The sequence below is a fragment of the Aquarana catesbeiana genome, linkage group LG11, assembly GCF_042186555.1.
Source record: "Aquarana catesbeiana isolate 2022-GZ linkage group LG11, ASM4218655v1, whole genome shotgun sequence".
Taxonomy (NCBI): domain Eukaryota; kingdom Metazoa; phylum Chordata; class Amphibia; order Anura; family Ranidae; genus Aquarana; species Aquarana catesbeiana.
Window position 1 is genome coordinate 132826014 of NC_133334.1, and position 144179 is coordinate 132970192.

The window sequence follows — 144179 nt, forward strand, 5'->3', positions numbered from 1 at the left end:
GATTGTGGTTTGGGCAATATACATTTGCTAAAGTGCATTGAGTGTTTCCTATGAAGCCTCGAAGGAAAAGAAAGCGACCATGTTCATCTGCTAACATATCGGATAGCCTGAAGGACACACCTCTACAGAATCCAATGGCAACACCCTTAGCTTTATTGGTATCTGATAAGCTATAGTACCACTGTGGATAATGGGGTGAAGTTAGCTTAACAGAAGTTGTGTGAGTAAGATGCGTTTCTTGGAGAAAAGCAATTGAGCAGGCGGTTTGTTTTAGTTCACGAGCTAATTGGTGACGCTTAACAGTGACATTAAGACCCCTAACATTGTATGATACACACTTTAAGGTAGCCATATCTAAAGCAGTGCTCGGTTCTTCAGCCGTCCCATCCATGCGTGCCAACAGAGAAAGGGGAGGGGGGAGGGGGGGAAGAAAGAGAGTTTTGAAAAGAGAGGCAGAAGAAAAAAGAGGAAAAAAAAGCATATATAGAAACATTTACGTAACTTAAGCATCTTGTGGGAAACATTTGAACGTCACGCAGAAATCTGCAGTGTTCCCATTGGGGAAAGAGAAAACGAGGGGCCATCTCAACCCCTGGGTAGGGATCGGATAGAGCAGTTGTAAGGCCAATCTCAGTCTCCAACCCCAGAAGGAAAGGGGGGGCGGGTTTACTTTGTTTAAGGTGGGGTAGAGGGAGAAGTACGCACCAACAGCGCACGGCCTATGAAAAAAAAACATATAACCTACGACTGTAGGGACTTAATACGTTCCAGTTAGTAATGTAGAGATTGTTTATAAACGGATCAGGATCGTTGTAAACAGCACATAACCTGAAAAAGTAGTATATAACTGTAGACCAGCTTGGTACCTAAGTTATAGAACAAAAGATTAAAGTAAACACTTAAGAATAACGGAAAAATTAGACTACCAAAAGAAAAACATTGGTCAATGCAATAGTGCATCAGTTTTGGCCATATATGTATGTGTAAAAATACAAAAAACTTATGACCAAAATATTACTCAGAGTGTCATCCTGTGATTAATTGTTGGTCTACATGGATGCGCATAAAAAAAAAGAAAAAAAAAAGAAAAAGGGAACCAGACAAAAGGGGAAAGGCCACCTTTCAACCATGCTTTTGTGCAGAGCCTGGAAGTGAGGTACATTGCTTCTTTGAGGGAGTCTTTCTCCATGGTGGGTCCAGATGGCTCAGAAATTTAGGAATTGGGTCTTGCCAGCCTGGGAGCTCCATTGGTGGGAGGTTAAGATCACGTAGAAAAGTTGAAAGTTCCTCCGGGAATCTTAATGTGTAGGAGCGACCATTTTTCGTGGCTATCAGGCAGGCTGGGAATCCCCATCTGTAAATGATCCCATCAGAGCGTAGCTGGTCAAGTAGCGGTTTCAGAGCTCTGCGACGATCTAGCGTATCCTTGGAAAGATCTGGGAAGATGGTAATGACTGCTCCGTCAAAGTCAACGTTAGGTAGACCCCTCATCTTCAACATGATAGCATTTTTATCCTCAAAGTAATGCAGGCGGCAGATGACGTCTCTAGGTTGGTCTGAATTAGCATTTCTAGGCCTTAGAGCCCGATGTACACGGTCGAAATGCAGCGGTTCAGTGGCAGATCTACCCAGGATGGTATTAAAAATGCCTCTTATGGATGGTTCTAGATCATTATCCCCAGTGGCTTCCGGCAGGCCTCCGATACGGATATTGTTTCTACGGTTGCGGTTCTCGAAGTCTTCAAGCTTATAAAGAGAGGCTCGATGGGCAAAGGCCAGCTGAGTAACCGTGTCCTGTAGTTCCTTAATGGCTACAGCATGTGTGTCTTGCCGTTGTTCTGTTTCCTCAACTCTGACCAGGATATGTGACATATCGGATCTAACAGCGGTTATTTCTTTTTTGATGGATTTCTCCAAACTGCGAAACATACCTGCAAGTTCTTTTTTAAGACCGCTCATTAGTGTAGTCATCTCGGGACCGGCTGGGGATCCTGGGTCGTCCATAAGGTCGGAGCAGTATGAGGAGGCAGGAGAGCTTTCTCGCACAGAGGCCGCGTGAGACGATGGAGAGGCACTTGTGCGTGAGGTACGGGCCTGTTCGTCACGTGCGTTAGCCAAGTACTGTTGGATGGAGCCTGTTGAGACTGGAACTGACAGTGACCTCTTGCCTGGACGTTTACCTGGGGCGGCACGATGTTTAGGCGTTTTGGCGGGCATCACTGGACCTATACGGCCGCTAGCTGCAGGGAGTACTCCTCAATTACATCAGCGTAAGATCAGACATGTATTAAGGTGCCACAATCATGTGGGAAGGTGTAGATGCAGGTATTGATATAACAGGTACGGTGGGTAAGGCAGTAGAGTAGGCTGAGGACAGGGAGAGCACTGTGGAGCACTAAGATGGCCGCCGACCTCCAGGGGTAGGCCGAAGCCGCGGACTTTCCTGAGATTAGTGTCCGGCCTGGCGTGTGCTGCCTCTCGGAGGTCCGGAACAGCGCTTTATATGTCTATATTCAGTAACTTGGTGGGGCTGCAGAGTATTGGTACTGCCAGGGACACTCAGCTAGGGAGGAGGATAGGGATGTCACCGTACTCACTGTGTCCTCACCAGGCGAAGCCGGGGCAGCAGGCCGCAAGATGGCTCCCACCAGAGACAGGCATGAGGTAGGAGAGGGGAGCAGCCAGCGTCACCACAGCACTCAGAGGAGCTAGCGAAATCACCGATGGCGTCCCGACTATGGAGTAGAGGTGAGGGCTCTGCTGTTTCACCGATGCAGGGGGAGGAAGGCAGCTTAAGGCGGGCGGTTGTGAGGCCCAATATGGCGGCCGGCGCACCAGGCCTAAGACCGGCCGAAGGCCCGGGACCGCAAAGTTCCGCGAAAACTGCTAATTCACCTCGGCAGCAGTAGCAGGAGGGGGGTCGGTGTGGTGGAGGGAAGGATGGAGCTCTGGAGGTCGAAAACCAGCTAGGATGGCTGTGGATTAATATCCCTTAAGCGGAGCTCAGCTCCTACACGTCTTCCCTGTAGCTCGTCCGGACACGCCCCCAGCTGATTGGTTTCTATGCAGCGTTATAGCAGATGTTGCAATCTCCAGCTTTAGTAAATAACCACCATTGACTACATTTGTCAGAAAAGTTTTTTGCTGGCACTGTATGTCAATCATATTATCCAAAGAAATATTCCTCAAGTATTTTTCTATGATATAAGCTTGCAATAATCAAGTCATGCTCATAGGAAAAAGGTTAGAAAAAAAAACAGGGGTGAAAGGGAGGGTAATGTATTTTAAGTGACCCAATAAAACTCTATTATTGCAAACATGCAAACATGTGCATGGTGCTTTCTTTTATCTAAGGATGCACTGAACTATAGTTATCTTAACTAAGCTTATCACAAATGAAATCTTCATTAACAAAAGCAGATAGATGTTTATATGCTATTCTATTAGGCTTTATTGAATCATAATTGCATGGTATTTTGGCATTACATATTGCAAAAACACTTGAAGGCTATTTAAAATAGCCTAGAAAATCCTTTCAGACATAACTGTTTATGAAAACAGTTTTATAGCCTTTGATGAATTCCTTTAACTGTTGTTCAAATGCTGCTATAAAATGAGCATGTACTAAAAGAGAAAGGGTTCCTTTGATGGTTTGTCTTGGTGTACACAAAATAAATTATAAGAAACAAAGAAGTATGTGTGACAATGCAAGCTAGGTCTCTGCTAGTTCAATAAGTTTTCATTATTTTGTTTCCCATTAACCACTTCAATACCAGGCACTTAGACACCTTCCCGCCCAGACCAATTTTCAGCTTTCAGCGCTGTCGCAATTTGAATGACAATTGCGCGGTCATGCTACACGATACCCAAACAAATTTTTTATCATTTTGTTCCCACAAATAGAGCTTTCTTTTGGTGGTATTTGATCACCTCTGCGGTTTTTATTTTTTGCGCAACAAATAAAAAAAGACAGAAAATTTTGAAAAAAAAACAAGTTTTTCTTTGTTTCTGTTAAAACTTTTTTGTAAATAAGTACGTTTTCTTCTTCAATGATGGGCACTGATATGGCTGCACTGACGGGCACTGATACGGTGGCACTAATGGGCACCGATGAGGTGGCACCAATGAGATGGCACTGATGAGGTGGCACTGACGGGCACTGATGATGGGCACTGATAGGCGGCACTGATAGGTGGCACTGATGGGCACTGATAGGTGGCACTTGTATGTGGCACTGATGGGCACTTATAGGCAGCACTGATGGGCACTTATAGGCGGCACTGATGGGCACTCATAGGTGGCATTGATGGGCACTCATAGGTGGCATTGATGAATACTTATGGGTGGCACTGATAGTTGGCACAGATGGGCACGGATAGGCACTGATAGATGGGCACTGATGGGCACGGATGGGCACTGACAGGTGGCATAAATGGACACTGATGGGTGGCACTGATGGCACTGCTTGTTTGCAGTGATGCCCCTAAGGGTGGCATTGCTGGGCATCACTGCAACATAATGGTGCCAATCAGTGCCCATTTGTGGGCACTGATTGGCACAGATTTGGCACACTGGGCACATGTGGATGGCCATGGGGTACATACCTGGCCATCCACATGTTGCCCCTTCCCTGGTGGTCCTAGTGGCGATCCCTGGTGGTCCAGTGTGGTGATCTGTGGGGGGGCTGCGCTGATAAACAATCAGCGCAGACCCCCCCTGCCAGGAGAGCCGCTGATCGGCTCTCCTCTACTCGCGTCTGTCAGACGCGAGTGAGGAAGAGCCGATCAACGGCTCTTCCTATTGACAGCGTGATCAGCCGTGATTGGACATGGCTGATCACGTGGTAAAGAGCCTCCGCCGGAGGCTCTTTACCAAGATCGGTGGAGCAGTGTGTCAGACTGACACACCGCTCCACCGATCGCCGCGATGCGCGCCCCCGGGGGCGCGCTGCGGCATGTTATCCTGCTGGACGTCATATGACGTCCAGTCAGGATAACAGAACCACTTCCCGGACGTCAATCCACTATAGGGCGGGCGGGAAGTGGTTAATTATACAAATAGAATATTAACATAGATCATAAGTTAAACAGCTTTCTGAGTCCTACAATGAAAGTCTACCTGTACTATCATAGAAGTTAGCAAGTTAAAGCGGAGTTCCATCCAAAAGTGGAACTTTCGCTTTAAGTACTTGTGACCCCCTGACATGCCACATTTGGCATGTCATTCTTTTTTTTTTGTGGGGGGGGGGGAGCGGGTACATAGTTTTCACAGGTACCCAGCTCCCACTTTCTCTCCTGGCGCCACAGAGCCGAGCGGAAGTTCACCTCTCCCCACTTTTTGTAGCTGCTGACTTTTAAATGGGTGGAACTCCGCTTTAATCAAGGGTGTAAAAAGTAGATAACATGAGGGGAATAACATTGCTTTTGTTGTCAGTGTGATTCCGATGAAGAGCAGCACTAGAAGACCCTGCAGAAGTTTCTTTGCAAATACTCTATACAATTTTGGACTTTAGAATGGCCAAGTCTAAACCCCTACCCAAATACCATTAACATGATGTGTCATGATCTGAGGCTGGCCATTCAAATAAGATATTGCTAAAATATACATAAACTGCACCTCCAACAAGAAGAGTTGCCAACTCCTGACATTCTCTGCTTATTATTGCCTTTTAATAACACATAAGAAATAAAATGATTCTTGTCCAGTGTGCCCATTTCAAACCCAAATCCTTCTAATTTTCAAAGCAGAATCATTACTTCGGTGTCATTGAAAACCCTATGGCTTGATGGGCCACATAATACTTTGCCTTTTATCAACACAATGGGGTTGATTTACTAAAACTAGAAACTAGAGAATGCAAAATCTGGTGCAGTTGTGCACGGTAGCAATCAGCTTCTAACTTCAGCTTGTTCAATTAAACTTTGACAAAAAAAAAAAAAACTGGAAGCTAATTGGTTTCTATGGAGAGCTGCACCAGATTTTGCACTCTCCAGTTTTAGTAAATCAACCCCCGTTGGTATATCCCTTTCATACTTTGCACTGTAGGGTATTCAATTGGCAAATACTGCTGTCAGTTGGAGTCAAGTTAGTAGCTGATGCTAACCAATCAGGAATCAACAATTTCACAGGTTTCACCCTTTTTTTTTAATGGATATATTTGCTGTGCAGATATAATGGATGCATTTGCTGTGCAAATGGTCAAATGAAAATGTACTATAACACCAGAAGGTTTGTAGCAATGATGGAATTTAAAGTAATGTTTTTTTTTTTTTGACAGTGGTGCTAGGTGATGTGGTGCACTGTGTTAATGCTTGAAAAAATGTATTATTAGTAACCTTTGTTATGTTGACTATACCAGTGCAAGCTTTTGCCATATGTTTTTATAAGTGCCAAAAATAGTTGGTGATCCTTTTAGTACTTGGCTCTACTTTCTGCTTTTTCTGAGCAGTGGTGACAATACTATTCATAGGAAAATGGGAAGGGAATACCGCGCCAATCAAAGAAATATAAACAGCAGCCAACACTACAAATTGACCAAATTGTGCAAAGTACTTGAATGTAAGAAGTGTAGCGCTAAAGTGCAAAACGTCTATGTGAAAAAAGTTATAAAGTAATAAAAAATTCCAACACTTAAGTGAAAAAAACTGTATCAAGTTGCCAAACTATACCAGTATGCAGGGTTAGTTTTAAATATATAGTCTAATAGCATGGACAAACGCTCATTCATGAATAGTGAAGGAGACGTGAGGCATTGAAAAAACTATAATAGGTGAACGTGAATGATTGTTAAGAAATAAAATGAAGTGAGAAAAAAGGGAAGTATGAGGGACAAAATGAATGGTTATAACCCACTGAGTGATAGTTTTAAATTAACCGCCTTATAAATGAAAAAATGCAGTAAGTATACAAGGCAATAATAATAATAAAGTGTCCACAATTCTAATAAACGGTGTAGCCATCCAAAAGAACCATTGAAACTTGTCTAGTCCCAAAATTATTTCATGTAGATAAAATGAATTCAAAATAATGCGGATGATACTTTGATAACTCTTCTGCAGTACTCCGAATCAACATAAGGGATAAAGCACTCTTACCGACTTGGGTGGACTCACAGGCCGTCGGCGGTGAGTCAAAAAGGCTTGCACTGTCTTAGGGTAAACGACAGTATGGGGGTGGATCATGCACTGCTGGACCTCCTCCTCAGATGGGGGACCCGAATCTTGCCAAGATGGTCCAGAAGATCATCAACCTTGTCAGCATTGATAAACCATGTATAGGGGATAAATAACAAAAAGCCTCCACATGGTGTAAATCCAAATAGATCAATTGGCGTTTATTTGATCAATAACGATCATCAGAAATTCCATAAAAACGTATAAAATAGTAGAATCGATTCCAACAGATAAAAAAGTAAGCGTGGTATGGGTGGCTGGGTACAGCAAGGAGACCCGACGCGTTTCGTCTCCTTGCTGTACCCAGCCACCCATACCACGCTTACTTTTTTATCTGTTGAAATCGATTCTACTATTTTATACGTTTTTATGGAATTTCTGATGATCGTTATTGATCAAATAAACGCCAATTGATCTATTTGGATTTACACCATGTGGAGGCTTTTTGTTATTTATCCCCTATACATGGTTTATCAATGCTGACAAGGTTGATGATCGTCTGGACCATCTTGGCAAGATCCGGGTCCCCCATCTGAGGAGGAAGTCCAGCAGTGCATGATCCACCCCCATACTGTCGTTTACCCTAAGACAGTGCAAGCCTTTTTGACTCACCACCGACGGCCTGTGAGTCCACCCAAGTCGGTAAGAGTGCTTTATCCCTTATGTTGATTCGGAGTACTGCAGAAGAGTTATCAAAGTATCATCCGCATTATTTTGAATTCATTTTATCTACATGAAATAATTTTGGGACTAGACAAGTTTCAATGGTTCTTTTGGATGGCTACACCGTTTATTAGAATTGTGGACACTTTATTATTATTATTGCCTTGTATACTTACTGCATTTTTTCATTTATAAGGCGGTTAATTTAAAACTATCACTCAGTGGGTTATAACCATTCATTTTGTCCCTCATACTTCCCTTTTTTCTCACTTCATTTTATTTCTTAACAATCATTCACGTTCACCTATTATAGTTTTTTCAATGCCTCACGTCTCCTTCACTATTCATGAATGAGCGTTTGTCTAATACTATTCATAGGCTTAAAATCCTGTATAGCATTGTCAGTAGAGTTTGTGGAACAGTTTGAGCCGAGCAAAAGTTCGGGCAGAATTTTGCCTGTTCCCCCGTTCAGCGAACACCCGAATTTGTGGGGTGCCCCAAAATGCACATGTGCGCTGCACAGTACATTCTAGGGCTCTAATTGGATGAAGCAATGCACCTGACCGCTGGTCAAGTACAAAGCTTTGCCCAATCAGGGCATAGAGTACAGCCAGAGCCATGATTGGGCAAAGTCATGATGACTTTGCCCAATCATGGCTCAGTGCTCACAGTCCCACCCCACACTATAAAAGGTTCCTTGCCACAGGAACCTTTTGCAGTGTGTTGTTGGAGTGGAAATAGATAAAGACGGGCTCTGATTGCTATTAGCGAGGTAGTGTGTTATTGTGACTCTGAGTTTAGGGTGTCAATGTAGTATGAGTGTAGTGTTAGTGTAGAGTAGTGCTTAACACAGCATTACATAACATTTAGTGCTGTATATCCCTTTTTTTTGGTTGCGTTTTTTTTTTTTAGTGGATGTGTTGTCCCGTGCCTGCCCAGCCCCCTTTTTTTAAATTGTCAGCCGCAGTTTTTCTGATTGCGACCCTGTTGTTCCCCCTTTTTTTTTTTTTTTTTTTTTATAGTTTTTACATTTCTGTCAGCGGCAGTCCTCAATTTAAAGTGCACCAAACACCACTTTTCATTTGAAGAAGTGCATCCAATTACACATTTCCCAGTATCTATTACATTTGGCTAATAAGCCCCCCATCTTGTGTGGGAGGCCAATAAGGAGAGACAGACATTCCCATACCACTATGAGGGGGCCAGCAGTGCCTGTGTCCACAGGCAAAGGTGGACGTGGTACTCTCATGGGCACATTTCTCTCTGTTTAGTGATGTTGCCCATGCTATCCAGCCACAGCATGCAGAGGAGGTGGTGGACTGGCTTACTAAACCATCCTCATCCTTCTCATCCCCTATCACCCAAGCGGAGACTAGTGTGCAGTCCACCGCAGCCGCCAGAGCAGGTTATTCTGCCTCCTTGTCCACAGCTACTCCTGCCATAACCCCAGCATCAAGCATGGAGGAGTCAGCTGAATTATTTGAACACAGCTTCAGCCACTTGCTTCTTGATGATGCATAGGCATTACTTGATTCTGATGTTGGTTCTGCGGTTGAGTAGGGGAGTAACATGAGCATACAAAGAACATAAATAAATAAATAAACAAAAAATTGTCAGTCATGTTCCCCCAGCCGCAGAGTATTGCCAAGTTGGCTCCAGTGATGATGAGGATGAAGGGGATGATGATGAGGTCACTGACGTGACTTGGGTGCCGCATAACCCCAGCGAGGCAGGATGTCTTCCAGAGGCAGCCATCATGGAACAGTAGCTCAGCTGTGTGGGCCTTTTTTTAGCACATGTGCAGCTGATCGCACTGTTGCAATTTGCAATCTCTGCTGCAAGCAGATCAAGCGTGGCAAAATCACTAGCCATTTGGGTACCACACGCTTGCAAAGGCATTTAACCTCCCTGGCGGTTTTCCCGAGTGTGGCTCGGGGTTAAAATTCAGTACCATTAGCGGTAACCCCGAGCCACACTCGGGATCGCATTGCAGGATCCTGGGGCGGCGTTACTTACCTTGTCCCCAGGATCCTGCGATGTCCCCCGCAGTGTCCGAGGGCTCCGTCCTCCTCCGAAGCCTCTCCGTGCCAGGCTCCGTTCCCTGCGAGCGGCGCGACGCACGGGGGCGGAGCCTGGCGGCAAATTCAAAAAAATTTCAAAATCATAACACATACAGTACTGTAATCTTACAGATTACAGTACTGTATGAAATGATTTCACATCCCTTTTGTCCCCAGTGCTTTGGCCCATGCCCTGCATGCAGTTTTATGTGATATATACTGTTCTTTCTGCCTGGAAACTGGAGATTGTCCATAGCAACCAAAAAGTGTCCCTTTACGTCAAAAGTGGCTTTAGACCAGCTAGAAAACAGCGATAGTAAATTAGAACACTTGCAGAATTGAGCGATAGTGAATTGTGGGGAAATGTATTTTATTACTATTTTTTTTAATTTTTTTAATTATTTATTTTTATTTATTATATTATAATTTATGTTTTTGTGTTTCAAACTTTATCATACCCGGGATATCTACTAGACTCTGGTTTGGACAGATTTAAGTGTGTTATTGTTAAGATTTACAGACCTACAATATAGAAAGCCAAATTTCCATGCAAAATAATTGTACCGCTTTCAGCACCTAAAATCTGAAATAATCATACCGCCAGGGAGGTTAACCTCCCACCACTCAGCCCATTGGCAAGAACACCTGAAAGCTACATAAAAGGGACACAATTATTCTGCTCCTCACTCCTCACCTTACATGTCTACCCCCCCACTATATCTCATGACCTCTCAGCAGCCTCCACTGACAGGGATGATGGTATAGCAAAGGGTGTCACAGGTCCTTACAACACACAAGCACACCATCAGCTGTAAAGTATAGCAGGCAAAGTTTTCTGCCCCAGCTGCTGCATCAAAAAAAAATACACTCTCAGCCAGCCACATCCCCAGTTTCTAAACTCCAGCTTGTCCAAATTGCTGGCTTTGCAACTCCTGCCTTTCCATCTGGTGTATTCTGCCTCTTCCGTGAATTTGCAGAATGTGCTCTACCACAATGGCAGGTTCACAGTCGCTATTTCTTTTCATGTAAGGCCAATCCAGCTCTGTACATCTTGTAGAAGGCAATGTTTTGGCATTGTTGAGCAAGGCGGTCCACGTGGTCCAGCAAGCATTGTCAGGGACTATATATTTCCATCACAGCACACTGGGTAACTCTACTTGCAACTAGGAAGGCTGCAGGACAGGGCTCAGTGCGGGAGCTTGTTTTGCCGCCATGTCTCCATACAGCTCGTGGTGATGATGTGAGATCTGTCAGTTCCACCCCTTCCTCCATGCCCTCCTCTGCTGAATTGTCCTATGAACCACCAGTAGCCCCTAAGCTTTCAAGGGGCTATTCAATGAGTCCAGCCAAAAGATGCCATGCAGTGCTTCAGCTGGTCTGTCTGGGGAACAGGAGCCACACTGGAGCAGAGATTCTTTCAGCTCTGCAGGGGCAGGCCCAAAGGTGGTTCACGTCAAGGAAACTTGAGCCAGGAATGGTGGTGTGCGATAATGGCACTGACCTTCTATCTGTCCTTTGACAGGAAAGTTGACACATGTGCCATGCCTGGCACATGTCCTCAATTTGGTGGTGCACCATTTCTTAAACAGGTACCCAGGTTTGCAAGATCTTCTAAGGCAGACCAGAAGAGTCTGTAGGCATTTCAGGCAGTCACACACAGCCAGTGAAGTATACATATTCGCCAGCACACCATGGATCGTCAATTTTCATCTAAAAAGTTTTAATGAAAAAGATCATATAACAAAGGAAGGTTCTACGTTTCGGAGCCGTGCAGGACCCCTTCGTCAGGCATGTGCTGGTGAATATGTACGCTTGTTTGATGTCTCCAGGACCCAACTGGTAATCGCTGTAGCACCTACCATTTTATGAGCTATTTCTTCCAGGAACATGTGCGATAGGAATATTGATCAGACTGATACACAGCCAGTGTTCGGTTGGCTGAAATTCAGTGGGAATTCCACCTGCCTGTAAACCGTCTGGTTTGCGATATGCCCACCAGGTGTAACTCAACTTTGGCAATGCTGCAGTAGATGCACATGCAGCAGAGGGCCATCAACAAGTACCTGTGTCAGTATGGCAAGGACAGGCTCAAGGGAGCGCAGCTTTTTTTCCCCCACACCAATGGCTGCTGATAAAAGATGCATGCACTTTACTGTCACCATTTGAGGAGGTGACAAGGATGGCGAGCTGTGACAATGCATGCACAAGTGACACTTTCCCTCTTGTGTTCCTGCTGGAGCATATTCTGTGTGGCATTATGAACAGGGCACTCGAGGCAGAACAGCGGGAGGAAGAGGAGGACTTTCTTTCCTCTTAAAGCTTGCTTTATGCAGACACCATCCTTGCGACGTCACAGAACACACAGGAGGAGAGGGAGGAGGAGGATTCTGGTAGATTTGGAGGCATTGAAGCAGAGGAAGACATATGTCAAACCTTAAGAGTTTTTAGTTCACTTGCTTGCTGGGCACTTCTACCCTCTTCGTGTCCAGGCTAACGTTCAACTTTCAACGCTGTCACACTTTGAATGACAATTGCGGTCATGCAACATTGTACCCAAATTAAATTTGTATAATTTGTTTCACACAAATAGAGCTTTCTTTTGGTGTATTTAATCACCACTGGGTTTTTCTTATTTGCTAAATAAATGAATAAGATCGATAATTTAAAAAAAAATGTCATTGTTATAAAATTTTGCAAACAGGTAATTTTTCTCCTTCTGCTGATGAGGCTGCACTGATAGTTGGCATCAGGTTGATAGGCTGCACTCATGGGAACTAATGAGGTGGCATTGGTTGGCACTGATGAAGAGGCACTGATGAGCACTGATAGGCAGCACTGATGGGCACTGATGAGCACTGGTAGGTGACACTGATGGGGAGGCACTGATAGGCACTGATTGGTAGCACTGGTGGGCACTTATTGTCAGCACTGGCACACACTGTTGGGACTGCACTGATACTCAGGGCACTGATAATCAGTGCCCTGTTCAGTGTAGATGTCCCTTTTAGGGAAGCCAGTTATCGTCTCTCTTCTCCTCTCCTCATGCTGTCAGCATGAGGGAAAGAGTGCCGATAACCGGATTCTGTTGACATCTGTGATCAGCTGTGATTGGACACAGTTAATCATGTGGTATAGAGCCATTGATTGGCTCTTTACCCCAATATGTGATCAGCAGTGTCCTCTGGAGCCACCTGCGCCCCGCACCAGGCACGATCACGGAATGCTGCCTTCTGACAGCATCCCAGAACTAGATGACCATGCTGTACCCATCATTCGGCTAAAGCGCAGTCAGCAAGTGGTTAAGCAGCATTAAAATCTTTGCTCCTTTTAAACAAATCTTTTTTGCATTGATACATGTCTCCCAGGGCAGTACCGGGGCCCTCGTACCCTTTTTATGGCAATAACTTGCATATAAGCCTTCAGAGAACTTTTGATTTTTCAAGTTCGTGTCCCATAGACTTTAATAGATTTCACGGTTGGGGTCCGAACTTTTGCGATGTTCGAGAGTTCTGTCAGCATCACATTGGATTTCAAGGCTGCACCTACAGGATGCTGTCAGTCTGTAATATCTTAGGCATAAAAGACATTTTTGATTAGTAGGTAACACTCCAAAAAGCAGCAGTGTGAAGCATTGTCTATAAGAACAGTACTCGTTGAATGCTTAGGCCTAGAACCTGCCCATGGTCCAGGTGTTCAGATATCTTGCAAAGAAAATGCAGTCATGTGACTGCTAAAAAGGATTAATGTATTTTTGGATTAAAAAGTTACAGTATGTAAACTATTTGGATTTGGGCTGTGGCATCATTGTATAAATTGCTGGCTTCACTATGCTCAAGAAATCCTTGATACAGTAATTAAGTGCTCTTACACATGGGCGCAAAAAATTCCATGTTTTTTACTGATCTCAATGGGGTATTTATTATTGTCTAAAATGATTTTTATTGAAATCCAAGTAATACAAATATAACACCAAGTACACAGTGAATATAATCAAGGAGGAATAAAACATGTACTGTAAGAACAGAATTGGCACATTGAGGTATGTATAATGTCTTTTTCTTACAATCTCAAAAACAAGCTTGCAATTAAAAAAAGAATAACAAAACATGAAACAAACAAATATGCCTGAAGGTATATGGACTTGTTTCTTTTTTCAACCAGACTAACTATACAAAACTATACTGATTCTGCAGAAAATTATTAAAATGTCCAAAAATCCCATTTGTTGTAAAAGGCAGACATGGAATTCAAAGCTATTACCCAATGAATAGCATTAAAAAAGGAGTGCAGCAGTCTCTCAAAAGGAGTAGGTACATCTGAGATAGAAGCAACAAAAGGCACATTTGCATTGTCAAAGACAGATGTGAGCCTACAGTTTGGGCAGTTTTGGTAGCAGCTTGTTGCCATAGTGGGCGTGACACTTTACAGCTTCAAAAAATGTGCCACAGTCTGGAGTCATATACCACCTGGTATGATGTTTGATGGCCATCCCCCAGACTGTAATAGAGCAAGTCATTTTATGAAGGTTTGAAGATATGTCAGTTCATTCTTGAGGGAATACTCCAATTTATGCCTGGTACACACTATAAGATTTTTTTTACCTAACTATGCAATGTTAATACATGTCTCCCCACTGTGCTATTGTGTTATGACAAGTGAGCCACCCTCCTGCCAGAACACACCAGTCAGCACTCACAGCCATTGGCTGCAAGTGCTGATCAGATGCTGATTGGCTGCTGTTTTTCCAGCATGCCTGTTCAACAGAAGCTGGACGTTAGACCAGCTTCTGTCGGACAGGCAGCTGTACACACTCACCGAATGTCAGCTGCTTTCTGTTGAACTGGTTGATACCAGCCAATTTTAGACCCATCATTGGCGGCTGGTGGTAGTTTTTTTTTGGGGGGGTCGGCAAACAGTATCGGGTGGGTCTGGTTACCCCATCTGTGGTGGGCAGCGCTTCTCCCTTGGTCAGCGGCTTCCCTTGCTCGGCTCTTCCCCTGCTCTCCACGGGCATTGCGGTGGCTTACATTTCTTCTCTCCTCCTCGGCAGCCAATTGGGACTCTTTTTGGCCATTCTGAAAACAGGTCTCAGACCTGCTTCTGATTGGCCGGAGTGAGGTTCAGTGTTTCAACAGCGAATATTCGTTCACTGTTGTAACACCTGGGTGGGCTCCTCGTGCAATGCTCTGCGCCACAAGCCCACCCTATTTTGAAGCCTATTAGAGCCTCTGGCAAATCTTCACTGCCGGGTTCCCTTAAGCCTCGTACACACTATCGTTTTTTCCAACAGGAATTGTGTGATGACAGACTGTTGGCGGAAAATCCGACCATTTGTACGCTCCATCGGACAATTGTTGTTGGATTTGCCGTGGACAAATGTTGGATGGCAGGTTTATAAATTTTTCGCAGAAAAATGTCTGTTGTTGGATTTTCCGATCGTGTGTACACAAGTCTGTCAGACAAAAGTCCAAAGTACAAACACGCATGCTCAGAAGCAAGGACGAGACATAAGCGGTCTGTCTTGTAAACTAGCGTTCGTAATGGAGAATTAACATTAGTGACACAGCAAATTATGAAATCTTGAAATGCAGCGCACATTCTTTTCTTCTTTAATGGGATAATAATGAAGCTGCTTTGCTGGTGATACTGATGGAGTTATTGCAAACAATTTTTCAAAGGCTTTTTTTTTCTGGTGATATCAAGAATAATATTATTATGCTTGTTATATTTTTTGTAGTGCAAGTTACCACAACACCATTATCCCATAGTTTTTAAGATGAAAGATACTACTGTATGTTGGTGTCCCTTGTTACTTTTACATTGTATTTTTAAAAATGTAACTGCCTGCTCCCAAACTGTCATTTGAAGTAAAACACATAGGCAAATATTATTCTCCACAATTTTTTTATTGTGCATTAAAAAAAGAAAACAAAAAAAAATAGACATGCTATCTGCCAATAGAACTTAACCAAAAAGTGCATTATATGCATCCAAAAATATAGACCAAATCAAATCATTATTCAATCAAAAAATAAAATAAAAGCCTCATTCATGTGTCCTGCTTCTTAATATAGGGGGTCAACAATGCCAAGAGCTGAAAGAGCTGAAAAACCATGTCACTAGGTTCGTGTTTGTTGGCCGACAAATCCTTGCTGTTTGTATGCAGGACAAGTTCCTGGCCAATGCCCTTCAGACCAAAGTCCGAGGTTTTGTGTGCGGAAAATCCAATCGTGTGTACGAGGCTTTACTGGCAATGGTGGCGGCAACACCCGACAGCTGATAGAAGCATCGCCTGTGGTGCCGACATCGCTGGAATCCAGGACAGGTAAGTGTCCTAATATTAAAAGTCAGCAGCTACAGTATGGGTAGTTGCTGACTTTCCATTTTTGGAGGGGGCAGCGGAACTCCGCTTTAAAGACAAATAGAATGTGCACTTTCCAATTTCTTCCATTTTTTTTAACTTCTACTTGCACCTGATTGGGTATTCTTTACAAAGTAAAGCTTCTCCACATTCACCAAGCTCTAGGGAAAATGTCTATTTGCATTTAGTAAATCCACTCCTTTGAATCCTCAAGAAGAGGAAGTGGTGGGGAGGTGGAGTGGTGAAGAAGTGCAGATGAGGAAATATGGTGGTCCAACCAGGGAAAACATGGATGTATGCAGAAATAGAATTAGCCATAAGTACTGGGGTGCTAAAGTTTTAATGCAACTGTGCATACTGTAGCTGTCATGGGGATGAGAGTGAAAAGTGTATTCTTTGGCTCCAATACTGTGAGCGCACCAGGTGTCTGTGAGCTGTTGTGCATGTAGAGCTCTTGCCAAGGGATTTGGTAAAGCTTTGGCTGAGCTAACAACTCTACTTCAGTCCAATGAGTCTCTTGTAAAAGTATCAAATTGGCACACAGCTTTGTATAGTGCCAAAATGCCTTTTCCTTTTGTGGTTGAGAAAATTGAGTACTGTCCGTGATACTTTTTTTATTTGCACTAACATACAATTTTTCAGGACAAGCTTTCGGGGTATGTCCCCTTCTTCAAGGTCCAAGCAGTACTGATTCACAAATTTTTAAGCAGAATGTTAAAGAAAAAGAAGAAAAAAAAAAAAAAAGAAGAGAAAACCAAACACATACAAATCAATGGTAATAAAGATAGCAGCAGAGTTAGTGAGATAAGACAGAGGGAGAGCTAGGGGGGGGGGGAATGCAGGGGGGGGGGATACTAATCACAGAGCGGTCGTAAAACTTTAGCATAATGTGTACCTTTGTTCAACCTTTTGTGGTTGAAATATACCTGTATGCCTTTGCACATTGTGAGAGGTTGCTGTAACCACCATAATGGAAACTTTTGAAAAAAATTATGTGCTTATTGGTGAGAAAATTAAAGCAAAAAAAAAATACAAATAACCACACACATAGGATAAAACATGTGGAAGAAAGCTCTGTAGAGATTCCATTTTTGGAAAACTCAGAGACCTCATTGTGCTGAAATGCTGAAATGAGAACATGAAGTAGATTCTCGGTGTAGTGTCTAAAACCATAACAGTAAAATTTTAGTGTACAGTAAATTGCCTACCATATAAAGAACTATAGGAAATTACAAACACAGATAAAAAATAAAAAAAAGAAGTCAGGAGACAACAGTTCATGTGACCAAATATCTAACGCAAATGGACAAATCAGAACTATACTCGCTAAAGAAGTCATGTTGAACAAATTCTGCAATAAGAGAAATATTGGAGAATATTTACTAAAACTAGTATAAAATCAATGTAGAAGGATGCACTGAAGGGAAGGTCACTTATACAGCCATACATGTCCTATCATGAGCTAAAAGGTGGAGCAGCCAGGCACTTGGGCAGCTTTTCATAAAAAGAAAGGAACTCTTAAAGCAAACAGCAAAGAAGGAGGGAAGCGCCTCAAATGTAGTAGCAAAGGGTTTATTATATACTAAACAAGATTAAGAACACTCACAAAAGTGATGTGTGGAAAGGCTCATCAGCAGAAGGAACTACTCAGTATTCATCCTCAGCCTGCAGGAGCAGCAAGGGTACCTGATCTTCAGAGCCATCCAGCAGCATAAGAATCCAAAGACTGTCAAGATGGCCATCCAGCAACTTCTGGGACCAGCATGGAGCACAAGCAGGAAGTGATATCACACAGGAAGGGGCAGTAATGCATGTCGGCACATGCTCAGTCGCTCCTCTGTCAAACCATGACCATTAACACTAGCTGGCAACTTACAATACTTACACCTACAAACAGTGAGGAGCTGAACCGCTGATAATGAAACCAATAAAATACAACAAATTTTGGCAGTAATTACAATATTGTATAATAAACCCCTTGCTGCTACACTTAGAGGCACTTTCATTCCTCTTTGTTGTTTACTAAAACTGGTGCACACAGAATCTGGTGTAGCTGTGCACAGTAACCAATCAGCTTTTAATTTCAGCTTGTTCAAAGCTATAATAATAAAACCTTGAAGCTGATTGGTTACAGCTGCACCAGATTTTGTGTGCATAGTTTTAGTAAACCTCCCCATTGTACTGTATATGGGGATTGGACACTTAAATATAACAACCAGAGCATCATATATCAGTAAACTTGAGAGTACTGTAGGGGGAAATGTGTGTGGCTACAAAAGACGTAACCTCTATATAATGAAAAACATAATAGAAGTGCACAAATTTAGCAACTGTCAGATATCAAGTTAGAACAGTATAACATAGAAAAGGAGATTAGAGGGAGATGAAGAAGAATGTGTATGATGAAAAGTATTAAGCTCTTTGGATGAAGACCCAGGCTCAAGGGATAACACACTCAGGCCATCTCCTGTGACCTAGAAGAGATGGCAATACTTCTCTTTTAAGGCTGTTAGTTGAAGGAACATGCAATGTACATCCACCATTGGGCTGCCATTTAGAATTAATAGTACCGCATCACACTAATTACTGTAAAGTGTGTGGCAATACTGCAGCACAATAGTGTGTATGGGCTTTTAAAATTTGGTGTAATATGGGAAGATTTGGGTTCCCCTAGCATAGCCTGACTTTTCATTGAGGTGGAACATATATACTAAAGACTGTTTACATGTGCAATGAGAGTACTAAAACTGGGAAGGAGGAGTGAGGTCAGGTTCTATCATAATGGTGCGTAACTACAAAAAAACAAATACTGTACATACTAGAAAAAAAGCAGGTAAAATAAGTATTGAACACGTCACCATTTTTCTAGGTAAATATATTTCTAAAGGTACCATTGCCATTTTGAAATTTTCACCACATGTCAGTAACAACCCATGCAATCCATACATGCAAAGAAACCCAAACAAATAAGTTCATAAATTAGGTTATGTGTAATAAAATGGAATGACACAGGTTCAAAGTATTTACACACTTGAAGAAATGGAGGTGCAAAATGGCATGGAAAGCCAAGACACTAGTTGAAATCTATCAGTAATTAGAAAACAATCCTGCCCCTCGTCAGTGCAAATTAATATCAGCTGCTTCAGTCCAGGCATGTACTGGCCATTGGGACTACAGGGAGTTTCCCGGTGGGCCGATGGCTCAGTGGGCCAGTCAGGCACAGTCCTGGAGCCGCTCCTCACTGACAGTGAGTGATCGTGATTTCACTCCTGTCACCAAGGAGCAGCTGCCTACACTTGCTGGAGAGATGATTAGGCTTTCTGCTCCCTCCAGCCTGCAGGGGGAGATAGACAGCCGGCAGATTTCCCTTCCTCTCTCCCCTTATCACTTGTCACTTATCACATGACTGGAGAGAGGAATGAGAGGCTGCCTTCAGAACTGTGAGTACACATGGGAGGGGGATGAGAGGGGGGGACACTCTGATGTAAGTGGGTGCTGATGGGGACACTCTGATGTAAGGGGGTGCTCTTGAGGATACTCTGATGTGAAGGGGGGTGCTGATGGGGACACTTTGATGTAAGGGGGTGCTGATGGGGACACTTTGATGTAAGGGGGTGCTGATGGGGACACTCTGATGTAAGGGGGTGCTCTTGAGGATACTCTGATGTGAAGGGGGGTGCTGATGGGGACACTTTGATGTAAGGGGGTGCTGATGGGGACACTTTGATGTAAGGGGGTGCTGATGGGGACACTTTGATGTAAAGGGGTGCTGATGGGGACACTTTGATGTAAGGGGGTGCTGATAGGGACACTCAAAATTAAAGTGGTCCAGTCTGGTTGAATTCCAGGGCCACATGTGTGTCCCAGTCCAGCCCTGCTTCAGTCTCAACTGATGGCCTATAAAAAGGTGTCTCATTATCAAGGTATCACATAAGAAACATCTCATGATGAGTAAAAGCAAAGAGCTTCTGTCAAGAACTTTGCAACCTTTTGTTGCAAAACATACTGTAATTGAATGGATAGAATTGGATACAGAAGAATTTCTAAACTTCTGAATTTCACCATAAACTGGGCATGACCAGGTACTAGATTTCTGCTTTCTGAGTGAAAAGGATTATCAGGAGAGTTGTCTAAGGGCCAAGGATCACTTATGAGAAAGACCTGGAATAAGCAGGTACAATTGTTTCAAAGAAAAGAAGAAGTAATGCACTCAACTGCCATGGCCTGTATGCACGCTCACTAGACAAGACTCCATTGCTGAAGAGAGAGCATATTGAAGCTTGTTTAAAGTTTGCTGCACAACATTTAGACAAGCCTGTGAAATACTGGGAGAATGTAGTCTGGTCAGATGAGACCAAAATTGAAACCCTTTGGATGCCATAATACACACAAATACACACAAATATCATGTTTGGAGGCAAAATGGCACTGCATATCACCCCAGAAACACCATGCTAACAGTGAAGTTTGGAGGTGGGAACATCATGGCGTGGGGCTGTTTTTCAGCATAAGGTACTGGCAAATTTCATATCAATGAAGGAAGGATGAATGGAAAAATGTACCAAGACATTCTTGATAAAAATCTGCTGCCATCTACCAGGATGATGAAGATGAAACAAGGGAGGACATTTCAGCAAGACAATGATCCCAAACACAAAGCCAAGGAAACTCTCAATTGGTTTCAAATAAAGAAAATAAAGCTCTTGGAATGGCCCAGCCAATCACCTGACTTGAATCCAATAGAAAATCTATGGAAAGAACTAAAGATCAGAGTTCATAGAAGCGGCTCAATGGAACCTTCAAGATTTGAGGACTGTTTGTGTGGAAGAATGGGCCTCTACACTATTATCCTGTGAGTCTAGGATGAGGCCCAATGACATGAATCTTTGTGCCCTGGGCTCACAAGAAGTGGTTTAAATGAGGCTGGGCATCATTCAAGCTAGAAAAGGACAAACACTGGAGAGAGGTGCAGTTAAAGATGCACGTTTTATTTTAAAGGTCACAGGATTATTACGGTATTTGTTTCTAAATAAAAAACACATAGATAGGCTTTAAAGTAATACTAAAGTGTCATTTTTTTTCTTTAAAAATAACAGACATCTACTTACCTGCTCTGTGCAGTGGTTTTGCTCAGAGCAGCCTAGATCCTCCTCTTCCCATGTCCCTTACTGGAGCTCCCTCCTGTTGTGTGCTCCCACATTAACCAGTTTGCTATGTCGGCACCCAAGGCGGGCCACAGCTCCGTGTATCCATTCAAACTATTTGATTTGGCCCCACCCCTCTCCTCGTTGGCTAATTGACTTTGATTGACAGCAGTAGGAGCCAATAGTGCTGATGCTGTGTCTCAGAAGGAAGAGTCCTGGATGGCGGGGGCACTCATGCACATCGCTAGAGCGAAATGGAGCTTGGGTAAGCATTATGGGGGCTGCTACACACACAAGGTTTTTTAGCTTAATTTATAGAATAAATTAGTGATTGTAAAGGCAGAAGTTTTTTTTATCTTTATGCATTGTATGCATTAAGATAAAAACCTTCTGTGTGCATCAGCCCCCCTAATACTTACCTGAGCCCCATCTAGATCTAGTGATGTTGTAGGAGTCTCTCAGCTACCCGGGACACCCTCATTGGCTGAGACAGCAGTGCGGTGACATTGGCTCCCGCTGCTGTTAATCAAAGTCAGTCAGCCAATGGGAAGAGAAATGGGGTGGAGCCGGGCCACGGCTTCAAGGTTCAATGTCTGAATGGGCACACGGAGCTGTGGCTCAGCTCGGATGCCCTCACAGCAATATACTTGCTGTGGGGGCACTTAACAGGAGGGAGGGGCCAGGAGGGCTGAAGAGGGACCAAAGAAAAGGAGAATACACTGCACAGAGCAGGTAAGTATGACATGTTTGTTATTTTTAACAAAAAAAACAAGACTTTAGTATAACTTTAACTAGTTATGGACCGCCAGCCGCAGTTGTACTGCTGCAAGTGGGTTCCCCTGCGCGAATTGCAGTCATTGTACTCGGGCTCGTACACAACGATTTGTGAGCATGCGTACCCAATCATGAGCGGGAGAGCCAACCAGCGGATCTGTTGGACTTGATGCCGTCAACCTGTGATCGCTCCAGAGACAGGCAGAATGGGGATCTGTCAGTGTAAACAAACAGATCCCTGTTCTGTCAGGAGAGGAGAGAGAGATTGTCTGTTCCTAGTAATTAGGAACAACGATCTCTTTCCTCCTCCGTTCAGCCCAGCCCCCAAACAGTTAGCAACACCTCCCAGGGAACACACTTAACCCCATGATCACTCCCTAGTGTTAACCCCTTACCTGCCAGTGACATTTATACAGTAATCAGTGGCTATTTTTAGCTCTGATGGCTGTATAAATGTCAGTGGTCCCAAAAAAGTGTCAAAAGTCTCCGATCTGTCCACCGCAATGTCGCAGTCCTGCTAAAAATTGCAGATCACCGCCATTACTAGTAAAAAAAAAAAATGCCATAAATATATTCCCTATTTTGTAGACGCTATAACTTTTGCACAAACCAATCAATATATGCTTATTGAAATTTTTACCAAAAATATGTAGATTACATATTGGCCCAAACAGATGAAGAAATTTGTTTTTTTTTTTTGGTATATATATTATAGCAAAAAGTAGGGGGGCGGGGCTACCCATTTACGTAACTGGGTGGCCCCACCCCCTCTGACGCCCCAGGAAAGAAATGAGGAAGTCCCCGTGCATCAAAGGGGCGGGGTCATACAGGGACATCACCGTGCCCTCAGTTATATAAGAACTGTCAAAGCGAAGACGTGTCATTTGGTGGGAGCCTCCCATGGAGGAGGGTCGGTCACGGCTTTTTTTTCTTTTTTGGTCCATCGGCGGAGCGAGAGAAGAAGATGAATGGACTTCGTAGGACATTTTTATTTTTTTTATTTTTTAATAAAGGACTTGTCCCAAAGTGTGTCTTGTGGGTTTTTTTACATTTTGACACTTTTTTTGTGAAATGGTACGGGTACAATGTACCCATTACCATTTCAAACAGGGAGTGGGATCTGGGGGTCCCCTTGTTAAAAGGGGCTTCCAGATTCCGATAAGCTCACGCTGAGGGCATGGGGCCCTCAACATGTTGAGGGCATGTTGAGGGTAACAGGAGGAGGAGATTGCAGTAACATCTCGTTACCGCTTACAGTGTCACACTGATTGCCCCCCCAATAGAGAGGACCTGTCATCACCCATCATAGTACCTGTCACAGTTCATCTGAGTACCTGTCAGTCCATATGAGTACCTGTCACAGTCCCTCTGAATACCCGAGTACCTGTCAAAGTCCATCTGAGTACCCGAGTACCTGTCACAGTTCATCTAAGTACCTGAGTACCTGTCACAGTCCATATGAGTACCTGAGTACCTGTCACAGTTCATCTGAGTACCCAAGTACCTGTCACGGTCCATATGAGTACCTGTCACAGTCCATATGAGTACCGAGTACCTGAGTACATGTCCCGCCCTTCAGAGTACCTGAATACCAGTCACCAGCCCATCAGAGTACCCGAGTACCTATCTGTAGCCCATCAGAGTACCTGAGTACTTGTTACCAGGCCATCAGAGTACCCAAGTACCTGTCACAGTCCATCAGAGTACCCGAGTACCTGTCACAGTCCATCAGAGTACCCAAGTACTTGTCACAGTCCATTAGAGTAACTGAGTACCTGTCACCGTCCATCTGAGTACCCGAGTACCTGTCACAGTCCATCTGAGTACCTGTCACAGTCCATCTGAGTACCCGAGTACCTGTCACAGTTCATCTGAGTACCGAGTACCTGAGTACCTGTCACAGTCCATATGAGTACCTGAGTACCTGTCACAGTTCATCTGAGTATCCGAGTACCTGAGTACCTGTCACAGTCCATATGAGTACCTGAGTACCTGTCACAGTCCATATGAGTACCGAGTACATGAGTACCTGTCCCCGCCCTTCAGAGTACCTGAATACCAGTCACCAGCCCATCAGAGTACCCAAGTACCTATCTGTAGCCCATCAGAATACCTGAGTACCTGTTACCAGGCCATCAGAGTACCCAAGTACCTGTCACCAGGCCATCAGAGTACCTGAGTACCTGTCACCAGGCCATCAAAGTACCCGAGTACCTGTCACCAGGCGATCAGAGTACCCAAGTACCTGTCACCAGCCCATCAGAGTACCCGAGTACCTGTCACCAGCCCATCAGAGTAACTGAGTACCTGTCACCAGCCCATCAGAGTAACCGAGTACCTGTCACCAGCCCATCAGAGTACCCGAGTACCTGACTGCAGCTCATCAAGTTACCCGAGTACCTGATGTACTGAAGGCCTGATCAGATGTGATCAATATTCAGTGATTGGCACTATAGTTTGTAGACTCTATAACTTTCACAAATACCAAATAATATACACTAATTTGGATTATTTTTACCAAAGATATGTAGCAGTATAAATTTTGGCCAATATTTATGAAGAAAAATTACTAATTAGCAAAATTTTATGACAGAAACAAAGAAAAAGGCATTTTTTTCACAAAATTTAAGGTCTTTTTTATTTATAGCACAAAAAATAAAAAACCCACTAGTGATTAAATACCACTAAAAGAAAGCTCTATTTGTGTGAAAAAAAGGACACAAGTTTCATATGGATACAGTGTTGCATGACTGAGTAATTGTCATTCAAACTGTGAGAGCGCTGAAAGATGAAAATTGGTCTGGGCAGGAAGGGGGTGTAAGGGGGGTGTATTGAGGTGGTTAATATCCATTCCAGACCTGAAGGGCCTGGTATGGAATTTAGGGCGACCCCCACGCAATTTTTTTTTTATTTTGGTTCCCCTTAATATTCATACCAGACTCAAAGGGCCTGGTAATGGACTGGGGGGATCCCATGCCGTTTATTTCAATGACTTTTATCTGTATTGCCGGGACCATTTTGTGCAGGGACTGTTTTAAATACAGAAAAAATGTGCCACTTTACAGGCATACTATAGACACCCCCCAGGTACGAAATTTAAAGGAATATTTCACTTTTATTGTTTCACTTTAAGCATTATTAAAATCACTGCTACCGAAAAAACGGCCATTTTTAAAACTTTTTTTTTGCATTGATACATGTCCCCTAGGGCAGGACCCAGGTCCCCAAACACTTTTTATGACAATAACTTGCATATAAGCCTTTAAAATGAGCATTTTTAATTATTCATATTTGTGTCCCATAGACGTTAACGATGTTTGTGTGTTCTGCCAAATTTTTTGCCTGTTCGGTATGTTCTGGTGCGAACCGAACCAGGGAGAGTTCCCTACTAACAGGTTCAGTAGATTGCTTCAGCTCACAACATTAACTGCTACTATTATTTATCTCTGGAAATAAAGTTTTTACCAGTCTAAATATGTGCATATTAGCAGAGTGGAAATGTAAGGAACTTTGCAAATAGCATTAATTATCAGTATTGATCAATTGCCAAAAGTACATAATTCCACACCAGGATTTTTTCATAATTAATAAAAACTACATTGATCAGCATGTTAAAAAATAAAAAGTACAGATAGTACTGGCCTTGAACAAATAAGATTCCACAAGTGCAGAGGATAAAATATGTAATTTCCTTTCACAGACTATTAGTTGATTTTGTTGCATTTTTGGCTTTAGTTGTTCTCAAAAATATAGAAAAAGCCGGGATTATAGTTCCAAGTTATAGAAAACCTTACTTAAACATTTTTGTGGGCTGTCCAGTTATTCAGGCAATCGCTTTCCTAGAAATCCATGTCTTATGCCCCGTAAGCACGATTGGACATCGATCGGACATTCCAACAACAAAATCCATGGATTTTTACTGACGGATGTTGGCTCAAACTTGTTCTGTCTACACACGGTCACACAAAGTTGTCGGAATTTCCAATCGCCAAGAACGCGGTCATGTACACCACGTACTACAAGACTATAAAAGGGCAGTTCAGAACCAAGCGTGGCACCCTTTGGGCTCCTTTTGCTAATCTCATGTTAGTAAAAGTTTGGTGAGAGAAGATTCGCGCTTTTTCAGACTCGTGGTTTTCAGATCGTTTTCTGCTGTTCAGTTTGTGCTTGTGGGTTTGTATCTGGTCTTCAGTGCGTGCAGCGAGTTAAGCCTGCAGGACCTTAAGTTCTTGACAGGCATCTCCCCGAGGCTCTGGGGATCATTATCCCAGAGACCTGTTCTGCCATCATCCAGGTCCTGCAGAAGGAGTATATTAAGGTAAGATTTTTATCCTTTTACATCACATTTTATAGTATAGAATGTTTGCTAATGTATTGTATTTCTTTCCTCATTCCCTAATTACCATGATTGGAATATGCTGTGAATGTCCCCTTTGTCCTCATGCATGCTGGATTTTTATGTAATTTTTTTTTTGTCCTTCATACATATTTGCCTTCACTTACCTCCCCAGCATGCTCTCCTGGCCCTACATCCACCTTGTGTAGTCACTTAACAATGTATTTTGTCAGCTCCATAGTAGTGCTTTACCCTAAATACCCCCTAAAATGTTTAAAATTGTGATGTGTGCTTGAAATTCTGGCAGAGTGCCAGAGGCTTTTTTTTTGGGTTCACAAAATCTTTTTGAACCCTTCCTCCCCCCAACTGCTAACTCAGCTGATACCAATCCTCTATCTGCTGACTTTGCCAAACCCCTATACACTATACCCACCTCTTTTGTGGTCAGATTTATGGATGAATTCCCCAAAGCATGTAGTGCAAGGGTCTGCCTGAATACTTTCAAATGGTACTGTTTAAAGTTTTTGTATCCTATTATTATCTTGATAGGTAATAGCAGAATGTAAAAATGTGCTAAAATGTGCACAGTGTGTATTTATCTCTTTGTATTATAACATTTCTTACCTGTCCAGTGGGCTGCCAATAGTGTAAAGTAAGGAGGGGCTGGCCAAAGTAATCCACATTATTCAGGCATTCATCTCTCAATGAAGTGTAGAGGGTGACCTGTCCAAAACATCTCCCCCCATAAAATTCTCAAAATGACCCATGGGGGGGCGAGGAGGAATCTGATAGGTGGACCTTATACCCTTGTCTTTAAATAGTCCCTAAAATAAATGTTATACTGATGTTGGCCAAGAATGTTTGTGTCTAATCTGCTTTCCATGTTTATGTGCATAAAATGATTAATTTTATTTTCTTGTTTGACTCCACAGTTTCCTTCCAACCCACAGGAATGGAAGACTGTGGCCTCCCACTTTGCCCAGCAGTGGGACTTTCCTAACTGCGGAAGGGCAATTGATGGGAAACACGTCCACATCGTCACACCACCCAACTCGGGGTCATACTATTACAACTATAAGGGGTTCAATAGTATTGTGATGTTGGCGGTGGTGTCGGCTACTTACGAGTTCCTGTATGTGGACGTGGGGAAGAATGGCCGGATGTCAGGTGGTGGAGTCATCGCCCATACAGAGTTCTACAGGCATCTCCAGAATGGCAGCTTGGACTTGCCACCTCCAGAAGACAATGCGGAAGGACTCCCATTCATCTTTGTTGCGGATGAAGCATTTGCGCTGGGGGACCATCTTATGCGGCCATTCCCTATATGGACCCTTGCCCCGGACCAGAGAGTTTTTAATTACCGGTTGGCCAGAGCCAGAAGAGTGGTGGAGAACACGTTTGGAATAATGGCCAGCCGGTTCTGCCTATTTCTTACACCCATACACATGGTGGAGTATAAACTCAGTCATATCATCCTGGCTTGCTGTGTTCTCCACAACTTTTTAAGGAGAAATTCTGTGAACTATGCTGGCTCAGTTGGGCCTGAATCCAGAATTCATGTAAATGAACCAACCCTGACGGCGCTTGAAGCTGGCCGTCCTGGCTTGACCCCCCTGAGTGCCCGCGAGGTCCGTCTAAGATACATGGAATACTTTGCAGGTAGGGGGGCCATCAATATGCCAGATAATGTCTGAGATATTTTTTAAATAAAAAACAAATTTTAACTACTAAAATATTTGCTGACATTTACTGCTTGTCTTTCTTTTAGCTGACCCTGACATAAATTTGGGGAGTCCTGAAAATGGCGTGATTGTGTAACATTAGAAAGCACTGTTGGGTGTTATTTACTAAAGGAAAATACACTTTGCACTACAAGTGCACTTGAGCCTGCACTGAAACTGCACTTGTAGTGCAAAGTGGATATGCCCTTAGGAAATAACCCCCATTGTTACAGAAACCACCAATTTTACCACAAAAAAAGTTTCGGAGCATTGAAAGAAGAAGCCACACATTGTTGATTATCAATCTTTTTAATACAAGCACAATCCCATGTGCATTTATCAAAGGTTTTTAAAACAAACCAACATGTTGTATAACAATTTTTTTGGTCACATTAATAAAAGTAGAAATGTCCATTTAAGGTAAAACAGGCATGTTTAAAACTAACCAGAAATACACAAATCTGGAACTTACAATGTACAACTTTGGTAGAAATTGAAGGCAATATCAAACATGAGTATTTATAAACTGTGTTTGATATTGCATTCAGATGAGGTGAAATCACCCCTGGAAAAGCCAAATTTTAAGGAGATGCACACAAATTGCCGAATGTCAACATGTGCTAGCTGCCCACATGCGGAATCAAGGGACGTGTTTTGTGGGTGCAACCCCTTCCTCTCAGCTACTTTATTATTGAGGAAGGAGTTGCACCCACAAAATGCCTACATTGATCTCCCGTGATGGCAGATAGCACATGTTGACACACTGTGTGCATCTTCAAAATTTGGCTTTTCGACAATAGGTAAAAAAAGGTGCAACAAATTTTTGTTGAAAAAATGACAACTACATTAGGGATTTCGAGGGGTTTTAAACTCTCCCTAAAACATCAATGATGTTCTTCATTTTGTTTTTAACATCACTGATGTTTTTCTGGATGTTTTCCAAGTCCCTATTATACCCCATGATCTCCCTGATCAGGATCTGGGCACTTTCACTGGTGAAATGACCTTCATCCACAACATCACGATCACCTAAAAATATATAAAAAAAAACACACCATGTATTATAAATATGCAAGCATCCATCTCTTACCTGAGCCTGTGGTCGCAGCACTCACCTGTTGTGGTGACAATTTCCACCACGTCTCCCTCCTCCTCCTCCTGTTGGCTTTGAGGGATTTCCCCTTCTTCCTGAGGTGGGGGGTCTGTGGTATCCTCGGATGACTGGTGTCCTCCGATTCTTTTAGCCCCTATGTAAAAAAAATAGGTATACTTAGCACACAGGTATTTGATGGCAGAAATAGGGATATGAAACATTGCTTAGAAGTGGGGTACAATTGTCTGCTTTGGCAGAGTTCCAAGATGAAGAATTTTTTTTGTTCTTTGTCAAGCTTGAATACTTACCTGTTTTGTACAAGCTTCACAGATGGAGACACCCCTATAGTATACACTGGAGCACCTGTGAGGGGCCGCCTAATAAAAAGGGTGTTCTGGTGTCCCACACAAGTGCTCCAGTGTCCAGATGTGTAAACGGCTGCTGAGTGTCCTCTCCTTACACAGAATCTAGTTTGCATTTCATTCTAGTTACCAACCCATCTAGACACCAAAATTATTTTAAGAGAAGTAGGCTAGCAAAAATGTATTCAAATGCATATGTCCAAAACATAGTGTTTTCTATGCCGAACGAACAATGTTTCACACGAACGAATAATGTGCCCATGAACATGAAAGTTGCCATTTTAAACTGTACAACAGTTAAGAAAAGCATATGGAGCAGCAAGAACATTAGAAAAATAAAGAATAGGAACACAGGACAACTACTTACTTTTTTGCAGCACTCTCCTGATCCTTCTGTACTGCTCGTGCTCCCTTAATTTAAGGTCCGACCACCGCTTCCTCAGTTGATCCTTGGATCGTCGTACACCAAAATTCTTCTGCAGACTCTTGACTACTTTCGTCATGATCTTGGCCTTTCTGACATTGGGGTTGGGGTAAGGTTCATACTTCCCATCATAGTCGGCCCTTTTCAGGAAGTCCACCATCTCCAACATCTCCCCATATTTGAGGCCTTAAATCTTCTCCTCTGGGATCAGGATGTTTCTGGCTCCGGGCTTTCCTCCTCCTCCTCATTGCTGTAATTAGCATGCACCTGCTGTGTCTCCGCCATGTGTTCTTTCCAACTGAGCCGAACGAGAAGGGGCGGGGAATAGACTAGAAAGAACGTCAGGGGCGGCGATCGTGATAATGAAGGTAAGATTTAAAATTGGGCCTATACTGCTTCTAGATTGAGGCCTGTATTGTGACAAGATTAGGGGACTTTAGCCTGACATTAGGGTTTGTCTTGCAGAGAAAATGGATATCTTGAAGGATCAGGAGTTTATCAGCATATTCATAGATATGTTCAGGGAGCTGCCCTGTCTGTTGCAGGTGAACCACCCTGATTATAAGAACCAAATAAAGAGGAAGGCAGCGCTGGATAATTTGCTGCAATTTGTGAAGCCGGTGATCCCCACGGCAGACATCACCTATTTGAAGGCCCTAATTGGTGGCATGAGGAGCACTTATCTAAGGGAGCGCAGGAAGGTCCAGGATTTCCAGAGATCAGGAGCTGCAGATGACATTTATGTCCCCAGGCTGTGGTACTACGACAGACTGCATTTTCTGTCAGGTCAGACTGAACCCAGGCCAGCACTCTCCACTCTTCCTTCCACGCTTCCTTCCCCCTCAGCTGAGGCTTCTGACGCCCAACCTGGGCCTTCCAGGCAGCAACATGTGGAGGAGCCCGGCTTGAGCCAGGTATAGCATTCTTCAAAATATTTCTGGTTGTCAAAGTAATGATGTTAAATCTATGTTAGTTTGGAGTACTAATTTCTGATTGTGATTTAGGAACCAAAAACTAAAACAATGTCCCTTTTTCATACACAGGGAAGTCTCAGCCAGGAGGTGGCTGTGCCAAGCAGGCTGCCCGATACCCTGGTCCCTCCCCTCCACCTTCAAAGAAAAAGTGGCAGGAAGAGGAGTAACCTGGAGGAGGCTGCAATAGGCTTATTTTGGAAGGCTACTGAGGCCCTCAGAACACCCCACAATGTGGAAGAGGATTTTGCTGGCCTAACAGCATGCAAAATGATGCAAATGGAGGAGAGGCAACGCCTCTTATGTGAGTTTATCATTTTAGAAGCTCTACATAAGGGATTGAGGGGCCAACTCACATGCGAAAGCCACATTTGTCATCTCACCCATGGTTCTCCTCCTCCAGGTCCTCCTCCTCCAGGTCCTACTCCTCCTCCTGCCACACCTCCAACACCAGAGCCACAGCCGGGAAGGAAGCGTGTAAGGAAGACCAGAGAGTGATGAGGAAGCTCTACATAAGGGATTGAGGGGCCAACTCACATGCGAAAGCCACATTTGTCAGCTCACCCATTGTTCTCCTCCTCCAGGTCCTCCACCTCCAGGTCCTACTCCTCCTCCTGCCACACCTCCAACACCAGAGCCACAGCCGGGAAGGAAGCGTGTAAGGAAGACCAGAGAGTGATGAGGAAGACCAGAGAGTGATGACCTGGGTTCAGTCTGGTCTGACAAAAGATGCAGGCTCTTGTATGACCACAGCCTGGGAACATACATGTCATCTGCTGCTGTTCATGATCTCTTGGACTTCTGGACCAGATTGCACTCCCTTAGATAAGGACTCCTCAGGCCACCAATTTTGCAGTAAAATAATTGATGTGTGCCCTGGGGGCCAAAGGCTTCGACAATTTCTGCTGTTTCTTCAGCGTTGCCTCCCTCTTTGTTTGGTTATGAGCCCTTAATAAAGGAATTTTTGTTTCAGTTATACTCGCCAGTGTGTGTTTTCCTTCAAAAAGGACAGTTTGTTTGTGATGAGGCAGGTACATTTCAAAAATACAATGTGAAATTAACAAGAGACACCAACACCAAGCAATCTCCTTGAGATTAAATAATACAAGATAATAATGGTGTTGTGGTAACTTGACACACAAAACACACCCAAAACTATTCTGGAGTTAAAAAAAAAAAACACAAGATCAGGCTTGAAAAAAATACAAACAAAAAAAAAAAAAAAAATTACATTTTTTTAGTCAGATGTGACAAATCAAAATATAGTGATGAAATCACGATAAATAATAAAGAAAGAAGTCTGTGAGAAGTCTGTGTGAATATGAGCAGAAAAACTATTTCATTCTTCTAGCATTATAAAGAAGAACAGAGTGCGCTGCATTAAACTATTTAAAACATTGCAGCGTGACGAAAGTGCTATATCCATTCCGAACGCTAATTTTACCAGACCGAGCAGTTCCGTCTCGGAAATTATTCTGAGAATGCGTGGCACTTTGTGCGTTGGAATTGTCCACACACGGTCGGAATTGACGCAATTGGATTTTGTTGTCGGAAAATTTTATAGCCTGCTCTCAAACCTTGTGTGTCGGAAAATCCGATGGAAAAAGCCCGATGGAGCCCACACACGGTCGGAATTTCCGACAACAAGCTCCGATCACACATTTTCCGACCGTGTGTACAGGGCATTACTCTGTAATGGCGTCACCGATTTCATGCTAACTAACAGGTGGTAGCCTCAGTAATACTGGCTCAGCCCATAAAACTACTGCATCAACTGTTTACAGTCAATAGCTACCTTTAGAATGCATATATTCCTTATGTATACAGGTCTGACATTTTTATTACAAAAAGTATAGATGCCGTTGAGACAGACTGATGGCTCAGTAAAAAATGCTTGGGTTTTATTAAAAACAAATTCCCACAGTGCATGAGGCTTGTACTACAGTTTCATGATAAAGAAGAGCTCCATATAAATTACTGGAAATAAAAAAAATAAAAAAAACTTTGTTGCCTGGACATCATGGATGAAATGCTCACAGTCTGTAATAAATTAACTCAGAACTTTGCTTCACCAGCCCAAACAAAGCAACCATTTGTCTGAATAGCCACACTGAGCTGTGAGTTATATTTCCACAACTGCAACTTCATTCATTTGCAAATCATCCTGCACATTTAATGCTCAAGTTTTAAATACTTTAAGAACCAATAAATAAAGTAGAAACAGAAAAAACAGTCTGAAAGCTTAAATGAAGATTCATTTTTTTTTTTTGCTGTGTTCTTTTCCCAGGGTAATTTTTACCCCCATATTGAGGTCTGAGCAGCATCACAATTTAAAAAAAAAAAAAATAGAGAGAACACATTTAAGGGCTTAAACCTTTGTTCGTGAGACTAAAATAACCCCACCTGTTTCTTTCAGTGGAGTTCAGACTCCACCTTTGCCAGTAATTAAAAGAAAAACATTTCATCCAAGAATATAATGACATGATGGACTGAATGTTTTGAAATCACACAAAATGTTTAGTAACCTTTAAAGCATATCAACATATTTTGGCCATCCCTTTTGCTTGTACGAGTTCCTGAAGTGTCTTATGTATGGTAAATAATATATTTGTTGACATGAAGATTTCCTTATTATTATTCAAGATTTATATAGTGAGAACAGTTTGTGCAGTGCTCTACAATATAAAGGAAGACAAATCCAGAAAAGAGGGTTGGGAGGGCCCTGCTCATAACTGCTTACAATCTGCTTACAAAAGATGATAAGTTTGGGATTGAGCTGATGGAAGAAGTGAAATGTCAGTTGTTAGAAAGAGGTGGCATAGGCTTCCCTGGAGAAAAGAATTTTCAGGATTCAGCAAAAAGCAGACAGAGTAGAAGATAGCTGGACAGATAGCGGTAAGACAATTTCAGAGGATAGGAATAACCCTGAAGAAGTTCTAGAAGGGAGCATGGTGGTGGTGATGAGGGAAATACAGTGGGGACGGAAAGTATTCAGACCCCCTTAAATTTTTCACTCTATGTTATATTGCAGCCATTTGCTAAAATCATTTAATTTCATTTTTTTCCTCATTAATGTACACACAGCAACCCAGATTTATTAAAAGAGAAAAACTGAAATATCACATGGTCCTAAGTATTCAGACCCTTTGCTCAGTATTTAGTAGAAGCACCCTTTGATCTAATACAGCCAGGAGTCTTTTTGCAAAGATGCAACAAGTTTTTCACACCTGGATTTGGGGATCCTCTGCATTGCTCCTTGCAGATCCTCTCCAGTTCTGTCAGATTGGATGGTAAAAGTTTGGTGGACAGCCATTTTTAGGTCTCTCCAGAGATGCTCAATTGGGTTTAAGTCAGGGCTCTGGCTGGGCCATTCAAGAACAGTCACGGAGTTGCTGTGAAGCCACTCCTTTGTTATTTTAGCTGTGTGCTTAGGGTCATTGTCTTGTTGGAAGGTAAACCTTCAGCCCATTCTGAGGTCCTGAGCACTCCGGAGAAGGTTTTCGTCCAGGATATCCCTCTACTTGGCAGCATTCATCTTTCCCTCGATTGCAACCAGTCCTGTCCCTGCAGCTGAAAAACACCCCCACAGCATGATGCTGCCACCACCATGCTTCACTGTTGGGACTGTATTGGACAGGTGATGAGCTGTGCCTGGTTTTCTCCACACATGCCGTTTAGAATTAAGGCCAAAAAGTTCTATCTTGGTCTCATCAGACCAGAGAATCTTATTTCTCACCATCTTGGAGTCCTTCAGGTGTTTTTTTAGCAAACTCCATGTGTCTTGCACGGAGGAGAGGCTTCCGTCGGGCCACTCTGCCATAAAGCCCCAACTGGTGGAGGGCTGCAGTGATGGTTGACTTTCTACAACTTTCTCCCATCTCCCGACTGCATCTCTGGAGCTCAGCCACAGTGATCTTTGGGTTCTTCTTTACCTCTCTCACCAAGGCTCTTCTCCCCCGATAGCTCAGTTTGGCCGGACGGCCAGCTCTAGGAAAGGTTCTGGTCATCCCAAATGTCTTCCATTTAAGGATTATGGAGGCCACTGTGCTCTTAGGAACCTTAAGTGCAGCAGAAATTTTTTGGTAACCTTTTCCAGATCTGTGCCTTGCCACAATTCTGTCTCTGAGCTCTTTAGGCAGTTCCTTTGACCTCATGATTCTCATTTGCTCTGACATGCACTGTTAGCTGTAAGGTCTTATGTAGACAGGTGTGTGGCTTTCCTAATCAAGTCCAATAAGTATAATAAAACACAGCTGGACTCAAAAGAAGGTGTAGAACCATCTCAAGGATGATCAGAAGAAATGGACAGCACCTGAGTTAAATATATGAGTGCCACAGCAAAGGGTCTGAATACTTAGGACCATCTGATATTTCAGTTTTTCTTTTTTAATAAATCTGCAAAAATGTCAACAATTCTGTGTTTTTCTGTCAATATGGGAACAAAATATTTGATCGATCAATTATCTACTTGTTGTGCCACATCCTAAATTCGAGTTTAGAGCAAAGGAAGTTCCCCTAGCGGACTTTGAAGGCACATTTTTTAAGAAAATATTTAAAAAAGGTATGTAAAGTAGATAACAGTTTATTAGTTACAAAAAATAATCAAGTGAATCACATAGTTACAAAGTTAAAAACAAGGAATGCATTTCCGTAAATATAGAAGTTGATACCAATACATGTGCACCCAATACATGTGGGTGCACATGTATTGGTATCAACTTCTATATTTACGGAAATGCATTCCTTGTTTTTAACTTTGTAACTATGTGATTCACTTGATTATTTTTTGTAACTAATAAACTGTTATCTACTTTACATACCTTTTTTAAATATTTTCTTAAAAAATGTGCCTTCAAAGTCCGCTAGGGGAACTTCCTTTGCTCTATTCTGTCAATATGGGGTGCTATTTGTACATTAATAAGGAAGAAAAATTAACTTAAATGATTTTAGCAAATGGCTGCAATATAACAAAGAGTGAAAAATGTAAGGGGGTCTGAATACTTTCCGTCCCCACTGTAGATAGAAAGGGACAGCTGGTTTCAAGCACTAATCCTAGGTGCTAAAGAGGTTTGCTCCTGGGTTTCTGATTGATAAGAGCGCTCTGTAGAATCCAAAATAAATACACTTTTGTGTTGGGGGTTACATAGGAAGGGATGTGATGTCACAGCACTTCTTGTCAGTTCAGAGGCTTTGAGCGCCACATCATATATGAACTGTTTTAGCTGAATGAGTTTATGTTTCAGCCATGATGAAGGGGACAATTTGCATTCCCAGAAACACATTGGCTGTAGCAACTGCTACAGTATATGCTTGGAATAAAACCTTCTTTTTGGACTCTATATCATGGTGTGGTGCTCTGATTTTCACACTCAAACACCATTTCTACAATTCAAGGTCACTAGGCTAATTTCTCAGTTCACCAGAGCACCTCACCCACTTTTGTCAAATATATCAATTAATACCCACGTGTATCTACCTGAGCTCTTCCAGTGATATCTATTACAGCACTGTACCTCTTTGCCATATAGAAGCATATCACTGATTGCAGCCAGCAATAGATCAGTATTAAAAGTGATCTGCTGCTGCACAACTGAATTGGGGAGGAGGCTCTGCACTTTAGCTCCACTAAAAAAAGTGCATTAGTATATCCTAAAAATAAGATTACAAAATAAAAATATTCCTTCCCCAAAATAATTCACAGGTTACAACACAATGAGGTTTAATGTAGAAAAATTTAAAATAATGCATTTGGATAGCAAAAGTATGAATGCAATCTACTCACTGGGGGGGGGGACCTCTGGGGAATCTAGGATGAAAAAGGACCTGAGGGTCCTAGTAGATGACAGGCTTAGCAATGGCATGTAATGTCAAGCTGCTGCAAGCAAAGCAAACAGAATATTTACATGCTTTAAAAAGGAGATTAACTCCCAAGATAATTCTCCCACTCTACAAGACTCTGGTCCGGCCGCACCTGGAGTATGCTGTCCATTTCTTGGCACCAGGAAGGATGTGCTGGAACTGGAGAGAGTCCAGAGAAAGGTGACAAAACTAATAAAGGAACTGGAGGACATTAGTTATGAGGAAAGGTTACGAGCACTGAACTTATCCTCTCTGGAGAAGAGGGGACATGATTTCAATGTACAAATACTGTACTGGTGACCACACAATAGGGATAAAACTTTTCTGCGAAAGAGAATTTAATAAGACACGTGGCCATTCACTAAAATTAGAAAAGTGGTTTAACCTTAAACTGTTTTTTACTGTAAGAGCGGTAAGGATGTGTAATTCTCTTCCACACTTAGTGGTTTCAACAGGGAGCATTGATAATTTCAAAAAACTGTTAGATAAGCACCTGAATGACCACAACATACAGGGATATACAATATAATACTGACATAAAATCGCAAACATAGGTTGGAATTGATGGACTTGTGTCTTTTTTCAAACTCGCCTACTATGTAACAACAATGATATTGAATGATCTAGATGATATTTGTGGTCATTGTGCAAGCATCAAATGATCATATATCTGAATGCAATGACATCTGTGTAACGAGCCCCTGCTCTCTCGGTTCCACTCTCCCGACACTCCTCTGCAGCTATAGAATCAGATTGCAGATCGCAACATCTGATGGTTCAGTCATCCGATGCTCCGGGACTAGAACTACAGCTACGTGCCGTTCTAATCCAGTTGTGTAGCTCAGAACAAACACCAGGCAGGTTGTATGTAGGTTCAACCAGGAATCTCTTTTATTGAAAAATACAGGCTCTTTTATACAGTAAAAGAGGAGGTGTATACCTCCTGCTCTTATTACTCTGAACATACACCTGTGATCATAAACCAAATTAACATGGGCTAATTAACTAATCCCTTTAGACAGCCTAGATGACTCAGACATGACCTTTAGGCCAGACTGGCCATCTTGTAGCTCAGAAAACCCAATCAACATTATCACAATAGCAGAGTTAATTAACACAAACAACAATGGGGATCTAATGACTTTTAGATCCCATACTAGAGACTTATTTACAATACACATTCTAGCAGTCAACAGACAGACAGGTGGCTGGAATTGACATCAGCATCTCCTAACAGTATTTGTCCCAGCATTATGAATCAGCCACTATTTCTAATATGGCAAATCCAGGGTCCCCAGAGTCTGTGTGTCCTGGGGGACCAGGACCCGAATCCTCAGTAATACCACCTCAAGGGTCCCCAGGCATACAGCTCACAAAGAGCACCGTTCCCCCAAATGCCAGGGCCCACAATCGATCGGCAAGAGGCTAGCATTCAGTCCCCTCCAAAAGTCTCTCTCCCGGCTAGGTCTGTCACAATTTGAATTCTAAGTGATCGCAAGCTTCTGAAATGATGTCATGTGATTTTAACAGCAGACTTTTTAAATGATATTTTCTGGTAAATTTATTAGGGTGCGTAAATTACATAAATGCCATCTTAAGAAGGAATACAGGAAAATGCATTTTTCTCTAACTTTTTACCATTTATTCCCAATCCAAAACAAGGAAATACAAATATATGTATCCAAATTTGCTCTCAAATTCAAGCCCTATCTTTCCCTAAAAAATGTATAATAATTCCTATTATTAATTAGTGAATCAGAGGAGCTGGAAGAGAAGACGTTTTCACAGCAAAGGTACTTTTGCTTCACATGACTGTGGCCCTCTCCTGGTCCTGGGTATTGGTGAGCAATGTGTTACCCTTGTACTAGGACAAGTCACCCTTTCATCACCTGGCATAGCTCAAAGAGCCCACCCCCGGGTAGGCCTCCTACAGTATGTGACCCACACTTGACGCTCAACAAGTTAATGAGGAACATGGACTGTCATCCGCCTGCCCTACAAGCCTACTTTTATTAAAATAAACAGAAAGTTAAAATATACATCAGTTGCTCATGCAGGGGTTCTTCCACATCTATGAACAAACCAAAAACCGAGCCGCCTGGCTCCCTTGTTGGTACAACACCACTGCTCTTCTTACCAGTCTCTGTGACTGTGTATTCCAGCTCTACAGCCTCCCTTGGATCTCTTAGCCTTTAGTCACAGCACCCTGCTGCACAGCCCAATCCTGGCCTCTAGATAGGAGTTTTCCTGACACTCCTGAGCCAACTTTACTCCTGGAACAAGACCTCCTGTGTCCTCCTAGGGCACCTCTGACCCCTGGGTGGGTCCTTCTGTCTTGGCTCCTAGCTGGGGCTCCTCTGACCCCTGGGTGAGACCTTCTGTCTCCCACACTGGGAGTTGTCTCCAAACCGGGAGCTCTGAGCTATCCTCAGGCTTGAGTATATAATGGCCATTCACACCTGTGCACTCAGACAAGCTGCAGGCACCTGGTAAAGTCTAGAAACAGGATTGAAAGTTCCGATCCAGAGCTACAGGATCTGGAGAGAACCAAAAACACAACTGTCTCCAATATGAAGTGATAGATGAAACTCCACATTGACATATATATATATATATATATATATATATATATATATATATATATATATATATATATATATATATTGTGGTGCAGCCCCATTTGCCTGAATGGGTTTGGCAGTGGTACTGGCAGCTGAATGCAGCAAGGAGTAATACAACCTAACACAGTTGTATCATGTGTATACCCCTGTATGGCTGCGTTTACAGCTTAAGGCCCGTACACACAGACCGAATATCGGGCAGCATCGGCTGGTTCAATAGAAACAGGCCATCATTTGACCCATGTGCATGGCAGCCAGTCCTACAGAAGTCAGTCCGACATGACCGAAAAAAGTCTGCTGATCGGGAACCCAATTAGCACTCTCAGCCCAATGGCTGAGAGCACTGACTGGTGTGTTCTGGTAGGGGAGCATTCCCCTGGTCAGAACACAATAGCTCAGCTGGGGAGATCGTGGTACTAAGATCAGATTGTTAGTACAGAGGCTCCTTCTGAGCTCAGTTTTTTTTTCATTCAGCCCGCTGGGTTGAATGTAAAAAAGAAACAGATAGTGTGTACCAGGCTTCAAGAGGGGCTGGGGGCGGTTGAGTGGCTGTAAAAACATGCCATATATTTTTACCCACCTCAACTGCAAGTGTAACAAGACTTAAGGACTGTGTCCTTGTTTACAAGTAGAGTTAAAAGGGTTTTATACAATGACATGGGTAGTTAAGTAAGTATACATGATCTCAACACTTTTATTCAGGTTTTGAAATAGAAAGGAGAATCAATAAAATCACTGTCAGTTTTTTTTCTTTTTTTTTTGGTGGTAGAGGGGGAGATTTCTCTGCTTCCTGTTCTGTAAACATACACTAGACACATAGTAAACATACTTTACGCATCCAAAAATTGTAAAATACATTTAAAATGCTAAATTTATTGAGTGATAGTTACCTCCCCATAAGCAGCATATCATTCTGACCAACAGTAGACTCACAAAAGTGTTGTTTTTCAAACTAAAGAAAATATATCTCTTAGCTTCCCTTTGGGAAGACTTCAACTAGGATAAAGGAGAGGTTGCCAGAAAGAAAAAAGTTCCTGAATGATAACATTTCATCTAACTGGTGTTTAAGGTACTGATTAATCAAAACGTGAAATGAGGCTGCAGGGTGTGCTTTAACTTTGTGATCCATTTTATTAGTTTTATCTCTCACAGCCTGTTTAGGAGTTATTGTACTGCTTTTATCACTTTGTTATTGGCAAGCCTAAAAAAACTGGTGACTGGTACATATTCTTAAATAATTAAATGGAAGATAACTAGATCTGTCCTATTGTCAAATTATGCGAACATGCCATGAGAAGATCATTGTCTGTTGTGGTTCTTAAAGAAAAGCATCATTAGTAAAACAAAATATTTACTCCTAAATTTGATTTTTGAAAGTGGTATAGATCGTTCACTTATCTGATTGAATGTTCACTGAAATTATTAAATAAGGAGAAGCTATGTTCACTTTAATAAACCAATCATGTGCTAGAAAAAGTCATGTTCACTTTGCAAAGTGAACAATCACAATTGCTAAGTGAACACTCTTTGCGCTATAATAAATTAGTTTCCTAGAATCACAAGATTTTATTGAAAAAAACATGGGACATTTTTTGTTATGCAGTGTAGCAAGGCTGCTGGTGCCACATGAATGAGCTGTATATTATATTGCTAACTAATAGTAACACATTCCTGTTACCAAAAGTTACCAGACTGTTAACCTGCCCACAGTGTCATCCTTGTCACTATGCAGTGTATGATTTTTTGTTGATTGAACAATGTACTACTGTGTATATACACTTCACCTATTCTAGGTCCAAACACCTAGAGTTAAACTGCAAGCAAAGTGGGGCAACAGTTTTCCCTACTGTCATAGTTATTGGTTTAACTGATTGCAGATGCCCCCTGGCTCTTTAAGAGGACCTAAATGCTGGGAGGTAGAGGCGAGTGTTCAGATCTTGTGGCTGCTGTGATTGGCTGTTACAGTGGTTACATGATCGGAAGCTCTCAATAGAAAGCATGCATCAGGAGCTGTGCGTGACAGCTTAGTTACTGTGCTGGGAGCATGCAGTGAGCACACTCTCAGGATAGAAAAGTCATTCCCCATGGAGGCATGTAAGCGGCCACTCTGTGTTAAAGCCCACCTACCCAGTGGCTGCATATACACATATGGCTGGCAGGAACAGTTTAAATTGTATTGATGTACACTAGTTAAGGAAAGGTGCATGTGGGTGTAGAAATTAACAAACAGTAAAAAACAGTATACAAAAACAGCACTTGAGCCAGCTAGTCAGCACAACAAAACCAAATATAAATTGTTTCTAACATTAATAAAAGAGCAGAGCTTTCAGCCTGGGACATATACAGTTTATCATTTCCATAATATTTTATTAGGAATATACAAAGAGAAAGAAAAACAGATGAGAAAAAATTACATGGGCCTACTGTCCTAAAGGTATACATGAATTCTACAGTCATAATAATGAATCAACGTAACCAAATACAAGAATAACATGAAACAAGACAAGGGTAGATTGAGTAAGATAGAAAATAACAAAGGTTGTAGAAAGAGCATATATTTTGTGTATCATAAGCCAATGTGGCTTGAGTCTTTAGAGAGGTCAAGTTATAACAGACTATGGTATGGTTTGAGCTGATTTCTTGAAGCAGGAAGAGTTGGTTGGGTATGATTCTGGAGGGGTGAGGTTTTCGGGATGGCTAATACTAAAGCTTGGCATTTACATATGCTTGAGGATAATTTCAAGGCTGACAGTCCAGCTGGCAACTTTGGTTAGTTCTGTTAGCTGTGTAGAGGTGGGTATGGGAGGGAAGGGGGTAGTGGGTGGAGGGATGGGGCATATACAGTTTATATGTAGCTATGAATACATTGAGAGTAGTTATGCCTTAAAAGTAACTGCATCTTCCTTGAAGGTGCAGCAACATACGAGAAGCCCAACCTCACTCATGGCAGTTGAAGAACACCTTGTATATTTGTATCAACAATAACAAAGCAAAAATGGCAGATACTCAAATAAATGTAAAGCTAGCAAGGGAAGAGTGCACGTGAGAGGAACATCTAAGGAACAGTAGGACATTTCTCAAACTAAATGTCTAAGGTTGGGAGCTCTGAGATGTCCTGATATCAATATTTGCAAATGTATTCAACAAAAACTGTTCATTTAAATGCTAGCAAATGTTAAGAAATTATTTTGGAGTTGACCAAACAAAACGGGGGATAGGGGATTTATGTACTTTTCAGAATGTATTGAAGCCTACTTGCATTATCAGAAGTGGGTCAGTAATGGCAGCCTCCATATTTCTTCCCTTGCAAGTTTCTCTTAACATAAAACAAACAAAATATTTTCCTAGCACACTTACCAGCTAGCCTGCAAAAAAATGGCACTGTCTATCAATTTGCATTAAAATAGAGATTTTAGTTGCACATTTGCGCATATAAATGCCAAAGCCACACTACCTCATCAGGGGTCTCCATATTGGAGCATACATACAGTAGTAATGGATGAATTAAGGGCAGGTATACCTGAAGGAGGACCATTTCTCCTTAAAGTGGATGAAAATCTGAAAAAAAAAAATTTTTAATGATGACTTCTACCTGGTACAGCAGAGGATGTCAAGTCATCTGTGCCCAGTCTTGCCACAAAGAGTTAATCCAGTTTTGAGCAATCCTCTTGTCTGTTTTTAGTAAGATAAAAAATGGCACACAGATAAATGTGTGTCGCCACATCCCCCACTGCTGTGACTGACATCTGATTTCTTTATCTCATGCACGTCATGACAGCAGAGAGTGTGTTATGATTCCAGCTTCACATTCCAGCTCTCCCAGGATTGGCTGCTCCACACCTCAGCATGATTGGGCATGCTGAAGTCATGTGGTGCCTTTCCTGAGTTTTGACTGGATGTTACTCATCATGGGGCATGATCAGTGTGACTGAGGAGGATATTAATGGCGCAGTCAGCTCCCAGAGCCATCAGAAAGAGTAGGAGACTGTAGAGTAGGCGGGGAGTCTTGTGACATCACGACTCGGCCTCCGGAGCTCCGGCAAAGAGACCCACCCACTGATTCCAGAGTTTTGTGGAGCTCCTCCTGCTGAAGGGGTGACATATGCAAGGTAGGGATACATGCAGGAGGATTGCATTTATATATACTGTACATTAATACTGTGCCATTAGTTTATACTGGGTGAGTGGTGGGTTTACATCCACTTTAAGGGCCGGTTCACACTGGTCCGGCATGTGCTCCGACTTCCAGAGCGCAATTTGCATGATATGTCAAAATCAATGGTTCCCTATGTACCATTTTAACTGGTCTGACTTGTGTCGGTCCAACTTTGAAAAGGCTTCCTGCACTACTTTGGTCCAACTTGGGCATGATTTCAGCCCATTGATTTGAATAGAAGTCAAGATCATCATCTTAACTGATCCGACTTGTGGCATGCGACTTGTGCTCTGAGGATCTTGAGAGGGAACCCCACACCCAAATTAGAAAAAAATGGCGTGCGAGTCCCCCCCCCCCGATCCATACCAGGCCCTTTGAGTCTGGTATGGATCTTGAGGGGGAACCCCACGCCAAAATAAAAAAGAAAACAACACGGGGGGTCCCCCCAACTAAGATATATAAAAATGGCAACCATCACAATATAACTAGCTTTTAAGGTGAGGTGCACATGGAAGGGCTTTGAAAAAGCACAAACAAACAAAAATGTAACATAAGTCACCCAGAATCCCACAATGCCTTTTAAACATTAAAGGGGGCTGCCCCTGACCCCCCTCTCCATTTCAGCATTCTGTTTTCTTTATTACCACAGATAATATTTAAGTTCCACTTATAATCCACAGAATTCAGTCCATATTCTCCATGTTTCTTCAGTTATCTAAATTCTTGGATGCCTGAAAGAGTGGAGGATAAAAATAGGCTAGGTCCTTGGAAGGGCTTAAAGATTTATAGCTTGTGTGTTTGTATCATTTTTAACAAAACAATATAAAAATAAATTGAAATCTATGACTCTGTCATACCCTACTCGTACCCCACATTTATATTATTATTGTTTATGTCTAGCTAAATTTCCAGTAAAGAAATGTATGATATTCTCTGGATAGATCCTGTTCGTTGTACAAACAGATGCATTATTTTATTTAAATGTCTCCTCCTTCACATTACCCTTGCTATTATACTTGAATTTTCATTCATTGCACTAAGGAAAGAGAAAGCCCATCATATCTGCATTTTCCTTTATCTTCAGCAATTACTTTTTTATAATTCTGAAATGATTTGTGATAAACCAAGAGAATGGCAGTGAGACGGATTAAAAGATAATGATAAGGCATGTTTTAGTTGAAACAAAATCACTGTTCTATTTAGAAGAGTAATTTCAGCAATACATCTTGTTTAATGTTTTTAATCACTTAGCGATTACTTGTGTGGTGCTGTTTGATTCATTGGCATGTGAGATCTTGATTAAAATGGTTTTGACTTAGCTATTACCCTCATGGAGGCCAACCATGTGGTGCTGATGTTAAATCAGAGACACTCTTTCCTAGTAAGAGAATAAGAAACTGATGTATACCCATTTACTTGTTGCAATGTTTGTAACTCCTCTTTAATAAGTGTCATGTTTGGACCACTCCTTTCCCTTCAGGACCATTTTAGATTGCACACCTTTTTCTTTGGGATCATATGGGATTGTTAGGCCATACAATAAACTATCCCAGGAAATTAGTCAGTACCTGATGTATTTAGGCCCTGGATAGTTCTGGTAGTTTAAGCCACTGATGTGTAAGAATGTAGACTTTAATGGGGTTTTGTGTCAGGGTACTCCTGTGTGCATTAAAAGGAAAAAAGATGAAGGGTAGAGAACAAAATGTAAAAGGTCAAGTAGGGTCTAGAGAGGGATAGAGATTATGGTTCTCTTCCTAGGGATGAGGAAGAGGGATGAGTGCTTGTGTGGGACAGCGTACATTAACCACTTGACCTCTGCAAAGTTTTACCCCCTTTAGGACCAGGTAATTTTTTGCTATTCATCACTGTGCTACTAGCTGGCAATAGTGCGGTCATTCAACATTACTACAGTACTACTCTGGGGAGGTGATCGTGTTGTTTCACACATTGATTGCTGTTACAGTGATGATCACTGGCAAGGTTTTGAACTGTCATGAATGGGTTACATTCACAACAGCTGTGATTACTATTGTGTACTTTGATTGGCCCACAGCTCTCACGTGGTACAGGGTGCTGTGATTGGCCCAGGTACCATGTAATAGCTGTGGGACAATCACAGTATTACTATAGGAAACACAGCTGTTTTGAATGAAATGTATTCATAACAGCTTTGTTGAAATTGTGGTCATGTGCTTGCACTCAAAGCTGCCTGGGTACCGGGACCCGCAATCTGCTGTTTCCGGTGGACACAGCAGTTATGAGAATGGTGTGCTGCATGCCCTTCAGCTGAATGACATACATGTACGTTATCCAGCCTACCTGTACCGCCTGGCTGCAGTAAACATGCTATGGCCTGGTGGTAAACAGTTACTTTGAAAGCATTGTAACATAAAGTGGTTATAAACCCAAAACTAAATTTACCAGTCAAACACACAGCAAAGAAGCAGAAGTCATCTACCCCCAGTCTGGCCAGGAAAGGAGCAACCAGGCATCTACAATCCTCTTTACTTTCCTAGAGTGAAAAACCTGTCACATGAAAAAAATCAGTATAGAATCCAAACCATAGAAACCGAAGCCGGACACAGGCAATGCTGAAATAGGTGTGCTGTGTGGATAGAATCCTGCTTCGATTACTAGGATAGTTAATGGAGCTAAATCAGACCCTCTGTCTAGTAATACAAAGTTCTGTGCTGTGTACAGTGAGTCATAAGCTCAGTATGAGGCAACTTAAAAGGGACGGAGCAGAGCTAGTAGGTGGTGGATTCCCGCGGGTAAAGGCCGTGTGCAGTAATAGAGGTATGAATGATGCTAGGTGGAGGTGGGTGTAGGTAGATATGCCGAACAATACCGGTTCAGATAGTCTCATCACTCCCCGACAGCATAGATGGATCCACCAATATACCCCGGGATCAGCCTCTAAAGCACCTCGATCGCCACTTCCATACACCTTTAGTTATCCCGGCTAATTCCTGGGGCAAAAAGGCAGGTCTGTTGACTCCTGTCTGTGTCTGAGCATCAAAGATTCAATGATGTCACGCTGACCTGGGGGAATATCTTCCATCCCTTTAATCAAACTGCCTTGCCAATTACCTCATTATCGAGAACTAAGTGTATGTGCGAGGATGAATGCATGTCTGTTGCAGCTGCCTCTCTGTGGTGACAACTAGAATTAAAAATTAAAATTCGGACAAATTTTCATTTTTTTTCAGATATATCCAAATTTCCGAATTACAATAGTACTTAATTTAAATGAATCTGAAATAATGAAAAATACATTTGGACAAAATTTGAATTCAAATAGTTTTTGAGTCGTTTCGAATTCGAATAGTTTTCAAATTCAAATTTGAAAAGTTTTTGAATTCGAATAGTTTTCCAATTTCCAAGAAGAATAAAATAGAAAATAAAGGAATAGAATAGAAAAAAAAATAATAGACTAGAAAAGAGTATAACAGAAAATAAAAGAATAGAATAGAGTAAAACAGAACAAAATAGAATAGAAAATAAAAGAACAGAATAGACTAGAATATAATAGAAACAAATAGAATAGAATAAAATAGAAAGAATATAACCATCTTCTGGAATTCAAATTTCAAATAGAATAAAATGGAATTTGAATACATAAGAAAAAAATAGAATAGAAAGGAATAGAATAGAAAAAAATGAATAGAATAGAATAGACTATAATAGAAAAGAAAAGAATAGAATTAAAAAAAACAATAGAATAGAAAAAAAGAATATAACCATTTTGCAAAATTCAAATAGAAGCAATTAGAATTAGAAAATAACAGAATAGTATAGAAAAAAAAACAACAGAATAGAATATAACCATCTTCCGAAATTTGAATTTCAAATAGAATAGACTTGAATTTGAATAGAAAATAATAGAATAGAAAATGAAATAACAGAATAGAAAATAATATAATAGAATAAAATAAACAAATAAAAACAATAGAATTAAAAAAAAAAAATAGAATAGAAAGAATACAACCATTTCCCAAAATTAAAATATAATCAATTTGAATTTGAATAGAATAGAAAAGAATAAATTAGAATAGGAAGATGGTTATATTCTATTCTATTCTATTCTATTGTTTTTTTTTCTATACTATTGTGTTATTTCTATTCTATTCAAATTGATTCTATTTGAATTTTGGAAAATGGTTATATTATTTCTATTCTATTCTATTTTTTTATTCTATTCTTTTCTATTCTATTTGAAATGTAAAAGATGGTTATAATCTTTTTATTTTATTATTTTTTTTTTTTATTCTATTCTATTCCATTCTATTTTATCTATTCTATCTTATTTGGTTCTGTTTTACGCTATTATATTATATTCTTTTATTTTTTGCTACATTCATTTCTATGCTATTCAGTTTTTTTTCTATCTATTCCTTTATTTTATTTTCTATTTTATTCTCTTTGGAAATTGGAAAACTATTCAAATTTCGAATTTCAAAAACTTTTCAAATTCGAAAATTATTTGAATTTGATTCGAAAACTTTTTGAATCAATCCGAAAAGAATAACCAAAACAAATTCCAGAAAACTAATTAAACGAATGAAACTAATTTAACTAAACAAATTTATGTAAATAACGAATCGAAACAAAACAATTTTTTTCGCTCTGCATGTGTCTAGTGACAACGTTGTCATATTTTATTATTTGCAATGGTGGAGGTGTAATTTTTAGTATTTGTATTTTCTAATAAGGTTTTTAATTATTTTTGATATACCGGATTATTCCTCCTTGATGAATCTCTTGTAAACCTTCAGTCCTCTTTAATTATTAATTAACCGCTCAATGGCTGGGCACTTTTACTGTGTAACTAGCGGGCACTACTTGAAAGTAGGGCACTACAGTAAAAGTGCCCATCCATCGAGGGGTTAATTGTGATCCTCCTGCTTGACTCTCTCCCTTGCAGCTGTGGGGTTAAATCTGTTTGAGGCTGTTTAGCTCTGTTAATAATGATGACAGTGAAAGCATGTATCCACCCTCCTTCTCCGCTAACAAAGTGTTGCAGTGTCCCCTTGCGTAAGGATTCCCCACAGTTGCTCAACTCCCTCCTGCTATAAAATTCTTCACCCCCTGTGCCTTAACCTCCCTGGCGGTATGATTATTTCAGATTTTAGGTGCTGAAAGCGGTACCATTATTTTGCACAGAAATTTGGCGTTTTATATTGTAGGCCTGTAATTCTTAGGAATAGTTCACTTAAATCTGTCCAAACAAGAGTCTAGTAGACATCCCGGGTATGATAAAGTTTGAAAAACGAAATAAAAAATTATAATATAATAACTAACTATAAATAATTAAAACACATAATAATATAATAATAATAAAAATTATATAATAATGTAATCAAATCAAAAACACTGAAATTTGCTCAGTTCCAGAATTTTAGCTTTTATTACTTTTAGTGTTTGATGACGGATCTCCCCACAAATCACTATCGCTCAATTCTGCAAGTGATTCTAATTTATTATCGCTGTTTTCTAGCTGGTCTAAAACCACTTTTGATGTAAAGAGACAGTTTTGGTTGCTATGGACAATCTCCAGTTTCCAGGCAGAAAGAACAGTTTTATATATATAAAACTGCATGCAGGACACTGGGCAGACCACTAGGGACAAAGGGGATGTGTAGTTATTTGATACAGTACTGTAATCTGTAAGATTACAGTATGCTGTATCTATACTGTGTGTTTACTGTGTGTTTCACTTTTGAATTTGCCGCCGAACTCCGTCCCCGTGCGTCGCAACGCTCGCAGGGAACGGAGCTCGGCACTGTGAATCGAGCGAGACACAGCGGCTCGCCGATCACAGCGGGGAGACATCGCAGGAACCAGGGGACAAGGTAAGTAATCTCTTCCTGGATCCTGCGATGCAAGCCCGAGTCTGGCTCGGGGATACCGCTTTTGGTATGTAAAATCCACCCCGAGCCAGACTCGGGAATACCGCCAGGGGGGTTAAATACTGCCCAGTGTTTATGGGGTTAACTGTTTTCAGTGCCCAGCTGGCATTCAAGCCACACTAGTGTGTTCGCCAGGAGGGGGGGGGGCAGGAGTGTATAGATGGGAGGAGATTCCTGTGATGGCCTTGACATGCCCAGGGGTCGAAGTTTTTCAAAGGGATGTGACAGGCACAGGGATGAGAAAATTCAGGTACTAACGTGGTTTTTATTTTTAAAGAAAAGGCTAAAACAGTGGGGTCTGACGATGCTCCCCGCTGGTCTCAGTGAGGAGAATCGATAGTTTAAAAAAACTATTAAATAAGCACCTGAATGACCGCAAAATACAGGGATATACAATGTAATACTGATATATAATCACACACATAGGTCGGACTTGATGGACTTGTGTCTTTTTTCAACCTCATCTACTATGTAACTTTGGTGCATGTCTTTTTTAATTGTTGAACATGAGGTTTACAACCACTTTAAGTTATTGGAGAGAGTTCCTAAAATGAGTAGAGCCTGTAAAAAGAATTCTGGACTCAATTTTCTTGAGACTCTTACATCATAAAACTATTGAAATGTGCAGGGGTTGAAAGGGTCCCCCTTTATTAAGAATCAGTACTATTGACGTGTGTACAGAAATGAACTAATATATACAGAAGGATCCTGGGAGGTAATTAGTATACTCACTTCAGATTCCAGTTTATCTTAATCAGTTAGGCTTTGATGATATAGGTATCTTAATAAAATTGAATTTTGGGTCATAGCATGCATGGCAGCTGTCTATGGCGGGCGTGTAATCCTGGAGCTCTACCGCTCAGGTCTCCTGCTCAGCACTCAAAAGCTTCTTGTAGCACAAGAGTATTCAATACAGCATTCTTAATCCCCATGCTTGTTATATGAGCAAGATAGATTGGCAAAAAACAAATTCTTCAACTCACAGAGAACAGAGGCTTCCTAAGGACACTACAATAGAGTGTTTTTTTGATCAGACTGGAATCCCTGTGCTTAATTTCACCAAAGGACAGAGCATAGCCCCTGAACCTACTCTCTGACCTAGGTGAGGACACCAGCGACGTCCCTGAGATAGATACGATTTTCAGGAACTGAGGGGAAAAAACACTATGCTAGGGGAGAGCACTGACAAACTGGAAATCAAATTTAATGAACTAGTACAATGTGTTCATGTTTTAGAGAAAGACTAGGTCATAGAAGACCTAGAGAACAGGAAGTGATGCAAATATCATTGAATCAGAGGGGTTCTGGAATCGGTTGGGGACACAGAGCTACAACTATACCTGGTGAGTTTCTCTAGCTTCAAACATTCCTGATATAGACTGGTACATGGACATGAAGCACATCGCTCCATGAGCCCTAAACCAACAGCTAGCACCAGACTTATGCCCCGTACACACGGTCGGACTTTGTTCAGACATTCCGACAACAAAATCCTAAGATTTTTTCCGACGGATGTTGGCTCAAACTTGTTTTGTGTACACACGGTCGCACAAAGTTGTCGGAATTTCCGATCGCCAACCACGCGGTCACGTACACCATGTACGACAAGACTAGAAAAGGCCAGTTCAGAACCAAGTGCGGCACCCTTTGGGCTCCTTTTGCTAATCTCGTGTTAGTAAAAGTTTGGTGAGAGACGATTCGTGCTTTTTCAGACTCGTGGCTTTCAGATCGTTTTCTGCTGTTCAGTTTGTGCTTGTGGGTTTGTATCTGCTCTTCAGTGCGTGCAGCAAGTTCCGCGTGACTTTAAGTAGTCATTGTGTTCTTGTGCGTTCGTTACTGTTTTTCAGGTCACTCTTCACAGGCCTTGCAGTTCTTCAGTGCATTCTGTTCATTCTGAGCAGCCAACCGTTTTCTAGCCATGTTGCGTATGCGTACTCCTCGTAGAGTTTGTGCTGTGCGGGAGCTTGGTGTTGGGGTCCTGACCTTGACACAAGTCCAGTCCATGAACAGGGTGGGGAGGAGTTCATGGACCAAGAATTGGTTGCTTCAGCGTGACCAGTTCTCTCATATGCCTTTGCTCCGTGAGATCCGTGAGAATAATCCTGATGATTTCAGGAACTTTCTCAGGATGACGGACCCCGTATTTCACCGTTTGTTGGCTTCGCTGACCCCCTATATCAGCAGGCAGGATACCTGCATGAGGCAAGCCATCACTCCGGAGCAGAGGCTCGTCTCCACCCTGCGGTACTTGGCGACGGGGAGAAGCTTGCAGGACTTGAAGTTCTCGACAGGCATCTCCCCCCAGGCTCTGGGGATCATTATCCCGGAGACTTGTTCGGCCATCATCCAGGTCCTGCAGAAGGAGTATATGAAGGTAAGATTTTTATCCTTTAATATCACATTTTATTGTATATAATGTTTGCTAATGTAATGTATTTCTTTCCTCATTCCATAATTACCATGATTGTAATATGCTGTGAATGTCCCCTTTGTCCTCATTCATGCTGGATTTTTATGTAATTAATTTTTTAGGTCCTTCATACAGATTGCCCTTCAATAACCTACCCAGCATGCTCTCCTGGCCCTATATTCACCTCATGTAGTCACTTAACAATGTATTTTATCAGCTCCATAGTAGTGCTTTACCCCAAACACCCCCTAAAATGTTTAGAAATGTGATTTGTGCTTTAAATTCAGGCAGAGTGGCAGAGGCTTTTTTTTTGGGGTGTCCCCAAATCATTTTTAGTAACCCTCCCTCCCCCAACTGCTAAGTCAGCTGATCCCAATTCTCTATCTATCCTCAATCATCTATCTGCTGACTTTGCCAAACCCATACACACTATACCCATCTCTTTTGTGGTCAGATGTATGGATGAATTCCCCAAAGCATGTAGTGCAAGGGCCTGCCTGTATACTTTCAAATGGTACTGTTTAAAGTTTTTGTATACTATTATTATCTTGATAGGTAATAGCAGAATGTCCAAATGTGCTCAAATGTGTACAGTGTGTATTTATATCTTTGTATTATGACACTTCTTACCTGTCCAGTGGGCTGCCAATAGTGTAATTAAGGAGGGGCTGTTCAAAGTAATACCCATTATTTAGGCATTTATCTCTCAATGAAGTGAAGAGGGTTACCTGTTCAAGATTTCCCCATCCCCCATAATGTTAGAAATGGCCCATGGGGGGGGGGGGGGGATATGATAGGTGTACCTTATACTTTGGTGTTGTTAAATTCCCCTTAAAAAAATGCTATCTGGAGGTTGGCCAAGAATGTTTGTGTCTAATCTGCTTGCCATGTTTATGTGCAAAAATATTAATTTTTTTTGTTTTCCTCAACAGTTTCCTTCCACGCCACAGGAATGGCAGACTGTGGCCTCCCACTTTGCCGAGCGGTGGGACTTTCCTAACTGTGGAGGGGCAATTGATGGGAAACACGTCCACATCGTCCCACCACCCAACTCGGGGTCGTACTATTTCAACTATAAGGGGTTCAATAGTATTGTGATGTTGGCGGTGGTGTCGGCTAATTACGACTTCTTGTATGTGGACGTGGGGAAGAATGGCCGGATGTCCGATGGTGGAGTCATCGCCCAGACGGAGTTCTACAGGCATCTCCAGAATGGCAGCTTGGACTTGCCACCTCCAGAGGACAATGTGGAAGGACTCCCATTCGTGTTCGTTGCTGATGAAGCGTTTGCACTGGGGGACCATCTTATGCCGCCATTCCCGATGAGGACCCCCACCCCGGAACAGAGGGTTTTTAATTACCGGCTGGCCAGAGCCCGAAGAGTGGTGGAGAACACATTTGGAATCCTGGCCAGCCGGTTCCGCCTATTTCTGACACCCATCCATATGGTGGAGTATAAACTTAATCATATAATTCTGGCGTGCTGTATTCTCCATAACTTTTTACGCAAACATTCCACCAACTATGCTGGCTCAGTTGGGCCTGAGACCGGAATGATCCATGAAACCACACTGACTGCGCTTGAAAGTGGCCGTCCTGGCTTGCCCTCCCTGAGTGCCCGTGATGTCCGGTTACGATACCTGGAGTTCTTTGCGGGTAGGGGGGCCATCAATATGCCAGCAAATTTGTGAAGCCTTTATCAAATAAAAAAGCAAAAAAAAGAAAATCTTTGTGAACATTTACTGCTTGTGTTTGTTTTAGCTGATCGTGACAGAAATGTGTTGAGTCCAGAAAATGGCGTGATTGTGTAACCTTATACAAAGCACTGTTGGATGTTATTTACTAAAGGCAAAGACACTTTGCACTACAAGTGCACTGAAACTGCACTTGTAGTGCAAAGAGGATTTGCCCTTAGGAAATAACCCCCATTTTCACAGAAAACAGCAATGACATCACCAACAAAGTGTTTTAGCGTTGACACAATAATCCACACATTCTTGCTTAACAATCTCTTTAATACCTGCACAATCACATGTGCATTTAGAAAAGTTTTTTCTAACAAAACAACATGTTTGTTGTATAACAATTTTTGGGTAGCATTATCAAACAGATAAATGTCCATTTAAGCTAAAACAGGCATGTTTAAAACCAACAAGAAAGCCACAAATCTTGAACTTACAAAGTTCACATTTGGTAGAACTTGAAGGCAATATCAGACATGAGTATTTAGGAACTGTGTTTGATATTGCGTTCAGATGGGGTGAAGTCACCCCAGGAAAAGCCAAATTTGGAAGATGCACACAAATTTCCAAATGTCAACATGTGCGACCTGCCATCATGGGGGATCAAAGGATGTGTTTTGGGGGAGCAACCCCTTCCTCTCAGCTACTTTATTATTGAGGAAGGGGTTGCACGCCCAAAACGCGTCCATTGATCTCCCGTGATGGCAGATAGCACATGTTGGCACACTGTGTGCATCCTCCAAATTAGGCTTTTCTACAAATCTTTCAAACATTTTGAACATTGGAGCACACAAAAAAACAAAGGGATTGGGAGGGGTTTTAAATTCGCCCCAAAACATCAATGATGTTTTTATTTTTTTGAATAACATCATTGATGTTTTTATTGAGGTTTTCCAATTCTAAATTACATCCCATGATCTCCCCGATCAGGATCTGGGCACTTTCTGATGTGAAAGGATCTGGATCCACAACATCACGGTCACCTAAAAAGAGAGAAACCAAAAAAAAAAGGTATAAAAAAAATGCCGTCATACATCTCTTACCCGAGCCTGTGGTCGCAGACACTCACCTGTTGTGGTGACAATTTCCACAACGTCTTCTTCCTCCTCCTGCACTTGGTTGGTGGGATTTCCCCTTCTTCCAGAGGTGGGGGGTCTGTGTTCTCCTCGGATGAGGGGTGTCCTCTGAGTCTTTTCTCCCCTATGTAAAAAAAAAAATGCTATACTTAGCACACAGTGATTTGATGGCAGAACTATAAATAGGAAACATTGCTTGGAAGTGGGGTACAATTGTCTATTTTGGCAGAGTTCAAAAATGTGGCATTTTCAGTGTCCTTTTTCAAGCTGCAATACTTTACCTGTTTGGTACAAGCTTCACAGGTGTAGCCCCCCCTATAGTATACACTGGAGCACCTGTGTGGCCCCCTAATAAAAATGGTGTTCTGGTGTCCCACACTAGTGCTCCAGTGTCCAGATGTGAAAACAGCTGCTCAGTGTCCTCTCCTTACACAGAATCTAGTTTGCATTTCATTCTAGTAACAAAGCCATCTACACAACCAAAATAGTTTATGACAAGTAGAGCGTAAAAATTGTGGCCAAATGCATATGACCTAAACAATGGTGTTTTATAGGCCGAAAGAAAAATGTTTGATATGAACGAATAATGTACCCATGAACATGAAATTTGCCATGTAAAAATGTAGACTTGTAAGAAAAGCACATGGAGCAGCACGAATGTAATAAACATAAAGAATAGGAACACAGCACAACTACTTACTTTTTTGCAGCACTCTCCGGATCTTTCTGTACTTCTCATGTTCTCTCAATTTCAGGTCCGACCACCGTTTCCTGAGCTGATCTTTCGATCGTCGTACCCCGAAATGCCGGTGCAGACTCCTGACCACTTTCGCCATGATCTTGGCCTTTCGACCATTGGGGTTGGGGTAAGGTCCATACTTCCCCTCATAGTCGGCCCTCTTCAGGATGTCCACCATCTCCAACATCTCCCCAAAGGACATATTTGAGGCCTTAAATCTCCTTCTGGATCAGGACGTTTCAGGCTCCGGGCTTTCCTCCTCCTCCTCCTCCTCCTCCTCTTTGGTATAATTAGCACGCACCTGCTGTGTATCCGCCATGTGCTCTTCCCCCACTGCGCCGAACAAAAAGGGGCGGGGATTAGACTAGAAAGAACGTCAGGGGCGGGCAGAGTTACACGCATGCGCAGTGTGTATAAAGCGTAACACGCGTGCGTATTACGTACGATCTGTGAGCGGAGGAAGGAGCATCGAAAGCGCCGATCATGATAACGAAGGTAAGATCTAAACTTGGGCCTATACTGCTTCGAAATGGAAGCCTATATTGTAACAAGATTAGGAGAGTTTGGCCTGACCTTAGGGTTTGTCTTGTGTTGTGTCTTGCAGAGAAAATGGATGGCTTCAATGACCACAACTTCCTGCCCCTGTTCATAGACAAATACAGGGAGCTGCCCTGTCTGTGGCAGGTGAGACACCCTCATTATAACAATAAACAAAAGAGGCAGGCAGCGCTGGAGACACTGCTGGGGTTGGTGAAGCCGGTGGTCCCCACAGCAACCATCCCTTATTTAAAAGCCAAAATTGGTGGCCTGAGGAGCACTTATCTACGGGAGCGCAAGAAGGTCACGGATTCCCAGAGATCCGGAGTTGCAGTAGATGACGTTTATGTCCCCAGGCTCTGGTACTATGAGAGACTGCGATTTCTGTCAGACCACACTGAAGTCAGGGAATCCCTCTCCACTCTTCCTTCCACTCTTCCTTCCACCCCAGCTGAGGCTTCCGATGTCCAACCTGGGCCTTCCAGCCAGGAAGAAGTGGAGGAGCCCAGCTGGAGTCAGGTATAGCATTCTTCTACAGATTTCTGGTCAATAAATAAATGATGTTTACTAGATGTTATTATTGATCACTAATTGCTGATTGAAAAAAGTGTTTTACATATCAATAGACAGTAGTGGGCAAAAATAATTGGGACAAGAATGAAAAATGCTGGGCTCAGAAGGATAGTCTGTTATATTTGATAACATTCAATTTGCAACAGTCAGGAGGTGAAAATTGTGTGTGATTGATCAATAAAAAACTAAAAATATGTCCCTTTTTCATACACAGGAAGACCTCAGCCAGGAGGAGGTTGTGGAATGTGGCAGTCAGGAGGAGGCGGGGATTAGTGGCAGCCAGGAGGAGGCAGGGCTAAGTGTCAGCCAAGAGAAGCCTGGGACCAGTCGCAGCCTGACTGAATCGCAGGTTCCTCCCCTCTGCTTTACATACAAAACAGCGAGGAAGACGACTCCCATGCAGGATTCAGTGCTCAGGCTCATTCAGGAGGCTTCTGCGTCCCTCAGAGCCTTACCCACTCCTGAAGAGGCCTTTGCCTGCATGGCTGCCACAAAACTGCAGGGCATGCAGGAGAGTCAACGCAAGCTGTGTGAGGACCTGCTTTATAAAGTCCTAAGTAAGGAGGTGAGTGGGGAACTAACACCCAAGACCGACGTGATTGAGTTGGACCATCCTCCTCCTCCTCCTGCTGCCACAACTCCACCACCAGAGCCACAGCTTGGAAGTAAGCATGGAAGGAAGACAAGAGAGTGATGGCCCTGGGTTCAGTCTGGTCTGACAAAAGCTGCAATCTCTTGTATGACCACAGGCTTGGGACACAGATGTCATCTGCTGCTTTCCGGATCCCTGGGACTTCTGGACCAGACTGCCCTCCCTTAGATAAGGACTCCTCAGGCCACCAATTTTGCTTGAAAATAGTTGATGTGTGCCCTGGGGGTCCAAGGCTTCACCCATTTCTGCAGTTTCTCCAGCGTTGCTTCCCTCTTTGTTTAGTTGTGAGCCCTTAATAAAAGTTATTTTTTGGAAAATTATACTCTCCTGTGTGTTTTCATCCAAAAAAGACAGTTTGTTGGTGACGATTCAGGTACATTTCTTAAATAAAATGTGAAAATAACAAGGGACAACACCACCAAACAATCTTCTACAGATTAAATAGAACAACATATCAATGGTGTTGTGGTAACTTGACACAAAAAACACACACAAAAATTTTCAGGAGTGCAAATAAAAATCCCAAAAACAAAAAATAAGCCTTGAAAAAAATACAAACCAAAAAAAAAATAATCGGACTTAAAAACCAAAAAATAAAAAACAAAAAATAATGTTGTCAGATGTGACAAATCAAAATATATTGAGGGAATCCCGATAAATAGTAAAGAAATAAGTTTGTGAGAAGTGTGTGTGAATATGAGCAGCAAAACTACTTAATTCTTGTCACATTATAAAGAAGAAGAGAGTGCGCTGTATTAAACCATTTTTAACATTGCAGCGTGACGAAAGTGCTGTATCCATTGCGAACGCTAAGTTTACTAGACCGAGCTGTGGCACTTTATGCGTCGGAACAGGCCACACACGGTCGGAATTGACGCGATCGGACTTTGTTGTCGGAAAATTTTATCTCCTGCTCTCCAACTTTGTGTGTCGGAAAATCCGATGGAAAATGTCCGATGGAGCCCACACACGGTCGGAATTTCCGACAACACGCTCCGATCGGACATTTTCCATCGGAAAATCCGACCGTGTGTACGGGGCATTAGAGATATAATTGTATGCTCCCATTATTATGACACTAAAGAAGTGCTTTTGGCAAACACATGAAATAAGTAAGTCATGGATCATACGGGAAGAAAATACAAATTTTCATCGATCCACTACTCTTGGCAAATGCCGTAACGTAAAACCTGTTACCTCTCATCTTTTCCATTTCACCTCATCGTCAATTAAGACGGTACACAGCATCCATGAAATTCAAGAAGGTGAATCCTTTCTCAAAATCCTGGGTCTTGCACCACTTCCAGAGGATGGCTTGACCATCCCCTTTGCTAGGCCTTGTCCAGCTCCAGCTCCGAGTAATATATGGATCCCATTCAAATCTAAAACTAGGAGACAACCGGTTCAACTCACTTCTTCCCTGAAACAACCTACTTGACTGTGTTCAGTAAGACTTTTGTATCACAATTCCTATCAGTGACTTGTGGTTCTCAGACTCACATTTTTACTTTATGATCCATTAGGGGATACCTACAGTACATATTCCCATATTGACTAACCTTACAAGCTGTAGTGATGTGTTTATATTAAGAAAAGCCCTTGGGCTATTGCCTCCATGCCCCCGCCCCCCCCAGATTAGATAATCCATGGTGCCCTGAGACACTTTGATCTTACAGGTTTTCTACCAATACTTGATAATTGCCTAAGCTGACCATAGATGGATAGAATAAATAGACCAAACATTCTTAAAATATGTTAAAAGAAGGTTGTATTAAGTTTTTTTTGTTTTTTTAATCATTAGTGGGTCAAAACAACCTTTAACCTTTGTTTTAAACTGCGGTGATGAGAATATTCTAAGGCATAGGATGGAAAACTTATCTTGAATTAACTAGTTTCTAGCAGTGTATGTGGTTTTCATTCAGTATAGTTAATTCATTCCAAAATCAAATGTTAAAAGAAAACAAAATCGTTTGAATGAAAGTTAATGTTCTGAAAATATTCTGAGAATTTTCTTACAAATTTTTCCTAGGAATTTTCATTTAAAATACTATCCATCTTTGGCCAGCTTTAGGTCTTCTCTAGAGGACTACTCATTTTTTTAATCACCTTCAGTATTGCTTTTCACACCATCAGGGTATTTATGCTCAGTTCAACCTATGTAAGCAGTATATACTACTGTGTACATGGCTTTGAAAATACTGTAATGCAATGTAAAAGGCTTACATTTGATTAGAAAGAGATGGGCACACTAGAAAGGAGACCCTGATTGTTCTAGGCCTAGGACCGGAAATGTTAGGTTGGATTATGGCTCTATATGGGAAGCCCTCATCCATGGTCAAGGTTAATGGTAGCCTCTTCTCTTCTTTTGAGATAAACAATGGAATTCATCATGGGTGCCCTTTTGTCACCCCTACTGTTTGCCTTGGTTGTAGAGGAATTACTGTGCAAAGTTAGAGGGAACCTGAATATTCATGGGTTCATGGTGGGTCCTGAAATAAAATAAATTATCCACATATGCGGATGATATTTTTATTTTATATTTCTTACCCATTAATAACTTTATCTAATTTCATGGCGGATTTAAAGGAAGTCCGAGCCCTGTTGAATTTCACAATAAACCTTAATAAATCTGAAATCCTGCCATAATATTTACTTTAGGCTAAAGAGGACTCTCTTAAACAATTATTTTCTTTTATATGGAATAAACAATGCATTAAACATTTGAGCATTAGTTTGACATCAGATCCATCTAAGCTGTATAAAAAAACTATATTCAACTGCTTCAAATAATAAAGGGTGACTTGGGAGATTAGAAAAAAGTGACTTTTACTTGGCTTTGTAGAATTAACATTTTAAAAATGAGTGTACTTCCAAAAATGTTATTTGTTATGCAAATTATACATATCTTGCTTTCAAAGGCATTCTTTGTTAATACATTTTTACAGATTTTGTAATGTACTCTTATGAGGGCCAAATCTGATGGTTGGTAGGTAGGTCTCCCTAATTTGAGAAAATATTATAGAGAAGCCTTTTTAAACTAGGGCACCCTGACACCCTGGGATGCTTTCTGAGTTCTTCAGGGGTGCCTTGGCAAAATGCTTAAAAATCCCCTCCCCATCAGCACTGGGGTCATGTTAGCTGAGTGAGGAAGAGAAACTGAGGGATAGAAGAAACACTAAAATACTAGTCAGCAACAGTGTGCAAAAGGTGTATTCGCTTTGTAAGAATAATTCATTTCTAATGTGGGGTGTCCTTCATGTGTGGATGCTGTTACAATATGTAAAACTAGGGTTGTCCCGATACCACTTTTTTAAGACCGATACTTTTTTCAAGTACTCACCGATACTGATTACCAATACTTTTTTTAATGTCATGTGACAGTGGCACTTTATTTATTTTTTACAATTGTATTTTTTACAATTTTTTAAATTATTTTTGACCAATTTTTAAAATTATTTTTTATTTTTTTTTTTTGTTATATATTTTTTGTTATAATACTTTCTTTTTTGTTATTTTTACAATTTAACTTTTTCAATATTTATTTAATACAATTCTTTTTCTTTTTATTTATTTATTTATTTATTTTATAAGCCCTGTTGTGGGGTGACTTTGGTAAGATATATTCCCCAGTCCCTCTCTCTGTAGCCTCAGCTGCACTGAAGATGAATGGAGAGGAGACAGAGGCTCCTGTTCATTCATAAACTGAAGCATCGTAATCACAGTTTACAGTTATGAATGAACAGAATCAGATCAAGGACAGAGGGGGTGGAGGAGCACGAAGGGGGCGGAGGATCGCAGAGGGGGACCAGAGGAGCACGGAGGGGGACCGAGAAGCATGAAGGGGAACTGAGGAGCACAGAGGGAGACTGGAGGAGCACAGAGGGGGACCAAAAAGCACAGAGGGGGGATTGGAGGAGGATATGGGGGACAGTCAGGGGTGATCGGTACGACGCTGCAGAGGAGTTACAATCACTGATCTCCCTGTATAGATTTTCTACAATACAAGAGACTAATTAATAAGTTATGTCTAGGTGGTATAAGATCCCAAAGATGTTAGCCTTATGCCGCGTACACACGGTCGGACTTTCCAGCAGGAAAAGTCCGACGGAATCTTTTCAGCGGACATTCTGATCGTGTGTGGGCCTCATCGGACATTTTTTTTTTCGAAAATTCTGACGGACCTAGAAATAGAACATGTTTCAAATCTTTCCGAAGGAATCAGTTCCTATCGGGAAAACCGCTCGTCTGTATGCTGTTCCGACAGACCAAAAACGATGCATGCTCTGAAGCAAGTACGAGATGACAGCTATTGGCTACTAGCTATTGAACTTCCTTTTTCTAGTCCCGTCATACATGTTGTATGTCACCGCATTCTAGACGGTCGGAGTTTGGTGTGATCGTGTGTACGCAAAACAGTTTCAGCGGAACTCCATCGGAACTCCGTCAGAAAAACCTTCAGAGTTCATTCTGACGGAAAAAACAGTTGTGTATACGCGGCATTAGCTTATCCCTCAGTCTAGGATAGATGTTGGTGTGGTTTACAGGGTTCTTATGCCCATATCTGGTGGGATTTTCCTAAGATTGGGTCATATTGTGCTGAGATCAGGAGTTTACTATTTGAAAGCACTACTGTTTTAATTCAAGACGACTCTGCGCAGTGTCTCCTTTGCATTTCTACTAGCTCTATTGGTGCATATGAGAAGAGTAAAGTCTCCCACTTGTTAGATGCTACTAAGGGGCTGCTTCAGGCTTTAGGGACCATTCTGCCCTTCCCTTCCCTTCCCTACCCCCTTCCTTTTCTTTGCTTTATTTTTGGGGGTGTATTTTAACAACATATAGAAGATATATCTGTTGCAACTTAGATTAAAGTTTGTATTTTTTTCTGTTTTGTGTATTTTTGTATGTTTTTTCTTGTAATGTGAATTCCTCTTTTTTTCTGTGTACGGAAAAAAAAATAAAGATAGATGGGTAGCCCTAAAAGAGGAGTTTAAAGCTTTACAAGCAGACTCATTTCCCTAAGGGGCTTCTCTAACATTCACTCTAAAGCACTTTCCTACTTGGGGCAGGCATATATATATATATATATATATATATATATATATATATATATATATATATATATTTTTTTTTTTTTTTTTTTTTTTTAAATCTTTTTAAATTTTCCCACGCAGAAAAAAAAAACAAAGCCAAAACCCCAGCGAGGAATATGAGGGCAATACAGGGAAAAAAAAGGCTCCAACAGAATATAGAGGAGTAAAACATGCCTGAGTCTCTAATGTACATCATCTGCTATCCTCCACCCAGCAAGACCAAATTTTCTGGAATTTACGGGGACACCCCCTATTAGTATAAGTAGCATGGTAAAGGGGCAGATTAGTGTCAATTAACCTCATCCACAAGGACAATGTGGGAGGGGAGGTTTGCTTCCAGTACATTATTATTGCCTTGCGGGTATAAAACAACAGGAGACTAACAAGCGTCCTCTTGGCCACTGTCACAGCCAGCGGTTCTACTAGGCCAAGCAGACAATAGTGTGGTCCAAGAGGTATAGTTATCTGTGTTGTGCAACCAATCACTTCCAGTATAGCTAGCCAATATTGTTATAGCCAGAGAGGTCCAGAAGATGTGAAAAAAGTTACCTGCTTGGTGCGGGCATTGCCAGCATGTAGTAGAAAGTGAGGCAACCATCTTGTGGAGTCTGTGCGGGGTGTAATTGGCTCTATGCAAAATTTTAAATTGAATCATTTTGTCCCTGGTTGAAACTAAGTGATAGAAGGGAAAATCCCAAATCTCCATCCAGTCATCATTGTTCAGTCCAGGAATATCCACAGTCCATTTCTGGCGTAGAGAGGATAGCTCAGGATTGGCCGCCACTAACAGGTAACCGTATAAGAGTTGGGCTTTTCCAGGTGCAGGAAGTACAGCCTCCAACTCAGAGTATGAAAGAGATATTTGTTGACCAGAGGGCAGGTATATTTTATTAAAATGTAAACTTTTTGGTACCTCCCTCACTCTAATAAATGTATATGATCCCAACATAGGTGAGTTTCTTAGACAGACACTAGATAAGCTACTTCAACAATCAAAAATTGAATTTGGACCTAATATGTTCTGCTTCTGGCGCTGACACACCCAGTCCCTACGCAAGCAAAGAACCACCATTCTCCCAATACTCTTGGGAGAGCTGCCTAAGGAAATCAAAAACCTAACTGAGAACACCTACTGAATTAAGGGATCCTATGCTCCACACCTTTCCCCTACTTTGCAAGGTTTTTATTGCTGTTAGGCTTGGGGAAATTTCCTCTTCCTGTCCAGTCTTTACCCCATCTTCAAGTAGATACAGTTTTAAAATCTGCATGCTTATCCTGGGGAATAATCAAAGCCATAATGTACCATGAAATGATGCTTTGTTTTTTCCATCACTACTACATATCTCCACACCGATCAAACTTTATGGGCCTAAGCTGTTGTAACGACACCCTGAGTACAAAAGGGGTTAAAGTCGTTTAGGACATTCCATACCCAAACACAAAGGCAGCTACCAAACACTTCCATCAGCCGAACAAGGAACCCATACAAATCATTCTCCCCCAAATACGAGACAAGGCTCTGTCTTGAGGTTCAAGCAGGAATGAATTTTATTGACACACATGTTATACAGATTCCACTTCAAAACACTTCCCCCCACCCTTGGAAAACAGGGCGGGTTAAACTGTCCAATGACAATGGACACACAGGTCAGGTGTGTCTTAGCAGGGGGGCTGCTGGAGGAATCCCCCTCCCTCCATAGAGATAAAAATCCCATAATCCAAGGCAGACAGACACAATAGAACATTGGAATACAGCCACACCCCAAACTAGCACAGCAAATAGTACACAACACAATGAGACAGCACATATTATATATACATATATACAGCATTGAGTCTGACTAGCACAGATCATAGTGGGGTTCTTATTCACCTTGCGCCCCTATTTGTGACTCCCGTCACACTGGCATATCCAGGGTCCCCAGAGTCTGTGTCTTGGGGGACATGGACCTGAATCTAAAGTAACACCACCTCCAGGGTCCCCAGGCATACAGCTCACAATGAGCACCGTTCCCCCAAATGCCAGGGCCCATAATCGGTGGGCAAGAGGCTGGCATTCAGTCCCCTCCAAAAGCCTCTGTCCCAGCTAGGTCTGTCACAGCTGTTCTTCTTGCTCCTTTTTTGTGACCTTTTTTCAAGGCTTATTTCCAGACTATTGTTAAAAGGGGCATTGGTAACTTGACAAAAAAAAAGTAAAAATACTATTCAGCAGAGTGATGTCATGCAGCTTTAAGGCCAAAATTGAATATACACATATTATTTAACCATTCCACTGCAATACCCTGTGCTGCATTTTTAAGCTTAGGTGGCCAGACCATAATTGCAATTTTTCAATTTCAAATTTTGCAAAAGTTTCTTTTAATCAGACATTTTCTGAAAGCACAGGACTAATTAAAAAAATGTACTGGTGATTTTGTAGCTCCCATGATAGTTGTGGAAATATTTGCTAAAAAGATCTTTGAACAAACAGCATCAAACATCATTATTAGTGCACAAAAACACAACATAACACGCAACATTACTATTGAATAAAAAATAAAACTGCATTGATTCAAAACGTAACAAATATTTGTGAATTTAAATTGTGCCTTTTTGCAAAATGGTAAAAATCGAAGTCACGCAAAAATTAAAATAAGCAACTTGCCCTAAAAATCTGAAGGATGGCCTCACACCTATGCATTGTGGTATCACTAAATCCAAAGTGCTGTGTATGCCCTATGTTATGTGCAGGCAATCATTTTATCACAATACAATGTGTTACAATGGGCAACAATGCACTGCTGCAAATAGAGGTGAAAATATTTCCCAAAGAGTTTTAAAAAAGGAAGAAAATCAAGCACTGCAATAAGTTGTAACTACAGTATTACAGCACGTGTGTACATTTCACACCGGCATGCATACACAATTGTACACCATAGTGCATGTCTGCTGTGTTAATGGGCCTTTGTGTTTTGGTGCACAGTGCACCAACACACAACATGCAGTGATGGGCTCGGGCGTGTTCGGATTAAACATGCCAGAAAGCCGGAACTGCACACCGACAATCATAGGCAGCGTGTGTATATGTAGCTGCGGGTCAGGAAATGGCTCACATCACTGCCTATGATTGGCGGTGTGCAGTGACGGCTTCCTGGCGGGTTAGATCCAAACGCGCCCAAGCCCATCATTATTAACATGCATTACCACAGTGTGTGTAGTGCACATGTAAATTTTATGTATGTGTGTGATTTTTGCTTATGTGGGGGGGAGTGTTTCTCATTCATGTGACTGAAAAGTGCCATAAAGTGTCAATAAGGAACATATTTCTGTGCCGATGAGTCACAGGTATTTGCATGAAGCCACAGTAGCCACACAGTAACCTGTACAAATCAATGAACAATGCTGATCTGTTCAGGATAGAGAACAAGGAAGTCAGAAAACATGTCTCTTTGAATAAATTGATTCTCTCTGCTAAATGCCAGCAGCAGCTCATGGGTGGCAGAGGGTAAAAGGAAGAGGCTTGTTCAGGTGGGGAGAGCTGAAAGGATTGGAGGGCACAGAGAGCTTCAAGTGGTTTAAAGGCTCAAGGTTTCTTATCTTCATGCATTCTGTGTGCAGTAGCCTTCCCCCAATACTCCCCTGAGCCCCATCTCGATCCAGCGATGTGCATGAGAGTCTCAGCTCTCTGATAACTCTCCCTCCTCATTAGCTGAGAAACAGCGAGAGCCATTGGCTCCAACTGTTGTCAATCACAGCCAGTGAGCCAATGAAAAAAGAGAGGGCGCAAGGCCGGACCGCAGCTCCGTGTCTGAATGGACACGCAGAGCAGCGGCTCAGGAATGAATCTGCTTGGGTGCTTGCCCTGGGTCACTTGGCAGGATGGTGGAGTCAGGAGCGCTGGCGGGGGACCCGAAAAGAGGAACATCAGGGCTGCTCTGTGCAAAACCATAGTGCAGAGCAGGTAAGTATAACATGTTTGTTATTTTAAAAAATACTTGACTTTAATATCATTTTAAGAGAGAGCCTGAGGGATTTAAAGAGCACACAAAGGTTTGTGTGTGTGTGTGTGTGTGGGGGGGGGGGGGGCAGCATACACATGGAGGTACATGGTGGGGTCCAGATTACTGCATTCAGAAGGGAGGAACACTGACAGTTGGGGAACACTGCAGGAGGTCATATTTTTAATAAATGGCTATGAGCAGCAGCTTGATAGCCACTGATGACAGTTTTTCATTTAATCAGGAGAGTCCAGTGGACGCTTCTGTTAGAAGCTCATGCTTGCTGAGACAACTATTTTCTTATAACAGAGGTGAATGCAGAGGGCGCAAGGCTCATTGAGCTAACCAACTGGAAGCAGTCCTGATCCAACGTTATGTCTAAGCTTTATGTCCTTGGCAGTGATAGGATAAAACAACATGTTAAAGCTGTAGGTGAAGTTATGTAATGGTACAATGTATTTTTTTAGCCGCTTCCCATTTGACTGTTATATACACAGCTGCACAGGAGCTCTGCCAATGTGGGTGGATGTACCTGTATATCAGAGGAACATGCTTGGCCCCTAGAACATGCAATCACGAGTCCTGGAATCACTGTGTCACTCGAAGACAGTGGATCACATGATCAAATTAAATTGGTCATGTATCATGTGATCGCTGTGTCCAATCACAATAATCACATATGTAAACAAACAAAAGAGAAAGGAAGCATAGGTTTTCTCTCCTCTCACAGAGATTGTGAGAGAAGAGAGACCCATTACAACCTACAGTGAGTTATTCAGTGTTCTGACACACAGTATTTACACTCACACACCAGTGCTAGCCAGCCCACAGTGTTGTCTCATAGCAGTTTCTCGTGGCTTCTCCCAGCAGTTTCTCAGGGCAATGCACTTCCAGACCTCTCTGAGCCTTCTCTTATTACAAGCTCCACATGCCTCTCCCAGCAGTTTCTTCAGTTAGTAAGCTCCTCAGGCTTGCTGCCAGAGACTGCTAGGAGACTTCGCTGTGAAGTGTTTTTCCGGGTCTATGAAATTTGTTATCGTAAGAGACTTTTAGGAGAGAACTATGAAGCTTGTTACAATCAAAGACTGCTGAGAGAGGCCTTGTGCTATCAGCTGTGAACACCACAAGAATTACTTGAAGTTCATTTAAAGCCACCCAAAGAACGTGGATACATGGGGAGCCATTTAACAAACAGCCTGTTTGACCTTTCTTTATTTAGAAGGGTCCCTGCCACACCGTAAGCGTACATCTGACTCCTTTTGGTGGCTTGCCTTTAATAGGTGATGGTTTTCTTGCTTATCAAATTTTTCATCCATTTTAACGAAAAATTTGGCACTTTACTTTTTCACTTGATCATTTTATTTGCACATTGATGTTTTTTGTATAGATTTATAGTTGATGCTCTGTCTAGCACAGCACTTTGTTTATAGATGACAATACAGTACATTGTTGCAGTCAGTGGCAGCTGGTGGGCTTTTCTTCTGGGGGACAGAAAACAACCAGCACTACCCCCCCTCCGGGCAGCGCAGCTCTGATGCACCCCCCCGCAGTGGCCAGTCCGGCTCCAGCATGTCCCCTCATCCACAGCGCTAGGCATCCAATAGGATCACCTGGCGCTTTGGCCAATCGAGAAACAGGTCTACCTGACCTGCCTGCTGATTGGCGGGGAGTAACTGTAGTGTGAAAATAGCAAACATTCATTCGCTATGGTCATACAGATGGGTGGGATTGGGGCACACTCTCTGTGCCCTGAGCCCACCCTATTTTTAAACCTATTAGAGCCTCTGGCTCCAATCAGGTGCTTCAAAAAACACACTCCCGCCATAGGAATTCATGTGCCCAGCGCCCTGGGTCTTACACATGTAGTATACTCATATTAAGGAGGAGTAGCAGAATGTGTTTTGGAGTCTAATTCTAATGCTGGCCATACACTATACGAAAAATCGGCCAAAAAATTGTTCATATAGACACTTTGTTCGTTTTTTGGCAAGTTAATGGGCACAAATCGATAATCGTTTGTGACGTTTTTGTGGAAAAAAAACGAATGGCAAGTTTGGAAAATTTCTGCCGAAACGATAAATTGCAAGGTTAATGTGTTTCCCATCTGTCTGCACTAGGTATATGTAAAAAAACGAGCAAAAAATTATTTATTTATGTCCACTAAACAATTTATCAGTCATTACATGATGGCACGATCATTTGCGGTCAGGCTGAATGTTCGTTTTTCCAAAATGTGTTCGGCCAATTTTTCGTATAGTGTATGGCGAGCATAAGTATGCCTATGCTGTGTATTAGAAATATACTATTATTTGACGGCTTTGTGTGAAAAAAAAACAAATTTTAATTTGCTTTCCATATTTTCCAAAAATGTGGCAAAAAAATTACATTTTTAGAAGACATCTTATGCTTCAAGGAAAATACATTTGTGGTGTTTGCTCTCCAAAATACAGTCATTTTGTGGGTGTTTCCACTGTCCTGGTGCTCTAGGGCCTCCAAAAATGTGACAGGTAGTCTAGAAATTAAATGCTTAATTTATGCCCCTAGGAAGCCTTACAGTGCTCCTTTGATTTTTGGGCTGCTCTATGTAGCTAAGCTATGAAAAAGTCTCAACAGATGGTATTGCCATACTCAGGAGGAGTACCAAAATGTGTTCTGGGGTATAATTCTAAGTATACCTATGCTGTGTTAGAAATATCTTATTAATTGACAATGTTACTTTAAAAAAATACCTTTTCATTATCTTTCCTCATTTTCCAAAATGTGGCAAAAAAATTACAATTTCAAAAGACCGTTGGGGGGGGGGGTGAACCTCCGGCTCACTTCTCTGTGGCAAACTGAGCCAGAAAAGGGAGTGAACACTTGTCAAAACCAGGTACCCACTCCCCTATTCCCCCCAAAAGGTGCCAAATGTGGCAACAGAGGTGGGGAGGAGGCAGACAAGAAGAACTTCCCCTTTTGGGTAGAGCTCCGCATTAAACCAAACCCTTATCAGGCATGCAGTCTGGGTTGATAGGAAAGGGAGGGCAGTAAGTATGCACTCCCCTCACTTCTTCATATATATCAGGCCACATGCCTTTCAACATTGGGCGGCTGCCTTGCAGGGGGGAGCAAGCCTCCCACTCTTGCAAAGCACCTTATCCTAGTGTTGGGGGGGGCCTCATCTCCACATCTTATCTCCAATAGGATATGATGGTTTATAGAAATTTGGAAGCTCCCAGTTGACAAGGTGGCCCTCAGATGTCCTGTTGCCCAGGGGAATGAGTATAAGGTACTGTTAGGATTGAGTTCACCTGCTGGTGGCACTGTGCTGCTCTGGGCTGTTTGCTGCAGCTCCAGTGTCCACCAGAAAGTGTCTCCCAAGAGCCAGCAGGCTTGAATGATCAGTGACACAAGGGTTCAGCTGCCAGGTGGATATTTAAGGTTACTCCTCCCTTCCCCCAGTGTGTCACTATCCTGTTGATTGCCCCCTTACTGCCAGAGCCAGAGCTTCCTGTATCCTGATCCTTTCCACACCCCTCTGCCTTGCTCCTGCTCCCTGCTCTTGTACCCAGTCATTATTCCCTTCCTTGCATCCCTGTTACCTCTGTCCCTTATATTGTACATAAATTGTATATAGTTAGGTTTATTAGTTATTTTTGTTTTTGTTTGCTGGAGTGGTTTATGTTTTCACTGGTTGCTGTGTCTGTTTATTGGTGTGTGTTTACAGTTAATAAATATCACTTTAAGGATATATACTTTGTTTGGTCTCAGTTTTTGGGTGCAGCTACGTATCTGGTCTCCTTGCTGCTGATTCCTGGAAAATACATCAGTAACTATAATTACTTACCCCACCAAAAAAAGTAAAGTGTAATACACTGTGAAAAAGTTATTTAACCCATTTAAGACAGCAATACACATATATGCTTTGGCAGGGTGGGTGGGCTTTAATGCCAAGACACTGCATAAATGCATTGATGCCTTGTTTTGGGGGGCTCAGCACCCCCCAGAACTGTGATTAGTCTATCATGGACAGTTCACAGTCAACTACCGATGATCAGATGTCAGTAGGATGGGCTCCTGTTGATGTCAGCACTGTGAAGTCAATCATGATGTGGAGGCCCTCCTACTAGCATCTGGCTCCCACCAGCATAAAGGAATAAAAAAGTTCCATAGAAAAAAATGTAAACAATTTCCTCTGATGTAAATCCATTGTCAAACATTTCATCTAGCAATGTAGATTCAGTATTGATCACGATGATCTGCCACCTGATGATGTTTTCCTACCCCCCTGATTATGTTTTCCACTGCCACAAAAACCTGCCACCTGATGATGTTTCCCCACTGTATTACCACAACTAAATGACAGTGTAATCCCCAAATGCTGTTTGCAAACAAACCAGACAGGGATCTTGAGAAATGTCATTGACCATAAAATATAGCACTAACATGTTTAATATAGTACTGACATGTTTTACAAACCTGTACTGAGATTACCTACCCGTTCATGTCAGTTTCTGCCCCACAGAGATCTCATAGCCATAGACAGTAGAGAGAGTGTGAGTAAAACACAATTTAATCATGATACATAAAGAGTCCTTAGTGGGAGTTGAAACCAATGGTGAAGGTCCTACTGCTGACCAAGAAAGCATCATAATAAAAATAGGATGCAGCCTAATGTAACCAGAATTTTGTATTTGAACATGCCACTTTGGAAAAATCTATCTTTTTACTTTCCTGTTGAGTCAAAACTTCAGGATTATGGATTATTATAATCCTGTGTGAAAGCAGCACTATTGGAAATGCTTTAAGTACTGCATTCTTTTCTTACCAGGTCATATAAAAGAAACAATCATCTGCTTATGAACATCTCTTGTTTTAATAATCAGTAACCAGATTTCACTTTTCTCGTGTTTCAGTGAATGTTAAAATAAAGGTCCATGAGTCTAACATAAACAGAAGAGTGTGTTTGGTGGACTGGACAGATTTGTGTTAAATTTAACTGATCAGGCTTTTTACAATTACCTTTAAAGGGTAACTACACCTAAAAATATCAAAAGAAAAAATGAATAATATAGCGTATACAATTCAACTCAAGTCATATTGTAATCTAATATTATTAAAAATTACCTTTCCTTTTCATCCTGCAGTGGTGTAATTTCCTGTAAAATGCCACCTGGAGGCATTCTCTACACAGAATGCCTCTTGAAAATGTCATGTCCTGCTTAAGTGATTGGCTTACTGATTTTGCAGGATGTCTGTACAAGATACAAGTCAGATTTGTGGCACCCCCTGCAAAAAAATGTCATTTTTGGCGAGATACTCTCTTATTTTTTAATACTCCCAAAGAGAAATCACAAGTAGATCTAAACCCTAACTGTATGACAATTACTTGGCTAAAGCATGGAAGACATACAAATCCTTTAAATAACATATTTGGGGAATACCTTAAAGTTGCACATAATTTGTGAGTGTAGTATGAAGTACTCCTTTAACCTATTTGCTGCCAGAGCTGTTTTGGCATTTTTGCACATACAGTATGTTAAATGTTAAAATGTATATTTTAAGTCTCGAGATAAGTTAAAATCCCAAAAAGTTATATATATTCTTGGAAAACAGAGACCTTGAAGAACAATGTGGTAAAGTTGCAATTTTTTTATGTCACACAATGTTTGCGTGGATGTTCAGTTAAAAAAGAAAAATGCACAAAAGTTAATTTATCATGCTAACAAACACAATTTATTACTCAGTTTTTGGTCAAATAAAAATATGAGGTTGTTTCAAGTAAACCCATTTAAAACATGCCAAGCCTTGAAACAGAGCTTTAGTAAAACTGTGAAAAACTTCTTTGTCCAAAATTGTTCATGTGCAATGCTTTAAAAGCCTGTACAGGTTAACAGTGAACAATAGCCATAGAATCATTGTTCTCACTCTGGCGTGAGCAGAAAAATTGTGCACACCTGTGAAACAGTGACAAACTTTGTCACCCAGAATTGTCTATAGGTTATGCTTTTGTAGCCTTCTTTTGGGGGGCTATGACAATTGACCCTCCCAAAGCAGGAATATTATTATGCATAGAGATACTGTACCTCCAGATTAATGGTTGCAATAATGTCTAATTGCAGGGACCTCTGAGGATCATCACAATGCTGCATTAGTCTAGGTGTCGGTGACCTGAAGACAAGATCTGGGGTGAAGGGGAGACTCTCCAGCCATTGTCCAACCAGCCTGGAACACAGCTTCTAACATGCAGAAACCCTGGTGTGGCACTTGAACTCAGAGTCAGTCTGTATACTCTGTGCTTTAACCCCTAGTAGTTTCTAATCTGACATGCAACCAGACCTCCAACTACCAGAGGTGGCTGACTGATGCCTAATCTGACTCTAGCCAATACTGGTTATGGAGCCCTGAGCTAAAACTAGCTATAGAATCCCGGACCAGAAAGGGACAGGGTTAAATAAAATAATAGGAGATGCAGATAAACTCTATTGCAATAAACAGGTTCACATACTAACATACTGGAAGGTGGCCACGACACACATACAGTAACACAAACCTAGATATCTAGCACTGTGCAGGTGAGATAATGACAACAGGACAGAGATACGTCTGTCACAAGAATTTCGATACACACTCAAGAAGCTATGGGCAGCTGCAATTAAACTATAAGAACATTCTTGCCAAGTCTCTGCTTCTTGTCTGGATGAAAATACATGGAATTGTAGGTTGCACTATATAATAATAAATAATCACACTACAACAGGTTGGAATAAAATTGGCTGCGGCACCTTTATTGGTATTAGAATTAAACAAATACTTTATTCAAATAAACCATGAAATATAAATACATATTCTTTCAAATTAAAACCAATTCTAACTTGCTCAGTTATAGGACTCGAGCTGAAAAATTAAATTCATAAAAAACAAGTCCCCCTTGATTCAAGGGTGACATAACCACATAATAGTGCCAGCGACAAGGGTGGGAGGGAAGGGGAGCTCAAACTTAAGCCACCTCAGGGCAAGTGTGAGCAGGTCTGTCACACAGAGGCTTATATAGGCTTAGTCTGAGGAAAAAACATTTTTCCCGCTCCTTGCCTCGTGACCTCTTTTTTTTTTTTTGAAAATTAAAACTTTATAAAATATTTTTTCTTTGGCAACCACAATCCCATGATGCGGGAGCTTTATTGCGCCCACTGTTCATGGAATTGTAGGTTGCGCTATATAATAATAAATAATCACACTACAACAGGTTGGAATAAAATTGGCCGCGGCACCTTTATTGGTATTAGAATTAAACAAATACTTTATTCAAATAAACCATGAAATATAAATAAATATTCTTTCAAATTAAAACCAATTCTAACTTGCTCAGTCATAGGACTCGAGCTGAAAAATTAAATTCATAAAAAACAAGTCTCCACCAGCCGGGTTTTGAAAACAAAACCAGGCTACCCCAGCATCGCGGCCTGTTCAATGCAATTTTGAAGACCTAAATTGAAAATGTCAAGACCAACATCTGAAAGATGTACACCATCTTGTCTGTAAAGACCAGGAAAACCACCTTCCAAATCTACGTGATGGAAGGAGATCCCCCCGATTGATGGTAAAAATTTTTAAATTGAATGGTTAATTCTCCGCTTTATCTTTTCCAATGGTCTGCTGTCATTAGAATATAACCAATGCAGTCGAGACACCATTTCAGAGAAAAAAACACACGTATTTGGAAACATTAATCTTAAACAATGCAAATCTTGCTTCATTAAAAACATTAAATCCAAAGTTTTTAATCTACCAACATCGTTACCTCCAACGTGTAAAATTATCATAGATGGATAAGGCCAAGAATGAAATAATTCAGAAATGTGAAGGAAAAGATTAGTCCATTGTAGACCACGAATACCTTTCCAAAGTATAACAAACTTATCAGCAGGCAAGGATAAGTTGGAACCATAGCAACGCTGAGCAGCTCTCTTATGAGCCCAGTAAATGTATGAATGGCCAAATATCCAAATGCAAGATTTATCACCTATAATCAAAGAGACAAGTTAGGACGGATGTAAATGTTAAATCTACTAGACTCCCATCTACCTAATCTCATAATAACTTCATCACTCAAACCCAATCTAGCAGCTTCTGTAGCGGCTCCATTTCTGAAAGAATGAGTAGAAAATTTGAAAAGGGATAGGCCGAAATGAGAAAAACAACGTTTTAAGACTGATGAAAACTGGAATTTTGTCATAGGAGATGAATCTATGTGAACAAAAAAATGCTGACCTGAAGCTGGTCAGGCTGAAAGGTATTTTTTGAGAATTAATAAAGGACAGAGGATGGAGTCACCAAAAGCGAATAGATTGAGCCACTGGCCTTTGCCTGATCTATCCATTTTTGATTTTCTGACAAAAACAAAGACCTTATCGTCTGAAAAGGATACTTCTGATAAAAACAAACCTTCTAAACTGTGTTTGTTATTTGGCAACATCTCGGATATATGAAAGGCCGCAAAAAACATCAAAACGAATGCAGCATGAAATAAAATAGCTTCGTATTCCGAGATACAAACAAAAGGAGTAGCCAAACACAGCTTTGACAAAGTGTCCAAAGTAATTGGCCTTCGCTTATCTGGAGCCAACTTAACCTTCCGTAAACCTTTTAAAGCTTGTTTAACAGAAAAGAAACTGTTACAGGGTGGGAAATTATTCAGCTTCAGGAAAAAAGAAACTCCTGCTAATATTTTATTAATGTGATTAAAGGAAAAATTCAATTGAATTAAAGAACAAAGAAATGCTAAGATCGAACTCTCAGAAGGTGGTAAAGCAGGAGAACCCAATTCTTTATTGAAATTCAACCACCTTTCCCATGCAACTAAATAATTGGTCCATGTTTTTTGAGCAATCGAATTCTTAATAACCTGGATTACTGGGTTTAAATTAGACCCCAAAGATGACTCTGGCAGCGGTACCCAACCAGATCTGCATGAGGCAATAGCTGTCTGAAGCGAGCCATCTGGAATCGAGACAAGGCATCAGTGATGACATTAAGATTGCCAGGTATATGTTTTGCCTTAATCCAAATGTTTAATTTTAAACATAAGAGAACTAAATAACGCAAAAGTTTTATGACCAGTAAAGATTTTGAAGAAAGACAGTTTAAAGCGAATAATACACCTCTATTATCTGTGTTAATAATGATTCTTTTGTTAGCGAGCTGATCGCCCCAAATTTCCAAAGCCACTAGAACCGGAAAGAGTTCCAGCAAAACTATGTTTTTTGTAAACTTGTTAACAATCCAAAGTGGGGGCCATACGCCAGAACACCAATGAGAACGAAAAATAGCAGCAAAACCTTGAGAACCAGCAGCGTCTGTGAATAACTCTAATTCTGCTGCGAAAACAAAGTCTTCCTGGAAAAAAGATCTGCCATTAAAATCCTGCAAAAATTGGGACCATACCAGTAGATCATCTTTTAGAGCACAGGTCAACCTAATGTGGGAAAATGGGGATTTTAGACCTGACATAGTCAAGGATAATCTTCTAGAAAATATTCTACCCATAGGCATAATGCGTGTAGCAAAAGCCAGAAGACCCAGAAATGATTGAAGCTCTTTTAATAAAATCTTTTTTCTGCGCTGGAAGAAGGAAATAAAGGATTGTAACCTGTAAATTTTAAGAGCAGGAAGCTCAAACTGGAATAATTGCGTATTAATTTTAATGCCTAAGAATTCAATAATTGGAGATGGAAAAGTAGTTTTTTTTCCATTGCTAGGGGGATACCGAAATATTTAACTAAAAGGAAAAATAACTTGAGGATTAAATCGCAAACTAAAGAATCTGGCGGACCAACGAACAGGAAGTCATCTAGATAATGAATTATCCCAGTATGACCCGATTCAAATTGTAGTACCCACTGAAGAAAAGAAGCAAAAACTTTGAAATAAAAACAGGACAATGAACAGCCCATTGGAAGGCATTTATCATAAAAGAAATAGCCTTCAAAACAGAAACCAAGGGAATTGTAAGATTCTGGAGCAATGGGCAATAATCTAAAGGCTGATTGGATGTCTGCTTTTGCTAATAAAGCACCCCGACTGAATTTTCTAATAATATGGATAGCATCATCAAATGTGACATATTTGACTGCAGTAGATAATGGGTCAATTTCATCATTTAGGGATTGACCTGTAGGAAAAGAGAGATGATGAATGAGCCGATAAGAGTTAGGCTCTTTTTTAGGTACTAAACCCAACGGGGAAACTCTAAAATTATTAAACGGTGGAGAGAGAAAAGGGCCAGCAATCCTATTGGCTGAAATTTCTTTTATTAATTTTTTCCTAACTATTTCACTATTGAGGGAGACTAATTTCAAATTTTTTGATACTTGACAACCTGGACCTGTGAAAATAGGGAGTTTAAAACCTGTAGAAAAACCTTCAATTAGTAATTGTGCTTTCTCCTTGTCGGGGTACAACATTAACCATGGATGCATTTAGATTAGCCTTACAGGCGTGCAGGCTTTTTGTATGATCCCTGAGGACTTGATTGCTAGATGTTCTTTTAAAGCATCTGGAGACTGGGTGGCTACCAAAACAAAAAGAACATTCATGACGGTAACGACATGAATTCAACCATTTGCATTGATTTTCATTAACTGCGTAACATGTTCCTTTCTTATAAACTGATGCTGACGCATTTGAGGTCAGATTTGACTGAGGCTGAGGTCTTGCATATACCAGTTTCTGAGGAATAATTAAATTTAACCACAGCCCAACATCTTTGTTACCCCATTTTAAATTAGGGTATATTGCAATTTTTTTGACGAAAAGATTTGTCATAATTAAACCTGCCGCCAAAACTTTTATATGCCTCTAGAATATGCTCCAAATGCTGAAAAAATCCAGGACATTTCTCTGGATGCTTCTCACCCATTATCACAGAGAATATACAAAACACCTGCAACCAATTAAAAAAAGGATCTAGCAACAGGTCTGCGTCTATCTTCAGCACTATCCTGAGATCTTCTATCCATTTTTATAATGAAATCTTTAGCAATAGGTAATAACGATAATAAATCCAAGAATTCCCCTTTCCATATTTTTTCTTTTACTGATAAAGGCAAACGAAAACCTAACGGAGACATTTCACAGGGGAGTACCTCTTTAAAACATATCTCAGAAACAGAGTTAGGAATGCATACAGGAATGCTTGTATTTATAGGAATAGGATTAATATTAGCTACAGAGTTACCAGACCAAACATTAGCTGGAGAAGGAGATACATTTGTAGAGACAGACGTGGAATTATTAATAGCTATATTCTCATTAAATTTATTTAATGACACTAAAAATTGATTAATTAATTATTTTGAGCAAACTCACCAACATGACTGTGTTCAGACTGACTGCATCTGACAGGAATTTGTATACCTGGTGCTGTTACTTGACTATTATCAGGACCATCATGACTGTGTTCAGACTGACTGCATCTGACAGGAATTTGTATACCTGGTGCTGTTACTTGACTATCAGGACCGACTGGACTGTTTTCAGAATGACTGCATCTGACTGGAATCTGTATAACTGGCGCTGCTTGACTAAAATCACCTGTAAGGGAGGAAAGAGACAGAGGGGCTCTCACAGCATCCAGCCTGGCTGGTCTGGATGCAAGTGATGCCACATTTGACTGAGGTATCTGCCTGGACTGACTACCAGCATACTGTGGCGACTGCTGTATTCTGGGTGAAGCCAGGCTTGCAGGTGGAGAGTCCGGCGAAACATCTGTTAAACTAGGCAAAGCTGCTTCATTCCTGGGCTGAGTTTCCCTGCATTGTGTTGATGATATGTGTGTTCTGCCCCTGCCTCGTCTATTACGGCTTGGAGAAGGGGATAACACTCTCATACTTCTTTTCCCCCGCCTGTTGCTTCTTCTAACCCCTTGCACTGACTCCGCTTGCTCAGTTATGGCTGTAATTCTATCCTCACTCACCGCTGCTGTTTCTAAAAAAGAATGTTCTGAGGGAGAGCTCCGCTGAATGCTGTGAGCCTGTGAGCGCTGTGCTGAGTCAGAGACAGCTGGCCGAGATTCACAGAGCGGCTCCATAGCTCGCTGTTCTGCTACATTACCCACAGGAGTGTCCGTTTCTGAGAGAGCTAAACACCGCTGGAGCCATTCATCACCTCCTTCTGCTGCAACCCTTCCAAGGACTCTTCTTACTAGCGACTTCATGCCCAGAGACAGCCCAAGCCAGCCAGGTTAGCGCAGGGGAGCTCAAACTTAAGCCACCTCAGGGCAAGTGTGAGCGGGTCTGTCACACAGAGGCTTATATAGCCTCTTAGTCTGAGGAAAAAATGTTTTTCCCGCTCCTTGCCTCGTGACCTCTTTTTTTTTTTTTTTTTGAAAATTAAAACTTTATAAAATATTTTTTCTTTGGCAACCACAATCCCATGATGCGGGTGCTTTATTGCGCCCACTGTTCAGCAGCAAAAGCAGATTCTGTGTGTATAAGGTCATGTGGCTCAATTCTCTGTCTCTCTTTCACTTCCTCCTTTAGCCTAGGTTCACACTGATGTGAAGCGGGAACCAGCATGATTACAGCACCGGTTCCCGCATCGATCCTCTCCCACAGGCAGTTCACACTGCCTTCTGTAAACCACACCATCAGATCATTTCACAGATCGCAGTGCGAACTTTGAACTTGCACAGGAATTTGATCGCATAGGTGAGAACACCCATGCGATCTGATTCTAGAGCGGGGAAAAACAAGTCCCCGCACTTATTTCTGTGCAAATCTGATGTGAGTTCAGCCATACGACTAAACATCGCATATGATTTGCATCACAGGTGCAGGTGAGAATCACATGCAATGTCTGTGATCACACTGGAGTAAACCTGGGCTCAAGGGTTTCTGACCTAGACACACAGAGACCAGATGTGATGTACATAAAAAATCTCTGTGAACATTAAAGCAGCAGAGCCACTGCAGAGAAACAAACAGTAGAGGGCAGCACACTACTCCTGGTGAAATCTTTACATTCCATCAAAGACAACACAACATGCATGGCAAACATGAATTTAAAACGATAAAACAAACTTGTCCTCTCCCCATTACAATTGCTTGCTGAGGAAAAACAACAGGTTAGTAGCAATACATGCTAGGTGAAGCAAAAACATGCAACATGATGATTAAATTGGAGACTGCTCCTACCCAAGCATTGGTACAAGTGTGGTTGAGCAATAAACCTGGGGTCACTCAAATTATCCTAGGTCAAAATGGATGGAGTATGCCTGACTCTCTGCCCTCTCTGCACTTCCCTCTGAGGTAATCCAGTGTTTCAGGCACTGAATTAGGACCAGAATTGGCCCGAACACTCCCCCCCCGGTTCAGTTCTCACCAGAACTCCTGAACATGCAAAATATTCGGACCCAAACCGCAAACCCTATTACAGTCTATGGGATTCGAACTTTAGAAATCAAAAGTCCCCATTTTGAAGGCCTATATGCAAGTTATTGGACATAAAAAAGGGTATGGGGGCCCAGGGACTGCCCTGGAGGACATGTATCAATGCAAATATTTTAATTAAAAAGATTATTTTTGGAGGAGCAGTGAGTCTAATGATGCGTAAAGTGAAACAATAAACATGAACAATTCCTTTAAATATAGTGCCTGGGGGTCCTCTTAGTCTGCCTGTAAAGTGGCGCATCTGTACCATGTATAGAACCTGCTTCAGCAAAACTGACATATATAAAGAAAATGTAGACGTAGATCCATTGTCAATCATGACGCATGCTGGGTCAGTGATGTCACATGGGGTGGTGCCACCAGGTGATGCCATCAGGTGGCTCCGCCTCTAACCTATTTAAAAACTGTCAGACGGCTACATCGGGAGACTTTTTTTATTTTTAATTTTATATTTTTATTTTTTGGTGAATGAGTAAGGGTACAATGTACCCCTAATAATTCATATGGGGGGGCCTGGATCTGGGGGCCCCCTTGTTAAAGAGGGCTTCCAGTTTTAGATAAGCACCCTGCCCGCAGACCCCCCAAAGCACCCCCCATGTTGAGGGCATGTAATCTGGTATGGTTCAGGAGGGGGGGCTCGCTCGTCCCCCCCTTTGCTGACCTGCCAGGCTGCATGCTCGGATAAGGGTCTGATATGGATTTTGAGGGGCCCCCAGGTCATTTTCATTTCAAATTTCTCTATTGCCGGCAATGTTTTTCTTTTCATTCAGCCGTCAGCAGGGAAGCCTTCTGACAGTTAGTGACTCATACATTGTTAAGGATGCGGTGGATGGCTTCAAAACCTGCTCCTTAACAACCAGCAGCTATTCACTGTGTGCTCGGTGGGTGAACATCCCGCCGAGCGCCCTGAAAATTTGGGTGTTTGACGAACATGCGAACAGGCAATGTTTGGGCTGAACCTATGGCTGGCCGAACTGGTCGCCCAACACTAATTAGGACTAAGAGTCATGAGAAGTGATGGAATTGGCTGTAAAGAAGCACTGGATACCTGACTAGGTGTGCTCACAAATTGAGGTGCAAACTATAGAGGTTCAGGGTCTAGTGGCTCTCTTGGTGGAGAGAGTACTGTTGGGCTAAAGGCCTCAGGAACTACAGTCCAATTACTCTCATGGGTATCAGGAACATCAGATGAGAGGTCTGCCTGAAGCTGGAGACACTCTGAAGTGTCATCTGAGCCACCTTTGTCATTGACTGGAGGAATAGGCAACAAATGATTTCTATGCCAGGCTTTGAGCCTGCCTTCTGGTCCCTTTATCTTGTATACTGGGATGCCAGACCATGTGTTCAGCTTATGCTTTCTAGATACTCCTAAGTTCTTTAACGAGACTTGGTCACTTGGTTTTAGGGGAAGAATCATGTACTCTCATGCCTAGTGCTGTTATAAACATGGACCATGGCTTCAACCCTGGGGCTCCAGGAATGACTTGTCATCAGCATGTTGGGTACCTAGCATATCAAGCAAAGCCCTGCTGAATCTCTCAGGGAGAGCATCACTTTCAGGGTGATAAGGGGTGGTTTGACTTTTGTGAATATTCAGGAGCTGCAGTCCTCTTTAATTAGCTTGCTCTAAAATCTTCACTGTGATCTGAATGTAACCTGTGTGTTAGGCTGTAATGGACTAAATACTTCACGCAAAGGTACACCTACCAGCTGGATTCCCTGGTGTGAAACATTCACCATCCTTTCTCTCTGATGCGGATGCGGGTATATACCATCGTACCACAAAGGTCCCGGTTGGAGAGCCTGCTGGAAACGACTGTCTGATGCCTGTTTGACCCACCGCCGTACGGCGTGTGTGTCCACACTTTGGGGTAAGAGTATCCATTCCTTCTGTTGTTTTATATGCACACCTGTGATTGGTGTAAGGAAGAGTCTGTTTTTTCACAGTTACCACCATCAGAAGAAACATATTTTATAATTTTTCCAATAGACTATACAGCATCATATAGAATAGTTCTCAGATGTGCTTGTTGTCTATCATGGACCCTTCACCATTTTTAGCGTTTGTTCTATTTTCACATGCATTTGTCAGTATTGGTTCATGACATATTTGAATCTTTTTTGTGATCATTTATGCACCCATTATTTTCAGTCCGTATTGGCATAATATTTTCTTCACTATTTATGACTCACCAGAATACTTACCCCTGAGGGTCATGTTTCTGTTCTCATAAGCGCTGCATTTTATATCTTTTATAGTAATCATGCAGACTTCTGAAAACCATCTTTTAGAAACAATATGGGAGAAACAGTTGTTGTCTCCAAGGGTGGTCATGGGGATGGTCACTACAAGATAAAGCAGTCCTTTGTCTAGCTTAAAATTCTCCCAATCTCTTAGGAGCTAACTACACTCGGTAGATAAGGCCTTCCTCAACACCTCTTGGTCTTTGGCATACACAACCCTATCCACTTAAGGACCAGTCTCATTTTGGAATGTAGGTGTTTACATGTTTAAAACAGTTTTTTTTTGCTAGAAAATTACTTAGAACATCCAAACATTATATATTGTTTTTTTTCTAACACCCTAGAGCAGTGGTTCTCAACTCCTGTCCTCAGGACCCACTAACAGGTCAGGTTTGCAAGATAACTGAAATACATCACAGGTGATATCATTTGCTGCTCAGTGATTGCAGTATTCTTGTCTGCATCTCCCCAAGGTAATACTTAAAATCTGGCCTGTTAGTGGGCCCTGAGGACAGGAGTTGAGAACCACTGCCCTAGAGAATAAAATGGCGGTCATTGCAATACTTTTTTTCCACACCGTATTTGCACATCGGTCTTACAAGCGCGCTTTTTTTGGAAAAAATTCACTTTTTGAATAAAAAAATAAGACAACAGTAAAGTTAGCCCATTTTTTTATATTATGAAAGATAATGTTACGCCAAGTAAATTGATACCCAACATGTTACGCTTCAAAATTGCACCCGCTTGTGGAATGACGTCAAACTTTTACCCTCAAAAATCTCCATAGGCGACGTTAAAAAAATTCTACAGGTTGCATGTTTTGTGTTACAGAGGAGGTCTAGGGCTAGAATTATTGCTCTCACTCTAACAATTGCGGCGATACCTCACATGTGTGGTTTGACCACCGTTTTCATATGCAGGTGCTACTCACGTATGCGTTCGTTTCTCCGCACAAGCTCGTCGGGACGGGGGGTTTTTTTAAAAAAATTTTTCTTTTTAATATTTATTTTACGTGATTTTATTTATTTTTACACTTTTTAAAAAAAAAATTGTGTCACTTTTATTCCTATTACAAGGAATGTAAACATTCAAGGAATGTTAACATCCCTTGTAATAGAAAAAAGCATGACAGGACCTCTGGGGTCAAAAAGAACTCAGATCTCATATTTACACTAAAATGCAATAAAAAAAAAAAATCATTTAAAAAAATTACATTGAAAAAAATGTGCCTTTAAGACGTATGGGCGGAAGTGACGTTTTGACATCGCTTCCGCCCAGCAGTGTCATGGAGATGAGTGGGCGCCACCTTAGCCTCACTCATCCCCAGGCACAGCAGGGAGACAGATGCAATCGCCTCCGCCGCTACCGACGGCTCCGGTAAGCGGCAGAGGGCACGGATCGCGGGAGGAGGGGACCCTCTCCCTCCACCGATAAAAGTGATCTTGCGGTGAATCCGCTGCAGAGACCACTTTTATCTGAAAGCCGACCGCCGCACGAAAACGGGGATACCGGGGTTATGGCAGCTAGCTGCTGCCATAACAACGATATCCGCCACCAAACTTTGGATGTACATCGGCGCGCAGTGCTCGGCAAGTGGCGATACAACAGTTCAATTAGGAGGTCAGCCTTTTGACTTCTGTTCATATTCTGTGGAGATATGGAGCAGTTCTCAAACAATCCCAATGCTGCAGGGTAGATGTACATGTCTGGCACAGCTTGTGGTCTAAGGAGTTTATCAGCCGCATTTTAGAAAAGGCCACTTGATCTTCAACGATTGCAATCATAGCACATAGAGCGCCAATGCCAGGACCAGGGAGATCTTCCCATTCCCTGTTTTCGGTAACAGAAGCCAATTCTGGATATCCAGATAAAGTATCAGTTCCAATGGTTTTTGGGCCAGGTTTGTACTTCAGGATGAATTGTTAGTTGGATAAGGCAGCCAAACAGCTATATCCTGTGCCATCCAATTTGGCTGTGGTTAGGACATACTGTATATCAAAGGATTAATATCAATTCTTACTTCAAACATAGCTACAAACAAATAATCATATTCCCTATCCACGAAGGCCCTTTTAAGCACCAGGAACTCTAACTTGTGGACTGGATAGTTGTTCCCACTAGGAGTGAGGCTACAGCTGATCAAGCCCAGCTGAACACAGCCCAGCTGAATACTCTTGGTGCAGTATGAGGGAGCAATATAATGTAGAATAGCATCCTAAAGGACATAACCTGGTAGGCTTACACTGTACTTTCCTATCTGTTCATGTAAAAGAAGAACCCAAATCGGCTAGCTATTCTCACAGGATGGATAATGATAGTGAACATCCTAGTGACAATGTAAGTGGTACTTTTGCCAAACTGACTGAAATGTTAGCACAGGGTTTACAGGCAGCACACCACAGGAAGTTAAAAGTGCTTTCTGGTAATGTCCCATGCCAAAGGAGAGTTGCTCTTTGGGGGCTGGAGATCACAGTGGACTGATTCGATCAGTCACTGCTTGTGGATAGGGATGGGTGAACGGTTCGGCCCGAGGATAAGTTTGGGCTGAACAATCGCTGTTTTGAATGTTCGGAGAACACCCGAACAATCGGGTCATTCGACCATTTGTTCACCCCCCTGAACCGACCACAATGCATGGCAGCCATTTTCAGTGTGATTTTGGCATGGAGAGAGATAGAACAGAGCTCCGTTCAGTGCTATTAGTTAGTTAGTGTGCTATACTGTGCTGTTTTGCTTCAATTGTCAGTGTAGAATATTAGTTTAGTGTCAGTCTAGGGATAGTGTGAGTGTAGTAAGGAGGATCATCATTCAGCTTTGCATAGTGTGCAGCTAGAGTAGGGACAGCTCAGATAGTTTCACTGTAGTGGGAGACCCTGTCATTCATACATACATTAGTGTAGAGTAGGGACAGCTCAGATAGTTTCACTGTAGTGTAGTGAGACCGTGTCAGTAATCTTTACATTAGTGTATAGCTAGAGTAGGGACAGCTCAGATAGTGTCAGTGTAGTGACTGTTGAACACTGTCTACTTGATTGTGTTACTGCCAGTTTAATGCTGTATAGTTTTGTGAGCGTTACTGACAATTGAATGCCATATAGTTCTGTGTGCGTTACTGCCAGTTTAACGCCATTTACTTCTGTGTGCGTTACTGCCAGTTTAACGCCATTTACTTCTGTGCGTGTTACTGCCAGTTTAACACCAAATAGTTCTGTGTGCGTTACTGCCAGTTTAACGCCATTTACTTCTGTGTGCGTTACTACCAGTTTAACGCCATATAGTTCTGTGTGCGTTACTGCCAGTTTAACGCCATATAGTTCTGTGCGTTACTGCCAGTTTAACGCCATATAGTTCTGTGTGCATTACTGCCAGTTTAACACCATATAGTTCTGTGTGCGTTACTGACAGTTTAATGCCATTTACTTTTGTGTGTGTTACTGCCAGTTTAACGCCATATAGTTTTGTGCGTCACTGTACATTTGGTGCATTATATTGCAGTATATTATAGTGTATCCGTGGAGTGTGTCTTTGTAGTGTGAGTACTCAAATTAAAGTGCACCAAACACCTCTTTACATTGATTAAAGTGCATCTACATACAGATTTTAACTTCTTCTTTACATTTGCTTATAAGCACCACCCTCTCCCTCCCAATAATGTCTGGGAGGACAACAAGGAGAGGCAGACGTTCCCTTTGCACTGTAAGAGGGGCCAGCAACAAATGTGTCCACAGGCAAAGGTGGATGTGGTGGTCAGTCCTCAGGCAGGCATGCAGAGGAGGTGGTGGACTCGCTTACTAAACCCTCCTCATCATCCTCATCCTCTGTCATGCAATCAGATACAAGTGTGCAGTCCCCTGCAGTTGCCAGAGTGGATAAACTTGCCTCCTTGTCCACATCTTATCCTGCCATAGCCCCAACATCAGCCATTGAGGAGTCAGCTGAGTTATTTGACCACAGCATCAGCCACTTGCTCCTTGATGATGCCCAGCACTTACTGGATTCAGATGTTGGTTCTGAGGTTGAGGATGACAGGAACATGAGCCTAGAGAGAGGGAGGAACACTGCTAGACAAATTGGCATTCATGTTCCCCAAGCCACAGCGTATTGCCAAGTTGTCTCCAGTGGTAATAATGAAGATGGAGGAGATGGAGATGATGATGATGAGGTCACTGATGTGACTTGGGTGCCAGATAGAGCATAGGAGGAAACTGAAGGTGAGGTGGCACAACCCCAAGGAGGCCGACATCAAGAAAGAGTAGAAAGCAGCCACCCAATTCCATCACATTCTGCAGCTGTTATCTCCCGGCCCACTCCCCAAAGCTCAGCTGTCTGGGCCTTTTTCAGCAAATCTGCAGCAGATCGCACTGTTGCTATCTGCAAACTGTGTCTCAAACACATGAAATGTGGCAAAAACACCAACCATATGCATATCATTGCAATTTTTTTTTTTGCCTTCATCAAGAGCACCTCTATAGGGTTATGGTGGGAAGGCACCACCGACACTCAAAGACCAATTTGTCTGCATCTGTTTAACAGGTGCATATCATTGCAATTTTTTTACAGCAAGGCCAATTCTTGCTTTCATCAAGATTACCTCTATAGGGTTACAGTGGAAAGGCGCCACCAACACCCAAAGACCAATTTTTACACACTCATTCCTTTTATGCAAAGTCAAAGTGACACCAGAATGCATCCAAAAAATCTCTAATCTTATTCCCTGTGCACTACATTGTGGCCTCATCATACACACTGGCTCCCCAGCTGTTGCTGAGCAAAATAAAGGCAGCTTGCAGGGAAAATGTATTTTTTTGGCTTTATAAATGCAATTAATGCTACAACAGATTCTAGATACAAATCTGCCACTTTACAGGTAGACTAAGGGGACTCCCCAGGCAGTATATTGGAAGAAATGTTTAATTTTTAGGCTTTCACTTTAAAAATAAAAAAAATCACTGCTCATTTAAAAATGACGTTTTTCACAAACTTTTTTTTATTGATACATGTCCCCCAGGGCAGGACCTGAACCCGTATAGCCATTGTATGCCTAATTACTTACATACAGTATAAGCCCTCAAAATGGGCACTTTTGATTTTTGACGTTCGGGTCCCATTGACTTTAATGGGGTTTGTTATTCGGGTCTGAAGTTTCATGGTGTCCAAAAGTTCTGGTGCAAACCGAACAGGGGTCCATTCGGCCCATCCCTACTTGTGGATATGTGAAAGAGTGGGCAGGTAGGAAGGATTTACTACCAGAAATTAGTGCCTGGCTTGGTGAGAGGGTGATAGGTCCTATCGGGGGCCTGAGTTGCTGCCTCGGCGTATGGCCTATTGGTTGATTCCGTATGTATTTGCGAAAAGTGGATGTAAAGGAGCGTCCGATGTCCAGTAGATGTAGATTGCAGATCGGGGCTGCAACTGAGACTGTTATTCTCAATTTCTACTTATTTATATTTTTCTATATATCTGCTTCTGTATATCCCTTTATCTTTTCCTTGGTCACCCAAAATGCGTTGGCTTTATTTTATTGTTGTTTCTCTAAATAAAACATTTTTTTCTAACCTACATCTACTGGACATCGGGCGCTCCTTTACATCCACTTTTCTCGTGTGGCTGTCAGATGCCTAACCCAGCTCTAATCTACGCTGGTTATTGAGCCCTGAGCTAAAACTAGCTATAGAATCCCAAACCAGAAGGGACAGGGTTACCTAAAACAACAAAAGCTTCAAATAAACTCTATTGCAATAAATAGGGTCACCTGGTAATATACTGGAAGGTGACCATTACACACATACAGTAGCACAGACATAGCTTTCTAGCACTGTGCAAGTGAGATAATAGGGCAGAGATAAGGCTGTGACAAGGATTTAGATACACACTCAAGGGTAGCTGCAGTTACACTATTAGAACATACCTGCCTAATAGTCTCTGCTTCTGGTCTGGGTGAAACCCAAGGCCGCTGTTAGTTATCATGGGGCCCCATAAAGCCTACCTGACAGGGTATATAATTTTTCTCATTCAAAGGTTTTTATTGAAAGATCAACATATGATAACAAGTATAGTGTATCAATTAAAGGTATTTTACTAGTTACATGTAAATTAAAGAAGCAGGTTACGGCATTGTATTAATATAACACACAGATGGTAAAATTAATGTTAGATAAGTTCCCTTTTTATCAAAATGATAGAGTCTTCAGACTGTTTCAATATTAGCTTACATTAATATTTAGAGGTTCATTATTAGTTAATGAATAAAGTATATGCATCAAACTACTGAGTGTGATATTTTAAATATATTCAATATCACCTGTTGCTGTTAGGTACCTTATAAAATGACAATAAGAGAGAAATAAGGAAGAGAAGAAAAAAGAAAGAAAGAAAATAAGGGTAAGGAAAGGTGGGGGGGGGACAGAGGGCATGGGATGTTCCGGAGGCATAATCTATTTTTATAGTTTTATCATTGTTGCATATAAAAATGTTAGTTACCATGACTGGAGTACCTGGTGGTCTATATAGGTAAACAATGTGTGATCCATGGTTTCCATAGACCTTCATATCCTTTCAGATTTTCTTTATCTAGGGCTTGCATTTTTGCATGCAACAATGACCGATTCATTCTGTGCTTGGTCTCTGCTATGTTTAGTAAGGGAGTTTTCCATGCTTTAGTTATTGTCTGTTTTGCGGCCGTCATAAGTTGTATGAATAGCTTTAATTGTTTACGAGTCATGTAATCAGGTTTTATATTTAAAAGTGCAATTTCTTTTTCTGAACAGCTGCGAAAGCAAATTTAGCTATTGTAGCAGGAACCAAATACCAGCGTGAGAGTACCTTGTAGGTGGTTTCAATATCTGTCACATTAGGAGAAAAAGATTTGATATTGGACCAGATTGCAGACCATTCTGTTTTATCTATTGTTCGATCAAGATCTTTTTCCCATTTCACCACATAAGATGGTAATTTAACATCTGATTTAACTAGCAATGTGGAGTATATTGTTGATATGAGACCTCTGGGATGAGGGTCTTTCATGCATATATTTTCAAACTTAGTAAAATCATCTACAGAGTCGTCAATGCTTAGGAAAGGAATACAAAAGTTCTTAATTTGAAGGTAACAAAATATTTCTGATTGGGGAGTCCAAAAGACTTGCATAAGTCTGGGAAGGGACGGATTGCTGTATTTAGGATCATGTGATATAAATGTATTATACCTGCTTTGGAAAAAGCCCGAAAAGATCTGGGATAAGTCCATGTTGGATAGAAAGCTGGGTTTTTGAGAAAAGATAGAAGTGGATTATGTTTGGATTGAAGACCATGGGAGTTTTTGAGTCTATCCCAGATAGCTAGAGAATGTTTAGTGATTGTTTTTTTTTAAAGTTTTACAACCTATGGGATGTAACCATAAAATATTGTGTATGGAGAGAGGGTCAAAATCTATTGCATCGATGGTAACCCACAGGGGAATCTCAGTTCTGGAATTATATTTTATGGATTGTGCTAGTTGAGCGGCTTTATAATATAATGAAATGTTTGGAAATCCTAGTAGGCCACCATGGATTTTTGTAAGAAATAGGGTTTCTCTAGATATTCGTGGTTTGAGTTTCCCCCAAGTAAATTTTATAAATTTTTGTTGTATTATTCTAAGGAAATAGGCCGGGGTGTGTATTGGAAGAACTCTGAAAAGGTACAGGAATTTAGGAAGTATGGCCATCTTTATTATATTTATTTTGCTAACCCATGAAGTCGGTATAGATGACCATTTTAAAAGCAAGTTTGTAGTTAATTTTAGTAAAGAAGGACAGTTGGCGGAAAATAAATCCAAGTGTCTGGCAGTGAGCTGGATACCCAAATAAGGAATTCTATGTGTAGCCCATTTAAAGGGTAATGATTCTTGTACAATTAATTTTTCTGCAGTGGTTAATGAGATGTTCAGTGCTGCAGATTTTTGAGTATTAACCGTAAGGCCTGAGATGATCGAATAGTTTTTTAGTATATTCATAAGGTTAGGAGCTGAAATTTGAGGTGAAGATAAAAACAGAAGAATGTCATCCGCAAATAAATATGTCTTGTGGTGACAACCTCCCATTTCTATGCCTGTTATAGAAGGTTCCATTCTTATTCTTTGTGCTAAAGGCTCAATAAGCAAAGCAAATAATAAAGGTGAGAGTGGGCATCCTTGACGTGTGCCCCATTCTATGTTGAATGTTTTAGATTTGTAACCTGCGTATTTAATGTACGCTTTAGGTTTGCAGTAAAGTGCTGAGATCTATTGTAAGAAATGAGGGCCGAATCCCTATTTACTAAGAGTATAGTGCATATAGGACCATGAAATGGAATCAAATGCCTTTTTTACATCTAATAAGAGGAAACAGGCTGAAATGCGACGTAATTTTGCAGCATGTGATAGAAGGGTGGCACGTCTAACATTATCACTTGCTTGTTGGATAGGGATAAATCCTGCTTGGTCTTTATGTATAATTTTACCAATGAATGTATTAAGTCTAGTAGCAAGAATTTGGGCTAATATTTTAATATCTACATTTAGTAAAGAGATAGGACGATAGTTCAAACAGATGCTATCATCCGAGTTTGGTTTGGGAAGCATACAAATAATTGCTGTTAATGTTTTCTGTCTAAATGAGTGACCTGATAATATAGAGTTGAAGGCATCAGTTAAGGTGGGTGATAATGTTTTAATATATGTATGATAATATAGTGCGGAAAATCCATCAGGGCCAGGTCTTTTGTTTATTTTCAGTGTTTTGATAGCAATGGACACCTCTTCAACAGATACAGGTTTCTCTAGTAGCTCTAACTGTGTTGTGGATAATGGGGAGAAGGAAATGTGGGAAAAGATCTCATCTGCTTTTGATGTATCCAGCTCAGTGCCAGAAGAATATAATGTGTTTAAATGTGTTTTAAACTTTTGAAGTACTTTCCTTGGTTTATTGGAGTATACATCTTTAGATATTTTGAGGCAAATAGGTTTAGTGGGAGAGTTGTGAGATTTGAGCGTGCAGGCTAATAGAGTTTCTGGTTTATTAGCTTTTATGTAAAAATTGTGGCATGATCGATTGATAGTTTTATCTGCCGATTCTGTGAGAAACAGGTCAAATTCAAGTTTAGCCTTATCCAATTGTAATTGTAACAAAGGGGAAGGATTGGATTGAAATGCCATGTAGCAAGTGTTAAAGTTTTGTTTGTTTAGGTGCATGTGCGGCGCTCTGTGACATGGATGCCTGATCACAGAGCTCCGTCCCGCTCCAAGCCTTTGGCGCTCCCCACAACGGACACACTCTCCCCCCACACCCGTAATCGGGACCAGATCACACGGGCAACCCTCAGGCACAAATCCGGATGGATCGGTCCGCCTAAAAGGACTCCCACAGACTGTTACATGGCCTTGCTGGAAGCCGTAGAGACACTTAAGATGGCGGCAGAACGGCACACTCACAATGCTGCACACACAGGCACAGCAGCTTCTTCTCTCTGGCGAGCTGCTCTTCATAAAGAGGTATGTGGAGAGGCCCCTCTGCTTCAACCTATACTAGAACCAGCGTCTCCTGCCTCCACATTATCCCTGCTTGATCAGACCCTGGATGGAATGAACCTGCCACTCACTGTCTCAGCCTCACAAAGGCCTAGCATAAAGCAACAGGATATGGGCCAGATCACCTCATATCCCCATGATATCACTATGCTCTTCACTAAATTTGCAGAAATGCTTGATAAAGGACTTGCTCAAACTGCTGCTAAAATCACTTCAGACATCACCTCAGATATTAAATAAGACCTTCATCTCCTGGGCTCACGCATTGAGCATATTGAAAATAAAATGGACGACACAATCAATTGGGTCAATCAAAATACAGATCGCTTTCAGGAACTACATGAACAGTTGGAGGGGGCCATCGCCAAAATCGATGACCTTGAAAATAGGTCCAGAAGGCTGAACTTCAGGATCAGTGGCCTTCCTGAGACTTTCATGGACATTCCGGAAGCAGTACACTCTCTCATCAAAAACCTGATACCTGACATCAGAGCCCACAGATTGGAACACGAAAGGGCCCACAGAGCCCTAGGTCCCCCTCGCTCGGATGGTCTACCTCGGGACATTGTGGTGAAACCTCATTACTACAATGTTAAAGAGGAAGTGATGAGGAGAGCTCGCACCATGCCTCAAATTCAGCTTCTGGGTCATACAGTGCAAGTTTATGCCGATATTTCTCCCTATACTATTCAGAGAAGGCGAGTACTCAAACCCCTTCTGAATTTCCTAACACAGAAAAATATTAAATACTGGTGGCTTTTCCTGCTGAGCCTGAAATTTGAATTTAACGGCAAGCCCTTTAGATTCTCTCCACTCGCAGAAGGAGAACTTTTGCTGAAAAAACTGGGACTTCTGCTCACTGACCCAACATCACCGATGCAGTCATCTCCATCCAGCCTGTCCAAACGGCCGCCTCCATCCAGTCCTCTCACATCTACGTGGCAAACACCCAAGTACAAGAAAGCCAAGGAAGGTTCTGCTACATGAACTACCAGACCCACTTGCTTTTTTCCTTTTCTCATACCTTTATGGGATATGGACATGCCTGGCCCTTCACCATATAGGCCTCTTTCTTGGGAAGGCACCTTACTGGTCTTGAGGGACGTTGATCATTTTTGATCCTCTCTTTGGTTTGTTTTTTTTTTGCCCTTTGTGACCATTTTAAGTTGTGATCCTCCCTGATCCTACCTTTACAGGTTTAGTTCTCAGTTATAGTTGGGGAAGGGAGTGTGTCCTAACATGTTATAGATTGTTCATTACCATTGTTTTTGGGGGTGCCGTGCACGGAGCGGTACCTTTGCACCTCATCCTACCCTCGGAGCTGGATTGCCTTTTTTCCTGCTCCTGGTTGGGATCTCCTCCACTAGTTGGGGGGTACCATATTTCTATCTCGGGATATGGTGAACGCATTTCTCCCATATCCCTGGATCCTTCTTTCTTTTCCTACTATTCTTCTGCTCTCTTTCCCTTTTATACCCTTTACAAAATTTGTATTCTTTTCAGTGACGTGTGCGGTCTCGCTCGCCCGCAGGACCCGGGATCGTGATCTAGTGGTCTTGAGGTCGGAACATGACCACGTACCACCCCTCTGTTGGAAGGTAGGGGATTGGGGTTTACTGGCGTCTCGACCTACACTGCTCCATGGCTGACCACACCACTTCCACACAGGCCCTGAGCTTTGCTTCACACAATGTACAGGGGCTTAACTCCCCAATTAAAGTCTTTCAATATTATCATGACCAAAAAATAGACATACTATTCCTCCAGGAAACACACTTTCCAAGATCTTACGCTCCGTCTTTCATACATGCCAAATTCCCTATGTTCTACCTTGCCAATTCTGACAAAAAAACCCGAGGGGTAGGTATTTTCTTTTCCCGCAAAATGCAATTTTCACTGACTTCAGAATTTAGGGACCCTGATGGCAGGTTCATTCTAGTGAAGGGACTCATTGATGACCAGCTTTACTCCCTAATCTCATATTATGCACCTAATCAAGGACAATCCAAATTTTTTCCTTGTCAAAAGAAGTTTATTGAGTATACAATGTTATAAAGATACATAAAGTAAGTTTACAAGGATCTATAAAGTAAGCTCATTGTTTTACAGTAGGGTTTATATAGGTAAATATCATGAAATTTCAAATATTAAACATTGGGTTCACGTAAACCTAAATTAAAGATATATATCATTTCCTTAGTTACTTTTGTAGGTATTTAAATGATTTATACCTACTATACATATTGTTTACAAGTAGAGTGTATATAGGTCAAATAAATTCTGATAATGAGCTTTAATCGTAAGGTGGAGAAAAGGAAAGAGAAAGAAGAAAAAGGGTTGAAAGGTAGAGGTATGGTCCACAAGGTTGTCCCGCTCGTCAGTTTATTATTCTTTTTAGTTCTCTTTGAAGCCTTAGAATGGGTGTCTCTGCAATCCAAATTTTTTCAATCCCTCTATCTCACCCTAGCTCCAATGCTGGAGGGCATGGTCCTATTTGGTGGAGATTCGAATATAGCATTTGACACAGGAAAGGATAAGTCCCAGCCCCCGGGAAGGAATGGTGTGCGTCCCACCAGACAGAGTCTCAATGTAGCTAGACAGATTTTCCAACAGGGTCTGGTGGACACCTGGAGGGACCTACATCCTGGAACTCGTGACTATATGCACTATTCCAGTCCCCACAACACTTTTGCCAGAATTGATCACTTTTTCATTATGCAAAAACATACCCTGCTAGTGCGAAAAGCAATCATTAAGGACTCTGTCTGGTCGGACCACTCTTTCCTCCTCCTAATCATACACAAACCATTGACTCATCACCACGGGTTTCATTGGCAATTAAACGCCTCCCTACTTAGCAATCCCTCCCATGTCCATGAAATTGAAAAAGATATCCAGGAATATTTCTTGCATAATGACCTTGATAATACCTCTCCCACCACGTTGTGGGCAGCTCAAAAAACCTATGTACGTGGTAAACTGATCCAAATGTCCGCTAGAATAAGCAAAGCCCGCAAACTAGAAATAGCCAGACTGGAAAGGGAATTCTCACATTTAAGTAAGCAACATAAACGCAACCCCACTTTGGAATCGGCAGCTAGTCTTGAATCCGCACACACAGCTCTTAATTTGTCCCTCACGGCCATTGCGGAGAAAAGTTTGAGATGGGATGGAGGGAGGTTTTATCACCAAAGGACAAGCTAGGAGCCATGCTGGCACACAGGCTGACTCCTAGGTTGAGGGTGCGCGCTTTACCTAAGATACGATTAAGCAATGGTTCCCTATCCCAGAATCCCCAGAAAATTATGGAATCCTTTCATGATTTCTACCGATCCTTATACAGTACTCAAGGGAATGAACCCTCATCTAGCCTAATTGATTCCTACCTCGGCTCACTGAAGATCCCTAAACTCCGGGAGAACCATAGGGACAGCTTGGAAAATCCTATTCCTGCGGAGGAAGTCTCCTAGGTCATTCATAACCTTAAAAATGACTCTGCTCCCGGTCCGGATGGCTTTTCAGCACTGTACTACAAACATTTCTCCCCGCTGCTTTTTCCATATCTAGCCCACTTTTTTAATCAGCTTCGAGCCGGGGGACAACTAGACAAGACGCTCAATTCAGCCTTCATTACAGTACTACCAAAACCAGGCAAGGACACTAGCTGCACAGCCAATTACCGGCCCATATCATTGATCAACAATGATCTAAAAATCTTAACTAAAATCTTAGCTAATAGAATATTCTCCTTTATTAGCCTATATATTCATAGGGATCAGGTGGGCTTTATTCCTGGAAGACAGGGTCCAGATCAGATAAGGAGAGCTATAGACATAGTTTTATTACTAAAATCTGGCTGGGACAAGGGACCCCGTCAGCAGGGATTTGTGCTTTCTCTGGATCTAATGAAAGCTTTTGACTCTGTCTCCTGGGCCTTCCTGTTCCCAATACTAAAGAAGTGGGGTTTTGGTCAATCCTTTATGAATATAATAGGAGCACTATACTCCACTCCGGTAGCACAAGTTAAAATGCAGGGTTATTATTCGCATCATTTCCCAATTTTAAATGGCACTAGACAAGGTTGCCCTTTGTCTCCATTGGTTTTTGCCATGGTCATCGAGACACTGGCTATCGCCATCCGGGATAATCCGGGCATACATTGAGTACGTTGTGGCCCACAAACCCACAAGTGTGCTCTCCTTGCCGATGATGTGTTGCTTTTCATCACCTCGCCACTTACATCTATGCCAAACCTATGCAGGGTGCTCGATGACTTCGGCAAGGTATCTGGCCTTAGGGTTAATTACTCTAAATCTATGGCACTAAACATTAACTTACCAACATCCATGATAGCCCTGCTCAAAAACAGCTTCCGATTCGGTTGGGGGGAGACAATGATCCCCTATCTGGGTATCAATCTTACAGCATCAATTGACAATCTCTATAATGCAAATTTCCCCCCGCTCTTTCATAAACTGGGAGAGGACTTATCACGATGGGATAAAATGGGGCTATCCTGGTTAGGCAGAGTCAATTCGGTGAAAATGACTCTACTACCATGCATCCTTTATCTATTTAGGTCCATGCCAATACCTGTTCCCAAGGATCACCTCAGGAAATTTCAATCTAAAATTATTAAATTTACATGGGGTGCGAAGGGACATAGGATTTCCAAGGAGACCCTGTTCAGGAGCAGGGATCAGGGAGGAGTGGGTCTACCTAATCTTCTCTGGTACCATCAGGCAACACAACTTTCCCAACTCTCCACTGTATACTCTAGGGTTGCTCACCCAGACTGGGTACATATGGAATGACAGGCTATCCCTCAATTTACTTTAGATTACATCATCTGGTCCTTGTCTAGATCTAGACCTGCCATCATGGTCCCTACACTTTCCCACTCCCTGACAATGTGGGACTCTCTCAAAGACAATCCTTGAATAGTATCACACTGGCATCCCTTGTCTCACATTTTCCGAAATCCTCTTTTTCCTCCTGGCATGGACATAAAAGCGTTCCAGTGGTGGCTAGATAAGGGGATGTATAGAATAGGACATTTTGCTAGCCCTACGGGACCCCTCACTTTGGCCCACTGCACAAAACAAACTTGACATGCCCAACAGAGAAAGGTTTCGATAAAGACAGATATTTCACTTTCTGCAGTCTCTTAGGTCCCCCAATCACACCCCACTTTCGATCGCGGAATATGAACGGTGGTGTGGTCAAGCTGTGGAGCAGGGGGGCGGGATTTCGGTGATTTACCGATCACTTGCTAAGGCTGAGACCAAATCACTCTTCATGAGGGAATGGGAAAATTATCTGCAACACACATGGAGTGTTGAAGAATGGCATAGAGCTTCTACTGCAGCATCTAAGGGCATTTTGAATATAGCTTTAATTGAAGCAAATATGAAAGTCCTCATGCGATGGTATATGGTCCCTCTCAAACTCTCCAAAATCTACCCAAGTGCTTCCCCTATGTGTTTTCGTAATTGTGGGCATATTGGGTCCATGCTACACATTTGGTGGGACTGCCCCAGGCTCAGGGACCTATGGAATAGGATCTTTACTATCATTAGGAAAATAACGGGATTACCAATCCAAAAGTCTCCTCAGCTAGCTCTCCTGAACTTTCCCTGCCCAAACACCCCTAAATTAGTCCAACGACTTATTATGTTCATTCTCCTAGTGACCAAGCTCATGATTGCACGGGCCTGGAAAAGACCAACTGTATCCTTTCTCTTGGTTAAGAGAAAGATTTCATGGATCATGGCCCAGGAGAAAACGGTTAGCATCCTCCTGGACACTACCTCTAAACACGATGCTGTCTGGGACCCATGGACTAGATACATATCTCCTCCGCCCTTGGCATCTCCATCACCCGGACCTCTGTAGCTGAGCAAGTACGGCACCGTCTTAGGATGTATCATCCCTTTCTTCTCTACCCTCTCTTTTCTCTTCTCTCCTCTTCCCTATCTTCTTCTATACTTTTGATTATTGGCATACAGGTTCGACTACTTTGCTAACACTTGGAGAAGCTACTTCAGCCCATTCCTTATTTACAGGTGATAGGCTTCTTCAGATGGTTACCAAAGCTAATTTAATGCAGATTGGACCTATGGTTCTATTTCCTCCACTTATTGGACAGCCACATGCAACTTTCACCTTAAACTCTGTTAGTATCATCCCAACATTCTGGGTTCAATACTCATGACAGACACTTCATATTTGAATTCACTCTTCCTTCTAACGGTTTAGCTTCACTTTTATTACATCATATATCATAGTTTTAGAGGTCTGGCTTCTCCTGAGAGGTGGAACTCCCCTCCCGGCACAGCGAGTTCCCATGAGGGGTGCTGGGGTAGAGGAATGGCCCCTCTTATTGGAGTCTGTCTTATTGGACTTAACTTACTGCTGACAACATATGTTTCTCTGTTTTAAATGTATTTTATGTTCTATCTGTTACTATCTTGGTAACTGTTGCACTTTGGTTGTACCTATAATCTTGATCATCTCTATTTTTGATTTCTCAATAAAAAACAATTGAAATGTAAAGTTTTGTTTGTTTTGTAAAATTGTTTCTAATTTGTTATATAAAGCTCTACGTTCTTGATTAAATAGAGCCGCTTGTCTCATACATATACCAAGTAAAACTGGTTTGTGAGCTTCTCACAGAGTGAGTGGGGATATATCAGGGGTATAGTTGTCTACAATGTATTCTTTCAATGCAAGTTCAATATTAAGTTTATTTGTTGGGTTTTTAAGTAAGTAATCTCTAAGAAGCCAAGTCGGATCATGTGGTTTTAGAATGGTAGAGGCTATAGTGGTAAGTATTGCACTATGATCTGACCATGGGATTGGTAACATTTTGGATGTTAGGATTTCAGGCACCATACCTGTAGTTAGGAATATGTGTTCTATTCGTGAGAATGAGCAATGGGGATGTGAATAATGGGTAAATTGTCTTTTAGTTGGATTCAGTTCACGCCAGGAGTCTACTAAATTATGTTTTGTAATAAATTGTGAAAAAGAGTGTCTATTAGGGACATTTGATTGAGATATACAGTATCTCATAAAAGTAAGTACACCCCTCACACTTTTGTAAATATTTTATTATATCTTTTCATGTGACAATGCTGAAGAAATGACACTTTGCTACAATGTAAAGTAGTGAGTGTACAGCTTGTATAACAGTGTAAATTTGCTGCCCCCTCAAAATAACTCAACACACAGCCATTAATGTCTAAACCGCTAGCAACAAAAGTGAGTACACCCCTAAGTGAAAATGTCCAAATTGGGCCCAATTAGCCATTTTCCCTCCCCGGTGTCATGTGACTTGTTAGTGTTTCAAGGCCTCAGGTGTGAATGGGAAGCAGGTGTGTTAAATCTGGTGTTATTGCTCTCACTCTCTCATACTGGTCACTGGAAGTTCAACATGGTACCTCATGGCAAGAACTGTCTGAGCATCTGAAAAAAAGAATTGTTGCTATACATAAAGATGGCCTAGGCTATAAGAAGATTGCCAAGACCCTGAAACTGAGCTGTAGCACGGTGGCCAAGACAATACGGTGGTTTAACAGAACAGGTTCCACTCAGAACAGGCCTCGCCATGATCGACCAAAGTTGAGTGCATGTTCTCAGCGTCATATCCAGAGGTTGTCTTTGGAAAATAGACATATGAGTGCTATCAGCATTGCTGCAGAGGTTGAAGGGGTGGGGGTCAGCCTGTCAGTGCTCAGACCATACGCCGCACACTGCATCAAATTGGTCTACATGGCTGTTGTCCCAGAAGGAAGCCTCTTCTAAAGATGATGCACAAGAAAGCCGACAAACAGTTTGCTGAAGACAAACAGGCTAAGGACATGGATTACTGTAACCATGTCCTGTGGTTTGATGAGACCAAGATAAACTTATTTGTTTCAGATGGTGTCAAGCGTGTGTGGCAGAAACCAGGTGAGGAGAGACAAATGTGTCTTTCCTACAGTCAAGCATGGTAGTGCGAGTGTCATGGTCTGGGGCTGCATGAGTGCTGCCGGCACTGGGGAGCTACAGTTCATTAAGGGAATCATGAATATTAACATGTATTGTGACATACTGAAGCAGAGCATGATCCCCTCCCTTCAGAGACTGGGCCACAGGGCAGTATTCCAACATGTTAACGACCCCAAACACACCTCGAAGACGACCACTGCCTCAGGGTAAAGGTTATGGACTGGCCAAGAATGTCTTCTGGACCTAAACCCTATTGAGCATCTGTGGGACGTCCTCAAATGGAAGGTGGAGAAGTGCAAGGTCGCGAACATCCACCAGCTCCGTGATGTCGTCATGGAGGAGTGGAAGAGGACTCCAGTGGCAACCTGTGAAATTTACACTGTTATACAAGCTGTACACTTACTACTTTACATTGTAGCAAAGTGTAATTTCTTCAGTGTTGTCACATGAAAAGATATAATAAAATATTTACAAAACTGTGAGAGGTGTACTCACTTTTGTGAGATACTGTAGGTGATTTGTCTAGAAAGAGAAAGAGAGTTAGATTGGAATCTCCACATAAAAGTAACGTTCCTATTTTATGTGATTCGATTACCTGTGTAAGGTGAGAGAGGAACAAAGTAGGACTTTTGTTGGGGGCATAATATGAAATTACTGTTATGGCAGTATCATACAAATATCCTGTTAGAATCGGATATCACCCTTCTGGGTCTTTAATCTCCTTTAATAATGTAAATGGGTTATTGCAGTGAAATGCAATAAGTACGCCTCACTGTTTAGACCTGTGAGTACATTTTGCTGAAAAATTTAGGAGTGGATTGTGGTGTGACATGGGTTTCTTGAAAGCACAAGATATGTGCTTTTCTAGTGGCAAAGGAGCGAAAAGCTTTGGTGCATTTTTGTGGGATGTTCAGGCCCTGAACATTCAGAGATAGTATATTTAACGGAGCCATAGGGTTATGAATGCATGAGGTAAGATATCATGTTTTCCAAAACATTGTGTAGATAGACCTGCCTCCAGAAGGGGGGGATAGGGAAGGATAGCAAAGGAAATGGTAGAAGATTTAATAATAAAACATAAGTATTCTTCATTTTTAATAGTAAATAAAACATATATAATCTCATAACACTTCTGTTGAGGGGGGTAAAAAACTCCCACCAAGGGTACATTAGCCACTGTCAATTGTCCACTATATCAATGAACTAACCAAAAGTAGCAAAAAGGTAGCGCTAGAAACATTTCTGAAAGAACAAAAAAGCCTACTAGCAGCAAGTTTCCATAAGTATATAAGTAACGAGAATATTTTAGCACTTCTGGAACCGGGGGACAAATAATGAAACATGGATATTGAAAATGTATCCATTTTGACCATTAAGCAATTTAACTTGGATATGGAGTAAAGCAGTTGTTACAATATGTTATATTACGAACTTATTAAGACAGTTAAAGTTTCTCCTTGAGGTGATAAATGCCAAAAATAGATAATAAAGATAATAAGACTGTTTAGCTGTCTTATTAATCAAGAGATAGATGAAAAATGGATTCTAGAAGTACGAAGTTATGAAAATTGAAAAGATAGCTCATTTTCACATTATCATAACTGAGTGTGTCTAAATATAAGAATTAATTAGATGCAAAATGTGAAATAGACAGTAAGGATTGGTGAACTTATCCATCAAGTAGAGAGAGAAATATGAGTATATAGTAATCTTCAGTCCATAGAGTCATCAGGGACTTGATCAGGCAATTGATATTGGCCCCTTTTATGTGAGCTCTGGTGTTCATTTCACCTTGGCAATGCAGAAGATTTATTTGGAGAAGATGATGTTGGTCTTCGTCAAGTGGTTTTGTGATTCTGTGTTGAGTTCAGCAGATACATGTCTTGAAGGGTTGTTTGGAGTTCATTAGCAGAACAACATGTAAATTTAGAGCCTTGAAATGTGAAACTCACTGAAAAGGGGAATCCCCATTGATATGTAATTTAATTGATGTTGTAATACTTGTAGTATGGGTTTTAAGGCCCTTATTTTTGTTCTTATTGTAAATTGGGACAAGTCTGCAAAAAGCTGGTAATTATATCCTTGGAAGTTAAGAGTTTCTTTATTCCTTGCTGCAGATAGTAGTTGTTCTTTTGTTCTGTAGAAATGAAACTTTGCAATGATATCGCGGGGCGGAACATCAGATCTTTTAGGTGTTAGAGCTCTGTGAACCCTGTCCATTTCCAGACAGTCTATTGGGATGGTTGGTTGTAGTTCCTGAAAAAGTGCTGTCATTGTAGCTTGTAAGTCAATTACAGTTTCAGGAATACCTTTAATGCGCAAATTAGAGCGTCTAGCACGATTTTCGTAGTCTTCCAATCTTGTCTGTAATGTTGCATTTTCCTCTATAAGGTTGTCAATTTCATTATAGCATTCTGCATTGTTAATTTCTAAGTCATCTACTCTGGTTTCAAGTGTGGATAAGCGCTGACCCAGCTCTTATTACCTTGGTAAGGCTAGTAGTAAAATGGTCAGAGGTGCTTTTCAATGCTTTTTGAAGCAGTTTTTCTATTTGTTTCAGTGTAACTGGTGAGGTCATTTCGTTCTGAGGTGAATCTTCCAAATACTCATAGTGTAATTCAGAATGATATGGTGCAGTCTGTGTAACAGTATATGCCTTTAAGTTGATATCATCACCGCTGGAGGTACCTGAGGCAGACTGCTGCAGTGCCATTTTGGCTGTGCTGTGAGGCGGCACTGTTTTGTTGATTTTGGGACTCATATTCTGTCCAGCGACACCGGGACTGAGACCCCCAAATTCAGGAGTGCTGTGGGCACAAATTGATATGTTTTATGTGCGGGTGTTTGGCGAACACCCGCCGTTATTCGGCTTTATCGTTCTTTGAGAGCAGAGCTTCAGGCAGGCATGTCTGCTCCGCTTGGTTCTGCCCCTCAGCTCTGGGGGTATATAATTTTAATATTTTCTCTAGTGGTGTAGGGGGGCCACGCCACCAGAGAAAATATCAAAATTATATTTTGGGTAAAAATACACTAAAAACCTTATTAGTGTACACAAACAACAAAATTCCTGCTAAAGTGAAAAGATAAAACTGTATTCAGTTAATATAAAAAGCCCTGTGTGTAAATGAGGTCTTGTTGTTAATTCATGAGTGCTGTGGCCTGTACAGTGTGAATCAGCAGTTTGTTTATGTGGCTGGAGCTGCATGGAGCTGTTTGCAGGCAGCCTATGTTACACTATGGGGATGTAGCAGCTGTACAGACACAGCCGTAGGTCCTAATATGACAGGCATATGGGTGCAGGTGTATGGCTCTGAACACGGTGTGCATTCAGGGCCAATTACCCACACCTGTACACTAGGGATGAGCGGAACACCCCCCCAGTTTGGTTTGCATCAGAACATACGAACAGGCAAAAAATTTGTTCAAACACACGAACACCGTTAAAGTCTATGGGACACGAACATGAATAATCAAAAGTGCTCATTTTAAAGGCTTATATGCAAGTTATTGTCATAAAAAGTGTTTGGGGACCTGGGTCCTGCCCCAGGGGATATGTATCAATGCAAAAAGAAGTTTTAAAAACAGCAATTTTTTCGGGAGCAGTGCTTTTAATAATGCCTAAAGTGAAACAATAAAAGTGTAATATTCCTTTAAATTTCGTACCTGGGGGGTGTCTATAGTATGCCTGTAAAGTGGCGCATGTTTCCTGCATTTAGAACAGTCTGACAGCAAAATGACATTTCAAAGGAAAAAAATTAATTTAAAACTACTCACAGCTATAATGAATTGTCAGTCCGACAATACACATAAAAGTTCATTGATAAAAACGGCATGGGATTTCCCCACAGGGGAACCCCGAACCAAAAAAAAAATGCTTGGGGGTCCCCCTAAATTCCATACCAGGCCCTTCAGGTCTGGTATGGATATTAAGGGGAACCCCGTGCCAATTTTTTTTTTTAAATGGCGTGGGGGTCCCCCTAAATTCCATACCAGGCCCTTCAGGTCTGGTATGGATATTAAGGGGAACCCCGTGCCAATTTTTTTTTTTTTTAAATGGCGTGGGGGTCCCCTAAATTCCATACCAGGCCCTTCAGGTCTGGTATGGATATTAAGGGGCACCCTGCGCCAAAATAAAAAAAATGGCGTGGGGGTCCCCCTCAAAATCCATACCAGACCCTTCAGGTCTGGTATGGATTTTAAGGGGAACCCCACACCAAAATTAAAAAAATTGGCGTGGGTCCCCCCAAAAATCCATACCAGACCCTTATGCAAGCACGCAACCTGGCAGGCTGCAGGAAAAGAGGGGGGATGAGAGCGCCCCCCTTCCTGAACCGTACCAGGCCACATGCCCTCAACATTGGAAGGGTGCTTTGAGGTAGCCCCCCAGAGCACCTTGTCCCCATGTTGATGGGGAGAAGGGCCTCATCCCCACAACCCTTGCCCGGTGGTTGTGGGGGTCTGCGGGAGGGGGCTTATCGGAATCTGGAAGCCCCCTTTAACAGGGGGACCCCCAGATCCCGCCCCCTGTGTGAATTGGTAAAGGGGTACAAATGTACCCCTACCATTTCACAAAAAAAGTGTCAAAAAGGTTAAAAAACACAAGACATGGTTTTTGACAAGTCCTTTATTAATTTCTTCTTTTTTCGGCTTCTTCTTCCATCTTCTTTCTTCTGGTGTTCTTTCGGTGTTCTTCTTCTTCCTCCATCTTCTTCTTCATCTTTTTCTTCTCCATCTTCTTCTTCCTCAGCTCTTCTCGTCCCGCATCTTCCTCCAGGCTTCTTCTACGCTCTGTCCGCACGATCCACCTCATTGGGAGTCTTCAGCCGTGTGATGCTTTACTTCTTCTGACATTTCTTATATAATGGAGACCCCCTGGGTGACCCTGCCCCGTGTTGTCACTTGAAGCTCATCCCTACTGTACACCTGTGACTAATGCCGCGCACACACGGTTGGAATTTCCGACAACAAATGTTCGATGTGAGCTTGTTGTCGGAAATTCCAACCATGTGTAGGCTCCATCGAACAAAAATTTGAGAGCTGGTTCTCAAATTTTCCGACAACAAAATCCATTGTCGGAAATTCCATGTGTACATAATTCCAACGCACAAAATTCCACACATGCTCGGAATCAAGCAGAAGAGCGGCACTGGCTATTAAACTTCATTTTTCTCGGCTCGTCGTACGTGTTGTACTTCACCGCGTTCTTGACGTTCAGAATTTCCGACAACATTTGTGCAACTGTGTGTATGCAAGACAAGTTTGAGCCAACATCCATTGGAAATAAATCCAGGATTTTGTTGTCGGAATGTCCGATCGTGTGTACACGGCATAAAACCTTTGGCTGTGTTTGTACAGCTGCTGTGTCCCCATCGTGTAACAGGTGGATCCAACTATGCAAACAACCCCCTCATGCATGCTGTTTGGGCCAGAGGACCCAAGCGAAAGGGGCATTTTTTCAAAAATTTTTATCCAGCCCATTAACTTCAATGGGCTGCCTAACACGTGGGAATACACAAAAATATTGCAGGCATGATTTTTAAAAAGTGTGTTGCACTGAGCCACACGGTACTGTGGTACAATGCATTTTGGTGGCTGCACATGCATCTGTGTTTGCTAGACGTGTGTAGGTGCCATGAAGAAGGGGCAGTGTGTCTACTTGCGGTACAGGAAAATGCACGCTCTTACATGTTTTGAAGTTTAAATTGTGCATCAGTGATATTAGGAGGGCATTTGTTGAGGAATTGTCAGGAGCATGTGCGCTCCTGCTCCACCATAGCTGCTGGTTCCAGCATCCTGATTTTGGCTATGGTAATTCCTTGTCGGTCTGTCCACCTGCAAGGTGATTGATTGTGGCCAGACTCTGGGTGGAGACCAGATCTGATTTAAGCCTGCCAAACCTTCAGTCTCATGCTTGTGAGAGAGTGTCATAATGAGTGTATTACCTGATCAAGCTCCCTGTCTGTCTGCCCATTTCTAAATGAAAAATTGTCATTTAAAACTGATCGTGGCTGTAATGAATTGTTGGGTCTCAGCAATATATATGAAACTCATTGAAAAAAAAAGCATGGGATCCCCCCCCCAGTCCATTACCAGGCCCTTCGGGTATGATATGGAAATTAAGGGGAACCCTACTCCAAATTTTTTTAAAAATGGCGCAGGGGTCCCCCCAAAATCCATACAGTCTGGTAAGGATTTTAAGGGGAACCCTATGCCAAGATTTTTGAAAAAATGGCATAGGGGTCTCCCCCAAAATCCATACCAGACCCTTATCCAAGCAGGCAACCTGGCAGGCCACAGGAAAAGAGGGGGGGATGAGAGATCGCCCCCCCTTCTGAACAGTACCAGGCCACATGCCCTCAACATGGGGAGGGTGCTTTGGGGTAGCCCCCCAAAGCACCTTGTCCCCATGTTGATGGGGACAAGGGCCTCATCTCCACAACCCTTGCCCGGTGGTTGTGGGGGTCTGCGGGCAGGGGGCTTATTGGAATCTGGAAGCCTCCTTTAACAAGGGGACCCCCAGATCCCGCCCCCTGTGTGAATTGGTAATGGGGTACAAATGTACCCCTACCATTTCACAAAAAAGTGTCAAAATTTCGAAATGACAAAACACAGTTTGGGGACAAGTCCTTTATTAAAAAATAAAAAAACAAAAATGGCCCACGATGTCCATTCATCTTCTTATATCACAGCTGATGGACCGAAAAAGAAAAAAAAAATTGCCACCGATCCTCCTCTATGGGAGGCTTCCACCGTGTGACACTTCTTCACAGATGACAGTTCTTATATAACTGAGGGCGGGGCCACCCGGTGACATCCCAGAAAAAAGAAAAAAAAATTGCCACCGATTCTCCTCTATGGGAGGCTCCCGCCATGTGACGTTTCTTCGCAGATGACAGTTCTTATATAACTGAGGGCGGGGCCACCTGGTGACGTCCCAGGTGACCCCGCCCCCTCTGATGCCACAGGGACTTTCCCATGGCTTCCCCGTGGTGTCAGAGGGGGTGGGGTCACCCATTTACGTAACATGTAACTGGGTGGCCCTGCCCCCTCAGATGCCGTGGGGAAGCCATGGGAAAGTCCCTGTGGCGTCAGAGGGGGTGGGGTAACCCAGGTATGTCACCGGGTGGCCCCACCCTAAGTTATATAAGAACTGTCATCAGCAAAGAAACGTCACACGGTGGGAGCCTCCCATAGAGAAGGATCGGTGGCAGATTTTTTTTCTTTTTCAGTCCGTCGTGACGTGAAGAAGAAGATAAATGGACATCGTGGGACATTTTTATTTTTTATTCTTTAATAAAGGACTTGTCCCCAAGCTGTGTCTTGTCGTTTTGAACATTTTGACACTTTTTTGTGAAATGGTAGGGGTACATCTGTACCCCGTTACCATTTCACATGGGGGAGGGATCTGGGGGTCCCCTTGTTAAAAGGGGCTTCCAGATTCCTATAAGCCCCCCCGCCCGCAAACCCCCACAACCACCAGGCAAGGGTTGTGGGGATGAGGCCCTTGTCCCCATTAACAGTGTTCCGCGGCTTTCGAATTTCCCCCGAACACCGCATATTGTTCGGTGTTCGCAGAACATCCGAACAACCAAAGTTCGGCCCGAACTTATACTCGGGCCGAACTGTTCACCCCCCCTCTATTCGGGACTAAGTACTATCAGGAAAGTACTTTGTAATTTGTTTTTCTAAAGCTGCATTTTGTGGACATGATTTTGTTGTGGACCAGACTGCATTCCAATCTGTGGTCTCCAAAGTGACACTGAGGTCCATTTATAGTGTGAGAAGGGTGATCAGTGAAAGCTTAGAAATTAATTCTAAATAGTGCCTGTGGAAATGGGGGTCTTTGATGCTCAAAAAAAGTGAGCTAGTCTAGGGATGCTTGTGTATGGGTTAGGTTGGTGTAAAAATGTTTGATTGTAGGAATCTAAAAGCTCCTGAACTTGGTAGCACATGTTTCCCATATAGGACCTAAAAGGCCTGATTTCAGTGGGGTCTGTTAAACAATAGAGCCTGGTCAGGTTAAATTTAGTTCAGGCATCAAATGCTGTCAGGAATGCATAGCCTGTTTATAATGAGGGATTTCATATAAATAAAAGCAACGATAAGTGTGGGGAGAGCAGTCCAATGTTTTGCTTAAAGTGGCAATAAACCCAAAAGCAAACATTTATTTATTTTTTTTACCATGTTTTTATTGGAAATTTTCAAAGCAAGATAGAAAATAGAAGTTACAAGCAGTCTAATAAAGCATTTCCATGCTTTTGTCAGTAATAACATACATTTGGAATGCTAAACGTGGCATAAACAATGTGCATAATAACAAGAGTGGTATTTCAAGATTGTGCAAATATAATATATCATATAAGTTCATAACAAATTGGTGGTATTGGTCATGCTACCGGCACTTCCGAACACCCCTATGGGAGCATGGTCAATCATCACACTGTGCACGATTCTTTCTTATTTTTAAAGAAACTGTACTAACTTAAAACCTACTAGTAATGCATTTAGAATTTAGAATATTAACTCTTAAGCCATTTTGTCTTTGAAAGAGGTTTCAAGATCGGTAGGTCTAACTGTATTAGAGAAGTTGTAACAAAGGGGTGTAAAGGTCATATTATTGAAGTAAAAAGAGGGTTATGGGAGGGAGATTAGCTTGGATGATTGAAGAAGGATTGGTTTGTTGGTACCGTATTTATCGGCGTATAACACACACTTTTTTCCCCTGAAAATAGGGGGCAAATCCCGGGTGCATGTTATACACCGATAGTGTACCTCGGAGGGGAAGGAAGGGGATGAGCGCCGACGGAATTCACTGAGCCATCATCTCCTGTTTACTTTCTCACTCAGCTTTCAGTCGGCTCTCACGTCACACACACAGTCCCGCCTCCGCCACCGGCATTGGACCAGTGTTCTGTCTATCACAGGAGCTGGTCCAATGCCGATGACAGGGGCGGGACTGTGTGTGTGAGAGCCGAGTGACAGCCGAGTGACAGCCGAATAAACAGGAGATGCCAGCTCGGTGATTTCCTGCACAGTTCAGGCTGCTTTGATGAGAGATGGTGAGGCTGCAGATGGGCATTGAGGCTGAAATAATTAATCAGACTGCACTAATGGGAGATGGGCTGAAGATGGACATTGATCAGGCTGCATTGAGGCTGCAGATGGACATTGATCAGGCTGCATTGAGGCTGCAGATGGACATTGATCAGGCTGCATTGAGGCTGCAGATGGACATTGATCAGGCTGCAGATGGACATTGATCAGGCTGTAAATGAGCATTGATCAGGCTTCAGATGTGCATTGATCAGGCTGCAGATGGACATTGATCAGGCTGCAGATGGATATTGATCAGGCTGCAGATGGATATTGATCAGGCTGCAGATGTACATCTCTCCCCCTCCCTCTCGCCATGTCTCTTCCGTAGTCCTGTATGAGAGTCGATCTCCTCCCCACCCCTCCCCTCTCCTCCTGCCTAGATAGAGCAATGCTATTCCTCAGAAACTACTTATCCCCTCCTTTTTTTTGCTAGAAAATTACTTAGAACCTCTAATACATTATATACTTTTTTTTAGCAGATGCCCTAGAGATATGGTGTTTGCGCAGCATTTTTTCAAACGCAATTTTTTGATGAAAAAGTACACTTTAATTAATTTGTTTGCACACAAACACTATGCAACACCCAATTTTTTGTTAAAATATAAAAGATGATGGAGCACTGGGTAAATAGATACCAAACATGTGCATTTTTAAAAATTGTGCCTTTGGAATGGGGCCAAACTACAGTACGTAAAAATCTCTATTAGCGATGCTTTAAAAGCTTTTACAGGTTACCAGTTTAGAGTTACACAGGAGGTCACATGTGTGGTGCAATCACCGTTTACATATGCGTGTGTGACTTATGCATGCATTCGCGTTTACATGTAATCAATGGGGAGGGGGCACTTTACATTTTTTAAAATATTTTTTATATTTATTTTATTCAAATCAACTTTATTGCTTTCACCAGGGATGAACAATCTACTGACCGATCCTTCCTGCAATCAACCACGGATCCTTCCTTCAACCAATCCATCCATCAATCGACTGACCAATCCTTCCTGTGATCAACTGACCAATCCTTCCTGCAATAGATGGAATGATCCTTCCTGCAATCAATCGACGATTGATCAGTGATTGATCAACTGATCCTTCCTTACATTGATCTTTCCTGCAATCAACTAATCCTTCCTGTGATTGATCAATCAATTCTTCCGTACTTTAATTCTTCCTATGTTTGACCGACTGATTAATCCTGCAAGCAACTGACCGATCCTTCCTGCGACTGACCAATCCTTCCTGCGATCGAAAGACCGATCCTTTCTGCAATAAATTAATCCTTGTGATCGTTTGACTGGTCCTTCCTGTGATTGAACAATCCTTCCTTCGATCAATCCTTTGATCCTGTGATCAATTGACCGATACTTCCTGCGATTGATTGACCGGTCCTTTCTGCGATTGAGCAACCAATGCTTCCTGTGAACGATCGACCAATCATTCTTTACTGTTATCCTTCCTGCAATCCATAGAACAATCCCTCTTTACTTTGATCCTTCCTGTGATCGACAGACCGATCCTTCCTGCGATCAATGGACAAATCCTTACTACGATCGACCGCCCGATCCTTCCTTTGACCAATTCTTCCTTGGATTGATTGATCCTTCATATCTATGATCCTTCCTTCCTTCATTATTTTTGTGCTAGTAGTTTTTTTGCAAAGTTATTTATCCTTTTCCATATAGTATAATACCTGGTTGATCCTGCCTGTTCCTGTCAGTAAACTGACTTTCCATCACCCTGCTCTCTCTGCAGTATATGTATCTCCCTCTCTCCCTCTCTTCCTTTCATTTCTATGGTCTGTGTGAAACCCCTCCTCTCCCTGCCCCTCTCCACCTAAAACTGAAACTAACAGCAGGGGAATGTGAGCCCCTACCATTGAAGTCTTCCTGCTTAGGAGAAAGACCCGAGAAAACCAGGTGACTGCACAGAAGCACTGCTGAGAAAATGTATTTAGAGATTATATTGCTGAAAAAATACACACTGCCATTACTATTGCCCCATAAGGCCCCTTTCACACTGTCAGACTGTTCAGGTCCGCCTGTCAGTTTTGTCCGGCGCTCCATGCTAGTCTATGGAGCGACAGATGTCAGCGGTGACATATCCGCTGACACCCAACCCGGTCCGATCCGCTAAAATTAGACGGATGCCCCTACGTTTGCATCCATCCCTAGCGGATCGGATCGGGTGAGATCTGATGAAAATGGACATGCTGTCCGTTTTTGTCAGATCTCTACATAGTAACTAGCGGCGCTCGACAAGCCCCTCCCCGCACAGTGAGCAGAGAGGGACCTGTCATCCGCCGGCTCAGCGGAGATCAACGGAGAGATCTCCCGCTGAGCTGGCAGACAGAGGTGGACTCTGAGGCAGTGTATCCGCCTCGTGAGAATGATGTCTTAGACAATCATGGGAGTTTATTGTGGAGACTTTACAACCACTTTAAGCCAAAAATGTATTACTAGATGGAGGGATGCAGTCAACTGTTTCAAGCCCTACCTATATAGGACTTTCCCAAGTTTCATGAAATTTAGCCAGTTGGGCAATCTGTGAAGCCTAATAGTATTTTGCAAATTTAGGGAGCCCCAGGCCTCTATTTAGATATAAAGAAATAATGATAAAGATAAAGATAAAGAAATAGAGTCACTTTGGAGAGTATTGGCTTGATGGGTCTCCATGTTTTTAACTTTTTTAATTATTATGTGTTACTTTATTATTCACACTTTTTTTTCCCTATGTGATAGCAAAATGGACATGTCAAGTTCTCCATAAAGGGTCATCAGGGGTCTATTAGACCTCTAATGTAACCTCTTAACTGCATTGAAACTGATCTACTTCTTCCCTCTCCAGTGCTGCCAGGGAGTAACAAGGCTGAAACCAGAAGTGATGAATTAATTTTCTGCTTCATTTACTGGAGGGATGGGTAACAGAACAAATGTTCTCTGATCTCCTTCCTTTCTAACTACAGACACCCATTACCATACCTATCCCAGGGCCACAGGAGGAACAGCAAAACAACAAAAAGTCGACAGCTGGCTTGTTTATGTGCGGGTCCACTTTTTGGTCGAGTTGTCAGCAATGCCCACACTGCCCAATCACTTTGTCAATGGTAACTCATTAAAGGAGAAGAATGGGAGTTGTTTTTTTTTTTTTTTATTATATTTACCTAGCTGGATGTAGCAACATTGCCATACACTAAGAACCGAGCGATCAAACACTGTTAATCTCCGTGAGCAGAAAACCGGTGACTGTCAGTAACAGCTCTTTCATCTGCTCCTCCTTGTTCGCTGGAGCTCTGGGCTGTGGAGGGTGCAGGAGTGGCCAGCTTAGGCTTTTAGTGGCTTGCTGAGAGGCTGAGCTGGGTACCGGTCCAGACATGTGGGCAGATCTCGACCATATGGTTATGCCTGGACTGGCTCTGTGACGTCGGTCGACAGCGGACTTCAGCAAAATGGACTACACTCCTGTGATTCACAGGTGAAGTAAAGCCAAACAAGCTTTGACTATAATTCTCCTTTAAGGATTGGACAGTTGTGATCTGCCACACAAGGTGTGTGATCTATATTATTTCTTGTGTGATCTACAGCAAGCAATATGTTGGCAGAACTACGAGATGGTGAACATTTTAGGGACCATCAGCCGTATATTGGCACCATTAAACATTTCAATGTAGCATGCCACTTTCTGAACAAACATGGGCCTTATACCCATTCTCTTAAGGTACAAAATGTACCTTGTAAATTGACACAAAAGTAACATATTGGAGGGGAATTTTCCAAAACTGGAGCAGACAGACAGGTAATGGAGCAACGGTGCATAGTAGGATCCCTGGCCCTGGTGTTCACATTCCAGCACCATTTGGGATCCATGATTTACAACAGGAGTAGATTGTTGTGTGTGGTGGGTTATCATAGTGGTAGGTCAACATTGTCAGATATTGCTGTTCATGACTGACATTGATCTACATAGGTGGTCAATTTGACTGATGTTGTATTGGACTGAAAATGGCTTTCAAATTTATTTTAACATGTTTGTGAGATTTTAGTGATTGGGTTTAAATATAAATTAAACTAATTGTAATCCCAGTCGCAAGAATGTTTGGATAATATCAATCACTAAAATCAACGTGGTAATGTCATTCAAAAGCCATTTTTTTCAATTTTTTAATCTGAAGTTTTCATTAAAATAATACCTGGTTATTCTGCCATGAAGGCTCTCATTTAGGCTTTTACTGCTGTGGGATACAACACTCTATCCCTGTCTCCCAATTTTGCCCTTTGACAATACAGCCCCACAGATTACACCAGAAGAGCAAGCATGGTATTGGCATTGTCCCAACTGCCTTCCTTCACTGCAGCATCCTCTGGTCACACCGGCACTGTAAGGTACTTATGTGCCTTATGTATGCTTGTTTTGCTATACCCACATTGAGTAGCTTTCACAATGTTTACCATGTTCTGGTGCCACATTTCCTATGAAATAGCTCAGCTGAGTCTTCAAGCTTTAGAAAAGTGGGCTGTCCACAGCTAGTTCATGAAGAATAATTTTTAGCCAGAAGCAGTCCCAACCCATAGGTCTGCAGCTTGTGGACACAGCTGACTTTGTTGTTGACGGTGCTGGAAGACTATAATCGACTTATAGAAAAATTAAAATTAACATTAAATTCATACTGTCAAAACCTCATATTAGAAAATATGATTTTAATGTCCATTTCCTAACAGAGCACACAGAGATCCTCTGAGTGGCAAAAATGTTACACTGCAAATAGCTACAAATGATTTTTTTTTTTTTGAGATGAAAGAAACTATCAAAACTAAAACTTCAGGATGTGCCAGCTGACAAGTACTGGATGTGTCGTACAGTACGTTGAAGTTGTATTTTTCATATCCCTGTCCTTCTTTTCAATTAAATTACATTGTTTAGTTGGTGAGCCTTTTTTAAAAAAAATGTCATATCCCTTTATATTCAACTGTCAGAGAAAATGGCAATCATCTTAAGAACTGTCACAATGGCAATCAAATTTGAAGAAGTTAAAATTTTTCCTCCATCTCATTTGTCTAATCTTCTGACATAGGACATTTTATATGGAACCTTCATGATTCATTTTTTCAATTAAAACATCGTGGATTGCAGGTATGTTGCGTTTTGGCATGTTTAAATTTGTACTAATGTTTCAAAAAATATATTTTTTAAGTATTTGGTATGAATGAAAACATTAAAGGACTTGCGGTTTAATATACAAAGCTAAATGTGAGTTTAAAACACAACCATACAGGTTTAATGCTTCTTCAAAAAGAAAAAAAAATACACACAGCATACAAATATACATATACAGTATATCAAGATCAGGATCTTATTAGAGGTGCGCATCTTCACTTGTCTCGCTATTCGATTGGATTTTGACTATCCTGTCATCGATTCATGATGCATCACAATTACTGCCTGTGTTTTTCATTAAAAAAATCAAGCAATCAGAAGAACTCAATTTTTTTATTTCATCTGCTCTAAAAAAAAAAAAAAAAAAAAAAAGGATGCTCCCTGCATGTAGCAAAGTCTGAACACAATAGACAACAACAGTATTTATTTAGAAAAGTAAATACTAAATGGCACAGTCCCCTTTACATTCCCCACCCCACCTTTACATTCCACAGCCCCCCATTTACATTCCACAACCCATTTTACATTACACAGTCCCCCTTGTCACGGTCAGATGCATGAAACATGAAACAGAAGGACTGACTGTGATAAGTTTTAACTTTAGAGTGCGCTGGCAGAGCTGTCCCGGGAGAGGCAGGGGGAGTCAGGATGACGTCATCCATGCAATCGATGCGGCCGTTCTCCTGAATTGATGCTGAATTGTGCAAAGCTGCATTGAGAGGCATTGATTCTACAATTATTTTCAACACCCCTAGATCTTATAGAGAATAATTATTTAAAGGCTGTGAACATGCATTGTTTTTGGGAACAGCAATCTTTCTTTACTTCTTTCCTTTACCAACCCCTGGCGCACACATACCTAATTTATACTCTTCTCTCCCCATTCCTATGTATCTCCCACCCACTGACTGCCCATTTGCTATACTCCTGTGCTTAGAGCAGAAGCTGGCGTACAACTACTTCAGGAGATCCTGGGAGCTAACAGCAACCTCCATACCACCTCACCCCCTCCTGTGCATATCTAGATCCCAGGCCACCTCGCCACTAGTCCACCAACCTCAGCCCACATACTTTGATCTGCGGCCAGCTCACCACCCCACCCCACTGCAGTCATACATCCCTCCCTAACCACCTTACCCCCCACCCACACTTATCCCTACTCCAGCCACCTCACCTCCTACTAGACACATATCCCTCCCCAAATGCCTCACCCCTGCCACCCCATCCTGACCGATATCTAAAACTGGCCATCATATGCCCTGCTGACAAACATCCCATTTTGGCCATTCACATCTCTGTTGACAGACATCTCTTTCTTAACATCTCAGTCCTTTCTCAGACACACCTCCCTCCTCATTTGCCAAGAAGGAAGAGAAAAGCTTAAAGTGGTAATAAATTAACAATCACCTTTGTGCTTTATAACCTATGTAGCATTATACCTGGATATCTGCCTTTTTAATGCCTTATAAACTGAGCTCCTATGACTTTGTTCCACTAGTTCTACATTGCAATGTGCGGTCGGTGGTTGGAGCTACCTGTAGGGCCTCAGATGCAACCTGCAACATCATTGCAGTGCTTCTGTGGTCTGCTGGGAAAAGCATCTGTGAACCATCCTTAAAGCCTATGTTTTGTGAAACGGGAGACTGGTAAACAGGGAGAGAAATTCCAAATTTATCATCATTACTACTAGTGCCGTTCTGCAGTCCTAACATTGGATCTGCCCCTGTGGCTGACGTAAAATGTCATGTTGAGAGACACGAACAGATGAAGTCATTGAGGAAGGCATGTAAACCATTGGCAGCTATTTTGTCAAGACTAATAGGGCGTACACACGGTCGGACTTTGTTCGGACATTCCGACAACAAAATCCTAGGATTTTTTCCGACGGATGTTGGCTCAAACTTGTTTTGCCTACACACAAAGTTGTCGGTCGTACTATTATAAATACAAGGGGTTTAATAGTATAGTGATGTTGGCGGTGGTGTCAGCTAATTACGACTTCTTGTATGTGGACGTGGGGAAGAATGGCCAGATGTCCGATGGTGGAGTCATCGCCCAGACGGAGTTCTACAGGCGTCTCCAGAATGGCAGCTTGGACTTGCCAACTCCAGAGGACAATGTGGAAGGTCTCCCATTTGTGTTCGTTGCTGATGAAGCGCTGGGGGAAAACCTGATGCGGCCATTCCCAATGAGGACCCTCACCCCGGAACAGAGGGTTTTTAATTACCGGCTGGCCAGAGCCCGAAGAGTGGTGGAGAACACATTTGGAATCCTGGCCAGCCGGTTCCGACTATTTCTGACACCCATCCATATGGCGGAGTATAAACTGAACCATATAATACTGGCGTGCTGTGTTCTCCATAATTTTTTAAGAAAACATTCTGCCAACTATGCTGGCTCAGTTGGGCCTGAGGCCGGAATCCTACATCCAACAACACTGACGGCGCTTGAAAGTGGCCGTCCTGGCTTGCCCTCCCTGAGTGCCCGTGATGTCCGGTTACGATACCTGGAGTTCTTTGCGGGTAGGGGGGCTATCAATATGCCAGACAATATGTGAAGCCTTTTTCAAATAAAAAAAAAAAAGAAATTCTTTGTGGACATTTACTGCTTGTGTTTGTTTTAGCTGACCCTGACAGAAATGTGTGGAGTCCAGAAAATTTCGTGATTGTGTAACCTTATTATACAACGCACTGTTGGCTGGTATTTCCTAAATGCAAAAACACATTTCACTCCAAGTGCACTTGCAACTGCACTGAACCTGCACTTGTAGTGCAAAGTGGATTTGCCCTTAGGAAATAACCCCCATTTTTGCATAAAACAGCTATTACATCACCCCAAAAGTGTTGTAGTGTTGAGACAATAATCCACACATTCTTGAGTAAGCCACTTTTTTATACCTGCACAATCACATGTGCATTTACCAAAGGTTTTTAAAACAAACCAACATGTTTGTTGTATAACAATTTTTGCAGTAGCATTATCAAAAATCGAAATATCCATTTCAGATAAAACAGGCCTGTGTAAAACCAACAAGAAAGCCAAAAAACTTGAACTTACAAAGTTCACATTAGGTAAAACCTGAAGGCTATATCAGACATCAGTATTTAGGAACTGGGTTTGATATAGCGTTCAGATGGGGGGAAATCACCCCTGGAAAAGCCAAATTTGGAAGATTCACAAATTTACGAATGTCAACATGTGCTATCTGCCATCAGGGGGGATCAAGGGACGTGTTTTGGGGGAGCAAGCCCTTCCTCAATGCTACTTTATAATTGAGGAAGGGGTTGCACCCCCAAAACGCATCCATTGATCTCCCGTGATGGCAGATAGCACATGTTGGCACACTGTGTGCATCCTCCAAATTTGGCTTTTCAAAACATTGCAAAAAATTTTAAAAGATTGGACCACAATACAAAAAGTGATTTTGTGGGGTTTAAATTTGCCCCAAAACATCAATGATGTTATTATTTTTTTTAATAACATCATTGATTTTTTGCTGGATGTTTTGCAGTTCGGCATTACACCCCATGATCTCCCCGATCAGGATCTGGGCACTTTCTGAAGTAAAGCGTCTGTAGTCTCCTCGGATGAGGGGTGTCCTCCGAGTCTTTTCTCCCCTATGTAAAACAAAAATGGTAGAATTAGCACACAGATATTTGATGGCAGAACTAGAAATAGGGAACATTGCTTGGAAGTGGGGTACAATTGTCTATTTTAGCAGAGTTCAAAGATGTAATTTTATTATTGCCCTTTGTCAAGCTGCAATACCTTACCTGTTTGGTACAAGCTTCACAGATGTAGCCCCCCCTATAGTATACACTGGAGCACCTGTGTGGCCCCCTAATAAAAATGGTGTTCTGGGGTCCCACACTAGTGCTCCAGTGTCCAGATGTGAAAACAGCTGCTCAGTGTCCTCTCCTTACACACAATCTAGTTGGCATTTCATTCTAGTAACAAACCCATCTACACAAACAAATATTTGGCATCCAAGTAGGCCCAAAAAAATGTGTGAAAATGCATATGGCCTAAACAATGGTGTTCTAGAGGCCGAAAGAAAAATGTTTGATACGAACGAATAATGGGCCCATGAACATTAAAGTTGCCCTTTTAAACGTTACAATTAATAAAAGCATATGGAGCAGAACGAACGGAATAAAGACAGAAAGAATAGGAACACAGCACAACTACTTACTTTTTTGCAGCACTCTCCAGGTCTTTCGGTACTGCTCTGGCTCTCTCAACTTCAGGTCCGACCACCGCTTCCTGAGCTGATCTTTAGATCTTCGTACCCCGAAATTCCTGTGAAGGCTTTTGATCACTTTAGCAATGATTTTGGCCTTTCGGATGTTGGGGTTGGGGTAAGGCCCATATTTTTCGTCATAGTCGGACTTCCTCATGATGTCGACCATCTCCAACATCTCCCCAAAGGACATATTTGTGGCCTTAAAACGTCTCCTTCTGGATTGGGACGTGCCTGGATCCGGGCTTTCCTCCTCCTCGTTGCTATAATTAGCACGCACCTGCTGTGACTCCGCCATGTGCTCTTCACCCACTGCGCCGAACGAAAAGGGGCGGGGAATAGACTAGAAAGAACGTCAGGGGCGGGCAGAGTTACACGCATGCGCAGTGTGTATAAAGCGTAACATGCGTGCGTATTACGTACGATCTGTGAGCGGAGGAAGGAGCATTGGACGCGCCGATCGTAAGAACGAAGGTAAGAGACAAACTTGTGCCTATACTGCTTCTAGATTGAGGCCTATATTGTAACAAGATTAGGAGAGTTTTGTCTAACATAAGGCTTTGTCTTGTGTTGTGTCTTGCAGTGAACATGGATATAGTACTCAAAGATAATGAATTCATGTCAGTATTCATAGAGATGCTAAGGGAGCTGCCCTGTCTGTGGGAGATTAACCACCCCATTTCAAGAACCAAGCAAAGAGGAAGGCAGCACTGGTGCAATTGTGTGAAATTGTGAAGCAGGTGATCCCCACGGCAGACATCACCTATTTAAAGATATTAATTGGTGGCCTGAGGAGCACATATCTAAGGGAGCGCAAGAAAGTCCTGGATTCACAGAGATCCGGAGCAGCAGATGACATCTATGTCCCCAGGATGTTGTACTACGACAGGCTGCATTTTCTGGCAGGCCAGACTGAACCCAGGCCATCCCTCTCAAGTCTTCCTTCCACGCTTCCTTCCCCCCCGGTTGAGGCTTCTGACGCCCAACCTGGGCCTTCCAGGTGATATGTGGAGGAGCCCAGATTGAGCCAGGTATAGCATTCCTCTAAATATTTCTGCTTGTCCAATCAATGATGTTAACTAGATGTTAGTTGGGAGTACTAATTTAGGATTGTGATTGATGAAGCAAAAACTAAAACCATGTCCCTTTTTCATACACAGGGAAGTCTCAGCCAGGAGGTGGCCGGGCCGAGCCAGCTGGCTGATCTGCAGGTCCCTCCACCCCCCCTGAAAACAGAAAGTGGCAGTAGGAGGAGTACCCTAGAGGAGGCTGCTATAGGATTCTTTTGGAGGGCTACAGAGGTCCTGGGAGAACCCCACACCATGGAGGAGAACATTGCTGCCTTCATTGCATATAAAATGCAGAGGATGGAGGAGGGCTAAAAAGTCATGTGTGAGGCCCTCATATCGGAGGCTCTGGAGAAAGGTATGAGGGGCCACATGACACCTCAGACACACCTTTGTGATGGTCCTCCTCCTCCTCCTGCAGGTCTTCCTCCTCCTCCTCCCTCTCCTCCAGGTCCCCCCAGTCCTCCTCCAGGTCCCCCCAGTCCTCCTCCAGGTCCTCCCAGACCTCCTCCTCCTCCAGGTCCTATTCCTTCTCCTGCCACATCTCCAACTGCACAGCCACAGCCCGGAAGGAAGCGTGGAAGGAAGACCAGACAGTGATTGCCCTGGGTTCAGTCTGGTCGGCCAAAAAATGCAGCCTCTTGTGGTACCAGAGCCTGGGGACACACATGTCATTTGCTGCTATCCAGATCTCTGCGAATCCCGGACCAGACTGCCCTCCCTTAGATATGGACTCCTCAGGCCACCAATTTTGATGTTGAAGAATTGATGTCTGCCGTGGGGGTCCAAGGCTTCACTAATTTCTCCTGTTGATCCAGTGTTGCCTTCCTCTTTGTTTGCTTCTGATCCCTTAATAAAGGATTTTTGTTTTGAATTATACTCTCCTATGTGTTTTACTTCAAAAAGGACAGTTGGTTTGTGAGTGTTCAGGTACATTTCAAATATACAATGTGAAATGAACAAGGGTCACCAACAACAAACAATCTCCTGGAGATTAAATAATAAAAGATATCAATGGTGTTGGGGTAACTTGACACACAAAACACACACAAAAATATTCTGGAGTAAAAATAAAAATAACATTGAACAAAGATCAGCCTTGAAAAAAATCCAAACATTAAAGAAAAAAAAAAGGCTGAAAATACAAAAAAAAAAAAAAAAATGTCAGATGTGACAACTAATAACAATATATTCAGGGAATCCCACTAAAAAAACACAAATAAAAGTTTGTGAGAAGTGTGTGTGAATATGAGCTGCAAAACTACTTAATTCTTATCACATTATAAAGAAGAAGAGAGTGCGCTGTATTAAACCATTTTTAACATTGCAGCGTGACGAAAGTGCTGTATCCATTGCGAACGCTAAGTTTACCAGAACGAGCTGTCCCGTCTCTGAATTTTTTCTGAGCATGCGTGGCACTTTGTGCGTCGGAACAGGCCACACACGGTCGAAATTGACGCGATCGGATTTTGTTGTCGGAAAATTTTATCTCCCGCTGTCCAACTTTGTGTGTCGGAAAATCCGATGGAAAATGTCCGATGGCGCCCACACACGGTCGGAATTTCCGACAACACGCTCCGATCGGACATTGTCCATCGGAAAATCCGACCGTGTGTACGGGGCATAAGAAGAAGGAGGACATTATAAATGATAGAATCAACAAGGTATTTAACTAAATATATACACTATATTGTCAAAAGTATTGGGACACCTGCCTTTACACGCACATGAACTTTAGTTCGTAGGGTTTCAATATTCAGTTGGAAAATGTATAAAAAATAGGTAGCTGCGCTAACCATTTTATTTAAACTCCACTTATATGTGTCAGAAATGTCCAATACTTTATCAATGTATAAAAGTGACAACCCCAACTCAATATTTGTTCACATCAATAGTTAACAATCAATTGTGCATACAAAAAATATATATATATATATATAAGACAGTTCCAATTAGAATTCTTCATATATTAATCCCATGTACCAAGCGTAAGTATTAATGTGCAATCCAAGACACTCGTGATCCGTGATTCACCACCACCTTCCACAATATGCACTAACCAGAAAACAGTAATGAAAAAGCCTGTGTTATGCCTTAATCTCTTTGGTCCCTTAAATAAATAATCAGGAATGTGCCCAGCAGATACAACAGTACTCATGTGTCTCCACCTTATATGATTCTCAGGCACTTGTGTAAAGAAAAACGGCCATCATTGCGCAAAATTCCACATATTTATTTCTTTAATAACCATCAAAAAAGTTTACACAGGGTCATGGGCTGGAAATGACGTCAGCATCGCACAACTAGCTAGTGAGGCTAGTTGTGCGACACTGACATAATTTCCGGCCCATGACCCGCACCGAAATTGAGGCTTGAACCGCACGCCGACTTCCTGAAATGGAACCGCCAGCACAGGCTATTATCAGAATGCTGGTTAGACTTAGTGCCAGTCTAATGCCGCATACACAGGAGTGGACTTTCCAGCAGACTTAGTCCGACGGTCTTTCCGCCGGACTTTCTGGCGGACTACCTGAACGGACGGACTTGCCTACACACGACCGGACTTTCTGGCAGGCTAGGTCCGCCCGTCTTTCTGACGGACTTTCGCCGGAGTTACGGCGGACTTTCAGAATGAACGGACTTGCCCACACACGGACAAGTCCGTTCATTTTGAGCGTGACTCTGGTACGATGGGACTAGAAAAGGAAGTCAATCTCACTGCTTTTATCGGCGAGATTGACACCTTGCGAGCCCCATTGGGGCCTGGGTTGCCCCGCACTTGCCGCAATAGGAAAATTTGTTTTTCCTATTGCAGCGAGTGCGAGATGCAGTACCCTGCCCATGTGTCGTATCTGGTCCGTCGGAACAGCATACAGACGCATACAGACGAACGGGCTTTCCGTCAGGAACTGAGTCCGGTGGACTAAGATTTGAAACATGCTTCAAATCTAGGTATGGCGGACTTTTGGGAAAAAAAAGTCCGCCGGAGCCTACACACGGCTGGATTGTGCGGCAGACTCTGGTACGCCGGACCAAGTATGCCAGAAAGTCCGCTCGTGTGTACGCGGCATAAGGCACTATTAAATGTCAGTGTAAACTTTTTGATGGTTTTTAAAGAAATAAATATGTGTAATTTTGCGCAATGATGGACGTTTGTCTTTATATGAGTACCTGAGTACCTGAGTATCATATAAGGTGGAGACAAAAAGGACCAGAGATTAAAACATAACACAGGCTTTTTCATTACTGTTTTCTGGTGAGTGCATATTGTGGAAGGTGGTGGTGAATCACGGATCACGAGTGTCTTGGATTGCACATTAATACTTACGTTTGGCACCAATATATGAAGAATCCTAATTGGAACATTTATATATATATATATATATATATATATATATATATATATATATATACACATACAGTATATCACAAAAGTGAATCCACCCCTCACATTTTTGTAAATATATTATTATATCTTTTCATGTGACAACACTGAGGACATTACACTTTGCTACAGTGTAAAGTAGTGAGTGTACAGCTTGTATAACAGTGTAAAGTTGCTGTCCCCTCAAAATAATTCAACACACAGTCATTAATGTCTAAACCGCTGGCAACAAAAATGAATACACCCCTAGATGAAAATGTCCAAATTGGGCCCAAAGTGTCAATAATGTGTTTGTCCACCATTATTTTGTGGTGTTCACCATTATTTTCCAGCACTGCCTTAACCCTCTTGGGCATGGCGTTCACCAGAGCTTCACATGTTGCAACTGGAGTCCTCTTTCACTCCTCCATGACAACATCACTGAGCTGGTGGATGTTAGAGACCTTGCGCTCCTCCACCTTCCGTTTGAGGATGCCCCATAGATGCTCAATAGGGTTTAGGTCTGGAGACATGCTTAGCCAGTCCATCACCAGCTTTTTTAGCAAGGCAGTGGTCGTTTTGGAAATGTGTTTGCGGTCATTATCATGTTGGAATTCTGCCCTGCGGCCCAGTCTCCAAAGGGAGGGGATTCAGTATGTCACAGTACATGTTGGCATTCATGGTTCCATTAATGAACTGTAGTTCCTCAGTTCCGGCAACACTCATGCAGCCCCAGACCATGACACTCCCAACATCATGCTTGACTGTAGTCAAGACACACTTGTCTTTGTACTCCTCACCTGGTTGCCACCACACACGCTTGACACCATCTGAACCAAATAAATTTAACTTGGTCTCATCAGACCACAGGACATGGTTCCAGTAATTCATGTCCTTAGTCTGCTTGTCTTCAGCAAACTGTTTGCGGGCTTTCTTGTGCATCATCTTTAGAAGAGGCTTCCTTCTGGGATGACAGCCATGCAGATCAATTTGATGCAGTGTGCAGAATATGGTCTGAGCACTGACAGGCTGACCCCCCACCCCTTCAACCTCTGCAGCATTGCTGGCATGTCTATTTCCCAAAAACAACTTCTGGATATGACGTGGTGCACTCAACTTCTTTGATGGACCATGGCGAGACCTGTCCTGAGTGGAACATATCCTGTTAAACAGCTGTATGGTCTTGGCCACCGTGCTGCAGTTCAGTTTCAGGGTCTTGGCAATCTTCTTATAGCCTAGGCTATCTTTATGTAGAGCAACAATTCTTTTTTTCAGATTCTCAGAGAGTTCTTTGCCATGAGGTGCCAAGTTGAACTTCCAGTGACCAGTATAAGAAAGTGAGAGCGATAACACCAAATTTAACACACCTGCTCCCCATTCACACCTGAGACCTTGTAACACTAACGAGTCACATGACACCGGGGAGGGAAAATAGTTAATTGGGCCCAATTTGGACATTTTCACTAAGGGATGTACTCACTATTGTTACCAGCGGTTTAGACATTATTAGTGTGTTGAGTTATTTTGAGGGGACAGTAAATTTACACTGTTATACAAGCTGTACACTCACTACTTTACATTGTAGCAAAGTGTCATTTCTTTAGTGTTGTCACATGAAAAGATATAATAAAATATTTACAAAAATGTGAGGGGTATACTCACTTTTGTGAGATACTGTATATTTTGTATGCACAATTGACTGTTAACTAATGATGAAAACAAACATTGAGTTGGGGTTGTCACTTTAATACATTGATAAAATATTGGATATTTCTGACACATATAAGTGGAGTTTAAATAAAAGGGTTAGTGCATCTATCTATTTTTATACATTTTCCAACTGTTTCCACTACCATTAGTGGCAAATTGTAGCCGCAGCAAACCCCACATGTTGATAAGTTTCTTGAACTTGGTTTACACATAATTGTTTTGCGCCGGTGACACATATCACACACAATATTGAGTTGGCCCACCCTTTGCACCTATAACAACTTCAACTCTTCTGGGAAGGCTGTCCACAAGGTTTAGGAGTGTGCCTATGGGAATGTTTTACCATTCTCCCAGAAGTGCATTTGTGAGGTCAGGCACTGATGTTGGACGAGAAGTCCTGGCCCGCAGTCTCCGCTCTAAATCATCCCAAAGGTGTTCTATCGGGTTGAGGTCAGGACTCTGTGCAGACCAGTCAAGTTCCTTCACCCCAAACTCGCTCATCCATGTCTTTATGGACCTTGCTTTGTGCACTGGTCCAAATCATTTGTTGGAGGGGGGATTATGGTGTGGGGTTGTTTTTCAGGGGTTGGGCTTGGCCCCTTAGTTTCAGGGAAGGGAACTCTTAAGGCATCAGAATGCCAAGACATTTGGACAATTTCATGCTCCCAACTTTGTGGGAACAGTTTGGGGATGTCCCCTTCCTGTTCCAACATGACTGCGCACCAGTGCACAAAGCAAGGCCTATAAAGACATGGATGAGCGAGTTTGGGGTGGAGTAACTCGACTTGCCTGTACAGAGTCCTGATCTCAACCTGATAGAACACCTTTGGGATGAGTTAGAGCTAAGACTGTGAGCCAGGCACAAATGCACTTCTGAAAGAATGGTCAAACATTCCCATAGATTCACTCCTAAACCATGTGGACAGCCATCCCAGAAGAGTTAAAGCTGCAAAGCGTGGACCAACTCAATATTGAACCCTACGGACTAAGACTGGGATGCCATTAAAGTTCATGTGCATGTAAAGGCAGGTGTCCCTAAACTCTAAGATTTTGGTTTATTGACAATTTAATGCCATACAACGTTCCTGCATTCAACAATCTATTTTAGGACATAGTTGTACCACCTTTCTCCACTTCTTGCCTGCACTAGTCACTGCACAGCCCTTAACATCCCTCTTCCACAGTCCCCACTGCCCCACCTCACAATACTACCTGTAACCTCTGGGCATGAATCCCAGATTTCAGTAAACTTGATTTTCATCAAAATCACTAACTTAGCATTCAGAACCTTTTTTTTTACCCCTCTTTTTTCCTTTATAGCTACCTGCCCACTGGCATATATTTTGCACTCCTCTCCAGCACATACTGCCCCATGTCATGTGCTCTGCCCTCCTTTCCACTGTACAGTCTACCACATACCCCACGCACTTTTAATACAGTGGGGTTTATTTACTAAAGATGAATCTACTGTGCACTACAAGTGCACTTGGAAGTGCAGTCGCAGTACATCTGAGGGGGACAATGCAAGGAAAATAAAAAAACAGCATATTTGCTTGTACATGATTGTATAATAAAATCAGCAGAGCTTCCCCTCATTTTGGATCTTCCCCTCAGATCTACAGCGACTGCACCTCCAAGTGCACTTGTAGTGCAAAGTGAATTTGCCTTTAGTAAATAAACCCCAGTGTTTTGTATTCATACTCGTTGGAATTTTCCACATTTTGTCATGTTACAACCAAAAACCTAAATGTATTTTATTGGGATTTTATGTGATAGACCAACACAAAGTGACACATAATTGTGAAGTGGAAGTAAAATGATAAATGGTTTTTAAAATGTTTTACAGATAAATATCTGAAAAGTGTGGCGTGCATTTGTATTCAGTCCCCTTTACTCTGTTACCCCTAACTAATATCTAGTGGAATCAATTGCCTTCAGAAGTCACCTAATTAGTAAATAGAGTCCCTGTGTGTAATTTAATTTCAGTATAAATACAGCTGTTCTGTGAAGCCCTCAGAGGTTTGTTAGAGAACCTAAGTGAACAAACAGCATCACGAAGGCGAAGGAACACACCAGACAGTTCAGGAATAAAGTTGTGGAGAAGTTTAAAGCAGTGTTAGGTTATAAAAAAAAATATCTCAAGCTTTGAACATCTCACGGAGCACTGTTCAATCGATTATCCAAAAATGGAAAGAGTATGGCACAACTGCAAACCTACCATGACATGACCATCCATCTAAACTGATAGGCCGGGCAAAGAGAGCATTAATCAGAGAAGCAGCCAAGAGGCGCATGGTATCTCTGGAGGAGCTGCAGAGATCCACAGCTCAGGTGGGAGAATCTGTCCACAGGACAACTATTAGTCCTGCACTCCACAAATCTGGCCTTTATGTAAGAGTGGCAAGAAGAAAGCCATAGAAAGTCCCGTTTGCAGTTTGCGAGAAGCCATGTGGGGGACACAACAAACATGTGGAAGAAGGTGCTCTGGTCAGATGAGACAAAAATTTAACATTTTAGCCTAAAAGAAAAACGCTATGTGTGGCGGGAAAATTAACACATCACCCTGAACACACCATCCTCACCGTGAAACATGGTGGTGGCAGCATCATTTTGTGGGGATGCTTTTCTTCAGCAGGGACAGAGAAGCTGGTCAGAGTTGATAGGAAGATTGATGGAGCCAAATACAGGGCAATCTTGAAGAGAACCTGTTAGAGTCTGCAAAAGACTTAAGACTAGGGTGGAGGTTCACCTTCCAGCAGGCCAACAACCCTAAACATACAGCTAGAGCTACAATGGAATGGTTTAGATCAAAGCATATTCATGCGTTAGAATGTTCAGTCAAAATCCAGACCTAAATCCAAATGTGAATATGTGTGCAAGACTTGAGAAATGCTGTTCACGGAGGGCACATGTGCATGAGCAAGGAAGATGGCCGCTTGATACACTTGCTCCATGCTGTTGGAGTGATTACACTCATCTAGCCAGACAGAGACCACACACAGATACCTCTCACCCACCTCCTGTGGCTCCAGAAAAACCCCAGGCTGCTAGCAGTTATTTACCGCTTATCCAAACAGCGTCAAAGGTACTGACAGAACTCCAAGGCCTCCCCAGCTGCAGGCAAGGGCAAAGGCAAGATAGCGCCTGAGCCTCCAGAGCCTGATGACACCACACAGCTCTCCGTGGCAGACCCAGCATCACCTGCAGACAACTTTCATCAATTCCCTATGGATCTGGTGATTCCATTGCCAGCAGACTGACAATCTGCTGGCCAAATTCCGCTCTATAGTGAGGAATGATGTCACCATGGCCTTCCGCAAGCTTTCCTCTGACCTAGTGAAAGGCCTTAAAGCGATAGGCCACCGCATGAATCAGTTGGAACAACACATGGACTTAGCCACCACAGTGTTAGAGGGCCATGTGGAAGAAGTGGATAAACTGTCTGCTGAACTAGAGTCCATGCAAGATCAATTAGAAGATGCTGAGAATAGGGCCCGCAGGGATAACCTTCGCATCCGGATTGTCCCTAAAGCTATTATTGACTTGCAAGGTACAGCAACTGCATTTTTCCAGGAATTGGCTCCCGAGATCCCTGTGGAAAGACTTTGAGCATATCCATAGATCCCTTGCCCCCAAACCATCAGATGGCCCCCGAGGGATATTATTATTAAATTCTTATTACTACCACATAAAAGAGACACTCTTGCAGTCTGCAAGGGAACAGCAAGACCTTTCCTTCCAAGGTAACCCTAGGTAACAGGCGTCGGAGCTTGAAGCCCTATCTCCGGATCCTACAAACCCAAGGGATCAAGTACAGGTGGGGGTTCCTATTCAAGCTCTCATTCTCACATCAGGGCTGCCAGTTCAATGCCTTTTCTCCATCTGATCTACGATGCCATTTTCAGGAATTGCAATTTGACTTACCTTTGTCCCCAGAGGAGGTGACATCTTCATCCTCCTGACCTAGATCTTCCCAACCTCCTCATCAGCTCTCCCAATCTTCAGAAAACTCTCAACCCAGCTCCCATTCACTGCAAGACCTACAGGCCCAACGCTTCCACAAGCTTCCTAAGGGCTGATGGTAACACTCTCCCTCCCATGCCTTTCACATATTGCAGCTAGACCAGGGCTGGACTGGGACAAAAATGTGGCCCTGGACTTCATCCAGACCGGCCCAGGGCACAACACATCAAGGTACAGCACATCAGGATACAGAGCCCAGCACATCAGGGTACAGATCCCAGCACATCAGGGCACAGCACATCAGGGTACAGAGCCCAGCACATCAGGGCACAAGGCACATCAGGGCACAACACACCAGGGTACAGGGCACAGCACATCAGGGTACAGGGCACATCAGGGCATGACACATCTGGATACAGTGCACAGAACATCAGGGTACAGCACATCAGGGTACAGGACACAGCACATCAGGGTACAGGGCACAGCACATCAGAGTACAGGACACAGCACATCAGGGTGCAGTGCACAGCACATCAGGGTACAGCACATCAGGGCACGTCAGGGCACAGCACATTAGGGTACAGTGCACAGCACATCAGGGTACAGTGCACAGCACATCAGGGTACAGCACATCAGGGCACGTCAGGGCACAGTACATCAGGGTACAGAACACAGCACATCAGGGTACAGAGCACAGCACATCAGGGTACAGGGCACAGCACATCAGGGTACAGGGCACAGCACATCAGGGTATAGGGCGCAGCACATCAGGGTACAGGACGCAGCACATCAGGGTACAGGGCACAGCACATCAGGGTACAGGGCACAGCACATCAGGGTACAGGACACAGCACATCAGGGTACAGGGCACAGCACATCAGGGTACAGGGCACAGCACATCAGGGTACAGGGCACAGCACATCAGGGCACATGGCACATCAGGGCACTGGGCACATCAGGGCACATAGCACATCAGAGCACGGGGCACATCAGGGCATATAGCACATCAGGGCACAGGGCACATAGCACATCAGGGCACATAGCACATCAGCGCACGGGGCACATCAGGGCATATAGCACATCAGGGCACAGGGCACATAGCACATCGGGGCACATCAGGGCACATGGCACATCGGGGCACATAGCACATCGGGGCACATCAGGGCATGGGGCACATGGCACATCAGGGCACATCAGGGCACATCGGGGCACATCAGGGCACATCGGGGCACATCAGGGTATGGGGCACATCGGGGCACATCGGGGCACATAGCACATCAGAGCACAGGGCACATCAGGGCATGGGGCACATCAGGGCACATTATGGGGCACATCAGGGGGCACATCATCAGGGCCCATTATGGGGCACATCAGGGGGCACATCATCATGGGTTTGTTTACTAGCCTGGCCAGCATGCAGGAAGCGTCTCTCTGTAAGTTCTCTCTCTCATGTCATGCAGCGCTGCTCGCTCCCCGGTGGCCCCTCCTCTCTTCTCGTCTATCCCCATTGGCTTGTGACATCATCTGGGATAGACAAGAAGAGAGGAGGGGCCGCCGGGGAGCGAGCAGCGCTGCATGACATGAGAGAGAGAAATTACAGAGAGACGCTTCCTGTGCTACTCTGCATACTGAGCTAAATCTCAATCTACCCGTCAGGCGCCAGCTGTCGGTGATTGACGGGTAGATCGTCCCAGACCTCCGAGGCAATAGGAGGCTACTGAAACCGCCCGAAACTCCCGGTAGTCCCGATGGCCAGTCCATCCCTGAGCTAGACCGATGACTTATGCACATTGCCCTCTGATACATGATCCAGAACTGCACCCAGTGGAACTCATCCTACTGCTATATTGCAAATGAAGGGCTGCTTTGGACCCTATGGGGCATATTACCTGCCCACCTAAGCCCTTGCTTTGAGTCCTGATGTGGGACTGTGGATTGCTACCCTGTTATGGGCTGCCCCAATTGTGAGATGGTGGCTTTGGGGGACTGTGACCTGCATCCCATGCCATCAAGGGTTCCCAGTATTGGGTAATACTGGTGACTTTCCTTGGGCGGTGTATATGTGTCAGTTTGCGAACGGCCATCTGGCCACCTCCTGTTATGACTGCTCAGGGGAATTCCTGAACGTTATAAGGTGGGAGAGCATTTGGTTCATAGCTAGGGTTGTTAATCTCCTATATGCTAGTTGTTCATATTGGCAGGCCTGCAGTTACTTTTTATATTTTGCTGGTAAAAATGCCTATTTCATTATGAAAGTTCTATATTTCTATTTTATGGTTAAATAGCTTAGCAGGGTTGAGATGGTTTTTTTGGTTACTCGTTCACTAGAGGAAATCCCGCCTGTAGATGGAGGCCCCAGGTGATTGAGAGACCTATGATTATATACATTCAAATATTTTATATAGTGTGTGTCTTCTTTGAGCTTCAAATAGTCTGTTAGGATTTGTGCTAATAACATTTTTGATGATCTTCCTTTTATTGGTGAGTGGTTCCAATGGACCACTACTCCCCCTATGTGCTGGCACTTGGCTAAGACTGTACTCTTGGACAACTCCTGACCTCCTTGTGGGCCTTTTGCCCCACACAGTGATGCATCCAAGGTTTATTTGTTCATTGTGCTCCGAGTATTTCTTGGTCTTATTATGTCCTATGATCTGCTTCTTCTTTCTTCTTTTCTACTCACCCCTTTTCTTCCTTACCCTTTTCCCCTCTTTTGTCAGTCCACGGGTTGTCTGGGCAGAGTAATTTATTGGTATGCCTTCCTGATGCCATGATGCTGAACTGGTTGTCCTTGAATGTTCAGGGTATGAATTCCCTCCAAAAAAAAAGAAGGTTTTTAAAAACCTTAAAAAACATAACATAGATATTGTGTGCCTGCAGGAAATCCATTTTTCATCCTCCTCCTGCCCTGATGCCTTGTATCCTCAAGTCTTTATGGACAATGATCCCATTAAACAAAGAGGAGTACTCATAGCTCTTTGCAAATCGGTTCGCTTTAGTTGCAGTGGACAGATAGCTAGCAGACCCAAATGGCAGGTACCTCTTGTTACAGGGTACTATTCAGGACACTGAAGTAACTATCATGACTTACTATGTTCCGAATGAAAACCTGGGGCCTTTTATCTGCCCCCTGTCAAAGTCCCACCAGAATGGTACCCTCCTCCTAGCCGGTGACTCCAATGTGACACTGAATCCTGCTCTTGATAAATATCCTTCGGAACAAAAAACCCCTTCTCCTGCTGCTAATTTTTTTTACATTCCCTACAAAGTCATGACCTGGTAGATATCTGGAGAGAGCTTCACTCCTTGGGTAAGGATTACACTCATTATTCTCATCCCCATAATTCTCACTTTAGGATTGACCACATGTTTGTATTACGGAAGCACCTCTCTCTAATTGTGTCTGCCTCTATACTAGCTGCTCCATGGTCAGACCATGACCCAGTTTTGGCTGTCTGTCACTCTTTGCTTTGTAAGCCACAATATTCCCCCTGGGTTATGAATAGGGATGAGCCAAACACCCCCGGTTCGGTTCGCAGCAGAACATGCGAACAGGCAAAAAATTTGTTTGAACATGTGAACACCGTTAAAGTCTATGGGACATGAACGTGAAAAATCAAAAGTGCTAATTTTAAAGGCTTAGATGCAAGTTTTTGCCATAAAAAGTGTTTGGGGACCTGGGTCCTGCCCCAGAGGGACATGTATCAATGCAAAAAAAAGTTTTAAAAGCGGACATTTTTTCGGGAGCAGTGATTTTAATAATGCTTAAAGTGAAACAATAAAAATGAAATATTCCTTTAAATATCGTGCCTGGGGGTGTCCTTAGTGTGCCTGTAAAGTAGCGCATCTTTCCCATGTTATTAACCGTACCACAGCAAAATTACATTATTAAAGGAAAAAATGTCATTTAAAACTACTCGCGGCTGTAATGTATTGTCAGATCCCGGCAATATAGATAAAAATATCCCAAAAAATGGCTTTTCAGGTCTGGTATGGATATTAAGGGGAACCCTGCACCCAATTTTTTCTTAAATGGCGTGGGGGTCCCCCAGGCGCCCAGGCACTATATACTCTGAACAGCAGTATATATACTATATGGCCTGCCCTATATACGCTTCAGAAAATTGGGTCTTAGGTGTTGGTGGTACCAGAACACTGTAAGCCCTCAGTTACTCTTGTTGGGTGCAGGAATGTGCCCTGCTGTGAAATATTATATCAAAAATGTTAATTACATGCCCCTGTTAAACAGGGGCAGAAAAACTGGGCCTTTGGTGGAGGTGGCGCCACAACACTGTAAGCCCTCACAGATACTCTTGTTGGGGACAGGAATGGGCCCTGCTGTGAAATATTGGATCAAAAATTGTAATTACATGCCCCTGTTAAACAGGGGCAGAAAATTGGGCCTTGGGTGGTGGTGGTGGTGCCCTAAACCAAAAATATTGTTGGAAGCTAGCATCATCAAGATTGACGAGAAATAGGATAGTCAGCATAGGCAGTCTTCAAGGGATCCCGCATCCATAGCAAATTCAATCAGTTACATCAGCATCAGGTGCTTGATAGCTGCTGCTGATCCAAGACTGATTAATTTTTATGAATGTGAGCCTATCAATGGAGTTTGTGGACAGGCGCACTCTTTGATCTGTTACAAACCCTCCAGCAGCACTGAATGCGCGTTCAGAAAGAACGCTGAATGCAGGAGAGGCCAGTAGCTCAATTGCATATCGAGCAAGTTCTGGTCAGTGGTCCATCCTCAAGACCCAGTAACCCAGTGGATGCTCTGTTGGAAAGGTCTCCAAGTCTGCTCTTGCCTCTAGATATTCCTGCACCATGTAATGCAGACGCTGGCGATGGTTGCTTGAACCGATCAGACCTTGGAGCTGAGGACTGAAAAAATGTTTAAAGGTATCGGTCAGCCGGCCACCTTCTCCAACGCTCTTCCTCTGACTGAACAAAGCCTCAGCAACATGTTGTCCAGCATCAGGAAATTATAACCTCCCAGGGTCTGGAAATGCATTGCACAAACCTTTCTTCAAGGACTCCTGAAGATGTTTCATCCTCTGCTCCCTCTGCGAAGGTAGGATGAGTTCTGCAACCTTACCCTTGTAATGTGGATCAAGAAGGATTGCCAGCCAGTAATGATCCCTCTCCTTGATACCAAGAGTCCTAGGGTCATTTCACAGGCTTTGCAGAATCAGGGAGGTAATGCAGCGTAAGTTTGCAGAGGCATTCGATTCTGAGTCCTCTGGGTCACTAAGGATCACATGATCCGTAACTACCTCCTCCCAGCCACGTACAACTCCTTGGGTTTCTGGGGACTGAAAACCATCCCTGGAAGACTGCTGCTGAGTGTTATCCTTTACATTCATGCTGACACAATCCTCCTCCTCCTCCTCTTCTTCCTGTGTGTTTGGCGGGCCCGCAGAAATGATATCTGGATAAAGGGGGCCTTGAGAGGTATGGAAGTCCTCCTCTTCCTCCCGCTGTTCTGCCTCAAGTGCCCTGTCCATGATTCCATGAAGTGTGTGCTCCAACAGGAAGACTAGAGGGACAGTGTCACTGATGCATGCATTGTCGCTGCTCACCATCCTTGTGGCCTCCTCAAATGGTGACAGGACAGTTCATGCATCCTTGATCAGTAGCCACTTGCATGGCAAAAAGAAGCCAAGCTCCCCTGACCCTGTCCTGGTGCCATACTCACACAGGTACTCATTGATGGCCCTCTGCTGTGTGTGCAGCTGCTGCAGCATTGCCAACGTTGAGTTCCACCTGATAGGCATATCACAAATGAGGTGGTTTGTGGGCAGGTTGCATTCCCTTTGAATGTCAGCCAGCCGAGCACTGGCATTGTATGACCGGCGGAAATGACCACAGACTTTTCTGGCCTGTCTCAGGAGATCCTGTAAGCCTGGGTACCTGCTTAAGAACTGCTGCACCACCAACTTCAGGACGTGTGCCAAACATGGAACATGGGTCAAGTGTCCCCGTCGGAGGGTGGAGAGAAGGTTGGTGCCTTTGTCGCATACAACCATTCCTGGCTGAAGCTGGCGTGGCGTCAACCACCTTTGGGCCTGCCCCTGAAGAGCTGACAGAATCTCTGCCCCAGTGTGGCTCCTGCCCCCTAGGTAGACCAACTCAAGCACCGCATGGCATCTTTTAGCCTGACTGCTTGCATAGCCACTTGAATGCTTACAGAGCAGTGCTGGTTCAGAGGACAAATCTGCAGAAGAGGCCATAGAAGAAGAAGAAGAGGGGGTCGAGGAGAGAGCTGTGGCAGAATCACCACTAGCATTTTGGAGGCGTGGTGGTGGAACAAGCTCCAACAACACTGAACTCTGTCCTGCATCCTTCCCAGCTGCCAGCAGAGTTACCCAGTGTACCATGAAGGAAAGGTAACATCCCTACCCATGCCTGCAGGACCATGATTCAGCGGTAATATGAACCATACTGCTGACCGCCCTGTCCATCAAGTCTAAAACATTTCCTTCCACATGCTGGTAGCGAGTCAGAATGGCCTTCCGTGAAAAGAAACTCCTGACCGTTGTGCACGTCTGATCTGCAACTACAGAAAACACACGTTTGGTTGAAGTTATTGCTGCCAAAGGAGGTTCAAACAGTTATTAAATCCAAGGGTTCACATACTTTTTCCACCTGCACTGTGAATGTTTACATAGTGTGTTCAATAAAAACACGGTAACATTTAATTCTTTGTGTGTTATTAGTTTAAGAAGACTGTGATTGTCTATTGTTGTGACTTAGATGAAGATCAGATCACATTTTATGATCAATTTGTGCAGAAATCCATATCATTCCAAAAGGGTTCACATACTTTTTATTGCAACTGTGTGTATGTATATATATATATATATATATATATATATATATATATATACATACAGTATCTCACAAACGTAAGTACACTCCTCACATTTTTGTAAATATTTTATTATATCTTTTCATATGACAACATTGAAGAAATGACACTTTGCTACAATGTAAAGTAGTGAGTGTACAGCTTGTATAACAGTGTAAATTTGCTGTCCCCCTCAAAATAACTCAGCACACCTCCACTGATGTCTAAACCACTGGCAACAAAAGTGAGTACACCCCTAAGTGAATTAGCCATTTTCCCTCCCCAGTGCCATGTGACTCGTTAGTGTTACAAGGTTTCAGGTGTGAATGGGGAGCAGGTGTGTTAAATTTGGTGTTATTGCTCTTAATCTCTCATACTGGTCACTGGAAGTTCCACATGGTACCTCATAGCAAAGAACTCTCTGAGGATCTGAAAAAAAGAATTGCTGCTCCACATAAAGATGGCTTAGGTTATAAGAAGATTGCTAAGACCCTGAAACTGAGCTGCAGGACAGTGGCCAAGACCATATAGCGGTTTAACAGGACAGGTTCCACTCAGAACAGGCCTCGCCATGGTCCACCAAAGAAGTTAAGTGCACATGCTCAGTCCAGAGGTTGTCTTTGGGAAATAGACATATGAGTGCTGCCAGCGTTGCTGCAGAGGTTGAAGGGGAGGGGGGTCAGACTGTCAGTGCTCAGACCATACACCACACACTGCATCCAATTGGTCTGCATGGCTGTCATCCCAGAAGGAAGCCTCTTCTAAAGATGATGCACAAAAAAGCCTGCAAACAGTTTGCTGAAGACAAGCAGACTAAGGACATGGATTACTGGAACCATGTCCTGTGGTCTGTTGGGACCAAGATAAACTTATGTGGTTCAGATGGTGTCAGGCGTGTGTGGCGGCAACCAGGTGAGGAGTACAAAGACAAGTGCGTCTTGCCTACAGTCAAGCATGGTGGTGGGTGTGCCATGGTCTGAGGCTGCATGAGTGCTGACGGCACTGGGGAGCTACAGTTCATTGAGGGAACCATGAATGCCAACATGTACTGTGACATACTGAAGCAGAGCATGATCCCCTCCCTTCAGAGACTGGGCCGCAGGGCAGTATTCCAACATGATAATGACCCCAAACACAGCTCCAAGACAACCACTGCCTTGCTAAAGAAGCTGAGGGTAAAGGTGATGGACTGGCCAAGCATGTCTGCAGACCTAAACCCTATTGAGCATCTGTGGGGCATCCTCAAATGGAAGGTGGAGGAGCGCAAGGTCTCTAACATCCACCAGCTCCGTGATGTCATCATGGAGGAGTGGAAGAGGACTCCAGTGGCAACCTGTGAAGCTCTGGTGAACTCCATGTCCAAGAGGGTTAAAGCAGTGCTGGAAAATAATGGTGGCAACACAAAATATTGACACTTTGGGCCCAATTTCGACATTTTCACTTTGGGGTGTACTCACATTTGTTGCCAGCGGTTTAGACATTAATGGCTGTGTGTTGAGTTATTTTGAGGGGAAAGCAAATGTACACTGTTATACAAGCTGTACACTCACTACTTTACATTGTAGCAAAGTGTCATTTCTTCAGTGTTGTCACATGAAAAGATATAATAAAATATTTACAAAAATGTGAGGGGTGATATATAGATATCAAATACACTGCCACTAACTGAATAGCCTGCCTGCTTAATCGTATAAGCAACCTTATATAGTTTGGGGCGTGGACTTAGTCCCCCTGAGCCTTTGGCCTATTATGGCCCCCTAAGCCTTTGGCCAATTGTGGCTCTCTTAGAAGAGCGTGCTGTGATTGGCCAAAGCATGCAGGTCAAGTGCATGCTTTGGCCAATCATCATGCAGCAATGCACTGTGATCTTGCAGTGCATTATGGGGTGTTATGCAGTGCTCAAATATTCAGCGAATGCCCCATAATGTTCGCTGTTTGGCGAATGGGCGAACACCCAATGTTTGAGTCGAACTGATGTTCGACCAGAACATCAAGCTCATCCCTAGTTATGAATGTCTCTCTGTTATCTTTTAAGAAAGTTCTAAGGAACATCCATCACGCCTCTGTGGATTTTTTCCATCTCAATGTTTCTTCCCCTGTGACCCTGTGGGAGGCATATAAAGCGGTCCTTAGGGGCCATGTTACTCAATTGGCGTCAAAGCGTAAAAAGAAACGCTTATTGACTCGGTGCACTTTAGAGCAGCACCTGGAGTCAATGTCAACATCCTTTAATCAGTCCCCTACTCCTGCCAATCGCAAACTATTGGATCAGGCTTGTACGGACCTGGACCTATGTGTAACTGATGAGGTGGAATGCACTCTACGCTGGGCTTGCCAGAAATGATATGCCAAGGTGAATAAACCTACTGCGATGCTGGCCAATAGGTTACATACCTTTACTCCAAAATATACTTCCATCACCCTATGTACCCGCAATAATATCCTTACAGGTAATCCTCAATGGGTTTTAGATGAATTTTGTTGTCGCCTCTCCACTTTTTCCAAGCAGTCCTCCACTCGGGGCCTAGACATCTTTCTGAATGGCTTGACACTACCTTCCTTATCTGAAACCCACACATCCCTAATGGATTGAGATATACAGGTCTCTGAAGTCCTACAATGTATCAAAGAACTGAAGGTGGGAAAAAGGCCAGACCCAGATGATTTTACGGCACTGTACTATATGAAAATGGCAGATGTCCTAGCTCCCCATTTATAATGTTCAATTCGGTTAAAGAGGGCCAATCCTTCACTTCAAACATTTTGACTGCCAATATAGTGATGATTCCCAAACCCGACAGGGACTTTTCCTCCTGGGCCAACTTTAGGCCAATCTCACTAATTAATATAGACATGAAAATACTGATGAAGATTTTGGCCAACCGCTTAAATTCCTTTCTCCCACATCTGATAAAAAAGGACCACGTGGGGTTTGTCCCTTCGAGACAGGCAGGTAATGCTATCAGATGACTACTTCAAATCCAACATATAGCCCATAGTAGGTCTTTAGCGACAATGTTCTTGTCTCTTGATGTAAATAAAGCATTGGATACTTTGTCTTGGCCCTACCTAATAATGGTGCTCCGCCATTATGGCTTTGGCACCTCCTTTTTGAGTTGGGTGCTAGCATTATATGACTCCCCCCAGGCTAAAGTTAAGTAGTATGGCTCTGAATCGTCTCTCTTCCCCACCCGACAAAGAGGGGGTCCACTCTCTCCATGTTTGTTTATCATAGCACTGGAACCCTTGGTAGAGGTGATCCTTGGTAGAGGATGATTTTATGGCACTGTACTATATGAAAATGGCAGATGTCCTAGCTCCCCATTTATAATGTTCAATTCGGTTAAAGAGGGCCAATCCTTCACTTCAAACATTTTGACTGCTAATATAGTGATGATTCCCAAACCCGACAGGGACTATTCCTCCTGGGCCAACTTTAGGCCAATCTCACTAATTAATATAGACATGAAAATACTGATGAAGATTTTGGCCAACCACTTAAATTCCTTTCTCCCACATCTGATAAAAAAGAACCAGGTGGGGTTTGTCCCTTCGAGACAGGCAGGTGATACTATCAGATGACTACTTCAAATCCAACATATAGCCCATAGTAGGTCTTTAGCGACAATGTTCTTGTCTCTTGATGTAAATAAAGCATTCGATACTTTGTCTTGGCCTTACCTAATAATGGTGCTCCGCCATTATGGCTTTGGCACCTCCTTTTTGAGTTGGGTGCTAGCATTATATGACTCCCCCCAGGCTAAAGTTAAGTAGTATGGCTTTGAATCGTCTCTCTTCCTCACCCGACAAAGAGGTGGTCCACTCTCTCCATTTTTGTTTATCATAGCACTGGAACCCTGGGTAGAGGTGATCCATACCCATCCGGACATAACAGGGGTAGAAGTGGCCTGTACCTCGCACAAGATATCGTTGTTTGCGGACAATATCTTGATGTCCCTAACTAATCCCAGAATTGCCCTCCCTAATTTGCTTTCCCTTTTAGATACCTTTGAAACTTTCTCCGGCCTGTCTGTCAATCCTACTAACTCGAAATCAATGTGAATCATCCTTCCACCCTTGGAGCTGGCAACCCTACAAAACGCTTTCTCATTTCAGTGGTTGCCTTCTTTGCCTTTTTTGGGGATCAGGCTTACTCCGACGTATGCAGGACCGTATCAGGCCAATTTCCCCCCTTTGTTTAGAAAGCTATCAGATATGCTTTCTTCTTGGACCCATCTCCCATTATCCTGGTTTGGTAGAATTGTGGCAGTTCGTATGACATACCTTCCAAAATTGCTTTATTTTTTCAGAGTTTTGCCGGTCCTAGTCCCTCCACATATTTTGCGCATTCACCAATGCAAGATTCTACAGTTTGTCTGGGGCTCTACAAGACCAAGAATAATAAACCAATTATATACGCTTGCAAGATTAACGGTGGACTCTTGGTCCCCAACTTGCAAGCCTATTATACCGTAGTGAATATAACCCCATTATCTCAGCTGCATGAGAAATATCAAATGCCGGTTTGTGCCACTATTGATTTAGTGGACTCTCACCCAATTCCAGTCGCCTCCCTGTCTTGGCTCCCCTATGCACACCACCCTGATATGATTGGACCATGCTTGGCACATTCCCTTCATTTGTGGGACTCGGCAGGCCTGATCTCTTCTCATCTTCCCTTACTTCGCCTTCTTCACTGTCCATTATTTCCGCTAGGAAGGAATAACCCACAACAGTTCTCTTGGTGGACAGATAATGGTTTTGTTGACATCCATTCTCTGTTCACTCCCACTAGGATAATTCAGTTTGCTGCCTTACGCTCCTTACACAATATTCACCTCCGAGAACGTTATAGCTACTTACAGCTTTGGCACTTTCTCCAACAGCTTATAAAGTCAAGAGATCTACTCAATACACCTTGACCCCCTTTGAAAACCTTTGTAGATCCCGACCTCAAGCTACCAGCTTAATCTCCTTAATCTACTGCAATAAGTTCCTCAAAGAAACCACCTTTGTGACCATATCATCTTCAGTGGGAGGCGGAGCTGTGAAAGCAGCTGGATCCAGTGGACTGGCAGGTCATGACTATAGCATTGTCCAAATGCTCCAAAAAGTTCTATTTCTAGAAAATGCTTATAAAGTACACTATAGGTGGTATTACACCCCTGCCAGGCTGGCACGATTTATTCCAATCTATTCTCCCCTTTGTTTCCGTGGATGTTCTCAAGAATGTAGTATGGCGCACATCTGGTGGACATGTTCGAAGGTATGCAGATTATGGGTGAGAGTCTACACTCTTCTTCGCAACCTATTCCATACCAATCTAAAGAGAGACCCCCTATGAGGCTCTTCTGTGTAAGCCAATTGCACTGAAAGGTGGTTCTACAAAGTATTGACTCAGCGGGGCTCAGCTTGGCCAAATTTAGATGCCCCAAAGTGGTTCAAAGGCTAAAATGTTTTACCTTGGTCCAGCACTGTGCACTGATGCATTCCTCTCCCCTCTCCCCTCTCCCCTCTCCCTCTACTCTCGTGGATTAAGGCAGCAGCAGGAACCATTGGTTGTCAGATAAATGCTGTGAGGAGTCAGTAGCCACACTGAGTGTCTCTATGGACACACACAGCCTGACTTGGGATCGAGCCTGCACATCTGCCCCCAAAGCAAGTAGTTTGCTATGGGGTAGACACAGAAGAGCACCAGCCAAGGACCGCAGAAGAGGAGGTTCAGGGCTGCTCTATGCAATAGTATAAGATGTGTATTATTTTAATTTTAAAAAATTGTGTTTAGAAACACTTTAAACCTGTATTTGATCTAGAAGAAGGAAAAATATCTTTACAAAGCATAGTCTGATTTGCTACAAGTAAAATAAATCAGATAATTCCTTGGATCAAGATTATGCAATGTTATTTCTCATATATATCAATAACATTTTGCATTGCTATTTTGTACATTTAAAAACAAAATCAGTCCTATTTTGAAATAATTCGAGTCAGCAAGAACTTCCTGGAATTAGTTTTTTTTATATTTTTATTTATTCAAGTAATTTCTATTAAAGTTTTAACAAAACATACACGATTTTAAAGAAACACAAAACAAAATAGGATTCAAAGCAATGGATAAACATCAACACAAACCAATTAAACAATTAAAGCAGCAACAACACACTTATTATGTCTCGCTAAAAAAAAAGTAGATGCAATACATTATACCCCAATAACACAAAATTAAAGCTACCCCTAAGCGCATATCTTTCACGTCCAAACAATATCATAATATAGCCCTCAATTGTTAAAAAAAAACAGATAAATATCACAGATTTAGAATAGTCTCTAACCGCTACACAGACTGAAACTATACTGTAGCTTTCAATAAAGTGGAGAGTGATGGAGAATGACCAGAAGAAGAATCTGTTAAAGTAAACAATAACCAAGTAGACCATACTTTTCAGAATTTTTGGGGCAGCCCCTGTGCATGTACATCAATCTCTATCTCCAAGATAGCATTGACAGCCATTTCCCATTGTTCAAATGTAGGAGGGCAAGGGGACAACCACCTCTGAGCTATAAGTTGGACAAATGAAGCCACCTTTTTACAGCTATTCCAGTAAAGAACATTTTCTGTATGTGGAGGTTGAACTTATTTTCCTCTACTGGCAAAGAATGTCCTCTTAATTTTTGAAGTAACTGTGCACTATAAGTTCACTATGGGGACCTTTTATGTGTTTAAACAAGGTAACCATATCCTCCTAATCACCTGTTTTTAGGAGTGGATACATTCAGTTCAGTCAATCTGAGGTCCTTCATGCCCCTTCAATTTTTTTCAACTTCCTACAGTAAGTTGATTTAATGGTACAAACGGGTGCTTGTGAGACCATACCACACCAGTAACAGATATCCTAAATTAATCCTCTAAGACAAGATCATGAGTGATTAATCACATATACAACGTATGTTCTACAGTGTACTGAGTGCTGGGTTAAACAGAACAAATATATAAACAAACAAGGGGGCAGGAGGCGGAGCCTAGCGGAGCAGACATGCATTGTTAGAGTTCCACACCGCTGAGGAGAGAAGAGAAGGACAAAGCGGAGCCTGCAGGCTCAAAAGGTATCCATTTGAACCTTTTTGCCCCAGGGAACAAACTGTGAAAGTTTGGGCAGGAAATATGGTACTGGGAGGAAACCATGGCAGAAATAAAAATCACCTCACAAAGAGCTCACAGGCACTCACTGCAGCTGAAGCAGCTCCAGTCACCTCACAAGATACAGCATCAGGGCACTCTCACAGACAGAAAATGTCACAGCAAGACTCTCCATTTGAGTCAGATACAGAACAAATCCTCTCACAAACTTCTCCACAAGCCTCCTCAGTATCCCCAGTAATATTATTACAATTTGAAAAGATGCTTCATAAGGCTTTAAAACAAACCTCAGACCAAATAACAAAAAGCCTAACCAAAGAAATAAGAGAGCTGGGAAACCGCACTGCAGCCTTAGAAATAAAAATTGATGAAATTGAAATTACAACCCAAGAAAATATAACAGAATTGGAACAATTAAAAAAAGAGAATTTAATACTTCAAACTAAGCTCGAAGATTACGAAAATAGAGCCAGATGTTCAAACTTGCGCATAAGGGGAATACCTGAAACTGTGACAGACCTGCAATCTACTATTACTGCTCTATTACAAGAACTAAAGCCAGATATTCCTATTGAACGTTTAGAACTGGATAGAGTACACAGAGCCCTCACAGCCAAAAAGAAAGATGGACCCCCACGTGATATAATCACAAAATTTCATTATTACAGAACGAAAGAACAAATACTAATTGCTGCAAGAGAAAAAAAGGAACTTAATTTTCAAGGACACAATTATCAAATTTTTGCTGACCTATCCCAACTTACTATTACTAAAAGACGATCCATGAAACCCCAACTAATGGAACTGCAACGCCACAACATTATGTATCAATGGGGCTTCACCTTTTCAGTCAGATTTAACTACCAAGGTACAATTTACAGAAGCAGATCAGCAGATGAACTACAACAAACCCTTTTAAAATTAAATCTGACAGAACCCACAAGCAGCAACACTCCCACACGCAGAAGAATGCCGTCATCTTCACCTTCAGGCAGCACCCAGAAAATTTCAGAACAAAATGGGAATCATCATTCTCACAAAAGAGGCCGTTATGCCACATCATCCATGGACCAAGAAGATTCAATGGACTGACATCCTAATTCCTGATATCTCTTCATTTATTATACTAAGAGATGGTTCTCTATAAAAAACCTATATTTATAACTGAATGTAACTGCATTCTGATAGTCACACACTGTGTGGGATCATGTTACATTCCAGTTATATTTCTTATTACTTCTGATTCATATAGCCTTAGAATATATAAGTGAAATAAGGAAATTCTTGTTCAGTTATAAATTATCAGGTAATAACAATAGATTTATTACTTTTTAGGACAAATATGTTCAATATTCCAGAAGTAATGGAAGCTTTTTCTTTCTTTTCTTAAAACAAATATATTATTACCTAACTAGTTCCTAGAATTATGTTTTTGTTTATTCTAATCTGAAGCAATACAACCTCAATTTTATGAGTTAACATATCTAAACAGTTACATATGAATAAAATATGTAATTGTTTACTCTAAAAGGGTTAAAATCCCAAAATAATTCAAACTATCTTCATCAATACCAAAGTTATTAACAGTACCTTTCTAACTGAATTATTTAGCCTAGGGCAAGACTAACCATATACAACCACCCTGGAATAAATAATTTCAACAAAAACTATATTCTGCACTCCAATTAATGAAACATCATTTTGATGTCTTTTGACATAGCACTTCTCTCCTGTAAGCGGAAAATCCGTGTACCCCCATTAGCCCTCCTCATTCTCCCAACCATATTATGTGGGAGTGTGACGAAGGCACTTATTCCCCTGAGAGAGATATTTATTCTCTTTCACGGGTAAATTGTGATTACTTGCAAAAAATAATTTATACAATGTATCATCTAATCTCATATGTTTTTTGTTTACTCTTTACTCCAGAATTCACTGGTTTCTTTTCTATCTATTCATCTCTTCAGTCCAC